Below are 119,985 nucleotides of genomic sequence, written 5' to 3' on the forward strand. Positions count from 1 at the left end.
ACTTATCATGTGCAGTTCCGTGTGCATGAGAGTGCTGACATCATAGTGTTAATGATGATTATGATGATGGTGTTTATTTATCTGCAGAGGTGGAAAAAGGTAGACGGGGGTTGAATGAGTGCAGTGTCAGGGGCTGCAGAGAGCAGAGCACGAGCCAGGAAGAGAGAGGGACCGAGGAAGATGGAGAGTGGGGAAGAGGGGTGAATAGTTCTCTGTGTGGGGAGTGAGAGAAAAGAGAGAGCCTCTTGTGGTATGTTTACATGTCAGTGTAGTTCCTCGTCTGATTGATCGTATCTGTGTGTTTGTGTGTCAGCGTGTGTGTGTGCCTGTGTTACCAAATGGGTTTCCACATTGAAATATTTGGCTTACTCATGGTATAATTTAAGTGAGACCATATGTCTATTATGTCTATTATGTAAGTGTAATGTGATGATATGTTGCTGCATAAATTTCATTTAGTTACTCTGGACACTAAGTAATGTCTGGCCTATGCTAATGGGGGAGTGTATTAAAAGGCTTGCTCCTGGTAATTCCACCATTGTGATTTATCATAGCGTAAACCTACAAACCACCTCCATGTGGCAGGCAGTGTAAATCTGAGCTTGGCTAGATGCTGCTTTGGACTGAGAGACACCAGTGGAGGTATGTTTAATAGGATAATGAACCAAATCTGATGTGCTTCATAGAAATTAAAGGTAACCACAAGTAATAACTCCACAATTACCCAGCTGTATTTATGTCCAAGATTTAAAAAATTTGAAGTTTTTTTTGTTTGTTTTCCTGAATTGCACTGACCACTGCAATGCAATCATCCACAATAATCAGTCAACCTAATAAGACATATGTGTTGATACGAGAGTGTTATCAGGAAACAACCCATCACCAGCAGACACGCTCTGCTCTGCTTTGAAGCACGATTCAAGTAATGTGGGAACAATTGCTGTGACTCCTAAGTGCAGATCAGAGTGTTTCCTGAGTTTAAAGCCGCTAAAGAGCTGGTTAAATCAGCCTGGTTGTCATTATTCAACCAGCAAAGAGAAGGAGGAATGGGGCAGAAGAGGCTCTTGGGGATGGAAAGATGATGAAGGATGGAAAGAGCCAAACAGAATACGGAGATCACGGAATGGTGAACAGAAAAGGAGTCTGTTTGTTTTCGCCTTAAAGAGGATGTTTTTAGGGCCTGTTGTGGAAAATCTCTGACATAATAATGATTAAAAAGGAGGGACACACACACACACACACACTGACATACACAAACAAACATACATACATAAAAGAGGGTGTTTAGGAAGATGGTGTTCATCTCCTGTTACAGTCAATGAAACATTAAGTATGTCAGTCACCATGGTGTGTTTGTGAGGTGTCAGGTTAGTGCCCTTCACAGAGAGGCCCTCCTCACTCGTGGGGGTGTTTGTGTGTGTGTGGGTGTACGTGAAGTCGTGCATGCATGTCTACCTATTGCTGTTTGTTTAATGAAGCCCTCTCATGTGTAAAATGAGTCTTAACATCTGATCAGGCTCAGAATGCCAGCCTGACCAAGGGTGCTAATCTGATAGAGTAACTTTGTTAGACCATGTCTAGACACACACGTTAAGTAATTTTGTTTGTGCTAAGCATAGTAGTAACATCATGATCAACTGTCAGCAGATAAGGTTCCCATCAAACAAAGTATGATGTTGCCAATGTGAAGTATATACTGTAGTGTGACCGTGTTTATTGCAGTGTTCCCATAGCTTCTCAAGTAGTGTGACCCTACAATTCCCAGATAGAGGAGACTGAACGGACTGCGAAAACCCGGCAACAGTTTAACCATTGAGGCCACAAAAAGATCTTGGTATGCCAATTTTCTGCTCCTCCTCTCCTGGGACAGAGGTGTCACTTCTGGTTAAGACTGCGGGATGTTGGAACAAACAGTTTTGTGTCCTGCCAAGCAGCGTAACAGACCTTGCATAAGTCGAGTGTACTGGCAACCCAACATGGCAGTGCGAGCTCTGTCTCTTTCTCCATCTGCTACTGCTCAGACTGGGCTCCTGTGTTTATGATGACAAGGCTGTGACAGGGCAGTAATGACGCTGCATCAACTGGCCAAATGGGATGGATGACAAGTTTCAGTGACTGACAGTGGATTTGCTGTTCTCTCTCCCACTTCCTGCTGTGATGGCCACAGAGTCCTGTGAAGCAGTGAATGTCATCTCTTTGAAATATGCCACGTTAGACCTTTCCCAAGTAACTGAAGAATATTAAGATAGAGCTTATATATTGCTGTATTAGGGGCTTTACTTCAATGTAAACCATCCCTGGATGGCCCGTTCTTCCTAGCTCTTCAGCGGATGTCCTGAGTACAATGGAGTTCATATAGTGTTGAGAGTAACATAAACAACCCAGCCCGGCTCATAGGGTCATATGTTAGCCACCATGCAAGCAATTAGCCTGAGTAACTCCATAGTTATAAATATAAACCATGTCATTTGTTGTTGAAACATTTTCTCAAGATTGATGACATCCTGAGGCAGAGCACGATGTCCAAGTAAAACCAAAGGTCTTGATTAACTTTTTATGGGACACTGAATGAGTGTGAACAAGGGTGTAAAGAAAGAGATATATTTAGAATGCAGTCTTTGTGTGTCTCCTGTGTGTTGTTTAATGGAACAGAGCAGGGATTAGGGTTGATTTCTGTATAATATTTCCATGGAAAATGTCACTCCACACTCAGTTTCTCTCCAGCGCCTTTAATTCCACCTGCCTGCTGGAAGGACTCCCTCCTGTTTTTTTCCCCCTTGTACTGTCTCTCTCCTTAACCAAAATCTTAAAAACACCTTTGGGGGAAACACATAAACACATAGCTTGTCTGAGGATTCTTTCCACAATTTGGTGTAATCATTTAATGATATTTTCGAGTTGATACACAAGGACAGAGTAGAAGTAATGTTTGTTGGCTTGTAGTTAGCTGAAATGAACACCACACAGTAAGTACCATGCAGACACAGTGTGCATACCTAAAGTTAGTTTAGGAGTTGAGATTTGGCAAATAGATAAGTGCTTATCCTGTGCACAGAGTAAACTGTTAACACTAGCGCTTTCAAGAAACTGCAACATACAGTAATTGCTTGGAAAATTACAACATGAGGTCATAGCTGAATCTGAAAAATTAAGCCATATGTTGAACACATAGCCTATCTTGAGCTGGGTGTTGTTTTTCTAAGATTAGGCGAAAGGGTGATAGGAAGCCATGGATAAGGTGGAGGAGCTTTGAAATAGTTGAAGGGAAGGGGCAGGCAGGTATGTGCACTTGAAGGGTTGCTGAAAGAAACATCAGGTCAGCAGCAGTGAAAGAATGTGAAAGGGAAAAACAGTATAAGTGCTGAACCTTTGCTCTTAACAACATTGTTTTTCTTGAGGATATGAATGTAGAAAATCATATATTTCAAAAGCCAGTCTGTTTATCGGTTTATAAAAGACAAAACGAGGTTGGGTCCATTACTCCATGTTCATGCCTTCATGATTCTCCCAGGTGTCCCATAAGATACCATCAAAAGCAGGATAAAGGTTAGAAATAAAACTAAAAACCCTGTCACTGTTTTAATATTACTGCTTGAATTGTCAACTAAGAGACAAGACCTAAGTGATAAAACCTAATGGCAGTACATCAGTTGAGAACGGTCAAGTCAGAGACAGAGGATGCTTACTGCTTCATTCCCTCTGGATTTATCCAAAGACTGGGTTGACTGGTTCACTATTCAGAGATGGCCAGATAAAGAGGAGATGGAAAGTAGGTTATTGCCAGACTGTGTTTTCATATCTTCCTTGTCTCAGGTGGCTTTGCACCGGGTCACATCAGGTATGCCACTGATTAGCCTGCCCCGAGGCCAGGTGTGCTCCAGCTGCCAGTTAAAATTGCACTGTGCTTCCTGTCTGCAGCCTCTCACTTGGTTCACCAGAACTGAACTCGTCACAAATTCACTCCTGCAGCCATCAGATACATTCCTCTGATGGTGGAAAGTCAGCATACTCACTTCTTTCATTAGCACATATTCAATGCAACTTTATCTTAACATAACATAAGCACTGTCTGCCACAGAACCTCAGAAATCCACCTTAGGATTGTTGTTAGAACAATGACCCCCCCGACTTCAAATTCATTCAGGAACCAGACAGCGTTTATTAAGAGCAACACAGACAAGAATCCTGCTGAGCTGTCACAGTGAATGGAGATGTATAATCAAAGCTGCGTTTTCTGGTGGATTTGTTTTCATCAAGGCTGTTAAGAGATGCTTCACCCGAGGAGAGTAGGGAGAGTACCGCAGACATTCAAGACAAGGGAGGGGGTCAAAATAGATGGAAATCAGGAAATAGTGCCAGATTATATGAGACAGAAAAAAAGGAGAGACGCAAGAGAAATGGCATATGCTTTTATTTAACAGCTACTGTAAAGAATTTGGATTTGGATAACATTTAAATGTCATGTTTCAGAGGGATTACACATGTCTTTCAGTATGACATATTTACTCTCTTAATAGCATATGTCTGGCAATAGGTTGGAGATGGTCCCAGCCAGGTTGAGGAGATAATCGCTCACTGCACACAGACTTGAGTCATTGGAAGTTGGTGGGACTCAAGAGATTTATTAGATTAAACTACACAAGTGTCGCTGGGAAATATGCTTTGTTTTGGCAACCAAGAGAACACACTGTTTTTAAACCGGTGAACACAGGGCTGGAAAGTGGGGGGTTGCAGAGTTGTCAAAGTGCCAAGAAGCTCCTATTTCAGGGGAGCAGAGTTGTAATGACATCAGGACTGTGTAATGCAGGTTGTCATGAGCGCAGCATGCTTGCCTTGATGTAATGTAACTCTGGCAGTGCCACCTGAACTCAGAGCAAGGGCACAGACGGTAAAACATTTAATAGCATTAGAGATATAGATCGAAAGGGAGAGAGACAGCAAGAGAGATTGAAAAAGAGACAGAACAGGGAAATTTTGGCAAGGATGGAAGAATGGTTTTAGATGGAGCAAATAGCCCATCAATAACCAATCAATCCCTGCTTTTACCTCTCCTCCCTCACTTCCTTCCTTTCCAGTATACATCTGGCCTGTTTCTCTCTGGTGAGAGACAACGCATCAATGTTCTCAGAAGACCCAGCCAGCAACACAAGCCCACTAATTTATCACAAACATAAAACCAAACAGGAATAGCGCACAGGCTCCCCTCACTCTCACTTTGCCAAGAGGCTTTCAGTGCCAAGGAGAGGGTAAAAAAATGTGTGAGGTGGTTAAGGAAAAGTGAGCAAGACAGACAGGTTCCTATTTAGACACAATGCAATAAAGCACCCTCAGACGCATGCTGACCCCCCTCCGCGTGTAACATTTAACCATACTGGACCTCTGACAGTGCAGAATAGCAGAGCAGGGCCATGCAACGGGCTTGCTCATGTAGCATAGGTGGAATCAGTTTATCTGCCTGGAGCTAAGAAAATGGGTCCAGTAATAGCATATGCAGATGTGCACACATATATAAGACATATCCAGGTATATAATCATATACATACAAGTATGCACATACACGAACACACAGCTATGCCTGGAGCCTCGGATTTCCTACCCTGGGGATAAAATAGAAAGTGCAAGTTACAAATTTCTTTGACCAGGCACAAGATAAGTGCTGGAGTCACATAAAGCAAGTGTGTGTCTTTCTTTTCAAATAAGTAACTATGTTTTGAGCTCAGAGTGGGGAGCCACCTCGGCTTAGAGTGGCCCAGTTAGTCAAGTCATAGAGGTTGTCTAACTGACCCAGGTTCACGCACCATGTTGGCCTGCACATGGAGTGTCCTTATGCAAGGTAGTGCAACCCCAGCAGTTGAAGGGATGCATACTCTGCAGGTGGACTAGCAATCCATCCTCAAATAGGAATAGTTGAGCAACCAAGACAGAAAATGGAAAAATAAAACTTTTCTGATGGGGATCACTTGCTGCGATAATAAGCATCTTATGATGTCACTGGGTGGCAACCCTCTTATGTTAAAACCATCCCTGTAAAAAAAATAAAAATAACAGTGTGCAGCTCCAGTCAGATGCTTTATTGGCTCCTTTCATTTTGAAAGATAAGGTGGTGATGAAGTGTTTGAACAGCTAACTGCCCAGTGAACTGGCTGGTTATCAAACTATATCAGCTATACATCATACTGTTCTTCCTCCCACTCCCAAACAAAACCACAACATCCTCCCCACCCTCAATTAGCCTGTTACCCCGGCTCTCCCCTTTATCCTCCAGCCACGTCCACACTCTCTCCCCTCCATTCCTCTGCATGCCATCCTCCTTGACCTTTCTACATCCATTTCTGCCAAGCAAACATCACCACTAACTTCTCCCAACTACTCGTTCATAATTCTTTTCTGATTAGGGCTGTCACTGCCGTGGAAGACACTGGAAGTCTCTATGAAGCGAAAGCCAAGAGGACACAAAGAGAGCCCAAAACACACACAGCCAGGCCCAAGTAGTGGAGAATAGCTGACCGCTGACGTAGCTTAATGTAACTAAGCCATAGCTGTGGGGGGAAAAGGCCCCATTAACAGAGAGCAGAGCAGGCTGACTGGATCCAGCTGTGCTCGGCAGAGACTGATCAGCGGCAAGTTGATTGATTACAATCACCTGCAATGCAGTGCGTAATGTAACAGAGCTGATCAACATGAGAAGACGGGGCATGTTCATATGTAGTGGAAATTTCCCATTGGATCTTGGATTACACTGGACTAATAGTGTGAGAATGAAAGAGTGACAGAGAGAGAAATAATGAGAGAGGGAGGACTCTGGATATGATCAGGAGCAAGCTAGGGCAGAAATGATGGCCAATAATAAAACCACGTTTTAATAGCAGTGTCATATCTCATGGTTTGACTCAACCTTTCAGATTAGCATTTATCTCAGAAGGATGGATGAAAAATACTGCTAGAAAGATAAAACACACCTGTATGAGTGTACATGATATAAAAAATAACTAGGGGAGATTACATAAAATATCATCACAGAATTTCCTTTTATCAACCTGGTCAGTCAAGTGTGTTCATTCACCATATTCTAGAAACCAGACAGCAGGGATGACAGAGTGTATGTGGAACATTTAAATCATCATGTGAGATCTACTGATCTCTTGACATGCTGACAGTTTTGGTTTAATTTGTGTGGCAAAGTTGTCAGATATCTGTCTGTGTGTCAGCATCCACCCCAATACAATGGAGGTGAATAACATTTTGTTTGTGGTGGTCATAGTATCAAAGAATTACATTTAAAAAGTTCAATAGCAACATATCTTTTCAGAGACAGTGTCCCCATTACTCTGGATAATCACAACATGCTGTGCATAGTTTTCATAGGGACTATTTTGAGCTCTGTGGATTATCCAGAATATCAGAGACACTGTTTCTGGAAAGAAAAGCTGGTGTTGAGTTTTCCAAATGTGATTTTGTGCTGTGAGCACTACAAACAACCAACATTTGAAAGGCCGCTCTTGCAGCAAAAACTGCACAGCAGGTTGGACCGCTTCACAGGTTTATACAAGGACTGAATGGTGGCTCGTAAAGGTCAAGTGGCCGTTGGTTTGTTGCAACATCTCCCTCTCCGACCATCTGCCTCATGGCCTGGCTCCAGCAGAGGCTCAGAGGGGACAGAGCAGCTCGGGAGGGAGGGGGGAGACCGAGAGGTGAGGGGTGACAAGGGAGAGAATGCGTAGCTCCATATACAGTGATGAGAAATGATGTGAGGTACAGTGAGGTAAACAGCCCGAGTGGAATATGATGAGAAAAAGCTGGCCCAAAGTGGGGAACCTCTTACAGAAAGTACAACAAAAAAAGACTAACATTCTAAATGATAAAAAAAACAAAAACGTCTGCATTTAAGAGACAACTCGCTCTCTCTGTAGAGTGAATAACATGAATGGAGTGACATACAATAGAGTGACATGAATGGAGAGGGAGTAAAACAGTTAAAGACAGCCAACTAGCAGAGGCCAAGGTACACACGTAGTAATTACTTGCACATTTCACACACAGCACACCATATGATTGCTGATTCCCGAGGACAACTCCAGCTAAAAAAAGGATTTCTTCGCTCAATATGCAAATGTTCTAAAAGAGGGAACAGTTTGTAACTTTCCCACAGAATTGGACCCATGATAAGTTGGCCAGTACCATTACAATGGGATATGCCCCTGTGGCCGCAGGCCCTATCGGAGAAAGAGAGGCGGACTGGGATTATTTGTACAGTATACTGTCTGTAAGCAGGAGGTCACTGCTGAATGATGCACCACTATAACATCGATCTGCTCCTCCTCCTGCGTCTGCTGGCTCAGAGGACCAGGGCAGTTTTTCTTTCTGACTGTGTGGTCAGAGTATTTTCAAAACGAAATGAAACAATAATGGATGATTTGGTTTTACCAGGTGAAACTATAATAAATGGTTTGGTTTTATGCTAAATGAGGATAATTTCAACAGTAAGCAAAGCCAAAATCCTTCATGTTAGTCTTAGAAACACGTAGTCTAAAGCCAAGAGCCGGATTCCTAGAAATCACATGAAAAGAACAAGAATTATCTTAATGTTACCAATTTTGTGGAACAATCTGCCTGCCAGAGACTCTTGCATCCCATTTTCCTGCAGCTTTTTCACAATACAGTCAGTGCAGTAACAACATGCATATATACATATATCATTATTTTTATTAATTCCATTCCTTTCATTCATTGTCTATCATAATTGTAATTGTGCTTTGGCAACACATCAAACGTCATGCCAATAAAGCCTATTGAACTGAATTGAGTAGCGATCCACAGTGATGACATATATTGTGCATTTTGTCCTTGTCAGACAGTGTAGGCCTACGCACACATGCATACAGTTGAGCATAATTTGCTCCAAATTCCAGTTTAGTGGCAACAGCAGAAAGTGCTGTTGCCACCTAGTGATGAAATGTAAAACAGCAACTTGTCATCCAAAGTTGTAAGACACAGATGGAGAGTGAAACTGTAAAACAAACAGAAGGATCAGTGAGCTTTATCTTAATTGGAGCAAAATAATCTTTATAGCCAGGAGGCCAGAAGAGAGTGTCTTTCTCTGAAGCAGAGGCAAAGAATTAAGATCAATCTAAACTGATCTTAGCAATAAAAAGTTCCTGTTTTTTAAAGGCTATGTACACTCAAGTTGCCAGTTTATTAGGTACACCTAGCTAAAACTAATGCAGTAACATACAACAGTCCTGCAATAAATCCTACCTTCATTAAGGTTATAATGTCCCGTTTTTGTTGAAACTGTTTAAGAGTGCTGTTGATTCAAATGTGTGATTGTTTTAGATGTAGTTTGTGGGGCCATTCAACTGTATTACATTATACAGAGAGGGGTGTTTGTTATTTAGCCTACCCTCATTAATGTAAATTGGGTGGACGAAATAAAAGAAGCAGCAGTTGAATCAACACCTCTCTAAAATAGGTTCAACAACTTAACATTTTAATCTCCATGAATGTAAGATTTATTACAGGACTGTTGCATTAGTTTTAGCAAGGTGCACCTAATAAACTGACAACTGAGTATGTATGTGAAAATCTATTTACTTTAGTTTAAACTCATTTGAGAGATGTTTCATATTCAAACCTCTGTCAAAAAAGATCACTTTAAGGTAGATTATTTCTTTATTGATAATATTTGTGTTATACACCCATCCACAGATATGATAAAACCAGTCTTTTTATATTAGGCTGAAGAGCTCTTGTCTGGTTAGAGTTTAAGACAACAGTACATTTTTAAACTTAGGTGAAAACATTATTATGGCACAAGAGTAAATCTTAGGCTTTGACAGCAGTTACTTGATGTACACCTCCTCTCATGATACAGTATATATGAAATAGCTACATCACAATTTTTATAGCACAGTTGATCTGATGTGAATACAAACGACAGTGCAGTATAGGACAGGCAACTTAACTAAGATACGGTATGACAGTATGAAGTTAAATGTCCATAATAGGATATTTAAAATATTTCTGACCCCAACATCTGTTTAGTGATTGACATACTGCAAAAGAGGCCTATTCATGTTTCATAACAATTTGTAAGGACAGATTTTCAACTGAATGAACCTTATGAACTCTATGAAATATAACCTTACAGTAGGATTTATCATCTAATAGTAGAGATAATGGAACTGTCTCGTAAAGGTCATTATTATACAGGTATGGATAAAAAGTTGTTTGTACAGTGAATTGGTAAGTAAGCCGTGTGAACAAAAAAAACAACAACAAAGGAACCATTCTGTCAGTGATAAGACCCGATGCTATGGAAACAGACATGCATGGACATCCTCTCTCACACTGTTAAACTGTCCCAAATACAGACAGCTGTTCAAACTCACACCTCTGATGAGTGTGTTTAGAGCTCAGTTGTGAGCTTCCCTTTACTCTGGATCATTCTCATGATGGACTGGACCACCTCTGATGTGGTGCCCTGACCCCCGATATCAGCTGTGTGCAACTGCAAGAAAAAAAAAGAAAAAGAAAAAAAAAAACTAAACAGGATGCTCACAAACTACAAACTAAAACTTAATAAAATTGAGTTAAAAAAGCACCAAATGTCATGCAAATTTTAAATTGTTGAATGTTTTTTTTAAGTGTCTGTATGCAAACAGTTTCCCACTGGGGAAAAATACATATCACATCTCATCTCTTAAAATATTCTGCCAAAGCAGCAACCAGTCTACTGCCTTGGACGATAAGAAGATCAGGTTATTAAATGAGCTCTTTTTAAATGAGGACCATAATTAATGCCAATGTCACACAATGTAAAATCAGATATCATACAGTGTAGCACTTCATAAGAACTTTGTGACATTGAAAGGACACAATGCTGCTTTGTGTGAACGTATTGTGATACTCACTAGGAAGCATGCCAAACCTGCCATCAGGGCCTCTAAGCCTCCGTCACGCAGAAATGGCCTGTTAGCTTTATGGCAGTGAGACAGGTGAGGGGTGAAGGAAGACTTACCCTGGTTTCATTCATAGTAGTGAGGATTGCATTTCGGATCAAACTTGCGTATTCATAAAGCCTGGAGACATACAGGAGAAAGAATTATTTACATTACTGGTATGTCACAATATTTCATCTCAGATGTAATCAGATGTCCCACAAGAAGGTATGTACTGAAAGTCTTTTATCTGGCTGGAAAGCTTACTTAAGGTGGTCCAGCATCATGCAGCTGGCTAGCAGCATGGCAGTGGGGTTAGCAATGTTCCTGCCCGCAATACTCTTCCCTGTGTTCCTAGTGGCCTGAGAGACCCAGAAAAAAGTGAGTTACAACTTATCAGACAGACATGATTCATGTATTTTTCATTCTTCAGAAAACAGAGGAGATAGTTTCCTACTAACCATGAATTGCCAAAAACTCACCGTTTCAAAGACAGCATAGTCACGGCCATAATTAGCCCCAGGCACGAGGCCAGGCCCTCCCACCAGGCCTGCACACACGTTGCTCACCACGTTCCCATATAGATTGGGCATCACCATCACATCAAACTGCTGGGGCTTAGACACCAGCTAAAAACACAAACAAGGTGGCAGGTGAATCATTTAGATATAGCAACTTTTCCAAACTCAGAGATGTGTCATTTAATTTTCTTTCACCTGCATGGTGGTGTTGTCCACAATCATGCTGTCAAATGTGATGTCTGGGTAACCAGAGGCCACTTCTCTGCAACACTGCAGGAACAAGCCATCGCCGAGCTTCCTGTTGGAGCAGAAAGGCCACACTTAACATTTCCAGCACCAAGAAATTCACAATATTATGTAAGACTCAGGAGGCCAGACAGCTCTTGCATGATACATTTGCCTCAGAGTAACTCACATGATGTTGGCCTTGTGTACGGCAGTGACCCTACGACGACCTTTCTCCCTGGCCAGCTGGAAGGCATACTCAGCGATCCTGAGGGAATTGTTCCTTGTGATGATCTTGAGACACTCCACTACCCCTGATACACTCTAAAAGAGGGAGGAGAATGATGGATAAACGACAACTTACGTTCAAGTAGTTGGTGCTGTTAATAATGTAGTTAGATTGTTCTGAGTTATCTGTGCAGCAGCATGTACAACTAACTTGGATCCTTGTTCTGTGTAAAAGGTAACAATCGCGCTGTAACTGCACATCGCTTGTTGACGGTAAGTAGAGGTGTCCTCACACCAACATTCATTTTAGGCTTGTGCAAATGTTATATTGTTCTAAAAGTTTATAAAATTTAGTTATTATTTCATAAAGATGGCAACTAAGAAACAGCATTTAATGTGGATCTGTCATGTCTGGCCAATATCAGTCTGTTTAATAAGGTTATCATCTGCACCAATACAGTATATCAGATTGACGTTTTTCCCTTGGCAAATAAATGCTTTTACTTCAATAGTGTATGGGTAGTACCTCACTCCCATTTCAAAAGAGAAGAAGAGGAGAAGAAGGTGGGGAGAAAGAAAGACACACAGATAAGAGAGGTCTTTAAAAGGAGTAGTATAAGCGTGTGTTTCAGCAGACAGTAGAATTGATTGTGTTTCCGTTCTGTCTGACCTCGTGCTCCAGACTGCTGTACTCTCCCTCTGTGTTCTCCCTGATGATCATGATGTCAATGTTCTTGTGGCGAGTCTGGACTCCGGGGAGGGACTGGCAGTGCATCACATTGGCATACAAGTCCAAGCTTGTGCTGGTGATACACACATGGAACGGGGGGGGCAGGAAAAAACATTGGCAACAATGACATTACCAGACAGAAGAAATATAAGCCATCTGACAAAAGAGAGCTTTTATCAAGGGAACTGAATATTTCATTAAAACGCTTACCGAAGGAGATTATTTCTAGATTTGACAGATGGCGCCATGGTATGTTTGGTTTCTATGTTACCTATCAGGAGAGTTAAGTAATGTCAGTTAAACTTTGGTGTCATGGTCTTATTATAAACGACATGCTTCTCGCAGCTGTGCTCTGCTGTTCATGTTTTCATGCAAAAAGGGGTTTGCTTACCTTTGAGGGCAACTCCATTACGGCGGATGGCAGTGATGGCATTACTGATATCATCCTCACTCTCCAAAGCAGAGTTGACATGCACCACCTCAAAGTCCACTGGCACACAGCTGAACCTACAGCATTAATACAGACTACATGGTGAGGCAATCCTCACCAGTCTGTAGTCAACACTTGGATTTAGTTTAAGTCTAACCAACCTGAAAACCTCTCTGACATGATTGAGCAGCTCTGGACCGATTCCATCTCCAGGTATGAGGGTCACAGTGTGTCTGCCTCCATACTTTGCAGGAGGGGGCTGTAACATTGGCATTTTATACATTATTAACAGCACTGAATTTAAAACCTAAATACATATACATTATTATTGATATGTTACCATATGATGCCATGTGTTTTTAGACTGATTTCCAACCCACCACTCTTAAATTAATGCCAGTACAATATGAAAATCACCTTGCAGGGACTTGACACCTTCTTAAGATAGACCATCCATAACAATAAACATTTAGTTGCTTGTATTTATTTTTGTCAGTTCCATTCTTGTTACAGGGTAATGCAGTTTTCAGCAGGAATGGATATTGTGAGTTTGGTAGTTTTTTGTATTTAAAAAAAAAAGCTGACACGAAAGAGATTTCAAAATGGCCTCTGCTGGCCATGACATTCCACTCAATAACAATGCAATTTAACAAAAGATAATGTGGAGTAATGTTCACTCCAGTGAATTGGCCATTTCAAGCTATTTCAAATAAGTAAAAGTCAGTTTTCATACCGTAATGAAATGAAAAATAAATACTGGCAGCCTGGAAGGCAGGAAATCATTGCAAAAACATTTGGAATTCTTTGATAAATCTTGACAATACACACAATCTATAGTTAATGGGTTAGAAAATGTAAAATCACCAGTACAGTTCTCCGAGGCCAAAGCAACAAGAAAGTAGGTGTGTGAGAGTAATGTTAGGTAGTAAAAACGTCAGTGTTATTTAGGGAAGGGCAATATATCCCTGTTATATAGCATTTATCATTGTGACCATATTGTATGATTTTTTAATAATGTGCATCAAGAACAATGCTGTTATCAAACTAAAATTGCAATTAATTACTAGCCCAGACATATCTGTTATTTGCCATTATTTGTTTGACATGTGATATTCCACGACGTTACCAACACTGTAATGTACACCAATGTTGACAGTAGGTCTTCTGGTTATTGTTATAGATCTTTTTTTTTCTACATCACACAGCCCTAGTATAGAAAAGGTAATGTTCTGTCTTGTATGTGAAGTGATGCATTGTATTCTACTGAACCACGACAGAGTCAGCTACTTACAATGTTTTCTCCCTGTTGTTGAAGATGGACAGCAAGGAAAGCAGAAGGAGAAGGTCAGTCTGACAGCTACTTAAAAGAATCCAGGTACAGTACAAGTACAGAGGCATAATAACCTCTCCTTTCCCAAGAGGGTGGAAAAACAGACATATACACTCCCAGCCACTTCCAAAGATTAACCCAAAGCCATACAGCTTGGAAATAAATAGTTGAATGAGTAGCAGTGATTTCACTAGTACATTATATACTTTTCAGTGTTAAAGTGACAAATTGGCAAAATCACATCTACACATTCTAACAAGATTGAAACCCACAGAGAAAATCTGATTGACTCACAGTTGGCAAGGTCTTATTCCTGCGACTTGTCAGAGTTGTTCCAAATACCTGAAACACAAAATAAAGAGAGATGGTTTAGAGCTCGTTGTTTCCAAATGGATTTAATGACCGAAGGGCCTAAGTCGTTTAGCAAAACGTTAATGCAACCAACTCAATCTCGGCGCTGCTGAAAATTTGTGGAAGAAGCCTGCTAGCTTGCCAATTCAACTGTATGATATTAACCATATGACCTTGTGTTCAGATAACATAAACGACTTTAATATGGAGCCACACAACAACGATCACAACCGACGTGACAAAAGCAACGTGTCTTGTCTTACTTTAACGGTATTTCCAAGGCGACCACCCCAAAAAGGATTAATGATTTTAGACATCGAGAGTACAGCACTGTGGGTAGCCATCTTGATTTTGAAGTACTAGTCGCGTGCACGAAGAGGATGTGTTGTGCTCGCGCGATAGTTACAATTTATTTTTTCAATGCAAATTTGTATGTATTTATTTGAGTGGTAGCTTTCGTGACAGTGTAAGGAGGGAAAGTGATGTATTAGATATCTGTTCATAGCCAATGATTAAATACTAAAATAAAATGTGGTCACATGAACCTCCTCGCGCAGACGCCGTGGTCACGGACTGGGGGTTGGCAATATCTCCGGAAGACAGATTGGATACATTCATGGACTAACCAAACATCATTTTTTCCATGCTTGTTAAAAGCTCACCAATGAAACGTGTGTAAATGGTCGACTAAGCATATTGGCTTCAGACTGTCTTCTCATTGAAAGCTGATTTATTACAGGAGAGCTCAATGAGGAAACAGCGCAAGAAATAATCAAAGTCCCTGGTGGCACGAGCAACAGCTCTTATTTACCGTAGATTACAACCTAGCAAAGGTGACAAGAAACGGTAATACTCACCTGAAGCGTGGACACAGCACGTAAGATCCGTCGTTTCTCATTTTAAGTACATATAAAGGATGTATCCTTTGTTGCCTTGTCTTTGCAATGGTTTGGGTTCATGTCACCCCTTCAAACGTCATTTCTGCAGAGCCATCTTGCATGGCTACTGTAACAAGTTAAAAGCTTTCTGTTAAAGATGTCATACTTTACAACTTCGAACGAAATGACCCCAAATAAATTGTGTTGCAAGTGGTCAATGGTTACATTTATAATTCACAAATACCGTTTTTCCAAAAGAATACACATTCTTTTCCTTAAGGTTACAAAAAAAAAACAATACTATTAAATGGTATAACTACCTTTTTAGGAAACTTATTAGCAATTTAATCTGCCTTTATTTTATTGTATTGTATGTGTTTATCTTTTTCTCCTTTTACTTTTTTAAAACTGTACCTTTTTATTTACACTTTAGTTACTAATGTAGCTACTTTTTCTACTCTGTCCAGGTCTATGAGAGGTGAATCATGAGATTAACAGGTTGGTTCAAACTTTTCTTTACATTGGGAACTTGTTGGTCTGATTGTAAGGTGTCTGTTGCCTGAACTGGCTTGTCCTGTTTCTCTTGACAGGCCCCCTGAGAGTTGTGGCTGTGCTGCTGTTGGTCGGGCTCACCTGGCTGCTGGCAAACACCTTATTTGGAGGGGAGAGTGGTTCATCTGTGCGGCATTTCTTCAGCGGTAAGAGAGGTAGTTCTGAAACAATGAATTGATTAGTTAATTGACAGACTTCACTGGTTCTATCTGCTAAATGTGAGGATTTAGAGAGTTTCTCTGTTTTTATATAATTGAAAATGTAATATTTTTGGGTTTTGTACTGTTGGTCGGCAAAACAATCAGAGGACATCACCATGGGCTCTGGGAAACAGTGATGAGCATTTTTCACTGTTTTCTGACATTGTATAGACTAGAGATAGACTAACTGATAAAGATTTAATTGTTAGTAGTAACCCTAAAGACAAGTGTTTAAAATTGATGCATGTTTGATGGAAAGTCTTTGTATAAAATGATCTAACAAAGCCTTTCTGACATGAGATTAGTTCATTTGAGTGTGCAAATTGTATTTTTTTCAGGTGCAAGTGAGGAACCAACGCCTGGTAAGTAGAAGAAACTGCATGATATGACCATTTTATGACTACTCTCCCTGTCAAGTATCATCATGATAATGTTGCATCCTTATCATTGTCCTTCTCACTGTTGACTGATGTATCATATATTTTAGCTGAACCCCGCCCTCGAAGGTATAAATGTGGACTTTCTGCTCCCTGTCCCCCAAAACATTTGGCTTTCCGCCTGGTGTCTGGTGCTGCCAATGTCATCGGGCCCAAAATCTGCCTGGAGGACAAGATGTGAGATTCAGTGCTTAGCACTTCCTTTCTGTTTATCTATGTCTTTGTCTCTCCCCTGCTGTCTGTCTTTTTTTTTTTTTTTTTTTTTTGGTTTCACACTCTGTTCTTTTTTCCTCTTTGCTGTCATAACCAGGCCTCCAAGTCTGTCTGGGGAGCTGAATGCAAGTATTCTTTTAGTCTGTCTGTCCCCCATTTCTTTGGTTTTGTCTGTAGTCTTGGTCCTTTTTATATTTGTTGTTGTTTCTCAAGTGCCAGGCAGTGTGTATAAGTGTGTAGATTAATGTATATGTGCAAGGCAAGGATGTGTCCTAAGGTGCTTCCACTAGTGCTTCAACCTCTGTTGTGTGTTTCTGTCTCATAGGTTACTGAGCAGTGTGAAAAACAACGTTGGCCGAGGACTAAACATAGCTTTAGTCAATGGTAAGAGTGTCATCCTCCACCCTTTTAACCAACTGTGTTGCATTAATATTATTATAATATAATAGTTAAGCTCCTTTTAGTTGTGTTATTTTAACATTTGACTGATGTTTTTTGCTCCAGGGGTGACAGGAGAGCTCTTGACCACAAAGACCTTTGATATGTGGGCAGGAGGTAATGAAAAACAGACACTAATATATAGTATAGTATAGTATAGTATATATTTCACATATGGCTTGGCAATAACAAGCTGTAAACCACAGTTCATAGCTCATCTGATGTTCTTTCTCAGATATTTCTGACCTGTTGAAGTTTCTGCGGCCGCTCCATGAAGGAACACTCGTGTTCGTGGCTTCCTTTGATGATGCAGCTACAAAGTAAGAATCCATGATGTGCTATCAGTTCCAGTCTAACACCCCTCTCTTTTCCCCGTAGACGCACTTCAGAGCAAATCACACAGATAAATTATAAGCTAAAGCTAAAGGATATTTCATGTTATAACTTGGAAAATGTTTTGTAGTGTAAAATAATTATGTGGCACTGCTACAGAGAATTGTTTTTTTATATATATAGCTTAACAGCAGGGCCAACCAGTCTTATAAACCAATCTGCTGTCACCTTTCCAGCCAAATTCAACATTATACACTCCACTTGTATGAGAATCAATAAATAAATTCATTTATTTAAACATCTTTAAAATCTCACGCATAATAAAAATATAGTATTAAAGCACAGAAAACAATCTGCCACAATTTAGAGTAAGTATACCAGCCATCAGTTAAATGCTGCTATATTCAGAATCAGAAATACTTTATTGATCCCCGCGGGGAAACTCTTTTGTTACAGCAGCTCACTATCACGTCAGTGCACACAGGAATAAAAGAAAATATAATGCACTATAATACAGGTCAGAAAATAAATTAGGTACTTTTCTGATATTGATATTGTTTTTGCTACATGTACCACATGTTCATTTGCACTACCGGACTATTTATTTATACATATACTGCATCATTTGCACTCCAGTACTATGTACTGAATACTGCAGTAACTCATCTACTGCACTGTTAACTATTTCCATAATTTACACTACTTTATATTCATTGCACTAATGTTCTGTCCAATTCATTATTGTACATATCCATCAGTATACTTCTGTTTATAGTAATTCCATCTGTATTTAATGACCATAGTACCACTTATAAAATATTTTCATAATATTGCTCTATCCTACATTTATGCACACACTTTATATCCTGCACTTGCTTATTGCACTTCTGGTTAGACCTAAACTGCATTTTGTTGCCTTGTACTTGTACATGTGTAATGACAATAAAGTTGAATTTAATCTAATCTAATCTAATCTAAAAATACCATATGAGGAGTCACTTGCTTATTAAAGTGCTACAAAAATCAATGGTCAAAGTTCAAGTTTAACACTGTAAAAGAACAAAAGCTCCAATTGTCACTGAAGGAGGCGAGCACAGTAGTCAAGAATGGTAATTTGAAGACAAAATGTCAGGAATCAAGATTAAATTTTTAATATTACATTTTGGTGACATCTGGTGGCTGGTTCATTTGTTATTGAACACTTGATCCCTTTCGGTGTAACACAATGAGCATGGTCTTAAATCCCAAGCCGTTCCCCTCAAAGGCTTTATGGCTTAAAAACATATCAGGGTTGTAAAGTGGTTAAACGTCGGAGTTGAACCAGACAGTGCCACTGAGATGTCGTTGAAACCCAAGAGGAGCCTACTGAGAAATGGTAACAGCTGCATTTCATTTCAGTCACATTTAACAGAGGTTAAGCACTTATATCAACCTGTAAGCCTCTTGCTTCAAGGAACAGCCAACCCACTTAATAAATATTAACCTTCTACCTTATCCTCTTTTCCTGTGACAGGTTGAATGACGAGTCTCGACGACTGTTTGAGGAGCTTGGGAGCACGGCAATAAAGGAGCTGGCCTTTAGAGACAGCTGGGTGTTTGTTGGAGCCAAGGGCATCGAGAATAAGAGTCCCTTTGAGCAGGTATGTTACTGTTACATGTTAATGCTGAACAGAGGCTATGGGTAGAATTCATCCGCTCCTTTAATGTGACGCTACAGCTCCTTTGCCTACAGTCAACTGCTTACAGATGTAAAACATATGTCCTCCCCGTGTCATCGTATAAAGTTCAATATAAAATGACTCACCAGAGAACATTACCAAGATTTGTTGCGTACGGTTACAATGGTAGATACAGGCGATTCAATGATATGCAAAAGAATAAGGAGAGGATATACCAATAATTCAAGACAGAGTCTCACAATATTGGTGATAGTGTATACTGTAGAACAGTGATTCCCAACCAGGGGTAATTGTACCCCAGGGGGTACTTCTGCAGTTGCCAGGGGGTATGTGGAAAGATTGCGAAGTAGCTCAACTAATTTGAAAGAATAGAAATTATGAATTTGATTAAAAGAAAATATCCACATATTTAGGCAGCTGTAACACCTGAATACTACTGTACCTGTTGCAATTATGTAAGTGTGCATGAAAACTAGTTAGTAAGCAAGCAAAGAAGTCTAAACAGGTAGCTAAAAGTAATGGATAAACAGTTGGAACATTCAGCTTCACTCCAAGTGGTAGTAGTTTTGCTGGCCAAACCAACCTTAACATTGACACTTCAATTGTATGAAAAAAAATGATTGTAACAATATCCACTTTTATATAATCAATAGCGTTATACATTTGGTACATGATAGGTGGGAATCAATGAAGGGGTACATGAGTTCAATTGACAGAGCTGTGAGGGTACCTTAGACCAAAAAGGTTGGGAACCACTGCTGTAGATAATTTATCCCCGGATCCCAGTCTGTTTTGTTGACATCACTTCTGTTTGCTCATGGTTGTTCCCATTAGCGTATGAAGAACAGTAAGAGCAGCAACAAGTATGAAGGTTGGCCCGAGTCTCTGGAGATGGATGGCTGTATTCCTCTGCGGCCACCCCTGTAAGGATAATTCTGCCTGATACTCTCTCACGTACAGTACAGCAACACTCGGAGTGTCAGCAGTGGATCCAAATGACAAAGAGAAAGCCAGGGAAGTGCCGAATGACAAAAAAACATTTTATTTTCCCTCTTGTGGAAGAGGCATGAGCTGAATGCAAAGATTGTCTTGGGACTTGATATATTGAATATTGCTGGAACCTGTTGTAGAAGATTTAAGCTTAGTGTAACAGCGACAAGTGAATGAATACAGCTGGAGTAGGTCTTCCAAAGCCATTGTAGGAAATGGATATATTTCCTCACTGCAACACTGCCTGTAGAGTGTCAATATTCTGTGCTTGAGCAACAGAAATATGAAACGTTGAATACCTGCACGTCATTTGATGTTCAGCGAGATTTTGGGCAGATTTTATATTTAAATCCGTTAATATATTTTCATCTGTGATATATATATTTCAGTGAGTGATATGTTATGCCTAGTGTTAGCTACCATTGTTTACTTAGAACTTGACGCACTGCAGTTATTGCCACATGTTTACAGATTTCTTTAGACAAGTTTGGCCTCTGTCATTTTCCCTTGCTAAAACTATTTATTTTAATACTTATATTAGAAAACACAACAGACAGATTCATAGTGTGGGTTCATCATAACACCGCCCATGGTTTTAATGTTTTCTCGGGCCTGCAAGCATCTTTCCACTGAGTGCTTTGTTTAAGGATTCAAACTAATTGTGTGGTTGTGTATGTCGTACATGTTGAGTGTATCTGTCAGGCATTTTGCAAGCCTAACATGCTGGAAATGCAAAGAAATTAAAAATATTATTTTATATGTATGATTAGAAGTCCATTTTAGCTGCCTTTGTCTGAATTATGTTGTTACGTCCTAAGTGTAAAGATTTTTCTACAAAGCATTTTAGTCTGTCTTTATTATTGTGACAACAATGCTAATGAATAAAAATGTCCGAATATGTTTTGTGTTTTTGTTGTTTTTTTCCCCTTGGGTCCTGAGTGGTCTTTAGTCAACTGGAGTACTTGAAGAAATTCACCAGAGGGCGACAAAGTCAAAGTCTCACTGGGGTTACTCAGTTCATTCTGCTCAAGGCATTTGCTTCACTAAGCATATGGTGGGGTAATAAACACTGCGGACTGAATGTAGGAGACTTCAGGTTTGAAAGTGAATTCAGTGACAGCATACAATCGCGTTGCTCGTTGAATCGGTAGGTTGTAACGTAATAATGAGAGACACGATCAATTTCATTGTTCCATTGAAATGTGTTATGGGGCCTTCAGGTGTTGTTAGAAAAATTGTGATTTAAAGTTGTGTATTTACGAATGAGTTTAGTGTTGTTAAGGACTGTGGGTTATGCGGTGTTCAAAGGGAGAGGCAGAGACAATGAGCACCCAGTCACCTGTTGAGGTAGATTATTATGTGGACTTCTTTATCATAATTAGTGCTATTGTGTACGCCTACTCTCATATTTATTGTTTCTTTTTTAAGCAGCAGCAAGGTAAGGCGCTGAAAATATTCTAAATATAGCGTACACTTAAACTGATATAGATTTTGTTAGGTGGGCCTTCTTTTAGATGTCTAAAATATGTTCTGCTGCTAACCCTGTCCACAGCAATGCATTGCTTAGTTTTCGTACCAGTACAACTCTCTGCTTCTCCAAACTGGGGTCGACAGTTATCTACTGTACACTGACTATGACTATACCTCATACAACCCCACTTGAAAAAACCCGAACTATTCCTTTAAAATTCGCTCCACCTCGACTACAACAGTGAAATGTTACTTGCCCGTTATTGTCGGTGACATAAAAACTGAATGGTCGTTTTAGTTTTAACGGCTGCTGTGCGGAAACTGAGGCTTACGACGAGCATTTAAATGCACCATCAAAGTCACATAACAAGCCGTTGATACAAACATGTATCCCCACTGCCCTCTTGTGGCGGACTCGGCTAACTGTCGGTTTGTTCGTCCTTTGGATGACTATGAGCCCTGTGCCAAGACTAGTGAGAACGGGCAGGCAGAGCGCGCTCAGTACACACGAGAACCTGCTGAAGGCCGTTGGAGTCGTGCGTTGTAAATTATGTACATACATTGCTGATATTATTCGGGTGCACATGAATGGCCAGTCGCATAACTTGAAGCCGTCAAACCGAGCAGCGAGTGGGAAAATCTGTAAACCAACGGCAAGCATCGTCTGAATTGGAACACATTGCTCCCTGACTGTCTCTCACACAGACCGAGGCTCGACGACTCCGGTGGGGATTTTCAAGCCGACAACGCCGCGGCTAGCGTATAAAATGTAAACATAAAAACAATGAAAACCGAATTTTCTGAGATTTTTTTTCTAAAGCTTTTTGTAAGTGTATTTTTCAGTGAGTGTAAAATAATTTTGTAGGCGGAAAGCCCAGTGTAAATCTCATGTGATAACGTTTGTAAAAAGCTATAGGAATAATAATAAAAAATTGAATAAATCAGTTATCAGTAAGTTAGCTAGCTAGCTATCTGGGCTGAGAAGCTCGTTTTTTGAATAAATATATCGCTGGACTGACGAGCTACGATGTTACATTTGGGTAAGTGATGTTTGTTGTTATTTTCAATTACAATGCAAATAGTAATACTCGTGATTCCTCAGTGACACATTATTATTTTGTTCAGTGTGTTCAAGCACTACGAGTTTGCTTATTATGTATTTATCCTCTCCTCTGGCTGTTTATTATTCAGAAATAAATTATGCTGTGTAAAAATACTTAAGTCAAGTGCAGACCTGCGGGCAGCCTGGCTGACAGGCCCTCAGACACCAATTGTTTAGCCCATCATTTGAATGATTTGCCTGTGCTCAGGCCACTAAAAGCGAGGAGATTTGGGGGGTTTTGAATTGTGGTGGTGTCAATCGTCTCAGTCACTATGCGCTTGTTTTGTATCGTGATTGTACTTTGTGTCTTTCCCCGTTTGTATGGCAGTTCTGAAGTCAGCGGAGCTACCAGTTAGCCAATAGCTGTACTTCATGGTGCTTGCACATCCTGGCATCACTGTGTCGTAAATGCTGTAGCCTATAAATAACGTACATTAATTGCATTTTTGCCTCAGAGCCAGTGACCACTGCACGACGAGTCACATCATGGGTCCTTTGCTCCAAGCAATTGTCACAATATGTATGTTAGAAAATGACAATCATTCTAAAAGTCAATCACAATGTCAGCTACACCCATACATATCTTATCCATAGATTATGTATAACATCATGCATCCCCTCCTCAGCTATTGATAATTTATAGATATATATCAAAACATTGCATCTGATAAGTCCCACTGGGAGCAATAGTGGTGTACTCAAAACATTAGGGAGGATGCTTCCTCACCTAAAAAAGGCTGACAGCTGCTAAACTGCTGAAATCAACACTTTGCTGATCCCTGAGACCATTTGCAGGAGTAAAAGGGGCTCAGTTCTTGATATGAGCTCCAGGAGTAGTAAGCTACTTTAGTAGCATGTAATCCTGATTCATCATTGGCTGATTAAGGAGCCTTTCTCTCACCTGGATTACAGGAATCCTTTGGTATGGGGTGGTTCTGCTTGCTGAGGGGAATGAAAGAGAACAAAGGGGGGGGTTAGATAACACATATTCTCTCTGTCTCTCTCTCGCTCTCTCAGTGAACAGGACTCTGTGTGTGTGCTACCTACACTGCACTCTCCCATGCTTGACCTGGATTGGACAAAAGTCCTTCGTTTCCCTAATGGGAAGAGAACAATCGTTGTGTGTTTGATTCTAGTGGCGAGCATTTGATATTTTTAATCAGATTTCAAAACGCCGCCTAGACCGAAGACGCACAGGGAAGCAACATGTGCTGAACCAACTCGTGCAATCCTTGAGTAGGAGGAGTAGTCTGAGCAGTGTTAATTTCATTATCTTTTCTTGTTCAATTGCACACGCACTGCTCTTAAATTACTGTGCTGGATTTAGATGAAAATTGGTGACTTTTAAGATCTGTTTGTTAAGACATTGGCTTTTGAGGTCAAATTTGTAGTGTTCTCTCTTCCCTTGCAGTGTATATTGCATAGTACTTGTCTTGAACATTGTAACTCATTATAATTGTGCCACACAATCACAGTTTGAGCCTGACCGCTTCCTGTTTTTCTATGGGACAGCAGCACAGACAAAGTCAGCTCTTTGACGGTTTACACCTGCCACTTACAGTGTTGTATCTGGTGTGACTGACTGTTAGACATGGCCTCACTGAACAAACATAGCCTTTGTTTTTACCTGTCAGTGTGGTCAACAGCTGAGCTGCAGAGTTCAGATGTAGACCTGTGATTTTCACAACAGTTGCTACTTGACATTGAACCCATTTGAATTTTGGCCAGCAGCTCTCAGACCTTGTGCTACCTCTGCCCCGTCTCCCCACATCACTCAGCCTCCATCTCCTCTTTAAATCTCTGTGGGACTAATGCTGAATTGGAAAAAGACAGCATAGTTAGAAATGTTGCATTAATCATGCGTGGAAAAGTTGTTGTTACGGGCAGGTATTGGTTTGAATTTGGTTTGGATTTGATCTACACAACAGGACTGAGGGGTATTCCATTACTCAATCAAATCAATTCAACACAATTTGTTTCATATTTCTCTCAGTTCCCAGTCTCCAGCCAAGTGTATCTGCTGAACCTTTCCACTCATTCCTGACTCCCTGCCTGGTATAACAAAGCTCACTCAGTCTAGTAATCCACAAAGGGATAATATGCAAACTATTGTTGCTGGCAGTTGATGAAGGAACCTTGTTAAAAGACTGCAACACATGCATACTTGCTGATAATACACAGATAACTTTACACATGACACCTGACAATGCACCTGTACTAACTTAACATACTTTCAATAAGTTAGAAGTTTGAAATTTAACTTATAATTAGTCATTTCAATTTTTTAATGCAATAAACCCCCATTAATTTAAAATAAACAGAAATGTTGGCTTTCTTAAAATTGGTCAAAGTGGACTTAGTGAGCTCAGGAAAAACTTTGCTCAATAGCAGATTAAGATAGTAATAATAAATGTAATAAATCATTCTGTCTGTTTCATCATCAATTAATCTGCTGGTTATTTTCTCAGTTAATCGTTTGATGTATAAAATGTCAGAAAATAGTAGTGTGTGTGTGTGTGTGTGTGGGGTGGGGTGGGGGTGGGGGTAGTAACATCTGCATGCTTGTTTTGACTGAGCCATTAATTTATTATCAAAATAGTTGATAATTAATTTTTTGTCAATCGACCAATCGATTAATCATTTGAGCTCCACTTAAAACTGTTTTTTTTTTGTTTTTTTTTTGTTTACCCAGTAGTTATAATACAGCAAGAGCATATTAACAGGTTCACAGCAAAACAGTCCTTCACCCTGCTCTCTCTCAGCCCTTTGCACCCAGTCTTGCTGTGACACTGGACATACTAATGGAAACTATTCCTATGCTAATGTAATCACCTCATGTTTTCAACCTTTTCCAGCCACTAAAAGAATTCGTCCTCTTCATCTCCTCTCCTCTCCTCTCCTCTCTCCTCTCCTCTCCTCGCACAACTGTAGCTGCTTTTGTTCAGGCAAAAATTTAGCTATAGTCACTGCTTTCATTCACACAAACATTGGCACATATTTTATCAGGCACCCCCCCAAGCCCCCTTTTTGTCTGTGTCACCCCCCCTCTCTTTATCTCTCTCTTGTTCTCTTTCACAGACACATTTTTCCCACCCCTTCTACTAGCTGGCCCCCCTCGCTCCATCTCTCCTTCCCTCTCTCTCTGTTTGAAACTCTGCTGTCCGCCTGCTCCCACCAACTACAATCCCTTCCTGTCCCCCTCGCCACTTTTTATTCACTTTTTTCATCTACACATCCCCCTCAATTGCAAAAACGGTGCTGTGTGTGTGTGTGTGTGTGTGTGTGTGTGTGTGTGTGTGTGTGTGTGTGTGTGTCCCCTGGTTCTTCCTTTGTCTGCCTGCCTAATTTTCCAGCAGCAGTTTGGTTCCAGGGGATTAATGTGTGTATCCCCATGTAGTACGGGATGAAAAAAGTGCAGGAGGCAGATAGGGTTGCAATGTATTTTTCTTGTGTTTAAAGTTATAGATTGTGAAGGAGATGCGAGACTTCGCTGTGTGCACTTTTGTTTGTCTTTGTGCAATAGAGAGTGTAAGTAATGTAGGGCTTTTTTTTCTCCTTGTCTCAAAACTTTGAGCACAGATAACAAAAAGTTCTAGCGAAAACAAACGTGGCCTTCAGCAGGCTTTGAGAATAGACTAGAAATCACATCTTTGGCAGTCACGAAGCAAAGGTGTCACAATGATTTTCGCTGCACATTTCAGAAATGATTGGGCAGCTGCAGGTGTTCTGTCTCCCCATGCAAGAGCCTCACAGAAGCCTGGGGGGCAGACAGAGTGCACCAATTCAGATGTTCAGTTCTCATGTACTCCAGCAAAGACAGAAAAAGTGATTCTGACATGTGAACTTGTTGTACGCCACATACTGGAGTCATTTGGCTGCCAAAGAGAGATGTCACCTTTTTAGCTGCGACGCTGATTTTGTTATCTTCAACTTTGGTTTACCGCGTTTGCCCACATGGGCAGTTGCTTGGTCATTTGGCTGGTGTCAGGAAATTCCTTTCGGCATTCTTTCATTGAAAGGGGACATTTGGACGTTTGGGTGTGGGCGAGGGTTTGCTTTTTGATATGTGTGTGTCATTGTGTGTGTTTTTTGTCTGTGTATAAAACAGAGTATGGAAGGGACAGAGAGAGAAAGAAAGAGTGAAACACAAAGTTTCGTTCTAGCCTGCTGGTGTGTGTCTTATAGTATCTCAGTGTGTCTATGTGTGTGTGTTTGGAAGGGAGACTGGGCGGGTGTGAGAGACAGTGATGGGGTTGAACGTGTTTGATGTACTGTGATAACTCTGTCCGGTATGTGGCTTTCATGGGAACTCCTTGCCCTGGGGACATGGGCGAATAAGCTCCTGTTTAAAGGGCAACTTCCCTCTCTTTATCGCCTGTTGTTTTTCCTTTATGTTCCCCACATCCTGTTAGCCTCTACCTTTTTAGATTCACTGTACACTACAGTATGTCCCCTCTGAGTTACCCTAACTCACATAATTTTCCTTTAGTTATGGTCATAGTGCACAAAGTCTCTTATCTATCATTTAGGTTTATTGTAGTGCTGAAATTAGTAGTTGCTAGAAAATGAAAACAGTTTATATAAGTGATCATTAATTGTTTAATCATGTAATGACCCACATTATCTGATTAATTGATTGATTAATCATTAGTTACAGCTCTATTATTGCAGTAGGGTTGGTCAGAATGACAATATACAAAATAGAGATTTGTCAACTGGTTGAGATTTTGCTATACAGTATCTGTCAAGGTAGCTATCACTTTAATATCAGGTTGTGTCAGGCCATCATGGGCCTAATAGCAGGACTGCTTTGTGGCAATATTGGATTAACAGGATTTGACATAATAACAATGAAATACTTTGATTTGTCAGTATTTAGTTCACTGAATTAGCCAAAAACAGACACTGCCATTTGGTTATTGTATTTCACAATTTGAAATCACACACAGTATAATCTTATAGACAATTGTATCCATACTGCCCACTCGTATGTGTCAATGATTTCATAAATAGTTTTGTTGCATTATGGTATTAGGTGTGGTGTGTGCTGTGGGAAGCTACTTGCTTAATGCTAATTACAGTGTGTCTCTTAGAGCATATGTCTATGTCTCTGGAATGTTGCTGAACTGGAAATCTTTCTTCTTTAGGAGCCTTTAGCAATTAGCCTATTGTGTTTTTAATTTGACTGACAGCTACTAGAATTGCATGTCAGACTCTATGGTCAGACTCCTCTGCTTAGAGCCTCGAGAGACAACAGGCTTGATGTGAATGTTAATGACCGCGTTATAAAAGAGATAATAGCTGCTGTGAGCCAATAGACGAGCCCCCAGTGGTCATGGTGGGCTTTGCTCATTAAAATTGAAGAAAAAGTCTAGACTTGCTGCTGTGACTTTGACTGAGCCTGTCTGTCAGTGAAGAACACATTTCAGGGGCCAAGATAGACTGTACATGCGTGGTCCTTGTGGATAGCTTCATACCTAAGAGTGTTGTAACCCTAGACTAGGGTACATACAGTGGTCCTTGAAAGTCCCACGTGTTCTGTTGTAAAGTAATATGTGTTGAGTTGTAAACTAATATTCAAAGTGAGTTAATAACCCTGACCCTGGACTGCACTTTTTACTTTTTGTTTACTGCACCATTACACTCCCAGGACAGCCACATTCCTTCGGGGCAGCTTTTGTTGTTGGTATGCATTAGCACGCTCTCTTACTGTAAGTTCATTTGCTTAATCATAAATGTTGTCTTTGGGCTTTATTGTATCCGTAATTGGTAGCCCAACCCTGTCTTTTAGATATTGGCTCCAAAGTAACTTCAGGCTGGTTGGGGTCTTAATGAAACAGCTTTGATGCAGCCACTTGGCTGTCAGAAGGCAGATGAGACATAATACCTAGGGACAGATGGAGAGTGATAGAGGAGAAGTGAAGATAAAGATGTCAGAAAGATGCCCACATGTGCACACACACACACAAACCCAAACCGTGAATGAGTTACAGCATTGGAGGGATATTGCAATGTCAGAGGAAACCTGCTGTGTTTAGTTTCACCTTCTGCTGGCAGAGGATAATACTGAGGGCCAATTTAAAACTGTCTATTATCAACTTGCCTGAATGGTTGACTGGGTATGTACTGACTAATACTGTCGGCTGATGCCTGTGCTGATGATAATCATAATCATAGTTGTGTTTATTTATGAGCCCTTTGTTGCATATGTGTGGTAGTCACTCCAGTATAGTTCGACAATCCCTCTGCATATGAATTATTTACACTCAACCGGCCCATAGTTCATCATCCATATTTAATGGTTGGGATCGCATACTCCTAACTGCAGCTTTCTGTTGACTAATGGAGCCATTGAACACAACTTAAGTCACAAGACGCTTATAAACGTGCATTTGATGAAGCCATTTGTAATTCTTGACCAGGCTAGCGGGATATTCTTTGAGGACCTTTTGGTTTAAATGTCAAAGTTTAGCCCATAACAAAGATGAAGTGTTTGGCAGGTTAAGCAGATTAAATGGTTGCTCTCCTATATGGGTTTTGGAATATTCTTACCATATACGGGTACAAGTTGGGCTGCCAGAGTTCACTGCTGAGTTTGAATTAACATTGTCCAATTAATTACCTCAGGTCACTTTGGCAAGTAGCTGTGGAAAAAGACCATTTATGGACATTTCTACTTTCTGAAGTTCTACCCTGTATCTGATTACTGGAAACATTGCAACTGTTATGGAGCTCTTCAAAATCTACTGACATTAGGTTTTCTTTTTGCAACATTTTGCTACACAGTGAGCTTAAATGCTAAAAATCTATTAGCCGAAGTTTTACAGGCAATCAACACTTAACATTCTCAAGGGAAATACAGTGTCTCTTTGCAAGAATTAGCAGTGGTTGGCCTTACAAGACTTACAAGAGCTTCTTATTTCTTCTTCTTAGTGGAATGTCTCAGCATTTCATATTCAATCCTATCCAATTTACACATACATTTACACAGACTTACTGGACTACTCTGACAGTCCATGTCCTTAAAAAGGTGCTGTGAGGATTTTCTGTGAGGTTACTTCTTTGATGTTGGTCCATTTTGTCCCTCTGAAGTATAGGGGACCCTCTGACTTTCCTATTCAAATGTATCTCATCAAATACAAACAGTATCCCACTTGTATTCTTCTTACGAGAGTTAAATATGGCAACAGCATGACAATAATTCTCTCCTCTGACTGTCTGAATATTAATGCAATGTTTTGTTTTTATCTTGCAGGGTTTACTTGAAGATATTCACACAACAGTTTGAAGGAAAACACTGCAGCTTTCCCCACAGGCTTGAAAAAACTCCTGGTTTAGTGTGTGTTTGTAAGAGCTGGGAGACGTGTGGTTTACTTTGATTAGTACTGCACCTAAGTGGGTTCTAAAGAAAATGTAGGAATGGTGAGGAGGAAAGTGAGGACAGAAACTATTTTCTAACAGCTTTGGTCTCACCCTTCTGTGTTACTACAAAGCATCTAATAAAACAAGACAGAAAAGCAGAGAGCGGAGGAAAAGTGGGAGAAGGTACTGGAAGAACAGCTTGACAGACTAGAAGGGGTGAGTTGGTGACCACAGAAAGAGAGAGAGACGGGGACTGACGGAGGAGCAAAGGTTTGGAGGAGGAGGAGGAGGTCGAGGAGGGGTGGGAAAGGCCATTCCCCATGGCTACTGACCCAGGAGATCCCACAGGCACCGAGGACTCCTCGGAGAAACCTGATGGACAGAGGGAGGAGGACACGGAGCGGGAGGGCAGGGCCAACCCACAGAGGGAGAGGACACACAGCACCCCCTCGGACTTCCCCTCCTCCCAGACTCAGGAGAGGAAAGCGACAGGAGGAGAGGATGGAGGAATCCGAGGAGGAGGAGGAGGAGTAGGGGAAGCCAGCCAGGCAGGTGAGAAGAACCCAGTCAGACCGATTTCATTCTCCACATCCTCCTTACCAGTCGACACTGGCCAGAAACGACTGAAGAGGGAGAAGCGCTTCTTCAGGAAGAGTGTGGAGATTTGTGAGGAGGACGATGAGGTGGAGGTGCCCCCAGAGGCGCCCCACAGTGCCCCCCACCTGGAGCTCCGCTCTTCAGACTCAGTTTTCACCAGCAGTGCTCAGCAGCAAGGGGCTCCTTCATCCTGTGCTGCCCTGGGTCATGACCCATCATGCTCCAGCTCCAGCCAGGAGCCTGGCAAGGATGCCCCTTCCTCCACACCCAGCCAGGGGGGGAAGGAGAGGGACCGTGAGCAGGAGGAGGAAGCGGAGATGAAGGCTGTGGCCACCTCTCCTGGAGGCAGATTTCTCAAGTTTGACATTGAACTGGGCAGAGGAGCCTTCAAGACTGTGTATAAAGGCCTGGACACAGAGACTTGGGTGGAGGTGGCTTGGTGTGAACTTCAGGTAAGATGAACTGTTCACTTTTCTTTTCACACCATGATGCCAAATATTCAACCATAATTATAAATTATAAAGATGAAGATAAAATAAACCCAAAATAATCAATGCAAGAAGAATCCAGAATGTGTACACAACTCTGAGAGGTAAATGGAAATACTTTTATATCAACAAATTATATTTCCAATTAGTGTGCTTTGGAGAACTTTAAGCCCAGTGTTGCTCTTTTGAAGTGAATAGTATTAGATGTGTCCCAGCAGCTCTTCCTCCTGAAATCTGGAAATCTCTGCACGTTGTCTGCTTGCTATTCAAACTGCGAGACTGCAATTCAGTGGAAACCGGGGTGAAAAGGGGGAGCATCGCATGTATCGACAGCACAACGTGAAAGTGGAGGCTTTGCCTTTTCTAGGACTGTTATGAATAATAGAATCATAGGCTGTCAGCGTGTCTTCTTGTTGTGATAGGGTATCCTATTAGAAATTAGAATATTTTCTACATTGGCCTGAATTATATTCATTCATTCATGACACTTAAGAGAAATTTTAGGGATTGTATTAATGACACTGTGATTTAGGTGTAGTGTTTTAAATGAGGCAATTGACTCCTCACAGAGAAGAAACATCTAGAAAACCATAACAGCGATGTTACTTTATGGAAATTGCTTTTTAAAGAGGCGAATTTTGTCACTAATCCAGCAGTCAACTTGGATCACAGATTTTAAAATGAGAAGTTCATGTTCTTATTACAAAGTATATGGTCAACATTATGTTGCTAATAACATGCGCCTGTTATAGCTGAGGCTACAGTACATGTCACAGCCTACTCTTGTCTATTGTGTAATGTAATGAAATGGAAATAGTCATGTGAAAGGGAAGCTCTGAATGGGATGCATTTTGCGAACACAGAGCAAATAGGAATACTGTAGCAAATGTAGGTGTAACAGCAAACATTACTGAAGAAACTCTTTGTCATACATTGACATTGTGGTGGGAGTAAAATAATGAAATCTGCTAAATGTTTAATATCAGCGCACTGTCAAAGTCTTTACATACTGTACACAACTGGATTTATTATGCTGAGAAGTAATGGGAAACATTGTTAGATAGTGTGAATTCAACATGTGGTGGGAGACAGACTTGTAGAGGAGAGAAGAAATGCATCCCTCTGACTCTTGGCCCCACAATAGAGAGCAGTGTTATGGTGAGCCATCTGATTTGACTGCTGGCTTTGTGTGAGAAAAATCAGTCATGTGTTTGGTTTGGAGCTAATTCCAAAACAAGAGCCTCGACTAATCCTTGAGATCAGGCTCTGTCTGTTGGACGAACAAGCAGCAGGGAAGCCCCCATCACCTTTTCTGGTTTTACTCCCAACACCTGGTGAATGAGCTTCACATCAGCAGGTGGGCTCTGCTGCTTGATGTATCATACTGCCAAAGCTCCTGTTCAGTCCTACTTAAATACTTGATGTGGTCTTTTTTCAAGACATCTGCTCAGCTTGCAAAGGTAGCTTGATTCATCTTCAATAATAATGTTATCATTAATATATTTTGCCACCAGACAGCATTCTTATGACACCAGCAAAGGCACCGTGCGCACTGTATTTTGCCTTGGTTCAGGAGTGTGAGCAAATCTGAGCTGGTAAAGCATTTTTTGTAAAATGAAAAGACAGTAGGCTTAAGCTGATTTGCGCACCCATATTGAATCTGTGATCTCTAATTTTGTCTCCACAAATGCATTGGGGTCAAAGTAAATCTCATGGAGGAAAACTAGGTTTTACTGGTTATTTGTTTATGAAACATGAGGACATTACTGGTTACATCAGTCAGAAATTACATTTTACATATTTACAATTACATATTTTACTGTCTAATTAGATTTTATATATAAACAGATAAGCAGACAGCCTTTTGGAGAAAAACAGACTGAGATTCTGACACACAGAGCACCAGCAAGGAGAAGGGAAAAAGACAGTGCGAGAAAGAAAAGAGAGAGACACAGGAGGTGATGGTGAGTGGGAAAGAGAGACAGAGCGGGAGACAACGAGCCAAACAGAGGATTACCATGGCATCCCTCCCAGAGAGCATTCGTGTACCTAACGCTAAGTTACCACATGCAGGGAGATACATGCACACACACACACACACACACACACACACATGCACGTGCACATGCACACAGACAGTACACAGTGGCCTGGTCACACATCTATAGATGGATCCAGTGCCACATTCAGTGCAACATTCTAGTCACTCAGGTCACATGATCTGTCCTATTTACTCCACCTAACCAAAGCGTATGCACAGTTTCAATGCAAAGTGGCATTAGAATGGACAATAGTAATCCAAATAATAATGATTTAGATATAATCGGCTTGCTGTGTTAATAATGACAGACTTGGTGCAAGCGTTAATGTGTCCTGCTGGTGTTGGATGCAAAGATGGGCAATCTTAAATAACACAGTACAGTGTGGACGTATCTCAATTAAGAATGATAATCAACAATATTCTTGTCTAAAATGTGTTAATTGTGGTAAAAGACAAACAACTTAGGTTCTATAAGTTGACTCAATTCTTCTCAATCTTGTAGTTTTGAAATTCAAACAGTTTTCATTTCCAATTATAAGCGCAGATCCCAGTAATCAGACAACCGGCACAGAAGACATTCTGCTCATGTATCATAATGACATAAGACCATGGACAGTCTGTGCAGCGCTCCCAGTTTGAAGGCACTGAATAGGATAGGAGGAGAACTGTACATGACTAGCCAATGCACTATTTGATGCTATCTCCACTATCTTGTGAGACTGCAGCCTGGGAGCACCTAGCTCCTCTCCTGCTGTGTCCACAATGAGAGGGAAGCCAGGGCATTAGCTGTCCAAATGCAGCTTGAAAGAGTGTGTAATTAAGTGCGGACACTGTCTCTCTTCTTTCCTCTCCGTTTCCTTGGGAATTCCATGCCTAAAAGGGTAGAGCTATATATCTGTCTTGCTATTGCGTCAGTCTTGTATTTTGCCATCCGTCACCCTAAGTGGATGTGTTTGTATGTGTCTTGTACGTGTATTACATTTCTGTGTCCAAGCTGTTGATCTCTGTTCGTCTGTGTCTATGCCACTGTATGTGTCTGCCTATCACCCTCCCTCTCCCATCTCTCCCTCCATCACTTTTTGTCTGTGTGAGTGAGCATGCAGAGTGATCCAGGGGAGTTAATTACAGAGGGTGCCTGTAAGGCTGGAACAAAAACCCTGCACAGACAGCATAACTCGGGCGGCAGAAACCAGACTGGTTCAACCCAGTCATCCCAGACTGGTCCAGCTCAGCCCCGCCACACTCTACAACTACAAACATTAGAGCAGCATTCAGGTCTGCAGTACTGAAGATTGCCATGATGCTTATTACCACCTTAAATATTTTATATATTTGATTAGCATGTATTGTTACAGAGCTTTTTGGATTTATGTCTGCAGATAAATGCCAGCTTAGGAGGCTGCCTGCTACAAACGTGCCATGTTTCTTAGTAAAAAGGCTCATCCTTATTAAGGCCATTAGAGAACTTGGACTTTGACATGGTTAAGGGTAATATTAACATTATAGTTCAGTGTGCAGCCCCTTTGAAACAGAGTCTAGACCCCTTGTTCACCTATATACAGTCGAGACGAGTTCGACAGTTGACATCATGATAATTGAGCCGTTCACAAGGTTGAGAGATCATCTCTGGTCACTGCCAGCTGCCTGCCTCATGCTAGAAATAATAGCTGTTTTCCTATCCTTTGATAAAAATAATCAAGGTAGGCTCTGATGAAAGTATTCTAGAGAATAATATTATGTGTAAAAAGCTTAGCAATATTTACAAAAGGTGTTTTTTCTGGTCATAATTCTATGGCTCAGTGTAACAAATAGCGACAGCAAAAGGGAGGAGTTGGAGTTTATACTGGTTGTGTCTGATTTATGAAAAACCAGTTGGGTTAGCAAAGACAGACTATTGATGGGTGACTAAAATTAGGAGAGGCGAAATCAAATGGACTACAGCTGAACTGACTAGACCCGGATGGAATCGATCCAACCAAACTGACCAGACGCATGCTCAACTAGGGCACTGACAGTTGGCAAGTGTCCCTCAGGCTGTATCCACATTACCTAACTGGCAACGGAGATTCAATTGCTATTGAATGTTTACCACATAACACTGGCATTAACTGTATAGCTTAAATCAGAATTCAATAAACCTGAAGCACTTATGATCAAATTATTATGACATGTGATTAAGGCATATGACAAAAGAGGAAATGCCACAAGAGGGAAGCCCACTGAGTCAGAGTTTAAGATTAATTTGTAAGGTGGCACTGATGTCCATTAATAAACCTTTGCACGCTTTTCTATATGAGGAGCAGAATTGTTTCTAGACATAATATGACATAAAGCAAAAAATTTGTATTTACACTTTTGTTGACGTGTCATTTCTTCCACTTACCCTAACTGAGATGTTGTGTATCTTAGATGCCTGAAGTTGCCTCTGCCACTGTACAACACAGGTAATATAGCTTTAAAACATAGAGATATGAAGTCAATCCTGCTAACAAGTGGTCACCTAAAAAGAAATGGCTAGTGCGGTGCTTTGGCTAATCTATGAAGGTTAGTGAACTTGGCCCACTGGCCTGGGGTTCTAATCCGACGTGTGGGCCAGCCCTTTTCCAGCAAGCTATCTTGTTAGTCTGAGCTGTTGTAGCTTACAGTAATCTAATCCTAGCCACCCGCCACCTCGGATTTTCAAACACTGACATGCTGACTCTCACACTGGGCTACACACACTACATACACCCTCATAAATGTACAAATATCTACCTACAGCAAGAATAAAGCTCCCCTATTTGTTGATAATGCCAGCCCTATTTATCCCACTGCAGATGAGGCATACTCCTCCTTCAGAAAAGAATGTAGCCAGGGAAACCAGTTCATCTTATTTAGTCTGTATGATATCTGATACTCATGCAGCGTTTGCCAAAATAGATGTTTTCGGGATCACCTGCTTTGGCAGTGTTGACCCCAGCCTCTTACCATCTACCAAATGTACCTTGTAAGCCATATCCTGTCCATTTCCTGTTTTATGAGGCTACTTAACCTGCAGCTTGACCTTCTGCTCTACTAGATGTCTGATCCAAAAAAATCTCATGGTGCACAACCAGGTCTTAGGTCTTACCCTGTTTAGTACTTAGGCCCCTGCCACGAAGGTGCTATGTGACAACCACATTACATGACCAAACTGACTATGCAGGTGTGGATGAAATAACAAGAACACCCAAAGTGTGTGTGTGTGTGTGTGTGTGTGTGTGTGTGTGTGTGTGTGTGTGTGTGTGTGTGTGTGTGTGTGTGTGTGTGTAGTGTGTATAAACATATCCTATATTCATTAGGATAACTTCCCCCAGAAGTCCCTGATACACACTACTACACTCACTACAGCTTTTTGGCTTCAGAAATGGAGAACAACCAGGCTGATTTAGAGGAAGAAAGACCTGGTCAGTCATTACAGGGCTGTGTCATGAGCATGCGAGCTACCCTTTCTCTCCCTCAGAAATTTGTTTCTCTGTTGCTTCCTCATTTCCATTTATCTGATGGTTAAGAGACTGTTCCGTCCCTTGTGTCCCTTGCCCCTGTGGTGGCTGTGTGCCATTTTGTTTGTCAGATCTATTTTTGTGAGTTGTTCTTGTACCAAAGTTGGACTAATGTACTGTAGCATACAATTCCAGATTATTGCCATCATTTTAAAGAGTTTATTGAGTAGTAGTCACTTACATTTTTCACACAGGTCAGTGTCAGTGAGGCCTCATAACAGCAGTAATTGTATTTGGGTGTGTAAAGCATTCTTGGCAATTGAAAGAGGATTGTGACACACTTGAAGAGCATGCATTGCCTTTTTCTAGAGATATTTTTGTTGTTGTGCCTCTGTTTGTGTGAATATGGGTGTATGGGCATGTGTATGAGTGGATATGCGGATGGGAAGTAGGTTTGTGTGTGTCTGTCTAGACACAATCTCACTAACTGAACTCTTTGTGACCTTTGCCTGCCCTAAGGCTGTCTCATGCGACACTCAGTGGGATACACAATAGATGCTGAGGAGGCAGCAGACAGGGACACACAGGCAAGCACTCTGTCTCACACCGTGCCAGACAGTGAGGCAGAGTGATGCTCTGACTGAGAAGTGAGACAGAGGACAGAGGCACCCAAACAGAGGCAGTAGTCCCTGACAAGATAAAGCACATCTATAGAGACAGGCAGCACCTAAGCATGGTTAGACATACCTGCACACAGTCAGGCACACACACACAATTGCATAAGCTTGCATGTACATAGCAACATGAGGTAGTTGGTATTAAAGGAATGAGAGCATGACGGTAGACCTAGGCTGGGCAACTTATTCTTAGCCATAATAGTGCAACAAGGAGCAGCCTTTTTGTTGATGCTACTTCCCTGTTGAAAGGGGAGGGGAGAAGGGATTACCTCCACTGGTACTTCCAGAAAAGGACACTGAACCAGTATAGACACAGAGAGCAAACGCTGTCTGAAAAGATGAAAAACAGACATGGGGGGGAGCAGAGGCACAAAATTAGTACAAAGATAAATGTAGGGACAGAAACTGCAACTACATGAAAATCTATTTTTTTGCATCTAAACATCTACAGAACACCGCCTACCTTTGGGGAGCTTTGTGTAAAGCAAATAGCTCAACATCATTGTAATCGATCAGAGGAAAGCCAGTGTTATGATGACTTCTATTTATAGTGAGGTCTGTTTGTGACACGACAGTGTCTGCCATCCGACTCCCTCGCAGATATTAAGTCAGACACGCTTTTTTGTTTTGTTTTTTTCAATTTTTCTTTTACATAAATGGTTAAAGGTTACCTGTTGTTAAATACAAACATATGGCAATGAACTATTTTAGGTGTGTTTTCTATTTTAAACTTTTCAGTAACATCAAATAATGCCCTTGAACAGCAGGTCACAAGGTCAACAAAGGTCAAAAGACCACAGGCCTGAAATTCTTTATTTGTACACATGGAAAACATGGACCGATATCAACAGCTGCTTGTGACAAGTGGGGCCAGCTGGGATTGCCTCCACTGTAAAATGCTTTGATTGTTATCATCGTGTTTGAGTCTTCAATATTATATCACCATCACATCACTTGCAATGCTATTTCCTATTGACTTGATATTCAGGGAATTTAAAGATGTGTGTATTTGTTGTCTGGAAACAGCAGATTTTATTGGTGAGAGCACCAAAGGTTTAAGAAAACAGAAGAATACATATGAATATACAAGTAATACAGGATATAATACAAGAAATGCATTATTTTTTTAACTGCAGAACAGAACACCTTCACTGCATAACATGAATGAGTCTTAGGTCTTATGAATAAGCTATGCACCAGTGTTTAACAGAAGAATTAGTCCATGGCTGTCTCTGTTCCTGTGGGATGCTGCTTGTGCTAGTGAACTGGATTTCCACCATGTCCATTCTGTCCGCCATACTAGGGATGTGTGGCAGATGCAGTACAAATGTGTTTTATAAAGCTAGGGCATGGGTGTTGTCTCAGCACTGCTGCAACTCTGTATTGCTAGTACCATCTAGTGGTAATAGGTGCACAGTCATGGGTGTGTATTGTCAGGTAGCCTCATGATGTTTTGGAGCACTGAATAGAATCGACTAGCAGCATTCTTGTACGGCTTGTGGAAATAAAAGAAGCAGTTTTTTGCAGTTTTGGAATTGCCAGCCAGTATATAAGAAAATCTCTCTCTAAAGTTCTAGGGAAGCAAATGTTCACATAGGGAAGGAAATGTTTACATACATGCCATACAACTTGGTGTGTACCTCTCACCTCAGGATCGCAAGCTGACCAAGGCGGAGCAGCAACGCTTCAAGGAGGAGGCCGAGATGCTGAAGGGGCTTCAGCACCCCAACATCGTCCGATTCTATGATTCCTGGGAGTCTGTGCTCCGCGGCAAGAAGTGCATCGTACTGGTCACTGAACTCATGACTTCAGGAACACTCAAAACGTTAGCACAACATCCTCATTTCTATTATTTTTCATTCAATGACAGCTCACTATTATTGTGGTTTAGTTGTTTTTTCATTTGTAAAAAGAATCTTTAAGCCATAGTCTCTGATTGACATAAAGTCCTCTAATCATAGTATACCTTTCTGTATTTCTTGGCCATGTCATGGGACCCACTAGAGTGAATGTCACCCACAGTCGGCAGCTCAGTACTGCAAATTGTTATATAGTAATGAGGCACTTATAATAACAATAATAACTAAAAATAACAAAGCTGATATACAGTATACATCATCATTTACATGTCTATTCATCATTTACATGTCTATTAAAGGTCTAGAAAATGTAATGTAGTTTTTCAGACTGATGTTATCTGTAGCAGTGTTAATTTTATCTACAGTGCAAACCAATAGCTGTAAACCTGCCTTCGTAGTTAGCAAATATCAACACATGGCTCCATTGTTCAGTAAATATTTGGAGGTGCTGCTAAGTCAACAAGACAACAAGGCTCAATGCTTCAACAAGGAGTACTGGTGGGAGATTTTCTTTTCATTTTAGTAAGTCACACTGTGCATACTTCGAAGAACAAACTTTGATACAGCAAAACACTGTTTCCACTCATCTTTATCTGCAAGAAAATTAATTTAATCAATCTAAATTCATTACGTACAATATAATATTCAGAGTGATTCAAGTATATTATAATATTGTTTTTTCTGTCTTGTTGAACATCCAGCTGTCTATCAGTGGTTGATTACAGTATTTTTTTTTAGTTTGACTACAAAATCCTGCTTTTGTTCTCTCTGCACAGTTATCTGAAGCGCTTTAAGGTGATGAAACCCAAGGTCCTGAGGAGCTGGTGTAGGCAAATCCTGAAGGGCCTTCACTTCCTTCACACCAGGACTCCTCCAATAGTCCACCGGGACCTCAAGTGTGACAACATCTTCATAACAGGCCCCACAGGCTCAGTCAAGATAGGTGACCTGGGACTGGCCACTCTTATGCGGACTTCCTTTGCCAAGAGTGTCATAGGTAGGCTACATAAGTAGACCAACTACTTATTACTTATTACTTATTATATACTACGAGAACAATGGCCGACATATCGTAGCTACATCAGCAAACTGAGTCAGGGCCTATAAATGTACTTTTCTTTGCATTCAGCACTGTTCAGATTTTTACAGAGGGCCTCAGCTGCCTAGAGGTATAGATTATTATTGACAGAGTCACTGTAAAATTCATGTGGGCAGCACTTAATGTAAACAGAGACCACTGATGAGATGTCGGCTCTGTGAGCCAACTTAAGTAATGCACTGTGAATACAATTTAGCTCAATAAAGTTCAACTCAGGAAGCAAGAGCAATTGCCAGGAAGATTGCTATCAGAGTTTTAATTGAGTTTTAAGTCTTCCATTGACTTTGGGGCATTAGTGCTCCGTGGACAGTGTTATGTGACAGTAAATTGAGATTTTAAACAGTGATATTGGTGAAATAGTATTTTAGCTGTTCTACTTGTTATTGACTGAACCACAATCTGGTCTTAACAGGAACCCCAGAGTTCATGGCTCCAGAGATGTATGAGGAGCACTATGATGAGTCTGTGGATGTCTACGCCTTTGGGATGTGCATGCTGGAGATGGCCACGTCAGAATACCCCTACTCTGAGTGCCAAAATGCTGCTCAGATCTATCGCAAAGTCACAAGTGTGAGTCTCTCTCTCGCTCTCTTTTTTTTTTTATTACTTTTTTTAAAATAGTATTTTAAATTTAACAAACAGAACAAAAACATGAGGTGTAGAATGAAGTCAGTTAACATCAGAGACAGATATGCAGGTACAGTGTAGTACATAGGGGTTTGAGCATTACTGCTTGATATTAAAATCAAAAAGGAGAAAATAAAATACTTTAATCAATGTCCATTTCCTTTAAGTAATAATCCCATTTCATGCAACATTTTTCACCCCTGTCTTTCTGTAGACTGAGGGTATAAGTGATCTTTTCCATGGAGCATAGTTAATTCACAGTACCCATAAAAAGGTCCATAGGTTTCTCTGAAGTCTGCATTTGGTAACAGCTTTTTTACTTGCAACCATTAAAATCTTCAGCAGGTAGATATCACTTTTACACAAACATTCAGGAATAACTCTGAGATACAAAGAGAAAAATGACATATCAATACTAAAGCCCAGTATCCTTGATATCCCAAAAAAGCTGAATATGTGGACAATACCAAAATACATGTATATGAGCATAGTCCACTTATACTGGGTCCCAATTAATTTGGATTTCTGCTTAGGGGTTATAAAGAACCGAATAAAGTTTTTCCAACAAACATGCCTCCAGGTCAGTGAATTTGTGGAGGTACACTGAGTTTCCCAGATATGTAGCCACACCTCCTCAGGTATTTCCATCCTCATCTCTTTTTCCCAACACTGCCTTATATAATTTGTTGACTTCATTGAGGTGATGCCCTTGAATAATTTGCCTATAATCCCTTTGTTACTTTCGCCTTTATAAGCATCTATAAATATCTGAGTAATTTTTGAGGGCTTTTCAGGATTGGGACCTCTAATGTCCTTTAGAAAAAATGACAGACCTGTAAGTACCTATAAAAATCCTGTCTAATCAGTTCAAATGACTGGCAGATTCTGAAAGTCATCAAGTTCCCAGTTTCATACAATTCTGCAGAGGGTGGTTATGCCACGTTGGGTCCATTGCCTATATCTGTGATCATACAATGTTGTTATGAAGTGTGGATCATAAGCTGGCCAATTTAGTACTTTCACCTCTCTATGAAGCTGGAATCATTTAACCACCTCTATACCTTGATAGAAAAGCTAACCCACTGATTCTGTGATATATATATAATATTTCTTTCACCCTGTAGAGACAACCCAGCACCGACTGTATCGGAATGTCCATTAAGAAAAATTCTATATCCTTCCACTTGGCTTCATAAGTTGAGTTACACCAAAGCAATGGCGATCTTAACTGAGCAGATAGATAATAATCCCCAGGTGCAGTAATGCCATAAATGAAAAAAATAAAATTATACCTATTCACCAGTTCTTGGGTGGGGACATAATTAAATAATAAGGCCTGAGTTTTGTGAACATTAACTACATATCCAGAGTAACTCCCATAAATCTTTAAAATATTAATCAACAGAGGACCCCTGAGCCTGGATTTTGGAGTGTTACCAATACGTCATCTACGTACAAACAGATTTTATATTCTACTCCTCCTATAGTTATACCCTCCAAAGCTCTTTCCTGTCTGATAACTTGGGCCAGAGGTTCAATAAAGCGTGAGTGTCTTTGACTGTATTACTCTCATACAAACTCAGCACATTTGTGGTGATGACGTGTAGACCTAATGCTTTAGTAGTTTATTATTAAATGCAACCCCAACTATCTGGCTCCATGGTAAAAATGTCTTCAATAATTATATATATCTCAAAACCTAATTCTATCATTTCCTGTTAATACAGTTCATTTGCCGTTTCTTTTTCTGCAGGGTATAAAGCCAGCCAGCTTTGATAAAGTGAATGACCCAGAGATCAAAGAGATCATCGAAGGCTGCATTCGCCAGAACAAGAGTCAGAGGTAAGCAGGTTTTATTTTCATAACATGACATACTGCCCTGTCTCATGTAGGATTCCTGATTGGGCAATCCTAAAACATACTGGTGCCTGTTTTAACATACCTGCTATGTTTCTTGTCTTTCCCTTGACAGGCTCTCCATCCGAGACCTCCTGAACCACGCATTCTTCGGGGAGGACACAGGGGTCCGGGTGGAACTTGCAGAGGAGGACACAGGCACCCAGGATTGTCTGGCTCTCCGGATTTGGGTTGAAGAACCCAAGAAGCTAAAAGGGAAGCACAAAGACAATGAGGCCATCGAGTTCAGCTATGACCTGGAGAATGATAGTGCTGAGGAAGTAGCTCTAGAGATGGTGAGATGACAATTCATGCCTGACTAGTAGAAACAGGGTTCATGAGTGTCCAGTGTGGGATAGGGTAGTCTGGGAAAAGGCTTTGATGCTTCAAAGCTTGGTCAGGTGAGGGAAATCCTTCAGCTCATTTATCAGCCATTTCAAGGTACCTCCTTCTGACCTAGATTTCCTCAGCCTTCCTCTAGTCATTATTAACTCTCTCTCTCTTTCTCTCGCTCTATCAGGTAAAGTCAGGATTCTTCCATGAGAGTGATGCCAAGGTGGTGGGAAAATCTATTCGTGATCGAGTAAATCTGATCAAAAAGTCACGGGAGCGTCGACAGCAACAGCTCCTCCAGCAGCAGCAGGGCTTTGAAGAAAGAAGAGACTCCACTCTCACCTCCCACACCTTTTCTCATCCATCCTGCCCGTCCTCACTGGGGCCAGGGGCAGCTGGACAGACAGGAGGGGGAGGAGCAGGAGGAGGGCAGGAGTCTGAGGAGTTGCCTGAAGTGGACCAGCATGTCAGGCAGCAACATATTTTCAGTGGGACAACCCTTGGTCTGCCAGGTAGAGTATGCACCTTCATGATATATTTCATACGCCAGGAGTTTTTTAGAAAGGTGTGATGAGTTATCTAGGTCTATGAGTTAATAGGACATCACTGCTGCATAACTGACATGGTGGAAGTTAGAATGACTGAATGGCTGAATATTATGACTGGGACAAGTACGCGTAGTTTAGGTTTTTACATTCCTTCTTAATTTTTTTAATTGTCTTTCATTCAGAAGGTGAGAGCATTGGGCCTGCCAGCTGTGAATCTCATGCAGGTGGACAGAGCCAGGCGTACTCTCAGCAAGGGGAATCATACACACACTCCCAGACTACTCTCCCCCCTACGGCATCTGTATGTCTATACGTTGTTTTCACCCCGTTCATCATTGTTTTAAATCACTGTATTGATAAGTCACATTGTTCAATAAATATTTTCTTGCACTACAGAGAACTGGCACATTGGCTCATCCTCAAATGCTCCCCATTGGTGAGGGTGGAAGTGTTCCAAATGTGCCTATTGGCCAGAGTGTTAGTATGTCCGGCATGTCCATAGGCCAAAGTGGAGGGGGACCTGTTGGTCAGACATTTCTTCAGCCCAGAACCATGGTTCCACAGGTATCACCAAGTGTCCCTCAACAATATATTCAGGTGAAAAGGGTGATGATACTAATTTGTATTAAAATGAAAGCCACATTTACACAGGGGCTACAACATTTAACATTATCATTAATGGAAGTAAAGCTATGGTCCCACCCTCACATTTTAGGTACTTTTCCCTCAAATAACTTAACTTTACCCAACCACAAATCATCCTCATTATCCTCTGAGATTGACCATCTGACTGTATGCTGTACAGGGTAGTGATGCGCGGATTGGCTCTGACGTCATCAGAATCCGTATGTACGCGTAAATCATCCACCCACCCAAATGAATGATTTTCTCCGATTTAGAGACTTGCCCCCGCATGGACATTTGGAAAAATTGTTTTTTAGACAGCTCTGATGGAGCTTAGGATTTATCAGGAGGATGGCTGCTTTACTCCAAACAATCTCACTGTATGAACCTAGACTGTATGTGTGATGTGTGACCTTTTGGATGTGTAGAAGAACACTGAACATTAATTAGCATTAGATCCTGACTGATCCTGTCTGCGTGTAAGGAGATTTAAATTATCAAGTTACGCTGCTGTGCCTCATGCGTAAATGCGCACAGCATCTCTTTTAATGGGTAGATCCTTCACCCACCCGCAACCCATCCGCTATTAATCAGAATGAAATTTTTATGGCCCGCCCGATCCGCAGATTATCCTGCAATCCGCGCATCACTGGTACAGAGTTTCCCCCAGGAAATGACTTAGCAGAGGTGGTAAGATGTAATGGTCTAATAGCCTCTCTCATTAAATAGACTTGTATAATGTATGAAATAGTTCTTCTGCTCTTTTTACCTGAGCATTAATTTTTACTTCATTAAAGTGTATTTACTTTTTTAAATTTTAGCTGTGTAGTGTGTATTTCAGCTGAGGCAGCCCACCTCTGCTATGAAATCATGTAGGAAACTCTGTTGTATAAAATTAAATGTGTTGATAATTGATGCTCCTTGCCAAAGCTTATTCTTACCTAATTTTTCCACTACTTTCTTTTTCCTCTTCTTTCAACACCAATCATCATTCTGTCATTATCATTGAGTAGTCACAAACATTCCCATCAGATGCATTTCAAACTGCCACTCCCCATGGGTCAATGGCCCTCTCACAGTCATATATACCTCCTGTTTCCCAACAGGCACCCATTAATGTTCTCACTACATCCATGTCAGTCAGTGATTCTGCTGGACCGTCGGGGACCATTGTGCCCCTCGCTCTGCAGACCCAACCCCCTGCCGCTCCCATGCAGCTCACTGACATCATTCCCCAGGCAGCAGCCCAGCAAACACAGCCTGTCATGATCCCTCAGCAGACTATTGTCCAACAACAACAGATAGGGATGGATCCCCAGACCTCCACCCTTCAGCAGCAGCAGTCGCAACAGAAAATGGAGGTCCAGGCCACTCTGCTCGAACAACAACAAGTTAGTGCCACTCTGCCACCAACGGAGCAGCATCCACAGAGCCTTTCAGCTACAACTGTTCAGAAACATCAACATGAGCCTCAGCAGCAGATCTATGTACATCAGCCTGTTCCACCTGTCCACACAACTCCTCAGCAGCAAATATTACCTACACAAACAGGTATGGAGCAGCGAACTATGTCATTACCACAGCCAGGGGAGCAACCTCAGACTTACAAACAGCAACCAATAGGGGATCCTCGTGAGCAGAACATGATACAACCACAACAACTGCAACAACAGCTTCAGCAACAGCAAACTCTGTTACAACAGCAACAACAACAAGCTTTACTGCTTGAGCAACATCAAACGTATGTCCAGCAACAGCTTGATCAGCAGCAACAAAAAGCGTTGCTTCAACAGCAGCAACAACAGGCCCAACTACAACAGCATCAACTGGAGCAGCAGCAAGCACTTATACACAAGCAACTGTTGGATCAACAGCAAACTTTTATTCAACAACAAGAGCAGCAGCAGAAGCAAGCTCTTGTACAACAACAGCAACCACAACAAGCACTTTTCCAGCAACAGCAGCAGAGTCAGTTATATCAACAACATGGAATACAAAAAGAACCAGAGAAGCAACAGCAAAGTGGACAACAGCAGCAACAAATTGTATTGCAGCAGCAACCCCAGCAGACTCAACAGCAAATGGAACAATTGCAGCAGCAAGCATTACTCCTACAAATGGAACAACAGCAGCAACAAGCACTAATACAACAGCATTTGCAACAACAGGCTATTTTACAACAGCAGCAGTTACAACAGAAAGCTCAGCTACAGCAACTGCAACAAGAGCAGCAACAAGTGCAACTCAAGCAGCAGATAGAGCAGCAGCAGCAAGCTCTGTTGCAACAACAGTTAGAACAACAGCGCCAGCAACAAATCCTGTTACAACAACAACAAGCAGAGAGATTACAGCAACAGGCTCTGATACAGCAACAGATTCAAGAGCAGCAGCAACAGGCAGCCATCATTCAACTTCAGAAAATTGAGAAACAAGAGGTTGTCCCTATTCCACAAAGTAACAGTGAGCAGCAGATTCAGCAGCATGTGTGTATCCCACAATTAAACACCACTCAGTTTACACCTCATACCACTCTCACACAGCAGCAGGTGATAGAGCAACAACAGCAAGCAGCATTGATCCAGCAGCAGCAAGCATTTGTTGCCCAGCCACAGCATCACACCTCTGTAATGGAACCTCATATCCCAGTTGGAGCTCCAATCGGCACTGAGGTAATTCAGCACCAAACTCAAATTGTCTCACAGCCCCAGGTCCCCATGGCGATTCAGACTTCACAGATCCCTGTCCAGACGTCTGCTGTTGTCCCAGTTCAGGTCCTTACCCAGCAAGGACAAAGTGAGGCTCATCCCCAGAACCAGGGCCAGGTCCCAGTCCAATTTATAGCCCAGTCCACAGTCCAAGCAGCTCAGGCTATGATTGAGGCCCAATTAACTCCTCCAGTGGCAATGATCAAGGGACAGACTCACACCATCCAGACCCAGCAAATTCCTTTACAGGGTTGTTATCCAGGACCTGCCACTCCCACACAGTGCCAGGTAACTGCTCAGCCATTAATCCAGACTCAGCCTCTGCACCTGACAATTAGTCAGTCCCAGCCACCACATGGCCAGGGTCCAACTGTAGACATTCAGAAGATGGGCCAACAAAGCCAAGCTACTGTCCAACCTCCAGCTACAATTACCTCAATTCCCAGTCAGATCCAACATGAGACTCTTGTTCAGCAAACTGCTCAAATGCCAGGGCTCATGCAGCCCCAGCTCCAGCAGCAAACTCAAGGCCAGCCACATAGCCAGGTGCATGCTCAGGCTGCTGCTGGCCCTCAGTATGTCCCTCAGCCTACCCACCAAGCCATGCCATCTGTACAACAGGATATAACTCATATCACACAACAGCAGCAGCAGCAAGAGCCAGTACTGCAGTATCAGCAGATGATTATGTCTTCTGGCTCTGCTGGAAGTGTTGGAACTACAACAGATAGTCGCAGTTCTGTAGTTGATCCTGCAAACTTTGTTGCCACTCCTCATACTGTGCAGCAGACTGGACAAGCCTATGTTCCAGGCCAAACAACACTACATCCAGTTGTTCAGGCCCAGCAGCAGCCCCAAGGAAGCACTGCTGACCCTTCAGCCATTCAGCCCATCTCCCAGCCTACAATGCCTACTGGGCAATACCAGCAACAGCTACAGAAGCTTTCTCAAGCACAGCAACCACTAGCTCCACCTCCTCCACAGGCCCAGTTACTGGCACAGCCCATCTCAACTCCCATCCAGCAACCACTTCCTCTAAAACAGGCTTTGATACCCCTTGATGAGAGTCAGCTTCCCCCTCAGTGTCCACCTGCTTCACATCTGGTGAACAATCCTGCTGCACAGATAGTCCCCGGTAATGTGGCAGAGCCTCAGTCCCAGAACAGGACCCCGCCCCTCCATAGTCATCTAGTGACAGGCGCCCCTCCGTCTCCGCAGCACCAAGCCAAGCAGAAGCTGCCAGCTCTCACACACACACAAACCAGCATTCAGGCCCAATCACACTCCCAAACACAGACACACGTTCAGACACAGGCTCATTCTCACACTCAGGCACACACTGAGACACCTATAGCTGAACAGCCTGTTCTGCCCCATGCTGTCTTTCCTGCACAACAAATGCCCCTCAGCCCCTCTCATACCTCATGTCCCCCAACATCACTACCATCTCTCCCATCCCTACCATCCCACCATCCTGCTGTTGCCCCTGCGCCAGAGCTGCCTACATCTCTGCCAGTGGCCCAGGTAACCTTACCTGGGCAGGCCAACTTTATACCTACCTCCCCTTCGCCTGTCACTACTCAACAATCGCTTGATTCTAATGCCCCCAAACTGCCCCAAGCCGCGCTGCAAGACTGTGACCTTTCCCTGCTGGGCATTGCTCAGGTACAGGAAGAATGAAAGTTTGCTGTATTAATTAAAAAATTATTTTATTTTGCTGACATACTGGCAGAATGATTGAGAATACTGCTATCTAATTATTTGAAAAAGCTTTGACTTTTTGATTCAAACTAACACGTTTTAATTCTTAAAACATGAGTATATTCATTGAACATAAAATTTGTTATTAAATGTAATATCCATTATTACATTATAGATTTACTTGCATCTGATGTTGCTTATGGTTTTTTGTATGTTTTGTTTCTGTGTGCCTGCATACTCCTTTGTGTCTGTATTCATGTTACTCTACAGGATGGTCCGTACCTGTCAAGTACAGAACCTCATTCTTCGTCAGGGTATGTCTGATACCATTACTGTCTGATGTTTTCCATCGGTGCATGGAAGTCATGCAGTATGTCCATTCATCAAGACAAAAACTATATGAGTACTGATACTGGGATTGATTTGAAAGCAGCTGAACAAGGCAAAAAATTAATTAGACTTCTCCAAGTCTAAACACATTGGGCCTCGTGCATGAACATTTTTTATTGTTATCCTAAACCTCTCTTTTTCTTTTCTGTGAGTCTTGCTCGTACGAGTGTTTGGATTCATCAAACTCTCTTAATTGGACAAACTTGTCGTAAATCGCTTGTTTCAGCCTGACGAATGCCACCTAAGGTTGCCTGTTCCCCTCCATTTTTGGGAAAGTTTTATTCACAGAAATGTTACCAAATAGTAAAAAGAAGAATTTTACACAGCTGAGTCCTGCTGTTGAAAATTAGCAAATACATTTAGCAGTGTCTGTTTAGTGGTATTAGAGGACCCAAAACAATTACAACATATTAATAGTATAGCTGTCAATGACATGTTATCATGGTTTTTAGATCATTTTCTTATTTTCAGTGACTCTCAGACAATGCAGTTACACTATATGGTCAGTGTCTTGCTCTGGGACCTGTCATTTACAGGACGATGTGTAACAACCCTACTACCTTACCATCCACAGGTCTGTTCCAGCTAATGAAGAAGAAACTCTTCAGCTCTTGGCCAATGGGAAGTTCGAGAAATTAAAGACTCAAAGACGAGCTTCCAGTCAGAGGCCTGAGAAAGTTTCACATCAGTTTCAACTAAGCATGCTCCAGGTAAGAAAAAGGGCAACAAATAACCACCTAAAGTATATTGCTAAATTCATGTATACCAATAGATTTTGAAAAGGACAAGTATATAATGTTAAGTTGTGTTGTCCTCCCTAGGTGTCTGGCAGTGGGGACAATATGGTGGAATGCCAGTTGGAGACCCATAGCAACAAGATGGTGACATTTAAATTTGACATTGAAGGGGATGCACCAGAGGACATAGCAGATTACATGGTAGACTGCTCATGTATTACCATAGTCTGCATTGCTTGCTAAAAATGAATCATGCTGTGTCTTAATAATTGCTGTTTGGTTGTATTTTGTTTGTAGGTGGAGGAGGACTTTGTCCTTGATGTAGAGAAAGAGAAATTTGTTGAGGAGCTTAGAGCCATAGTTAAGAAAGCTCACGAAATTCTTCAAACACATTCACAGGTATGTTGATGTGCATATTTCCATCTATCACCTTCTCTCCTCTCTTATTTTTCTGTTTTTTATTGAATAATGAAAGATGAATTTGAATATTTATTTCTTTATTAGACTGGATCAACTGACCAGTTGCATGTGAGCACTCCCACTAGCTCTACAAGTGAGTTATGAATATATATCGATTCTTATTCACAAAAAAGTGGCACTACAGAATGAGATAATGCTGTATGTGTGCTGTATGTAATGCTGAAACTTAATTTTGTAAAATATCCTTATGATTTTCAGTGGACTCAGTGCCCCAGTCCTCCCCAGTGGGACGCTGGCGCTTCTTTATCAACCAGACCATCCGCCATAGAGACTCTCTATCCAGCCAGGGAGCAGCCACTCCACCACCCACTGCAGAAACGAGGATACCTCAGTCCCCTAAAACAGAGAATGGTGAGCTCTACCCAGGTAAATTTTAATGCTGTGGCTTATTAACATTACTGAATTGGCAGCTTAACAGAAACTAACCATGTGCTCCTCTATGCGGCTGTAGAAAGTGAAGGATCCCAGAGTCTGGAGTCCTTGACTGGAATGGCCTCTCCCCCCTGCCCCACCCTTTCTGCCACCTCCCCTCCAGTCTCCACTGTCTTAGCCCCTACCTCCATGCCCCCCTCAGCCACCGCTGCCCCGACTCCTCTCACCACTGCCTCTGAAAGCATCTCTGCACCAGCCTCCACTCTTGAAGCCTCTGTCCCTGTCACAGCTTCAGGTGGTCTTGAACTGCCAGGTCTCACCTCAGCTGCTGTTGACCAAATTCCCAGTGCTCCCTCATCCATAGCAATACCTGCTGCTAACCTCCCCACCATGTCCACTGCTCCTACTGTTGTGTCTCCCACACCCACCACCATTCTGCCTGATATCCTCACTTCTCCTGGAACCAGTGGTTGCTCCACTGTAGGTCAAAGTATAGGGGATACCGTGATAACTGCTCCAAGGTCATGTGTGCCTGCAGTGGACTGGTCATCAACCTCTTTTCATTCCCCTCCTCCTGCTGCTGCAGTGACCTCTTCTGCTGTAAGCCAACTTGGCATGGAGCAGCAGCAGACACTCACCCAGGTGGCCAAACCAGCCCCACAACAACCACAGCTACAGCCTGCATTACAGCAGCAGGTGCCAGCAGTTCAACCACAACTACAGGTAATGCAGCTTGAACAACAGGCACAACAGATACAGCAGGCAACACCACAGCAACAACAGCAATCACAACATCAAGTGTACCAAGAACAAATTCAGCTGCAGCAGGAACGAGCACTGCAACAGTCTCTCCAGCAGTTACAACAGCAGCAACTAATGCAGAAACAAATACCACTTCAGCAACAGCTGACTGAGGTGCAGGTGCTGCCTCGGCCAGGTCATACAGAGTTGTTACAACAGTCTGTAGCTCTGCAGCAGTTTCTGCCACCAATGCCCCTACAGCAAACCCAACAACCCCTTCTTGAACAGCAAACACCACAGTATACCCCACAGTTACTGCAACAGCCTCAGTTACAGCAGTTACCACAGCAGGTTATGGCACCCCAAGCTGCTGTAGTGCCCCAACAGCAAGCCCAAATTGATCACCAGCAGCAGCAACAGTTAAACCTACAACAGACAATACACTTACAGCAACAGCAAATGGTGCAACAGCAGCTACAGCAGCAGCAACATCAACTGTTTATGGGCGCTGTGGCTTTAAAGCCAGATCAAAGCCAAATGCTGTCCCTGTCAATTAATCAACAGTTTCTTCAACAACAGGCACAGCTAAATATTAGCCCTGTACCACAACAGCAGATTCCCCAACAAACCCAAATCCCTGCTGAGCTGGCACAACAACATATACAGCTGCAACACATCGAGCAGCAACAAGAGGTGGTTAAAGCAATGGACACACCACAGAAACAGCAGCAGTTTCCACTGCAGAAGCAGTCCTCTTTACAGATGTCAGAGTCAGAGGTGTCCACAGGAGAGACAAGCTTCACAGAGGACACATGCAGCTACCCTGTCCCTTTTCACCCTTCCTCTGACTCTTCTCTGCCGCCCCTCCATCTGGGCACCGCTGACACCCCCTTACCTGCTCTCTCCCTCACAATGACACCATCCCCTGCCCAGCCCTCCTCTGTGGCCGAGTCAGACAGTGAAGGCCCCCCCAAAATCGAATTTGTAGACAACCGCATAAAGACCCTGGATGAAAAGCTGAGGAACTTGTTGTATCAGGAGTACAGCAGTGGGGCAGTGCTGGCCGGGGGAGCTGCCTCTGGCCCTACATCAGCTGCCTCCACATCAGCAGGAGGAGACGAGTCATCTGAGCCACAGTCGCTCCACCACCTGTCTTTCCCCCCACCTGCCTCCTCCTCAGATACTTCCCCTCACTCCTCATCTTCCACTACCTCCTCCACCACCTCCCGTTCCTCCTCCACCTCCCCTGACCCGGAGAGGGATGGGGCAGGAGAAGAAGCTTCCTCAGAAGTGCCCAACTTTGCTGAGCTGGGCCCGGTGGAGCAACAGCCTGGCCCATCTCTCCCCTCCACCTCTGCCTCATCCACCCCGCCTACCTCTCTTCTGCCTCCAAATCAGGATGAGTCTGCCGGGCCCCAGCGCCCACCTGTACCAGGAGAACCAACCATTCTTGTGAGTGAATACCACAGATTAGATTTTGTTTAAATTCTCTAGCAATTTTGTCTTTGACTGTACTGAATTTACATTATTTTACATTATTTCAGTGTATAGCTGTGTAAATGTCCACTCAGTTATTTTTCTGTGATATTTGTTATGTTTGAGTGTCTCTCTGTTTTGAACGTCTCAACTCCATGCAGCCACTCTTAATTGTCTTAACTGTTCTAGGCTGTACCCCCACACTCTGACACCAGTACCACTGGAGACGCATCGTGGCCCCCCAATCAGCACCCGATCCTCCTCCGGCATGGACAGCAGAAGCACAATGCAGGAGGTGGATATTTTGGCCTAAACCTGACATGTCCTAGTATCAGAAATCCTGTTAGCAAGAAATCCTGGACTCGCAAATTCAAAAACTGGGCGTGCAAACTGCGCCACTCCGCCAGCTTGTTCAAGAAGCCCAGAGTCCAGCAAGGTAGCGTCCTCTTAGGGAGCGAGAGAGAGAGCGAAAGAGAGAGAGAGAGAATGGGATGTTGGGGCATGGACCTAAATCTAATATCTAGTGCTAGTTTTAACGTAGTAAAATAACTTTCTTAACCATCAGGAATTAATAACTGTTAATGTTAAAGGATGTTAATGTTTACAGCTAAATAATCCTGTTTTTGTATATTGTAATGTGATAATAGTCTCGATGTAATGTCAGTGTTGACATCACTACATACATTATTGTTTTGTTTTGTTTGTTTTATTTTCTGAATTTCTTTTTGCTTAATTTAATTTTCTTGGCAATCTTTCTTTTTGCATGGGTTACTCACCCAGGGGGCGAGAACAGTGGAGAGTAGAGGAGGGTGGAAGATTGGCACAGTGTAGGAAGAGGTTGGCATCAGAAATCTGATGCCCATTCCAGTGCAGATGAGCTCTGGAGTAAAGCCCAGCTGTGCCTGTGCCCAGGACACATCCCTTCATATGACACCCCCCCTTTTTTTGCCCCAAGTCCGCAAGCACTGCCAGCAGCAACCATCTCACCTCCTCACCCCCACCTGCTGGCTCAGTGTAGACAGCACCATGCAACTCACGTCATAACACAGATAAGATAGATGCTAAGTTGCTTAGCTGATATTATGTAATCAGATGTTCAGAATGTGTATGCTTTCTGTGTCAGCTCATACAGTATATCATTGCGCCATGAGACTATATGCTGTAGTTGTAGTTGATGCATTTATGAAGATTACGTTTTCATTTCCATTACCTGTATGAAATATTCAGATTATGATGAAAGTCATAATTATTAAGTATATATTGTGCACATTACCCAGGGCTTACAAGTTACTGTCAGGTTCTGTACATGGGTAGGCTTTTCATACGGCTAAGCTTTATCACACTGTTAAAGTATTCCAGCCATCTTGCATGTGTTTGTGTTTATATGTGTAATATGTGTAGCAGTAGCTTAGATCCTTTGCTACAAGTGCACATGCATGAGCATGTATGTTATGTTCAACACAAGTGACTAATAATGGATTGTTCTGTAAGTAACATCTATAACAGGCTGCATATGTACTGTATATGTTGGTCTTAAATTATGCCGTGATTATCCATGTACTCACTTTGCTAATGTAGTAATCCCAAATATCAAACACACTGACCAATATCACTGTGGATTTGAGCCCAGATCTCAAATGTGATATTGGGCTTTGTTGTCTGGTATATGAGTGGGAATATGGTGAGTCAGTGAGAATGAGAGAGTGGATGTGTGGGTGGGTGGGTGGGGGTACACTGTTGTAAACATTGAACTGTCATTTCACAATATGTTTTTTTTAATTGAATGACTTACTATAATTTTTTTTAATGAAACAAGCATTTCCCACCCCTTCCCACACACCCATAATATGTTTCTCTTAAGCATGTATTTTTACATTCACAAAAACTTTCATTTATTCTTCAGTTTGTTGCTTATAATTTAGAAATATGACTGCCACATAACTCACCATGTTTACACATTTCATAGACCTGCATGCAAGGAAGCCATGTAAGTCACAAAGTTGGTCATGTGTGACATGGGTGGATGATTTTTAACACTGTGACTTTGTGTTTGTGCCCCATGTCTATCTGTGTGCATCTATATGTACATTTTCCCGTGTCTGTTGCTTTTTTGTGTGTCTGCCTCATCATTTATGTGCTCTTTATACCCGTGTCTCTGTGTTCTTGTCTCTGGGTCTCCCCTTTTTGTTTTTCATCTGTATCGTTTTATCAGATGGACATTCCAGCAGCCAGGCACTTAGAGAAGAAAAGGAGGCACCACCCCTAAATTCAACTCAGTCACGCAAAGGACGATTTCAGGTAGGCGCAATAGTACTGATTTTATCTTTGCCATTCATGAGTCTGAACCTTCAGTGCAGTCTGGACAAGCAGCTAATGTCTCCCGCATCTACTGCCATCAGGTGACTCCAGTGCCACAGCCCTCTCCCCCAAAGGATGCGGCATCAGGCCATGGTAGCACTCACAGGAAAGTGGGACGCTTCTCTGTAACCCAGGCTGAGACTAAGAAACAGGACAGGCAGACTGACAGCTCCCTGGTGTCTCCTGATTTGGAGAGGGAGAGGAGGAGATCTCGGGCAAAGGAGGGAGAGAAAGAAGAAAGTAAGAGGACCCCAGCAATGGCTCACCTGCCTCGAGGTCATGGGCACAGCCACTCACCCCTGGGCAGCAGCGATGATGATGATGAGAGTGAGCTGGAGGATGAAGACCTAAGAAAAGAACTGCACAAGCTCAGAGAAAAGTAAGTCAGAGGGGAAAGATTTAACCATTAGTTTAGAGTTTACAAGATGTTTGTCTCTCCATGTATTATATTTTCTATTTCATGTCTCCATTTATGTTTCTTGCCTACAAATGTTTTCTCTTTTTTTACTCAAAGATTTTCAGTTCGGGATATTTTCATGATTTTACTAAATCTCAGAATTCTCACCACCTTCTCCTCTCTGTTTTGTGTCTCTTCCTCTATAGGCACATCAAAGAGGTGGTATCCCTTCAGGCCCAGCAGAACAGAGAGCTGCAAGAACTGTACAGACAGCTTCGTTCCCTCAAAGACCAAAGGCAGAGCCTGCCTACCTCCCTGTCCAGAACCCCTCCTCTTCCCACAGCACCTCCTGTCCTCTCTCCTCGTAGGCCCAGGCCAGCCAAAATCAAGCTCCGGCCCCGGCCTCACTCTCACATGGATAACAACGGAGTTACGCACTCTGGTAAGGCTTTTTATAAATGCTTTCTCTCTTACTTTCTGTTTTTCCACTGTTGCTTGCTGTCTGCGTAACTGTTTCTTGTATCTCTTGTCAGGGATTCAGCAGTCAAGTAGTTTCTCAGGTGGTGAACAGAGTAGACTGCCCCTATACTGCAACCCAGACCACCGCCCTTCACTGCCTGATAAAAGAGGTACAGTTTGTCATTGATATATCAAGACAACACATAATTTAGTGACAATCAGTGGTATGAAGCTTCCCCTCATTTTTCCACAGATGACAGTCCTCTAAGAAAAAGCACATTCACAGACGAACTGCACAAACTCGTTGATAATTGGACGAAGGAGATGGTGGGCCCCTCCCCGCCCAAGCCTTCACTGAATCAAATCAAGCAGATTCAGCAGGTGCAGGAGTTGGGAGGCTGGAGCCAGTCAACTGAAGTAAGACTACACACTATAATATACATCCATTTTAAATACCATACAAAAATAACCTTTAATATGATGTTTTATCATAAATGCTGTGGATACGGTTGTGCTTTTGTATTACAACAAATCACTGGCTCTTTCTCATAAAGGATGTTCATCATCATAAAATCATAAAATATGATTGAAAAAAGCTAGACAGCAATCTATTGATTCTAATGAGGCGTTTTGGGCAGAAATGTTCTGGATATTTATTGATGACTTACATTTGTTTCAAGAACCAACATTACCAAAGCATTATTTTTGTGGTGTAATATTCCCTTAGTACTCATTACTATATTCCATACAGGTGGCACCACCAGGTTGGTTTCCAGTGGCACCAATGAACCCCCAGGCACCCCCGGTCCCTGCCAGCTTGCCTGTGGCAACCCCTTCCCATTACACAGGTGGAGGGAGCCTGTCCACCCTGCACTCTCCGGGACCACCATCACAAACACACATGGCTCAAGTGCCACAGATGCAGCAAAGTTTACATCTCCATCAGTCTCTCCCCCTCCAGCAGATGACCTATCAGCAGTCTCCGCTCCCCCAGCAGACACCGCAGCCCCGGATGCAAACTCCCATACAGTCTCAGTCATTACCACAGACACAACCCATCACCCAGCTGCCCCACTCACCACCTCAAAGCCAACCGCCGCTGCCTTCCCAAATGCCCACATCTCCAGTGTCCACGGCCGCATCTCTGCCGTCTGGCAGTTGCACCGCTGCACCCACAGATAGCACTGCTGCTACTGCAGGGATATTTTGCTCATGTTCCCCATCCTCTTCCACCTCTTCCTCCTCTTGCTCTACTGCTGCTATACCTTCCAGTGCCAAAATTCACCCAACACCCCCCACCTCTACTCTTCCTCTGGGACAGAAATTAAACCAAGGCGAAGTGTGAGGTCAATATGAAGGTGCAAGAAATGGAAATACTAAGTGGATCATGACATAAGCAGATCCATTCGGAGTGTTAGTTCTGTGTATGCATAAGAGAGTTGTGACTGCAATGAATATATGGATTCCAGTGTACTTGATGGGGGGAGTGAATGTGAGAGATGATAGATTCTAGTATGTACAAACAGAGGGTAATATGGAACACAGCAGCTGGGGTTTATGAATCATGTATGTTTGGGTTGAGATGTATAAATTCTTAAATGTATGAGTGTGTGTGTTTATGAGTGTGGGTGAGTGTTTATGGATTATCCAAGTACATATCCCTCATGTCCTTTTACACAAATAAACGTTCATGTTTTTGTTTTCAAACCAACTCAGTTGGACCTGAACTCTCCCTAAGCAGAGACAAGAAAGACAAAATATTTGACAGTGTGTTGACATTTTTTGTTTAATTTGTCAACGCTTACAGTGAAAGGACTATCAATTTTAAAAGTGCAATTAGTAATGGTCATCTAAATTGATCTCCATGTATTGTATGAATTTGTCTGTAAGGCCTAAAATATTTTTGTAGAAACACACTGACGAAAACCAGACGCATAGTGATAGGATCTTTTCATGATCGTTACATGATCTTGTAAACTGTAGGCCTACAGCAGAAAGCATTTCAATTGGCAATGAAGAAATTTTAAACAACAGCATGTTACACAATAGAGCACGGTAAAATTATTTGGCTACCATCATTACCACAATGCGACCAAACACACCTTGCAGTGTTGAGCACCGGTACAACGTGCTTCATTTGTATTATTTTATGTTTAGCAGTTGTAACATAGAAAGAATCTGAATTACAATGAGCGATGTGATATAAATTCAGATGAATTCATAATAAGATGGTAATTTAAAATATGCCAACAATGTTCAGTGGATACCTGGGTACACGCAGCCCAAGACTGCATGACCTTATGACTAACCTGACTTGCCTAAGTGCAAACTGCTTGCACTCGCTGTATATTCACGAATCTCACATTTACTATGTGCTACTGAGATAATTCACCAGTCATGAGTAAATTTGCTGTCAGTATGATATGCTTTCACATTTGACATTTTTGCTTTAAGTTTGAGCTCTGCATATCAAAGTATATGACATGTCATGCTGAGAAGTAAGGTGAAAAAAAAAAAAACTGCCAAGTTATTATAGACTGGGGAGACCATATGGGTTATTTCCATATTGCCTTTTAAAATTACTGCATTTTTTGTGGGTGTGTGAGTGTATATTTTTTCTGTGTGACAAAGCTTTGTGATAGTCCCATTACATTATAAATTGCATCCTTGTTTCTTTCATTCAAAGCGGCCTCTCAAATGTCACTGTACCCAACCAGAAATGTTTACTTTGCCTATGTTTTGGGCTTGTTTCCTCAAGAAACAAAACAAGTGAGAGGTTAGACCATATACCAGTTGTAAGTTTGATGTTCAACAACGTTGTGAGATCCTCACTTGCCTATGTGTCAACTTTGTTTGCCGTTGGACAAATTCCTTATTTCAACTATTTAGTCTTTGACCACAGGCTATCAGTGTCAATGCATCTGTCAGAAGCTGAACTGTGGGCCATAATTGTGCTTTAAGCACGCTGCAAAAGGTTTACTCAAGTCAACAATGTTCCATTCCTCTATTTCTAAACTCACTTCATTTGTAGATGCAGAGATACACAGAGTAATATATCAGCAGCGGATTTATTACTGTACATTTTATTGGGTTATCAGTGCACTTAGCCATACACACATTTGACCATCGATGGTCAGGCGTTAATACACTTTTTGGCATAAAAAGTAGCCTGTAGTCAAAGCATCATTTCTGTTTTATTAATGATAGAGAGATTGTGTGCCACTGAAAACAGGAGATTGTACCGGTTGTTAAAGACTGCTAAATGTGAGTCTAAGAAATTTAAAACATGAATGGTTAAGGAGGAATAGTTTGTGCTAAAGGGTATGGTTGTTCAGAAACTGCAATTGCATAATCTAGAATATAACAACAATTTTCTGTATTTGTTGCTTTTCAAGACAACCCACAATGTCACACAGATGTAGTTCTTTATTAGTGAAGGTACTGAGATACTGTGCTGTCATGTCTGATACTAACATGTTGACTGCAAGCTACAGCTTAATGATCATGATTCATGATGTGGAGCTGGCTTTGTCTTTGAAGTGTTACCAAAATGTTATCTAAAAGATAAAGATTATTTTTGTATTTTGAAATGGGGTTGTACAAATTGTAAAATTGTGTTCTCATCATTATAAATCAGAGGTTATTTGAAACTAGAAAACACTGGTTTTCATCCCTGTTTACATGGGACTCCCCTGCCTTGATATACCTCTCTGAGTCCTGACAGGCCAGGGTCATTTAAGATGATATTCAGAGAATTTTTAGTCATTTTTGACATCTTATGTCAGTTTTGAACCATAACAACCTGGAAGATACATAACAGAATGACAAACCTTCCTGCTGGGCTGCAGGTCAGATTTAATAAACTTAAAAATGAATGCAACAAAAATCTGGGGAGTCCCAAAATGGCATTAATGAGAACCAATGATAAAAGAACATTTGGGCAGAGAAACCTCGAAAAATAAAGTATGTTGCTGGTGATTTAGCCTCTGTAAATTGTAACTAATTCAACTGTTGATTTTATTTATGTTTTGTAACTAATCAAAATAAATGATGTTAAACATCAAATTACGACATTGTGTGGATTTTTTACATGCCATAATTTATCTTGGCAACCCGTGTACTGACTTAATGACTTAATGTGGAGGTTTGAGGTGGCAAATCAGATGTCATCATAAGACCAGTGCAAAGGCCAAGCAGATTTTATTTGTTAATGTACCACTTACATGTACTATAAATCAAGTATACTTTACACTGCTGACAACCATTTTCTAAAATAGCATACTTTCTATATTTTAATACATTTTTCTTCCTCCCAGAAAACACCTGATTTCTGCAGTATGAAGAAAAAATCAGTTTGCAAATATTTGAACCTTGAGATAGGGAGCCATTACAATGAACATAATTTCTATTTTTGCTTTTGTTAAAGGTAAGTTTTGTCAGTATTGCTAAACTAAACTAACAGAATGAGTCTAACAAATGCAGTAAAAAGCAGGATCGATTTACAAAGTCTGCACTGCATAAGCACAGAATAGTATGAAATGATAGTAATATCATTATTAAAATAAGCTGATGACATTTTCAATTCGATCCATTAAACATGGAAACAATAGTTTCAAAATCTAAAAACTATGGTATGTATTTAAGGCAAATGTGATAATATAAAGAGTACGGTCTAGACCTGCTCTATAGGAAAAGTGCAATGAAATAACATGTTATGAATTTGCGCTATATAAATAAAATAAAACTGAAATTGATTTATAGTAAAATAATTACATATAACACAGTAGGACCAAACCAAACTGATTTGGGGAAAAAAATTCCATTGAACTGATGAATAAGTAAATTAAAAGATGTGCAATCTGAGATGATTACATTAAATTACTACTTATGATTTCCTTTATCCTATAGTCTAATCTATTTTACTTCCAGTAGTCAAATTAAAGTTTAGCTGAATCCTTCCAATTCAATATGCAAGTGAACATTAAAAAATATTACAACCATGCTGTGAAATATTATATTGACATAAGAAAAGCTGAGGGTTTGTTGGGTGTTAATTGTTTGCATAATTAAACTACATTGCATACAAATCATTCCATTGGGCCCTACTATAAATTGCCAGTCATAACTGGAGGACAATTCAGAGGGTCTTGATTAACACCTTCAAAGCTTTAATACTGACGAAAATAAATCCTGGGAGGAAAATAAAAGTTAAAATAATGTGCAATTAATCATTCTACACATTTCTAGATTTTTGATTACTTTGCACATTTGAATGTACTCGCGTGTCTATTTACTAATTCATACAAATAAACCAAGTTTGCAGGCTACTATAAAGCTATGGGATCTATTATTTCTGCAACTTTGTTCCCGCATAAACATTCCGCAACGTTTTTTTCCTGAATGCAACTCCACATTTGACTGTCTGCAACTTTATTGTTCTTTCAACAGCAGATAGCGACGAACAACGGTCTGACGCTACTATTATTGAAATGGCGTTAGTGTAGTTAAAGACACCGTTATTTGTAGTTATTGTGGTCGTTTAGGTCGCTTCGGGTTTTATTTTTCTGGTCCGGTGTATTCACGCTGGACATGTCCTCTATATTTGGGCATTACGGAGTTGATAAATGAAAATGTGGTAAAGCAAATTGTTAATAATTTACGTTGCATAATAAGGCCGCAGCTACCGCCGAGCTTGCGTAAGGATTACAACGGCTTTTGAATGCTTGGCCTGCCGCAGCTAGATGTCGGTGAGTTGCTAGCGTTAAATATCAATTCAGCTAGCCAACGACGCTTCTTTGTCTGGCTGAAATGAATTAGCTGTAGCCGGTGCATATGTCGGTTCTTTCAAATAAAAATATAAGTTAATTGCACCAACTGTGTTCTTCTTTAAGTTAAAGTTATATTCGCAACTACTTAGGTTAGCTACATCGGTGGCTAACATGGCTAACGTTAGCGTACTTGCTAAACACGTTAGTGCTTTGATAGCAATACAACATTGACGGGGTATAGCGTGTTTACCAACAGCGAGCTAAAGTTACGACCTGCTAGTTGGCTACTGTTAACAACTAACTAGTTAGCAGAAACAAAATACTTCTAATCTAAAATCTGGGAAGGATATAAGGTACACACTGCCTTTCCAATTTTGTATTTGAAGAATATGAAATTATTTGATACTCTTAAGATTAATGTTGTGCTACCAAAATTACTAATTTCGTTACCCGGCTAGTTGACTGAGCTTGCATCTCAGGTTGCAGGAGTAGGTTTTAATGTCAGTCGTTTACTGTGTGAAGTGTTTTTCAGTACTCACATAACGTACTAATGAGCTTGCAATTCATTTGCGTTATTGTCGTGTGTTAAGGCAAGCTATTAACACGCTTTATCTCCTATATTTCAACAGGTTTCCAAGTGAATCCCGGTGGACATGTGTATCAGTAATCTGGAAGTGAAGTGACACACTTACTGTTCAGTTCAACAGTAACATTACCCTTATTGGTTTGTGAAATAGTCCCGCCCATCCTAGAAATTAGATTTTGGCATCTTGACTTTATTATCGTTTGAAAGCAAGTTCCCCTAACACACACACTCTCAATATGGCATCAGTGCCAGTGTACTGCTTGTGTCGTCTGCCATATGATGTAACACGCTTCATGATCGAGTGTGACATTTGTCAAGACTGGTTCCATGGAAGGTAGGTCGTTTTCAGATGTAACACTGTGTTGCTCATATTGTCTGTGTCCAAGAAGATTCAAATATTACATTGTGGTTATATCTGTTGTCTTAGTTGCATGATTATGTATCTGTTCTGCACATTCTTTGTCTGATAAACGAATGTTTTCTGTGTAGCTGTGTTGGAGTAGAGGAGGACAAAGCAGCTGAGATTGACCTGTATCACTGCCCCAACTGTCAGGTCACCCATGGGCCATCTGTCAGTAAGTTACCATTCCTTAAGTATACCTTTCTTAAATTGTTATGATCTTATTGGTTAACTTTTACATAATAATGCACTTGTTGATCTTTTTTCTCCTCTCCTCTCCTTTTACCCAGTGCGCAAACGCCGTGGAGGCAATAAGCAGACAGATGGTGGTGCTGCTGGAGCAAGAGATCCAAGTCGACCTGTTAAGACAGGCAGTCCACAGTTTGTCAGGGAGCTACGGAGCCGCACCTTCCCAAAGTAAGTCTCTCCCATCGTCCTGCAAAGACAAAAGTTTAAAGATGAAACCATCATTTCCATTAAATTATGTACTGGTTGTAGTGTACATCACATATTGTTTCAACATCTAAATGTGAGGTTTGAACATGAGATACTGGATTGTTATTGCAAAGTGATTTTTTTATTATATTGTGTTGATCTATTATAGATGTTACTGTGCTTACCCCAGCACAGTAAAACACATTTTGTTTTGAATATTTTCTCTCTGTGATCACAATCAAAACTTGTGCACGTCTGACAGTGCGGATGAAGTCTTGCTAAAGCCATCTGGGGCCCAGCTGACAGTCGAGTTTCTGGAAGAGCATTCATTCAGTGTTCCGGTCATGGTGCTGAGGCGAGATGGCCTAGGCATGACCCTTCCTCCATCATCATTTGGCGTCAGTGATGTAGAGCACTACATCGGTAAAGTTTTGACACATTTCGTACTAAATTTAAATAGATTTTCTGTGTTGTGCTGGACATGGTAATTAAGTCATCTACACTTTTCTCAAACTTGTTCAATTTGTTATAATTGCAGGTGCAGACAAAGAGATTGATGTGATTGATGTGTCTCGCCAATGTGACCTGAAGATGCGTTTGGGAGACTTTGTTGAATACTACAACAGCCCCAATAGAGACAGAGTGCTCAATGTCATCAGCCTGGAGTTCTCTGAGACCAGGTACACAAAAGATATTCACTCGACTGACTTTTCAGTTCGTCATTATGATGCAATGTCTTGTTTCTTGAGTTTAAAGTTACTTCTCTATCAAATTCAGTTGATCTAAAGAAAATATTTAAATAGATTAAATTAAACTTCATTCTGTAAGTGAAGTTCTGTTGTTGCGAATGTGATGTTTCGAAGACTAAAGACAAGTGTTGGACTTGTTTAAGGCTTTCAAACTTGGTGGAGACTCCAAAGATTGTGAGGAAACTGTCATGGGTGGAAAACCTCTGGCCTGAAGAGTCTGTGTTTGAACGCCCCAATGTGCAGAAGTACTGCCTAATGGGAGTGAAGGACAGCTACACAGACTTCCACATTGACTTTGGAGGCACCTCAGTATGGTACCATGTTCTGAGGGTGAGAGGGAAAATTATTTCAGTAATGTTGGGGAAGTTTCAGTTACACTGACTGCAAAACATTTTTTTCTTTAAACAAAAAAAAAAAGAATGTGTATTATTTCAAGAGGTTGTCTCTCTGTTTATTCAGGGTGAGAAAATCTTCTACCTAATTTCCCCCACCCCAGCCAACTTGGCACTTTTTGAGCGGTGGAATTCCTCATCTAACCAGAATGAGATGTTCTTTGGAGATCAGGTTGATATGTGTTACAAGTGCTCTGTCAAACAAGGAAACACCTTGTTCATACCAACAGGTAAGCTGTAATGTTTCTGCTTGTTTTGTTAGTTACAGGAAAAATTGTTTTAGCAGAGCTGTGATAGTCAAACAAGTCTGAATCAAATAATGTTTACACTTTTGTCATTTGGTTGTCTTCTAGGGTGGATCCATGCTGTGCTGACTCCAGTGGACTGCCTGGCCTTTGGAGGAAACTTCTTGCATAGTCTAAACATTGACATGCAGCTGCGGTTAGTTTCCTCAGGACTATTTCTGTACCAAGTTCATGTAATCTTTTTGTATCTTCATGACTCTTCAGATATAGTGGAAACGCAAACACAGTGTTGACCACAGAATGGCAGTGGAACTGTGGCGGTGACGGCGAGGGGTAATATTTATGTATTGAAAATATTTTATACAGGCTATAATATTTGAAAGAATACATTCATATATTACCCAATTTCTTTCTTATTTCACCATTTTAATTCTACACCTTATTTTAGTGTTTACTCACAAATTACTTTAATCTGCTCACCTTGGTTTCAGTTCTCTTTTCCCAACACACACACAGGCACACACACCTACACACAACAGCAGGGGAGCCACATGTGGAGGCTTGTTAATGACAAAGTCTTTCGAAACGATCGAAACCAAAGTGGTACCGAATGACATAGAAAGTCAATATGTGGCGGGCGTCACAAATTAATGTATGGGAAACACTGAAACATGAATGTGCTAAAGAAACTTTTAGTCCCTGAATTACTGTAGTTCCTCGCTTTAGTTCCTAGGGCTTATAGTGCTTGCGATTATTTGGTCAAAAACAGCTATTACTATTACTTTTCAGTCACACCTCTACAAAGGTAATCTGCAAGTTTGTGGCAATAACCGTTAATGTCTGACTTTTCCTGTGCTGTTATCATTTTTAGGGCTTATGAAATAGAGAAGAGATTAAGCACAGCAGACTTGTTCAGATTTCCCAACTTTGAGACTGTGTGCTGGTATGTTGGAAAGCACCTTCTTGACACCTTCAGAGGTGAGGGAGTTCAATGAATTTAATAAAATTCATGTTCATGTGAACTACTTGATTGGCTTGTGTTTACTGTTTGTCATTGTGATATTTTTAACCTTATGCTATTCTGTCTCACAGGTTTGAGAGAAAACCGCAGACATCCTGCCACTTACCTGGTTCACGGAGCTAAGGCCCTGAACAATGCCTTTCGTGGCTGGACTCGTAAAGAGGTTGGCTGAATTGCAACATTAAAAGAAAATTTGCCATTTTGGGAAATACGCTTATTCACTTGGCTTCACTCTGGAAGAGAGTTAGATAAGAACATCATTAACACACTCACATCTGTCCGTTAAATATGAAGCTACAGCCAGCAGCCGGTTAGGTTAGCTTAGCACAAAGACTGGAAACGGAGAAACAGATAGCCTGTGTCTGTCAAATAGTAGCAAAAAGTGCCTACCAGCACCTCTAAATCTCACTAATTTGTTTGTTTGTTTAATCAGTATAAAAATGACACGTTGTGGTCGACTCCAGGAAGTTATTGGTCATAGCCAATACATAGTCTGGCATATAAACCCCCGTAAAATGGTGAATTGTCATTTTACACTTCAGTTTTTGTACAGATTAAAAAATCAAGATATAACTTGTTAATTAGTGAGCTTTAGAGGTACTGGTAGGCTGGTACTGGTATTTTGTTACCATTTCACAGAACTGTGCTGTCTGTTTCCAGTCTTTGTGGTTAGCTAAGCTAACCAGCTGGTGGCTGTAGCTTCAACGGATGGACACGAAAGTGGTATTGATCTTCTCATCTAACTCTCCACCAGAAAGCGAAGAAGCATATTTTCCAAAATGACAATTTATTTCTTTTTAAATTTGGAATATAAACAAGAAAGTGCGGAATCAAAAAATGCTTTGTTTTGTACATCATACTATTAGATGTTACTTTGCAAAATATGGTGCAAGATGATTTATAATTATCTCCCTACCCTCAGGCTTTAGGAGAGCATGAAGTGGAGATTCCGGAAACCATCAATACTCAGACACTAGTGAAGGACCTGGCTAAGGAGATTCGTCTGGTTGAGGTAAATAGTAGAATCACTGAAAGTTTGTGCATGATTTTAGCTTTCTTTTCATTTTTTAAATGTGTATATAGAAATATTACTATTTCTTTTTTAAGTTTTACTGCCTAAACAGTATTCTCTCTTTTGATAGGACATCTTCCAGCAAAACATTGGCCGCACTGGACCTCAGTTTCCTGGTTCGCCACTCTCTAAAGCCCCCCTGACCACCTCTCAGAATTCAGGACGCCCCCCTGGAAAAAAGAAAGGACCCAAGCCCAAGGAGGTGATTGGGGCTCTTGGGCCCCCAGGAACCAAGAAGAAGAGTCAGAAGGGGCTACTTAAGACAGAAGCAGGAGAACTTGACCTAATTGAGATCCACACCAAACATACACTCAAAAAATTTCAACCTGGCAAGTCCAAAAACAAGAACAAGGTACGATGTTTGCAGACATTTGTGATGACAATTAGAATGCTTATCCAGCATTTTTATCTGTCTGAATGTTCATCCTTATATTTGCTTACAATTCTTATGTCTTTCTAGCTGGAGTTGCCTTTAGAGGAGTTTGAAGGGAAGCTAAATAAAAGCAAACTGAAACTTGTGCTGACTAATGGAAAAATTCAAGGGTAAGCTTTGCAGCTATTTAGTGTGTTCCTATTACTATTGTCATGTGATAGTTCTAACAAAGGTTTGGGTTCTTACCTGCTGATCCTCTGGCTTTAGTAAGAAGGACAGCAGCAGTAATGGTGCAGGAAGTGCTCGAAACTACAAACATCTTGCCTTGAAGGGATCCAGTCTGTCTGACTTGGAGTCCGAGGATGAGCTGCAGATTGACGAGACCCCTCCTCCAAGACGGAAACCTGCAGGACCTAGCAAGAAAAAGAAACTAAGTGGTGAGAATTTGACTTTAAACCATGCTCTTGTATGGACATACATTTCTTTAATTCCCTTACCCTGCCAGCGAAGTTTATGCAAGATCAGTATAGCTGTTTGAACGCTTGGACAGTTGGCTACATGTAGTACCTAATATAGTTAAGTAGTATGGTTTCAAAGCCCCCTTGCTACTGTAACCTAATTGTGTTAAAATATGCCTTCAGGTCTTCCTAGGAAGCTTCCCAGAGCCAAACCCTGCTCTGACCCCAATCGCATCAGGGAACCAGGAGAGGTAGACTTTGACATTGAGGTGAGATTATTATGGATACGCCCATCAGACCCAAAGATGAAAAAATACATTTTCCTCACATATGCCACTGCAGGATACAGCTGTAAAGATTACAGACTATATACTTACCCATTGAAACAGGTACACATCATTATGTTTCATTGTGGCAACATAGGCTTTGTCTAATGGAATAAACTGCTTGTGATTTGTAATCAGAGACTGCCTAATTGCCTATAGTAGTAGAAATGTAGTTATCAGTTTGTTTACTGTGACGTGTCATGCATTAATCACCAGAACTTCATTATTACAGCACTGGTTCAATAGTAACAATAGCATGTCTGTGCATGTGTGCTTCAGGAGGATTACACCACAGACGAAGAGGCACTGGCCGCCCACGGAGTGAAGGGTGGCGTGGGGGGCATTCTTGACTTATTGAAGGCCAGCAAGCAAGTGGCAGGCTTGGACTCAGCAACACTCAGGTAAGATCTCCTTAATCACCAGTGATTTTTTTTATTATTTTATTTATTTAACACCCAAATTTAGGAAGAGTCTGTGATGGTATTTTAGAATATATTTATTTAAATAGGTACATTTAATTTCTTTTAGTTTCATGATCTTTGTTTGAAACATACTTCCTGATCCTTGGATACCAGTGACTAGAGCAATAGTTTAGAACACAAGTGGGAATAAATGTCTCACTGTGTTGCAAGAATCCAATAACCTTTGAAACTTGCATAGTTCACATATTTGCAATCGCTCTAACACTACGCTATATTTAGGAGGTTATTTTTGAGATGATGAGTGATTGCTCAACTCTGTCCTTCTCTCAGTGAGGAAGCCCCAGCCTCTCCCAGTACTCGTGATGCCATTCAGGGTATGCTGTCCATGGCCAACCCCCCTTCCTCGTCCTCATCCTCGTCATCTTCATCTCCCTTATCTATTTCTGGAGGCCTGACAGAAGGATTAGGGGTGGTCAAGGAAAAGGGTGGCAGGGCTGTATGGGTGACTGGAGGGGTCAAAAAGACAGGAAGTCCTGAGAAGAAACCTGTCATCCAGCGGCCTGGAAAACGGCCAATTAAACGGCCAGCCCGTCACCTTAGTGACGAGGAGAGTCCAGATGAGCAAGAGACTCTGGGAACCTGTTTTAAAGATTCAGACTATGGTGAGCAATACACTCAGTGACTAACACCTGCTGCTGTACAAATCAATGCTAGTCAAAGCACTAAAGTTTTTTTTTTTTGTTTTTTATTTTACTTTATTTTTTTCTTTTTTGACAAGAAAAAAAAGAGAAAAAAAAAAAAGAACCAGACAGACAGACCAAGGGACATCAGGCAAAAACATCATAGGTTAACATAAGTGCTCGACATCAAATAAAACAGATAAGAAGAGGAAAAGAAAAGGGAAAGAAATGAATAAAAATACATAAATAAAGACATATACATCTCAATTTGTATTCAGATAAGATATCCATTTTTCCCAATATGCTTCACATTTCTTTTGGGCATGTCTCAAAGAGAAAGTTAAATGTTCCATAACGTAAATTTCCTTAATTATTTCTATCCATTCAGCAATTGTCGGGGAATCTTTACATAGCCATTTCCTGGTTATTGCTTTCTTGCTACCTGCTAAAAGTATTTGTAACAAATATCTAACTGACTTTCTCAGCCCTGTTGGTAGATTTCCTAAATATATAACACTGAAATTAAACTCGAGCTCTGAGCCAAATATTGACCTAATTGCCTTCACCACTTCTATCCAATACGAAGAAATAATAGGACATTCCCAAAAGATATGGAAGTGACCAGCAGACATATTACTACACATTCTCCAACACTGACCATGTTCAGGATTGTTACTCTGTGCCATTTTTATATTAGGGGTTATAAAGAACCTTAAAATGTTTTTCCAGGTGAATTCCCTCCACAGACCTGAGCTAGAGGTGGTAGATAATGTCCTGCATATATTTGACCAGTCATCTTCACTCATTTTTATATTAGCTTCTTTTTCCCACCTCTTTTTTACATACATTGTTGAAAGTCCCCTATCTAACTGTAAACATAAATATAACCTGGAAATCAGTTTTCTGTTAATGTTACCCTTATATGCATCAATGAATACTCTAATCAGGTCTTTTCCCTTCTCTCCAGTAGTTTTAAAAAGCACTAAAGTTTATAGCTTTTATTGATCAAGCTAATGTTTATTTATGGTAATAAAATTTTTGTTTAAGTTTACCCTTCCTTGGAGTCTGATGAGGAGGACCATGCTAACAAGGCTAAGATGAAGCGGAAGAAAAACTGGGATGACACACCATGGAGCCCAAAAGGTACCAGGCTTGAACATAACAGCAACACAGATCAGACTTGCTTTTTAGCTTTTTGATGGTTGATCTCTTAATCATTTCTTTTCATTTATAGCCAGGGTGATGCCCACCCTTCCCAAACAGGATCGACCAGCCAGGGAAGGGGCTAGAGTTGCATCTGTAGAAACTGGTCTTGCAGCAGCTGCTGCCAAGCTGGCACAGCAAGTAAGTAGGAAAACAAAGCATATTGGTTTTTGAAGTATGTGTCTAGTATAGGGGTGGGCGATGTGGCTAAAATCTTCTATCACGGTATATGTAATTTTATATCATGGTAATGGTATATATCATGATACAGTAATTGTATTCTAAATTCAGTTAAGAAATGGTTTAAAAGAACCTTACTGTACTTCATCACATTTTATTTGGAACTTCCAACAAAAACAATTCCTCCTGCTCTGTATTTACAATTTCACTCTCGTCCTCACTGTCTTCTTCTTCGACGGTTGGCAAACCAGCTTAGAGGTGCATTACCGCCACCAACTGTCAACCGAATTGACTTCACTGCCCGGCGCACTTCCTGGGAGCTTGGCAGAGACACTAAGGGATAGCTCCCTCTGTGGAAACGGTATTGCCAAATCTATACCGGTGGACACATTTCTACCGTTGCACGGTATATACTGTCATATCGCCCAACCCTAGTAATGTGGAGTAGAAGCTAGGCCTGCACGAAATGAGGAAAATCTGCGATGTGCGATAACTTTGTTCAGTTTTGCGATAAAATAAAATTAATATTTTAAATATAACAAAATATGGTCTCTAGAGCAGCAACAGCAAAGTCACCAGGGTATATAAACTCAATATGTCACTGGAAACAAATCTAAAATGATAATAAAATAAATCATATACACCCAAACACCATATACACTAAAACATATACTATCTACTGAGTGAAGTTTAGAAAAAATGAAGAACACAGACATCAGTCAGTATCAGTCTTTCCTCCTGTCCTCCTCCCTCTGCAGCTGATGTGAATCACCTGCTGGTATAGGGAGGAGAGTCTGGTTTGTCTCAGCCAGCAGTAAGTTTACAAGAATCTGCCAAATTGTAAGGTACGTGGCAAACTAAGCTAAACAGTTAGCCATACATACTTAGTTTTAGCTTGTTTGTAACAATCCGCTATTAGCCGAGTTAGTGTGCAGTGCTTGTGTGAAACACAATCTACAAACATTTATGCTTGTTGAACCGGCGTATTGGCTTTTTACTCGCTGTAAAGTGCTTTATTGCACTTACAGTAATGAGCGTAGTTGTCCTCAACTCGAGTAATCTTAGCGTTATCTTCACTTCACTGTCTCCACCGCGGCTGTGTGTGTGCATGAGTGTGTATGTGGAAGAGCTGTGCTCCGACACAGCAGGGCAGAGGCTGCAGCGTGTTAATAAATACTACAGTCTTTAGCCCCGGGGCCCATTTTTAATACTGGGTTTTGGTACCCATCCCTAAATTAAATGTTTTTTCTTCGTGTTTCAGGCAGTCTTTTGCGATGTGTTTACTGCGCATGTTCATATCGCGATGGCGATGAAAATACGATTTATTGGTCAGCACCAGTAGAAGCATCTTTAATTAAAAGACAATAACTCTTGATCCTTTTTTTTTTTTTTTTTTTTTGTTATGATTCAGGAGCAGCAAAAGCCTGCTAAAAGGAAGTACACCAAAAAGCAGCGTCCTCCTGCTCCTGTAGTCACTCCTCCCCCTGTTCAGCCTGAGCCAGCCCCATCCTCACCACCACCTGCTTCAGAGTCTGCAGCAGACTTCAGCCCAGACAGAAGGATGGATTACTACTCTGCTAGTCTGTTGGACCATGAATACACAGCAGGACCTGGACCTTTTGGTCCCGGAGGTCCTAGAGGCAGTGGAGCCATGGCCCCTGGTGTATTCCTCACTTCACGCCGACCTTCACTGTCTCCGCAGAACAGCAGCTCTCACTCTGGTGCATCCCCTGCAGGTTTAGCCAGCCAAGGCACAACAGGAATTGGTCAAGGTAAGCATAAACTTAAGGCATTGACAGCATAATTTCATATCTCTGTGACAGCATATTTTCTCATGTATTTTCTCTTTCCACTTTAATTCAGGGAAACGTCCAAAGAAAGGACTTGCAACTGCAAAACAGAGACTTGGAAAAATTCTGAAAATTCACCGTAACGGCAAACTTCTCTTGTGAGAGATGTTGGAAATGTGGCTGAAGACTTTTAAGTGGGAATGAAGAAAAAGGCTTTTGTGAAAGTAGGTCTGAAGGAAATAGAGATAGTGATCTATATTTTGTACTCTAGATAAATTTGTTTACGGTTTTCACCGGTTATTGAATCTCACTATATCTTGTCCTGCACCAATTACCCTGCCCAACTAATTAGCAGCCTGTTTTGCCACTCCACTCATCCATATCTGCATAAAGATGTTTTCAGAGGCACATCTGTGTCTTTAAACAAACCACTGTAATGTGCTAGATGCACATTTAATGTGGTAACTCTTAATGATCACATGCTATTTGACATTGGTAATAGGAAATTGTGACACGCATTTCAAAATGACAGGTAGACATTTATTTACTAGCAAGACTAACTAGCATAATAAATTGACAAAACCTAATGGCTTCTTTTGTTTAGGCTATTATTAGTGGCTCTATTTATGCAAAGACATTTTACTCTCCATAGATTTTCTAGTCAGGTAAAATGTAGTGTCTGCATAACCCTCACACAATCCCACACACAGTCATGCAGTTGTAGTGTTGTATTTAGTTGTCTTGACATCATTTTGACCTCATAAAACATTCATGTGTGGTATGATGATTACAGGACACCAATCTTTACACACAATAATCAGTTTTGCAAAAATCCAGGGTATGCACATGGTCAGCACCCAGTATGCCACATGTATTCATTTTTTTTGAGGAATTTGTCAGTGATGTTTATTTAACTCATTTTCCTCCATATACTGTAGCTCTACATATAAAATAGAAAGTGATCCACTGATGCCAAGAGTAACATCATACAATTCTATTTATTCTGATCATATTTATTTAACAAGGCAGCATTTAGCCATCTCTTAGCCTGTTTTAACATTGTATGTTTTACCACCTCATCTTCTTGGACCCTACTTTAATTATTTTCAGCCACTTAATATGTGTACAAAAAATGTATCCATTGCTTTGTTAGAATTTTTTACAGTTTAAGTTGTCATTGTAAATATTTGTAATATTTGTAATTTATATAGCTACATTGGAAGAGCAGAAGAATATTATGAGATGACGAGACTAGTTTCCTGCAAGTTGCCATAATTTGTGCCCCAAGTGTCGGCAGAATTCTTGGGCCAGATCTAGAGATGTGCTTTCTTTTCACAGAATGTGCTAGTGATAAAATGTTGGCAGAAGTGTAGATTTAACTGTGTGAAAGCTTGTGAAGCTGCAGGATATGAATTGATATGTAAATATATGTTGTAATTTAAGTTCTTTTATAGTTCAAAAACTTTGAAATCTTTCTTAACATAACTTGTACATGATACATTGCTGTATTTGGAAAATATCTGAAATAGTCCATTTTTTATATTTGTACGCAGTAATTGTCATGCTTAGTTTGTCATGTTGTCTTGTCGGTGTAATAGTGGAAGTGTTCTGGAAAAAATGCCCTTGTTTAATTTCATCCTTTTAGTTTTATATTAGTTATTGTTGATATTCACTCTTGTGTTGGTGTGTACTGTGTGTTTTAAACATGATGTGTTTAAATACGACCCGGAACCGATAAAATATACCTTGGGCAAAATTTATTTTTTCATTGAATTTATTTTAGGATCACCAAAAGTGTGATTTGTGGGCAAAATGAATGTTTTTCTTTTTACAATGCTTCAATCTACTGGAGAAGTTTTCATTGCATTCACCAGGCTGGGATTTAGGCAATTTTCTGTACAATACCACAAGTGATATTGTGTTGTATTAAACACATCTACACTTAATTATTTCTTTCAATGAAAGTACACATTAATAATGTTAATAGGCCACTTTAGATGTTACTTTTGAATGATTAGTGATGACCACAGTTGTTCTCAGGGTTTTTCTGATGTACGAATTAATGTGCTATTATTCACATCTAAACATTATTTCCATTGCTCAATTTTAAATACAACTTTCCCCGTCTAAATAGGGGTTAAATGCATTTGTTAATAAAAATGTCCAGTCTTTATTTCCTAATTGTCAGTGAATTTGATTACACTTTAATATTTCATATTAAAATTAATTCAAATCTGTGTTTCATAAAGCCTGGAGAATTAATTGCACATCGAATCACTACGTTGAGGCTGGAAATGTCAGTTAATACGCGGTATGCCCTCTTTCAGATGAAAACGCACTAGCGTCGTTTTTCTACTACAATTACAAGGGAGTGCCCTGGGTAAACGCAGCAGCAGGTATTCTCGCGAGATCCAAACTGCCCTACCACTCGCTAGTGCAAGATGGAGAAGCAAATGTAACACGCATTCGAGGTAAGCAGAAAGACTTATTCCATAGTATTGACATGGGTTTAGCTAACTGGTGGCATACATTTCTCTTCCTTAACAACTACCATCGATGATTAGCATCCGTCACGAGGATCCGAGACCACGAAACTAGTGTCTTTTTAAGGGTAAAGTACGGATCTAATGCTGTGTAAACCGCCATTTTTAATTTAGCCATGATCATACTGATAGAGCATTGTGCGGAGCGCTTACGGCTAGCTAGTTAGCTCGCGCGAAACCCGCAAACATAGACGACACACACACTCACTCACACTCATGTTCACTGTGTGTGGGTATGTGCGCCTCTGTATAACTACAAGTCAAAGCAGTAACGTTATCCTCGTTCAATGGCTACTCACTCTCCCCGGGAATGATGATACAAATAACCGGTGAGAGTTAAAATATGTGTCAGGTTGCAGATTTGACTTTTTGTAATCTGCCAACGTTAGCCCTCAAAACTGAATTGGAGCCTAAGTAACTAACGTTAGCCTAACTGCTAGTGAACCTAGCTAACGTCACCTAACTAGCTTTTAACTTTGCTAACGTTAGCGCCACCATTGATTTAACCTTAACTGCGTAATGATAGGTAGCTACCTCCAGTAATATTGGCAAATAATGTGAGCTGATTTTACACGGTTACAACTAACCTAGCTTATTTGTGAGTGATAAACGAGTTAGGGAGTGTAATAATGTTAACGTTACTCAAACTAAAGCACTGTCCACGGCCATTACTTTATTCTCAGATGCAGATTAATTGACGTCAGCAGCTAATATTAACGCTAATGCTGCGTTTTATGCATGCAATTATCCAGGGAGGTTGGTAAATTGAATTCGTTGATAGGGGGAGCATCACACTGTCAAATTGGCTTACAACCACTAACGCACATCACATTTACAAGTCCTTGAAATCAAGTAGTGATGCCTCTCAGTGAAAACAGCGGAAACAATTTTAATGTAAACTTGTAAGTGAATCTCTGGTACTAGTCAGCATCCCCTTTGGTCCCTGTCATCCTCCCAATCAGTGACCACAGTGATGACATGACAACAGGAGGAGTGGACTTGTTGCAAAGAATTCTGCATACTATATATTTTTTTTATTCTGTTACAAAACAATACTCAGTTTATTAATTCATGCCAGTCCTTAGCTGGCACACTAAAGTTGATCTGCATCCGATGTGGTCACCAAAAGCTAACTTTAAAGCACAGGCAGCTGAAAAGCAGACCTGTAAATGTTTTTTCTGAAAATATGTGAGCATGTACCCCAAATTTGGGGCTCCTCAGTTACTTGTATGTGATCATACACATGTGATTTTAACTACTCGAGTACTACTATCATTTAAATACCAGACAATTTAGTGATAGTGATGGCCCAAAATTCAGAATGCATGTTGTATCAAATGAAGTACTGCTGACATTTGTAGGTTATTCATAATGAGACTTGCAGACATTTTGATTGACCTAACCAAGGCATTCACTGGCATAACGAAAGCAAGACTGAGTTGAGCAGCCTAGTTGCGTGGCAGACAAATCAGTTGGGAGTGATGAGTTTCTAGTCCATGTCCACAATAAGAATTCATAAGACACACATTAAAGATGCACATTCTCCATGATTACAAACATGATATCAAAGTCAGTTTGTTCTCGAATAATGTTTTAAAATAATGCATGCTGACCAAAAGACCGTACAAATTTTCTAAGAAATTCTTGAGATGTGTAATATTAAGTGTAAAACAGCAGAGGTCTAACAGAATGACATGTATACACACTCAAACTTGTGCATAAAGGGAAACAATGCAGACCTCAAAGCTAGAAAGAAAGAGTTGGGTTCTATTTCGTACGTGCTTCGCTCTCTAACGGGCTCCGGGCCCGAAGCCAGAGGGCTCCGCATGTACTCATAGAACTGGAGTTACAGCCAGGTAACTACTATTTTTGAGGTGGGATTTGAAAGTGTCAATGGCAGAGAAAGCCCAACAGATACAGCACTGTTTCAGGTTTTAATTTGAACATAAGGAAAGAGTTAAATGTTTAAAAGTATATAACTTATCAAAAGACTAAAAATGTTGCTGTTTTAATAGAATTCTGCTTTCCTCATAACACATTGATCGACATTATCACAGTATTTCTTAATATAGTTTGGTTTGAAGTTGTCATAAATACGTATCCTTTTCACCAGATTTGTTTAGTGTATAAACCTGTCAGTTAAAGTGTTTTGCCAATAATCAAGCTGCTTGAATTTTCTTATTCTGTCATATCTGATTGTTTGTTATGTGTTTTCAGATGGTTTAAAGAAATTTCAAAGCAAGCCAAGGATGAAAATGGTGGAGCTATTGACCCAAAGCACTTTCTGGTATGTACTGCTAATATAAATATATAATACTACATTGACTAAAACTGTTCTGGTGAAACATGTTAATACATAAGGGATACAGTGATTTGCCATCAATATTTACTTCCAAGCCTATACCATCCTTTAAGATAAGTTAACCACGACTTTAATTTAATATCATGAACCACACAAAATAAACAATAAAAATAAGAAGTCATTGTCTGCCCTTTTCCACACAGGAATTGTCAGATATTTCTGTCAGTGAAATTAGGAATATCTAAATTATTTTATTCTGTAACCCAAACTATCTTAAGTTCTTCACATTTCTTAATTTAAAAAAAAAAAAAAGATTGTATAGCTTCTTACATGGACATTTCACTCAAAACAATGTATACTTATTTTCCTCTTCCCTGTGTTGTTGGTGTGATTTTATTGTAATTTGCATTAATCAGCTGTAGTTCACCTCAGTACAATGGAGCTCAGTGGTACATGATTTGTACTGCACCAGAAAATTACTTTGGAAAAGTCACTAACTCTTAGAGGCTGACCAGTATGAGATTTTTGAATGTTATACGTGATTTCTGAAAGTAACAAAAATGATATTTCTTTTTTACAGAAACACAACAATTACCCCTGAAATCTGAGACCATATAGTCTATAATGAGAAATTACATTTTAAATAAACTTGAGTGGAAATCAAGTCATTATAAATATTTTAAGTTTAAAATAAGAAAAATATCGGTCAAAATTCATCTAACGCCTATAAAGCATTTATGTGCTGCACTTTAGATTTGCACATCTGCCAATATACAAGACAATATCAATATTTGTGATATCAGCTGATGTTGCAGCATCGTCTTTTAAAAACATAGCAATTATTTCTCATGATAATCCAGGGATGTTCTGAAGAGTTTTATTAAGAGTTCCCCTTCGTCTTAATGTATGCTTTGAATATACATACAAGTGAACATGTGAATGAATGGAAATAATAGGCTAAAACAAGTATTTGTTGTAAGTAAGTAAGTAAATAAATAAATAAATAAAAGTATCAGTTAAGAGAGGATCTGCTTAAAGAAGATTTGAAACATGTTTAAAATAAATTTGGATATTACCAGACAGATGACACTCCAGAGGAAACATTTTTTAATTTTATTATTATTTTTTTTTTTTTTTATACCACTGAGTTTTATTGATTGGTGCATCAGTCTTGGATAAAAATGGCATATTTGACATGATTACCATATCCCTTCAGATATAATTGGGAGAGCAGCTTGCTTGACATCCCTGAACTTTCAACACCCCAAAGTGTGAATACAGTTTTTTCTTTTCTTTTTTTTTTTTGAATCACATATGTTATACTGCAAGGCACTGTTCTGGAAATTGTGCCTCAGTTTTGATGGAATTTACAGCAGTAATAATGATGCTAATAGGTTACTATTTATTAATTCAACTTCTTCTACCATCAAAATGTTAACATAAATTCTTACAATATAAAAATCACACAACTTTATATGTGTATTTTATTCTATATTTAAACTTTAGAGGCAATGTGAGTGATATGTCCCACCAAATAAAACTGCTCCTTAAAAATGTCAACATGTTAACCCCCAAAATACCTGAAATAGTGTCCAATATTGCGCTTGTGTTTTATGTAGCTGTATCAGGCTGGCTCTAGGATAATGAATCTAGCACTTGATTACTGTTTCTTGAGCTAGGCAGTATTGGCCTGGCACATATAATGTTATTGTGGCTAACCCTAAAAAATATACTGAACTATCTGAAGAATTATCAACATTAAAGATCAACAGTGCCAACACTAGTGAGCTTTAATCAGCTGACATACACTTTGCTTCATTATTAGCTGGTTTAGTCATGTGGGCTTTACTTTTTATACATGTATCAAATACTGCAGCTGTGTTGATCCATTTTGTTTTAATGTTTCAATACTTGAGAATTTTTGGGTCACTTTTCTCCATCAGTTGCATGTTTACTTGGGATGCACATATTAAATGCATTCCCCATGGTGTAGTTGACAGTTGTTCACCTGATAGATTTTGCTGAAAATAATTTTAAGGTTTATGTAGTCATATTCATTATTATTGTAGTGTTTTTGTTGCGGATGTTGTAAGTTGGAGATCTGTGTTGATGTCAAATGTTAAAGACCTCATAAAATGTTAAGGTTATGCCTTCCACAGAAAGACAATTGCCCCATATTAAGGTGCACTGCATCGATAAACAGTGGCCACTCATTCCCTGCCGTAACGTTATTCACTTTTTGCACACTACCCAGAGTCATGATGACTGTGCCACTGCCAACAGCCAGTGCTTATGTGCTATGGAAACAAGCGCGGATACTCTGAAAAATAATACAACGGACGGATGAACACACTTCTTTACCTAACCGGTAGTCAATTTGCCCGAAAGAAAACTGAAAACAAAACTCGCAGTGTCACGATAGAGCCGTCCGACAATGATTCAGCGAGTTATTATGCGTTTCTGCTTGCTACTCAACTAACGGCAGCTAGCTTTCTAGCTAGCGCGTGCTACGACTATCTAGCTGAGGAACCAGGGTAAGAGCCTTGGCAAAGTAACGTTACCTGGTTCGAGGTATTTGACACACACATCTTACTGTCGCTGGTCACCGAGTGGTGTTTACAGTTTCGTTTTTACTTAGATCGGAGATGGTGTTGGAGTGGGGAGTGCGGGCTTATTTTGCGGCCTGCGCAGCCGCGACCTAAATTAGTCAAGAGTCAGGTCAGGACAGCATGGTGAATTTGTGAGATCTGAATTGACAGCTGTGGCACAAATAGCAAAAACTACTTGATTTTTAGTCAGCTACATTTTAGATGTTTGCCGTTAATTACACACGTGACTTGTTTGTGACTTGATTGACTTTTATAAGGTCTGGTGGTATTCAAATGCTTTCAGGAATTCCAAGAGAAGATCGTTTGCTAATTGTACCGGTAGCTCACTGTTAGCTGGTCCGGGGCTAACATGAACTCCGGAGCAAACGTTACCGATCGATTTCTTTGGTACGTTGAGCTTCCCGACGTGTCTTGTTTTGTAAGACGTGTTTCTAGCCAGTCACTAAGCAAACCAATCTCGTTTGTGACTAGTAACTGCAGTCTAACGTGTGTATAGTGTCTTGTTAACATTGGGTAAATAACGTTATGCTATTAGCAAGGGTGGCGTTAGCTAGGTAGTTAGCAATAACTTTAACCTGTCAGCGTCAAGTCACTTGAGTTGATGATAGGGAAGCATACAGTGAGGTAGCGATCTGTTTTATTGAGCTATCACTTGAATTCCAAGTACGTGAAACGTTACACAAAAGCCATTAAATAGGGCCCCGCCTGATTTGATTAACTTTGTGTCGTATGTTGCTAGCTAGCCACTAGCTAATGCTGTGCTCGGTCTGCTTTGTGATGATCAGAGCTCGCTAGATAACCTAAACAAATCGTGTGTCAGTATCACCTTTCAACCAATTATTGTGATCAGTCATTTGTTAGCTATTACAGATCTTTTAAGGGGAGTACCCATATCCGCAGCCTTTGCTTATTAAGTGCTTTGTCAAAATTCAAGATTGATAACTGATTGTGTTTTGTTATTTTATTTACAGTACATCTTGTACTCGTTTCCATATGTGTATGTGTGTCAGGATGCACTGTTATACATCCTTTTATGAATTGGATATCAGCTTTACCTACAACTGTTTTGTAAACTATCCTTTCTTGAAATTGATGCATCTTATAACCTAGTGTACACTTTTTTAAAATTCAGTTTGTACTGTGGCATGTGGAACACTGTTGCTAGTTTGATTTTTACCATAATTTTGCAGGTAACGTGACTGGAACATGCTGTTAAGTGGGTATTGCCAAATTATTTTCTGTAAGTACATTTCAAGCTGTGTACAAGTCCCAGAGTTTTTAAATCTGTATTTGAATGTCTCGTTGGTTTTAGAGTATTTAGATGTTTAAAGTACAATATTTGTCTTATTTCAAAATTATAAATCTAACTAGTTCTGTGTCATAACACATTGAAATTCAGCAGTACGTGTTGTTTTCTGATGTACATGGAAAATTCTCTACAGGAGCAACAAATAGATTATCGACAATGAAGGTCGACAGAAGCAAGTTAAAGAAAACTCCTACGGAAGCTGTGAGTATGCATAATACTTCGTTTGTGATCATTTATAGCCTCACTAGTGCCTAATTTCCATTCAGTTGGGATACCTAGGCTGAGCTTTACTATGACCAAATCTGATAGGAGCCCATAATGAGGGCACAGCCCAAGTGATTTTCTATATAATAGGAGAGCTTAGTAAAAGGTATTGCTTACTGTGATGTGTTGGGGGTTTGAGATTTGCACAAACAGCAATAGACACCTGTCACCTGCAGCTCTTTATCTAATAGGTTTACTGTGGCTACTTCTTTTACCATTCCTCTCTTGCAAAATGATGTGCTGACCAAAAGAGCATTGAAAACAATGAGTAGGCAGTCAGTTGCTAACCTTGGTGACGGTAAGGCTGTACTTCCTCGAGGTGCTTCACAATAAAAGTCATAGCAGTGGTAAGCATTTAAGCAGCAGCTGGACATTTTCGGTTTGCATAGCAGTTACACAGCAATTAGACCTCTGAGATTACATTAAAGGAGAGCAGATTACAAAACTACAAGGCCTCTATCTGTTAAGCTGCTAGTACACTTTATCAGGATGGTTGTCTTTGTTGAGCCAATCATTTTAATGCAGTGACACATCTCCGTTAAGGGCAGAGGTGGTCATAGTTTGACCCTGCCCTTAAGCAGGACAAAAATATTGCTGGTCAGCGTGGTTGCCCTGTACTGTGAGTTCAGAGGAAATGCACATTTTAACGTCTCAGCATATCACAGCGTCGCTAAAGCGTGTTATACTGTGTTTGTAGAAAGCAAGCATAGGTTGTCCGTGCCACTGTTTGATTAACCATTTTGTGCTCCTTCCTAACCAACAGCCTGCCGACTGCAGGATACTTATAGAGAAGCTCAAGGCATGCAGTGATGAGCAACTGCTGGTTGAACTGCAGCACATCAAGACCTGGAATATTGGGAAGGTAAGCCCCAAAGAAAAGACTGAAGGAGGTGCCTCTCCGTCAGTCTTTTCTTCCCGCTGGTCAAGGATTGTGTGGAATATCATGGACGTAAGAGTTGAATTCCAGGAATTTGACAGGCACTGGGACACGTCTTAGACTATGTCTACACTAAACAGTCTCATTTTTATAATGCTGCTTTCATGAAAACGACATGTGTCCACACTAGCGTTTCCAGATCGTTTTAATAGAGACCTCTGCCCACAGTGAAACACCCGAACAATAGAAAAACAGCGAAATCTCTTCTTCTTCGGCCTCTCTTCAGTTAGCAAACAACAAAACTGCACATGCAGCCAGCATCTGGTAAGGAGTGGGACAGACTTGGCCTTGTTATTTTATGGTCAAGTCGTCTGAAAAAGTCGGCGTAAATACAGTTTAATGGAATGAGTATGATATAGTGATTTAATCGTGGGTCATAGATACATGTTAGCCAGTAGTCATTCTCATGTTGATGTGCCGCAAATCATTATTTTAAGATTGCGACATCGTCTGACAAAATGAACATAAATACAAGTTTAATGACAACTGCTATGTTGTGTTATATAGTGGTTTAACAGAAACTTAAAGACGACAACTTAACACAGCCGACTGGAAAGGCTATAGATACAGCTGATTACTCTGCTGAGTGTCAGTCCTTTACTTTCAGTTCCCTCATGCTAAATACAGCCAAATTCACAGTTTAGTTTTTCTCATTTACCTGCTTTTCTGTTTCTGTTGTTTCACAACGGAATGAGTATGAAATAGTGATTTAATCATCTATCTAATCATCTACACTAGATGTTAGCCAGTAGTCAGTATCAAGCTGCTGCACCGCAAGTCATTGTTTTAAGATCTCAATGTCATCTGACAAAATCAACATAAATACAGATTAATGACAAACAGCTATGCTGCGTGACCGGCTATACTGATATTTAAAATGCGTGATCACAAGGTAGGTTAGAGGTGACCATAAAATTATTGGTTTTGAAGAAAAGGTCAGTTATTGGGTGAGAAAAATGCTGTTTAGTTTGGACGGAGGGCTGAAACAGAGACAAATATGCTTAATGGATGTACTCTTGCCCACTAGGATGCCTTGATTGTTTAATAAGTAATTATTATTCTGCTGTTTTTATGAGCATTTTGAATTTGGATTCAATGCCTCTGGAACCAGAAAGTCTAAATAATAAAGTGGGCAGCTGACAAGAACAGGTATGCAGTGAATGCAGAGAGTAGGGAAGCAAATGTTGATACCACCCTGAATATAAACAGTTTGAAAGTGTTTAAACATCTCCTGGATGGTGGTTTTCAGCACTTTCAGCAACACTGTTGCCTCATGTGTCCCAGCTGTAAAAACTATTGACTGTAACCACTTAATACTACCCATGAGCTAAGAAAACTAAACAAAAAAACAAGCCAACTAAGAAATAAAATATTGTCATTTTCATCTATGTTTTGAAGAGTCATGGTATTTCACATCAGGTTTACTGTAGGAAATCTGTCATGTGCTTGGTTAGGACTTGATATCATCCATTCCAAAATCCTTCTCATTCAGAAAGCAGTCCCTTATGTTTTTGAGGAAAATAAAAAGGTCTTGAATACTTTACCTTTTTATTTGATTAATCACTTAAAATTATTTTTGTCTGTCTTCAACAGTGTGAGCTGTACCACTGGGTGGATCTGCTGGACCGCTTTGATGGCATTCTGTGTGATGCCGGCCAGACAGTGGAGAGTATGTCATGGCTGCTGGTGTGTGACCGTCCTGACAACGGACAGCTCAAAGCCCTGCTTTTGGCAGTGCTCAACTTCACAGCCCTGCTCATTGAGTATAGCTTCTCTAGGCACCTCTACAGCTCCATAGAGGTAGGCTTACAGCTAGTACACTCTGGACCACTATTCTGCTTTTCTGGACTGTGCATATGTCACAGAGGGAAAACGTAAAGCAGCTCACTAACTTTAACCCTCTTTTATCTACCACTCCCACCCCCTTTACAGCACTTAACCACCTTGTTAGCGTCATGTGACATGCAGGTGGTCCTGTCTGTGCTGAACCTGCTCTATGTGTTCAGTAAGCGCTCCAACTACATCACAAGACTGGGATCTGACAAAAGGACGCCTCTACTGGCCCGTCTGCAACACCTGGCTGAGGTCTAGTGAATGCCATTATTTTCCTCTTGCCATGATTCCAGCTGTCCCTCAAGAGAAAGAGCTGTATTGTTTAATCTCTTTGTTCTCTTCTGTAGAGCTGGGGAGGAAAAGAAAATGGCTTTGGTCTGGCTGAGTGCTGCAGGGATCTACTTATGACGGTAAGAATTTTACAGAGTGATGTTCAATGACTGTCTCTGTCAACTACCTACAGCTATGGGAGTATTAGTTTTATGTTTATAAATAAAGGCTGTCAAATTAGACTAATTGACCACTATTTATAAACCTTCTTTTCTTACAATGCTGCCCCCCGTTGGTACATGAGCAGAAGTACCCTCCCAGTGCCACCACACTGCACTTTGAGTTTTACGCTGAACCGGGCCCTGAGGTCAAAGTAGAGAGGAAGGTAAAGACCAAGGCATTTATTTATGCAATCATTATGTAATAAAAACTAAATATATTTTTGGAATATTGTGTTGATGGCTCAGCATCTTCCTAAACCTTTCTGAATTCTTATTTCCCCAGCAGACAAGTAGTAACACACTACACTATATACACATCGAGCAGCTTGACAAGGTACAGTCAGATTTAGAATTGTGTTATTAACAGTGAAGTAATAGTACCTCGGGTTGTTTAGCTTACACATGGTGTTCTGTCTCTCTCAGATTTCAGAAAGCCCTTCTGAGATCATGGAGTCGCTGACCGTGATGTACAACATCCCTAAAGACAAGCAGACCCTGCTGTTCACACACATTCGACTGGCCCATGGTTTCTCAAATCACAAAAAAAGGTTGCAGGCTGTGCAGGCCCGACTACATGCCATTTCTATACTTGGTGAGTATAAGCTTTCTTCCTAAGATAAATTGATAAAAGTTTTTGCTCCAAGTTTTGACTGCTGACTTTAAATTGTTTTCACAGTGTATTCAAATGCACTCCAAGAGTCAGCCAACAGTATTCTGTATAATGGCTTGATAGAGGAGCTGGTGGATGTTTTACAGATTACAGACAAACAGCTTGTGGTAAGAAAATAATTTGCCTTTTCTGCTTAATTACTATGTCATTCCACTGAATGCCAAGGCCATAGAAGCAGTAGCACTGTATTTGTAAAATTACATTAGCTATCTTTTGCTGTTTTTGTCAGATGATTACTTTCAGATCTTAATTTGTGTATTCTCCAGTATCAATGCAGAAGTGTCATCAAGTCCCTTTTCATTTTCTGTTTTCTGAAATATTGTATTTGATTTTGTTCTTCAGGATATTAAGGCAGCGTCTTTGCGCACTTTAACTTCGATTGTCCATCTGGAGAGGACACCCAAGCTTTCTAACATAATCGACTGCACCGGCACTGCCTCCTACCATGGCTTCTTGCCTGTATTGGTGCGCAACTGTATACAAGCAATGATTGGTGAGAAATGCAGCCAAAACTTTTTGTGTAACAGTTTAGTGTGTGATGGACAAGAAAATTGGACGATTTAAAATAGAGGTTTGTTTTTAACTTTTTATTTCTATTTCCTAGATCCTCTAATGGAACCCTACCCGCACCAGTTTGCCACTGCACTGTTCTCCTTCCTCTACCACTTGGCTAGCTATGATGCTGGAGGGGAAGCCCTTGTCTCCTGTGGCATGATGGAAGCCCTCCTGAAGGTATATCCTGATCCTGCCAAATACGTAATTACTAATCGTAGTTTTCTTTTCAAGAAATTAAAGTCGGCCCTTTTATTATCTTTGTCTTTGTAGGTGATCAAGTTCTTGGGTGATGAACAGGACCAGATCACCTTTGTGACACGAGCAGTGCGAGTCGTGGACCTCATAACCAACCTTGACATGGCTGCCTTTCAGTCCCACAGCGGCCTTTCCATTTTTATCTGCAGGCTAGAGGTTTGTTATGCACTTTGCATTTCTCTATTCCTGACACAGCAGCCTTCAGCTCCAGAATGAAACTTCTGCCAAACTGCTGGACTCACTCATTCTTCTCTCCATCACTCTCTTAATCACTTTGTATATATAGCATGAGGTGGACTTGTCGAGGAAAGAGTGCCCTTTTGTCATCAAGCCAAAAATCCAGAGGCCTAGCGCAGCTGTTGAGTCTGAGGACATGGACACAGACATGGAGAGTAAGTCAATATTCCTAAGACCTATAAAATGTTGTCACCTTTTTAGAAATTAATATCCATAAGTCAAGGCTATTCGTCAGTATTGCCAGGCTATAAAGAATCCACCGGCTGGTGTATTGATTTGCCAATATTATGTATTCTTACAGTGTCGGAAGTTGCCATGGAAAGCAGCCCTGGACCGTCCACATCTTCTGGTTCGAGACCAGAAGTGGACCACCGAGCACAGAGCAGCACTGCTAATACGCCTCGTGCAGGTACACACGGCAAACACACACACACACAAAAAAAAAAAAAACACTTGTCACTATTGTACTCTATCATCACTATGGCACTCTGTCTCTCTAGGTATGCAATGTATCCCCCAGAGGGCAGCTCTGTTAAAGTCAATGCTAAATTTCTTGAAGAAAGCCATCCAGGACCCTGCCTTTTCTGATGGTATCCGCCATGGTGAGTCATTGTCATCCTCATACTTGTTCTATTGATTAACTCGAGATCAAGGGTCTTATACTAACTAATCTTGTTTGTACATGTTTAACAGATTCATAAATTGTTGCCTCATGATCTTTACATTTCATTATGCAATTGTTGGCTGTTAATGTGTCTATGTGCGCCCTCTTTTTCTCACAAGTAATGGATGGGTCCTTGCCTACCTCACTCAAGCACATCATCAGTAATGCAGAATATTATGGCCCTTCACTGTTCCTCTTAGGTGAGTTCACAGTAGCACTTCAGAAAAGCTCTTCAAGTACTGTTCTGACTGAGCTAAGTGCTTTCACTTGATTTCAGAGATGCAAAGTTTGTCATATTAAGCTGTGTGTCAACCGGAAAAAGGAATTGAATGGGATGTCATTTCACTGTTTGCTTTATTCATGTTAAAATGTCAAATTTGTTATCATTGTTTTAGATTGATTTCATTTTTGTCTTTCCCCCACCCTGCCCTTGTCTCTGTTTTTTGGGTTTGTAGCGACAGAGGTTGTGACGGTGTTTGTGTTCCAGGAGCCATCCCTGCTCTCCTCCCTGCAGGATAATGGTCTCACTGATGTCATGCTGCATGCCCTTCTCATCAAAGACGTGAGTTTCCAGCACTGCCTTTGTGTACTGTGTTTTTTTTCTTTTCAGTCTCCCCCTTTTGTTCTTGTCTCTGACAGTTCATGACAGTTCAATATTATCATTGTCTCAGCACATGTACTGAATTTGATATCTGAAATTGTCAGTTAAGTCTTTCAGCCATCTCTCTGCACAGTACAGTCAACAGATTACCCATGTGCTGAGCTCTTCATTCGCTTTGGATATTGGTTGACTGTCAGTGTAAAGGGGTTGCCCTGTGTCCATAGGTCAGGGTTCAGACCTATGAATGTATTGATTTAAATTGACATCACTATAAGCTTTAGTCTGAACATTCAGTCACCTCCCAGATGGATCAAAATATACCTGAACCCCTGCATGCCAGATGCTGAAAAGGGAGAAATGTAATCTTTAAAAATACTTATCTTTCCTACAACTTAAAATTACCTAATTTACAGGATTTAGTTTTAAAGCTGGTTGATTTAATGGATTTCATATTATCTGTGAATGCCACGTAAGAAGCTGTATATAGCAGACTTGTTTGAAAAATAAAATTTTACTCATTTTTGAGAGCCTTCATGCTGCCCATTTAGTTGCACTATCCAGTTATGTACAAAATCAATGTTGACTTGTTATACCTATTCAGGATGTGTGTGATTTAATACTGTAGGCACTGTAGTTTTACTTCTGTTTCAGATTCTGGGTGTTAGGTAGCTCATCTCTGTCACTTTCACCCTCTTTCATCTCTTTTCTTTTTTTCTTTTTTTTAACTTTTATTGCATGTTCTTGATTGTTTCTCTTTTCTAGGTTCCTGCTACCCGTGAGGTGTTGGGTTCTCTCCCCAATGTGTTCAGTGCCCTGTGCCTGAATGCAAGAGGACTGCACTCCTTCGTTCAGTGCCAGCCATTTGAGCGCCTCTTCAAAGTGCTTTTGTCCCCTGACTACTTGCCTGCCATGCGACGGCGACGCAGTTCTGATCCATTGGGTGAGTTGAACTGTATGTGCTGTGTTACTCAGATCTTGGCCTGTGGAACCTGCTCGAGTGGATGACATGTTCTGTGTTTGGCTTCAGGTGACACTGCATCCAACTTGGGCAGTGCTGTGGATGAGCTCATGAGGCACCAACCCACTTTGAAGACTGATGCTACTACTGCCATTATTAAGGTAGTGTACCTTGATTTACAAGCGCTCTTTCAACTGTCGCTACATGATTTGGCAGGATAATTAAAGCTAAATTGGTGTTACAGTTACTGGAGGAGATCTGCAACCTAGGTCGAGCCCCTGAGTACATCTGCCAGAAACCGTCTATCCAGAAAGCAGATGGCACCGTGGCGGTGCCACCAGCACGCTCTAGCCACGCTGCTGAAGAAGCTTCAAGTGAGGATGAAGAGGAAGAGGAGGCCCTCCACACCTTCAGCCAGCAGCAGGGGGAACCAGAGAGCAACAGACAGTCAGTGCCACTTGAACTGTATGACGCTGAGTTCATAACACAATAGAATAGACCAACAACTCTTTACAGACTTTGATTTTTATTTTTATTTTTCAAGTCAATCGACTGAATTACAAATATTTTAGTTATCAATCATTTTGATGATGTTTGGATTCTTGCAGGGTGGTGGGCACTGAGGAGCGGATACCCATTCCTCTAATGGATTATATTCTAAACGTGGTGAGTGTTGAGTCTTTGACAGTTTTTGTTTTTGGTATGTTGTGAAATATTCCAAGCTATAAAGCAGTGCTGACCTCATTTCTCAGTCCACTCATTGATTTGCAATGCACATGTTTTCCAGATGAAGTTTGTGGAATCTATACTAAGTAACAACACCACAGATGACCACTGTCAGGAGTTTGTCACTCAGAAGGGGCTACTACCTCTGGTTTCTATTCTGGGCCTGCCCAACTTGCCCATAGACTTCCCCACTTCTGCTGCCTGCCAAGCTGTGGCTGGTGTTTGCAAGTCCATATTGGTGAGAACAAAAGTAAATCACTGTGGTGATGTTTTGTTTTTTTTTCTTTATTGCATTTTAATCTGCAGTCCCTGGGCAACTTGATAAGAGGTAAAAGAATTTAGAATGAATTTAGAAGTGTTTTTCCCCTAAATTCTCGCCCCTTAGACTCTCTCACATGAGCCTAAGGTACTCCAGGAGGGCCTGTGCCAACTGGACAGTATCCTGACATCTCTGGAGCCACTTCATCGACCAATTGAGGTGCCTGGTGGGTCTGTTCTTCTGAGAGAACTGGCTAACGCGGGCCATGTCACTGATGCCACGTTGTCAGCCCGTGCCACACCACTGCTACATGCTCTTACCGCAGCACATGCCTACATCCTCATGTTTGTCCACACTTGCAGAGTAGGACAGGTAAATATGGATGTATTTTCTTAACAGATTTGACACCCCTCACATCATTTTGAAAACCTACAATCACTTGATTACACAAAGTTGATCTCTGTTCATCTTATTATGTGAGTTTGTGTTTATATATATATATATATATATATATATAGTACTTAAAGGTTCCCTGTGGAGTTTTAGACCTCCAGTAGTATGTGTTGGTCCCTGGTTTGTTTGTCACAAGGACACTTCTACCAGTGAGAAGGTATACATTCCTGCCAATGGTTTCACATTATTCAAGTGATCAAAGGTGGTGGTAATGCACCTTGAATGCACCAAAAAATTCAGGGAAGAGAGAGACCACAAGCAAACATGGATGTAAACAATTAAGTATTTAAAATACTTTCAAAGGGGGCTTTGCAAATGTCTTATGAGGAAGTAAATGCATTCAACACATTTGTCAGACCTCAAGGAATACAAACAGTGCATTTTGTTAAGTAACACTTAATGTAAACATAACTTTTGTTTACAAGAAAACTCCACAGGGCACCTTTTTAATTTAGATCAATTGTGAGAATTGTGAATTTAGAGAATTGTGTTTTTGATTTGTTGATCAGTGGTTAAAATATTTAATTACAGCCACTGTGCTGTATATATTGTTGTAAACAATAAAACATGCGGAAGGGTGAATCATTTTTATAGGCACTATATTTCACAGAATTACCTTCACAGCCAGTTTTGACTCCAGGATCTAATCTATTCCTCACATCCCTCTGTGGTGATGCGTTCACAGTTGTGCTCAAAATGCAAATGAGAACCAGTTAAGGGCAGATGATTACCAAGAATAATATTCATGTTTTTCCAAGCTGTGGATGGGTTCTTCCAATTTGTCATCCTTTTTTAGAATGGTTCTGAATGTTTCTGTTCTCGTTCTTAACAGAGTGAGATCAGAGCTATCTCAGTTAACCAATGGGGCTCCCAGCTGGGCTTGAGTGTTCTCAACAAGCTCAGTCAGCTCTACTGCTCTCTGGTATGGGAGAGCACTGTGCTGCTGTCCCTATGCACACCTAACAGGTAAATCTCTTATCCTTTACCCCCTTAATTTTAACTGTGCTGTCAGATGTAACCCTCTAACACATCTTGCCTGTGCCCAACAGTCTGCCTCCAGGATGTGAGTTTGGCCAGGCTGACATGCAGAAACTAGTGCCCAAAGAGGAGAAGCCATCTGGCAGCACTGCAGCAACCACAGCCTCTGGCTCCAGGAGAACTGGTGAGATAACCATTTAACTTTGTTAATTAAAAAAGCACCATGTCCCAACCTCCAACAACTTAAATTTCCCCTACCGTTGTCTAGCAGATTCTGAGGCAGTGTCTGTGGATTCATCTGCTGGTGGACTGTTGGAAGGCATGGGCCTCGATGGGGACACCTTGGCTCCCATGGAGACGGATGAACCCACTGCAACGGACCCTAAGGCCAAGTCCAAACTTACCCCAGCTATGGCCACTCGTATAAAACAGATTAAACCTCTACTCTCTGGTGAGATTATTTCTATGACGTACAACCAAGTTTTTATGTTCGTTACTATTTTAAGATCTATTTTTTCGAAAACAAAATGTCTTAAATTGCCCTAAATCCCCATGAGTCTATTGCGTCTTACTAACCTACTTGTGTCTTTCCAGCTTCATCTCGATTAGGAAGGGCTCTGGCTGAGCTCTTTGGCCTGCTGGTGAAGCTGTGTGTGGGCTCCCCAGTGCGCCAACGCCGCTCACACCATGCGACAAGCACAGGCACTACCCCCACGCCTGCTGCCCGGGCCACTGCCTCTGCCCTCACGAAGCTCCTCACCAAGGGACTGAGTTGGCAGCCCCCACCCTACACACCCACCCCTCGCTTTAGGTAAGAGCAGACTACCCCTGCCACCGTTTGCAATTATTAATGAGCATTGCACACAGAGGGTGATAAGAAGTGTTGTTTTGTTTTTTTGTCTGGCAGGTTGACTTTCTTCATCTGCTCAGTGGGCTTCACATCTCCCATGCTGTTTGATGAGAGGAAGTACCCCTACCACCTCATGCTCCAAAAGTTCTTCTGCTCTGGGGGGCATGATGCCTTATTTGAGTAAGTCCCAAACTATGCAGTGACATAGTAAGATCGAGAACAGTAGTTTATCTTCAAAGTTTGGTTGCTAATATCCATGATATTATAATTTCTATGTTAAACAAGAGTTGTGTTGCTTTTGTTTAGGACATTTAACTGGGCCCTGTCAATGGGTGGGAAGGTGCCTGTGTCTGAGGGTCTGGAGCATACTGATCTACCAGATGGGACAGGGGAGTTCCTGGATGCCTGGTTAATGCTGGTGGAGAAGATGGTGAACCCAAGCACTGTGCTGGACTCACCCCACTCCCTGCCAGCTAAAATGCCTGGGGTCACCCCCACCATGCCCCAGTTCAGCGCCCTTCGGTTCCTCATAGTCACCCAGAAGGTCAGTATTCAAAGTCTATTGCTGCCTACAGATAAAACTGAGTTTGTGTTTTCAACATGGGGAGTCAATTATACGTTATGTGTGGCATTCAAGTGGTTAAACTCGTGAGAATGCAGTTGCCAGGGAAATTAGAAAAGATAGACCCGTAAGATTCCTTCCTACTCTCCCTTCAAAAAATTATTGTTCTCTGTTGCATTTTAATACCATGTCAAGGAACAAGAAAATGGTTGGCAATAAACTTCCATGACCTCTGCGTCTTTCAAAATACCACAAGTTATGAATAACACAGCAGTAGTTAGTTCAATTGGACTCTTTGTGAACATGGTAAACATGACCCTGTTGAAATGCAACATACTGTATCTCTCAAACGCATTCTTGTGTAAGCCTAAAGGTTTTGGAGCATTTTCCTACCTAGGGATGAGCGTTGGAGGATTTGCCATGAATGTACGATGGTGTTTTATTATTGTAACACAGTCTGTCCTTGGTCCAGGCTGCATTCACCTGCATCCGCAGTCTGTGGAATAGGAAGCCGTTGAAGGTGTATGGAGGCAGGATGGCTGAATCCATGCTGGCCATCCTCTGCCACATCCTGAGAGGGGAGCCTGTTATCCAGGAGCGCCTGGCCAAGGAGAGAGAGGGGACTGTGCGCCCGGATGACGAAGGGGCCTCTACTGGTTCTTTGGGACCCAGTGTTGCCCCTGGAGCATCTACAACAGGTGGAGAGGCACCAGCAGCGACTGGAACAACATCTGGAGCGCCAGCAGGAGGATCAGCAGATGATTCAACCAATTCCACCCCCCGCCGTGAGCCACAGGTTAACCAGGCTCAGCTTACACAGGTATGTAGGAAAGCTGTGTGACACTCTAGCACCTTTCTCAGTCGATGTTTGATGTCAGTTGTTTCTTCTTAATCACTGTTAGAATATTGTACTCTTTGTACACACTCTGTCATAATACTGGGCTTTCATCTTTGGGATAATAGTCTGGGAACCACTGGGGACAAATTGTGTGTTTTTGTTTTGTTTTTTCTTAAATTGTGTGGTATTGTTTGTAGTTTAACAGCTTTTTCTGCTTGCCAGCTGTGATTTGTTCCTGCAGCCTTGTCAGTATTTTCAGCTTGCTGTACCACTACTGCAGGTGGTTTTGACAGCAAATGTTACAATGTTTCCCACAGAATGAGGAATTGTGGTGGGGACAGGGTATACTTGTCGATTGAAAATATTATATGTATAATATTTGAAAGAATACATAACCCTATTTCTTATCTCACTATTTTAATGTATTCTTAATTCTCCACCTTATTTTAGTGTTTACTCACAAACTACTTTTAATCTGCTCACCTTGCAGGAGGCAAGGAGGCTTGTTATTAATGACGTAGCCTATCAAAATGATCTAAACCAACCTAGGACATTGGCGCCAACAGGTGCACTTTTGCGCTTTTTCAAAACAACTGTATAAGTAGGCCTACATTAAACAGGAGACTGTGTTTGTCTTCAGAGCATGTGCGATTGTTGCACAGGTGGGGTTGAGTGAGGGGAGATTGTCCACTAATGTCACGAATGTCGTTGTTCGCTCGGACCGCCCAAGTAAAGTCTATGTCTGGGAAACAGTGTTAACTGCATAGTCATATTTCTAGGTGGCCATGTAAGCAAGAAACTAAAACAGAGGTGCTGTGTTTACCGATCTTCCTCCCCCATATTCTGCATGCACTGAATCCTGGGCCACCATTTGTTTTTATAACAGGGAAGATGCAGAGGGAGAGAGAGGCACGAACAGGTCCATCAGCAGCAACTCCAGCAGGTATAAGAGCCATCAGGGAAAGGGGCAGAAATTGAGAGAAGAGAGGGAGGGAGCAAAGAATAGAGAGAGGTTGGAGAGGTAGGACTGATTTAACAAGAAAAGGGAGAGAGGAATTTCGACCAGATTATTGGGAGTCATAGCCTTTTGAGGCAGATTATCGGTGTAGTGTTTGGTCGGGTGTTTGAGAACGGTTGTGTGCACTCATTATTCAAAAAAGAAGGGAAGACAAGTAAGTGGAAGAATATTTCCTCGGCTTTCATAAGGATAGCAAGTGTCTTTGACTTTCCCCTCGCCAGTTGACAATTTTCAGTCCTTGTCAGTTGAGCCTCATAATCCCCGTCTTTTTATTTGCCCTTCGTTCATGACACAATCTCTATTTACTCTGTAAAAATACTTCATCTTTTTGTGTGGTGTTTTAGCTGATGGATATGGGTTTCTCAAGAGAACATGCCATGGAGGCCCTATTGAACACCAGCACCATGGAGCAGGCCACGGAGTACCTACTTACGCACCCTCCTCCACTTCTTGGTGGAGCAGTTAGAGTAAGGCTTCATAGACAGAAACACACACATATTTCCATTTTTTAACGTTCATAAGTAAAATTCAGGCAGCTGACATTGTTGCCCTTGTTCCATCTAGGACCTGAGCATGTCTGAAGAGGACCAGATGATGAGGGCCATTGCCATGTCACTCGGGCAAGAGGTCAGCATGGAGCAGCGCTCTGACTCTCCCGAGGTGCGTCACCCTCACTGCTCAAATTACAGGGGGAAAAATGTTTCACTCTAAACTCTCTGTTGCTAAATTAAACCTCATGAATGAATAACTTACTGTTTAGCTGAGCAGCTGTTGAGATTATTTCTGTCTGCTTTAGGAAGCAGCACGTCGGCGTGAGGAAGAGGACAGGAGAGCCAGGGAGCGGGCAGAGGAGGAGGAGGCCCGCTGCTTGGAGCGCTTCATGGAGGCTGAGCCGCTGGACCCCAAGGAACTACATTCCTTCACTGACTCCATGCTGCCTGGCTGCTTCTATCTTCTGGATGAGCTGCCTGACACAGTCTACCGACTCTGTGACCTGCTGATGACTGCCATTAAGAGGAGTGGCCCGGAGTACAGAGATCTCATCCTCGGCCAGGTTGTCCACCAGGTCAGTGGATACATTTTTTCTTTACGTGCAGTCTGCTCTTTAGAGCCTACTATACATGCATGTTCAGAGATGACATCCAATGATTTAGGGATCCGTGGAAGAGGTTTGAGTTCATTCCAATTTTCTGTTGTATGGCTGATGTCTGCAGTTAAAGCACTGGCCTTACAACCTTGGTAGAAAACATTTACTGTCATGTTTTGTTTTTCTTTTCTTTTTTTTTTTGAAAGCTTAAATATCAGATTGAGTCATCAGATGCAAATTTGCATTTAGTTGAATACAATTTTGTCTTTGTGTCCGTCCAATTGATTGTTAGGTACTTGCTGAAAGCATTTACTCTGAATTGCCTAACATATCCTGAATGCAAATTCAGCTCCTTAAGCTATTATACACCTATAAACATCTTTTAAAAATTAGCTTTAAAACAGTGAACTTTTAATGTCTTTACAATAGAAGCACAACATTCTTGTACCAGCCTGATTGTGTTCATGTTGTGTGTAGGTGTGGGAGGCAGCAGACGTGCTGATCAAGGCAGCTGAGCCCCTGACTACCAGTGACACAAAGACCGTGTCTGAGTGGACCAGACAGATGGCCACACTGCCCCAGGCCTCCAAGTTGGCAACACGAATTCTGCTGCTTACGTTGCTCTTTGAGGTAACAGAAACACACCCATTGAAAATTCTTGCCTTAAAAAAGTATTTCATCCTCTACAAGTAAAAAGTCATTGTTCATCTACACGTCCCAAGCAATCATTTGTTTTCTGTTTCTGAAGGAACTGAAACTGTTGGGTGCCAGAGTGGTGGAGAACAGTGGGATTCTTGATTTGCTGATTAAGCTGCTTGAGGTTGTGCAGCCCTGTCTACAGGCTGCTAAAGAACAGAAAGATATCCAGACACCAAAGTCAGTTTTGCACAACCCTATGGACTTGTCTTTACTTGTGAATGTTCCACCAGCTGTTCCTCATTACTTTATACAATTACTTCCTTTTTCTGCAGATGGATCACACCAGTACTGTTGATCATTGACTTCTACGAGAAGATGGCAGTCTCTTCAAAGCGCAGGGAACAAATGAACAAGGTAGAAGTCAACCTTTATAAAACAAAGCCACAGATACAGATTACAATAGTAAAGTTATATACTTAAATAAGTATGCCAATCTTGTCAAGTTTATAATACATTTTTGTTGCATTTGTGTAAAGAGTTATTGAATAAACCATTACAGTGTAATGGTATTATTTTGTGCACCCCTTTTGTACAATTAATGAGTTCTCTTTCGGTCTGCCTTTAGTATCTGCAGCCCAATGGGAATAACTGGCGATGGTTTGATGACCGCTCAGGCCGTTGGTGCAGTTATAGTGCATCAAACAACAGTACCATTGACTCAGCATGGAGGGCTGGGGAGAGCAGTGTCCGCTTCACAGCTGGACGCCGGAGATATACTGTGCAGTTTAACACCATGGTGCAGGTATACACGAACACTTAAATATCTTTCTCCATTGCCAGAGAATACCCAAAAAGTACAATGGACTGTCATTTTATGGTTGGTTGTGTTTGTAGAGGTTGCCGGGTTCCTTTTTATTTAAAACCACTCTATCTGGCAGGTAAACGAAGAGACTGGTAACAGGAGGCCAGTGATGTTGACTGTCCAGAGAGTGCCTCGTATGCCCAAACCTGCCAAGCCTGGTAGCATTACTGACTCCGAGAGAGAAGAGGGAGACCGGAGCAAAACGGAGGAAACTCATACTGACCTGGACTCGGGGGCAGCAGTGGAGATGAGTGCTCTTAAGGACGAATCCAGCCAGCTGAAGGAGACCACGCCTGGCCCCTCATCTTCCCTGGAGTCTGACTACACTCAGGGCGCCGATATTGTTGTGCAAGGCCTGACTGAGGACATGACCACCGTTCTTATTCGTGCCTGTGTCAGTATGATTAGTGTTCCTGTGGACCCAGACACCCTCCACGCCACATTACGTCTCTGTTTGCGCCTTACACGCAATCACCACTATGCTATGATGTTTGCTGAGCTGAAGAGCACACGGATGATTCTGGGGCTGACGCAGAGCTCCGGCTTCAACGGCTTCACTCCGCTCGTTACTCTGCTGTTCAGACACATCATAGAAGATCCGGCCACGCTACGGCACACCATGGAGAAGGTTAGAGCCAGTTCTCATACTGTTTAAATGGAGCTCACATATAGTATGTGAAGATACTGTCAGCTAGTTGTGTTGCATCACCAATTTGTTTTTGCTAAATATGGCAATTTCTGAATAGTACTTCTAAGTTCTGTTGATAAAATAAACAAATTCCTCAATAATATGTTGCCATAGGTGGTGAGGTCAGCTGTGACCAGCGGAGCAGGTAGTACCACCTCAGGGGTGGTGTCAGGCAGCCTTGGTTCCAGAGAAATCAATTATATCCTTCGTGTCCTGGGCCCTGCCGCCTGCCGTAACCCTGAGTGCTTCGCTGAAACTGCCAGCAATTGTGTCCGCATTGCTCTGCCTGCACCCCGTGGAGCTGGCACAGGTGAGTGTACAAGCTTTTCTAAGTAGGTGTGGTAACTTTTGATAAGATTTGAAGTTACTAGTACTGTAAATTGGTTTGACAGATTTATTTAGCTGTCATCCATTTTTTTAACCCTAGTAAGCTCATACTCATTCGTTTTTCTCCAGCCTCTGATGACGAGTTTGAGAACCTTCGAATTAAGGGGCCCAATGCTGTGCAGCTGGTGAAGACCACTCCTCTGAAACTGTCGCCCTTACCCCCTATCCCGGACACTATAAAGGAGGTCATCTTTGACATGCTTAATGCTTTGGCAGCCTACCATGCCCCTGAAGAACGTAAGACATGTTAATAATAACTATCTGTTTGAAGGGTGTATATGTAATTTTATTGGAAATAGTCATTTGAACATTTCAGCTATGTGTGTTTTGTGTATGTGGCTCAGCTGAGCGTCCAGAAGAACGTGCAGCAGCGGTGCCTGGTGGTCAAGACCTGTGCCAGATATTGCAGGATGTTGGTGATGACGTTTACCAGCAGTACAGACTCACCCGGCAGGGCAGCGACTTCGACTCCCAGTCTGCATTCCATATCAATGTAAGTCTCAGTGACAAGTTGTCCTGTATTGAAACATGAAATGTGTCATCTCCTCAGTTAATAATAGAGCCACGTCTCTTCCTCTCAGACTCAAGTGTTTGCTGCTGATGGAGGTGTGGCTGAGTCTTCCCAGTCTGGCACACCACAAGGAGAAGGTGAGACTAACAGGTTTTTTAAAACCACGCAGGAACATCTGTGCAAAGCAATGGCACATATCAGATACTCTGTTATCTCTAATCACGTTGTTGTGTTTATGGCAAAGCACTGTACAGCATGGTAAGTCTTTATCACAGCAGTGTAGCAGTCAGTCATTCTATACTCTAGTTTTTATCCCAATTCAACTGTTTTAGCCCAACAATAATTTAATTAAATGATTACGTGGATATGTCCACTTCAAAGCACACTGCAGAATATTGCTCTGGGTTCATAATTATTTGCTATGTTATAAGAGGCAATATCTAAGGCCAGAATTTTATTTTAAAACATTTAAAAAAATTAACTAACCTTATCAACAGAATGTGAAGAAGTTAACAGTTCTGACGTTATGTCAATGACGTCAGTGTATTGTGTTGCAGAGAATTTCTACTGAAATTAGCATGCTAACCTGCTAGCCCCAGCCTCGTTCTGGCACTTCCTGTGTTGTAATACCACTTGTGCCTCGAGGGGCAATAACTGGTCCGATAATATAGTTCAGGTAGTTCCAGCTGGGAAATGTGTGCCAGCAGCAAGTTAGCTACATTACCCACAAGCTCCCTTAGCTTTTTGTAAGTCTAATAAATAAACAAAATAAATTCTCAAAATGTCAAAGTAAAAATTCTTTCACCTATTTTCCTTATCGAACTGAAAAATACAACTGTACACGTTCTGAATTCACGTTTTGGTCTTTCACCGAACTATTACATTGTAAAACCGACTTCATTCAAACGCTGACAGAAACAAAATAAAACTCACCAAAACTGTCCTAGTTAGTCGTTAAACTGTTCAGTCACCAACTGTGGTTTGGTCGAAATAAATCCTTAATTCACCACGTTAAATGTGAGTTCTACATGCTCTCGTTGCCTCTGATGCCCGACCTCCCTCTCGCTGCTCTTCTGCTTGACACCTCTCTTGTCCCTGCCTGAAGCTGCCATGTCTCCGTCACCCACCTGGAGTCAGAGCCACTGTAAATCACCCTGTATTTATTCCCTGTCGTCAAATGGCCTCCGTCGGTCTCTGAGGCTGTGTTCGGTCCCGGTCTGCCCATGTTCCCTGGGAAGCTGCTGATCCTGGTTTGTTGCCTGCTCACCCAGCTCCCGTTCTGGTGCACATTCCAGACTAAGTCAGCTAATAGGATCGCTAAGTTAACTGCATAGCTAACTTCGCTAACTAGCTTTTTGGAGTATGAATTCCAAAGGTGGAGAATAATCTCAATTATTACATATTGCCTCTTTAAGATTGTTTTATTTTCAGTGCGAAATATGCACTGAAAATGTTTAGCTAAAAATGTTCTCCAGATATAAAATCCCTTTTTTATAGAATTAACATTAACTTGATTTGAAGTTTTCATTTTATTTATGCAAGACAGTCTGCCTTATTGGTGTATGTGTACTGTATAAGATCTCTTTATCCCATCATTTTGTTATCCAAACTTCCTCAGCTTCCACTCCAGAAGAGATGCGGGAGGAAAAGAAAGAACAGGAGGGAGAGAAGAGTACCAGCTCAGAGGAGGGTAAAGCAGCTAAAGTAAAGGCAAGCAAGCCTCTAATGCCTACCTCCACCATTCTGAGACTGCTGGCTGAACTGGTCCGCTCCTACGTGGGCATCGCCACATTAATCGCCTCCTACTGCTACACTGCTGGACAGTCCGAGCTTATTAAGGAGGTGGGTAGTTTAAAATCTTGTCAGCCTTTCACACCTCTGTATCATGATGCCTTTACTATATTTACTATATTTTTTTCTTACCTGTTTTGACCTTTCTGTATCCTAACAGGATTGCAGTGTTCTAGCTTTTGTGCTCGACCACTTACTGCCCCACACCCAGAATTCGGAGGACAAGGACACCCCAGCTTTGGCACGTCTCTTCCTAGCCAGCCTGGCAGCTGCCGGCACAGGCACTGATGCCCAGGTGGCCCTTGTCAATGAGGTGAAGGCTGCCCTTAGTCGAGCACTAGCAATGGCAGAAGGTGCCGAAAAACATGCCAGGTAAGCGGCATAAAAAATTTGTTAAACCAACATGATATTGATATACAACCCTTGATTAATTTAATAATTTATATGGATCTGTACAAAACCATACTCGCGTTCTCACTCATTGTCTTTATACATTTATTTCACAGGCTTCAGGCGGTGATGTGTATCATCAGCACCATCATGGAATCATGTCCCTCCACGTCCAGTTTCTATAGCACAGCAGCTGCCAAGACGCAACACAATGGCATGAACAATATCATAAGGCTCTTTCTTAAGAAAGGACTGGTCAACGACTTGGCCCGTGTGCCTCACAGCTTGGATTTGTCCAGGTATATGATTACACCATGTTAAATTCATTTTGCAATTTAGATAGTTGTAGACCAGGAGCCTGCATCACAAAGTGTGATCTGTGGATTAGTGACTTAAAGGGACCCTGTTGGGTTTTCTTGTAAACAAATAAGTTATGTTTATATTCAGTGTTACTCACCAGAATGCACTGTGTATATCCTTCTTCATAAAACATTTGCAAAGCCGGTTTAAAAAAAAAGAGAGTGTTTTAAATCCTTCATTGTTTGCATCCATGTTTTCAAGCTTGCAGTCTGTTTCTTCCCTGTCTTTGTTGGCACATTGCTGCATATCTTGGCGTGTTACCGCCACCTTTTGATCAATGGAATAGTGTGACACCATTGGCTGGACTGTGTATCGCGTCACCAGCGTGCTTGCATGTGCATCCTCGTGCGGGAGATAAATAATCCATTCATAGGAAAACAGCTCCATAGCACTACTAGAGGTCTAAAACTCCACAGGGAACCTTTTAACTTGGGGTTTAAACCAGGCTTTTCGGTATCATGAAGCTGGCTCAATTTAAACTGGAATAGATCAACATGGAAACCTAAACCCAGGGTTGATATAGCCCGTTGGTAACCCTGGCTTTCCTGGATCGCCAGTATTTTAGTAAACCAGATAACTCAAATAGCGTTATAAAGTTCAGCTTGCGTGTTTTTAGTAGTATTTCAGAATCAAGTTGGCGTCACAAAAAAAATCTTATTTACGCTGTATAAAATATGTGTAAAATGACATTCTTCCTTTACATCATTTGGTTTAGTCCCAACATGGCCAACACAGTGAATGCTGCCCTGAAGCCTCTGGAGACTCTGTCCCGCATTGTTAACCAGCCCAGCAGTCTGTTTGGGGGCAAAGGAGGCTCCAGCAAGAACAAGGCTGAACATGACACTGTGGGCACTGCCAGGGACAGTAACAGCAACACTCAGGACCAAGGTATCCACATGAGTCAGATGAGATACTTCAACACGCTAGATCCAGTGATTCCAAATATGTCTGTTGCTGATATGTGGCATCTATTCCAGGAGAGTCTGGTGAGGCAGAGCCAGTGGAGGGCAACCACAGGGTGCAGGGAACAGACAGTGACCTGATGGATGGAGAGACAGAGGGAGACACGGTGGTCATTGCTGGTCAGCCAGAGGTTCTCAGCACACAGGCTATGCAGGTGATTGACATATTAAACGCAATACTCTATAACGCAATACTGCTGCAAATATTATTTCAACACATTACCTCATCTGTAACATCTATAATTAATGGCTGACATAAAAGTGGGTATTACCAAAGGTAGATAATTGAACTTCAAGGTGTAATGTCCATTTCTCCACTCTATTATATTATAATATTCTATTGTACTTGTAGGTAGAGAATGAGTTGGTGGATCTGATTGATGAGCTACTGGAGAGAGATGCTGGCACTGTCAACAGCACAATTATAGGTAAGCCACTGGATCAATTTGGGAGGGGACAGCAAGGGTAGATGGTAAACGGGCAAGGAAAAGGTTAGTGTAGCTGTGTGTACAACTACTATCCCTCAGTGGGATAGTTGCTGGACACACACAAAAAAAAAACATGAAATTGCAATACAAGACGTTACCCGTACACTGGAATCACAACTCCCTTTAATTTTATGACTTTTATGATATTTGATTCCAGAGTGCGGGTACTCCTTGTATTGCAAACAGGCAAGGAAACCCAGAACTGGTGTATCACTTGTTGTCTGGTCTGTCAATCAGTGGGACGAAGCGGTGAAGATGAATCACAAGAGGATGTGTTGATGGATGAGGCCCCCTCCAATATTAGCCAGGCATCCACTCTTCAGGCCAACCGGGAAGGTAAGACATTGCATATTAGAACTTTGTTTGTTTTTATCTTGGTAAATAATCTCACAGTTGGTGCGACTGATCTCACTGACGGATTCTCAGTTTTTAAGATCTTCTTGTAAGGGATCTTCTTGTTTGTCTTTCACAAGATTCAATGAACATCCTGGAACCAGAGGATGAGGAGCACACACAGGAGGAAGATTCTAGTGGCAGCAATGATGATGAAGACAGCCAGGATGAAGAGGAGGAGGAGGAGGAAGAGGAGGAGGAGGATCAGGTATGGATTAATGCAATGAGGTTCAGTAAACAAGTGTTGATTGTTGCTTATCGTTAAGACTTTGGCTGCTACTTTTCCTCAAGGATGATGAAGAAGGAGATGAGGATGATGATGATGAAGGTTCAGAGATGGAGTTGGATGAGGACTTCCCTGACATTAACGCTGCACCACACATCCGCTTTGAAAGGTTTGACAGGGATGATGACCTCATCATAGAGTTTGACAACATGTTCTCCAACAACGGTAAGCAGGATCATTTATTGTTAACATATACCAAGATCAAATTTTTATTTGTAGGAATGTCCCAAATTAGAAGGGTTACAAGCACAAAAAACAGTGAATGCAGGAAATGAATTTACTTTAGCATAAACATTTTCATAAACATTACTTGGGGTTGTGCCAGAGCTGTCCCCCTAATGTCTGCCTATTGTTTTGTTGTTTTTCCATCAGCTGACATCCCTCCCTCCCCAGGCAACATCCCCAGCTCCCACCCACTGATGGTGCGCCACGCTGACCACGGTTCCCTCACCCTTGGCGTGGCAGGCACAAGCAGCCGCCTGGCACAGGGCATGGGTCGCAGCCAGCGAACACTGCGCCAGCTCACTGCTAACAGTGGACACACCATCCATGTTCACTACCCTGGCAACCGCCAGCCCAACCCTCCGCTCATCTTGCAAAGGTGAGATCATGTGTTTTGGTGGCTGTGTTAAACAACACATCTGTTTTGCAATATCTGTTATACCACCATTCTTTGAGTGATAATGCTGATTAATATGTGTGTTCCTCCTCTTCTCCCTTTTTTAGATTGTTAGGCCCCAGTGCTGCAGCAGACATTTTACAGCTGTCCAGCTCTCTGCCTCTGCAATCTCGTGGTCGTGCCCGCCTTTTAGTCGGAAATGAGGATGTGCACATCATCGCTCGTTCTGATGATGAGTTGTTGGATGACTTTTTCCATGAGCAGAGCAGTACTGGGGGACAAGCAGGTGAGAATAACTATGGGTTGTCGTTAATGTAATGGTCTTTTGGTTTAGTATTAGCTTGAATTCCTAACGTTTTTTATCTCTCTCTGTTTCTCTAGGCACCCTCTCTAGTATTCCCACTGCCTTAACTAGATGGACAGATGAGTGTAAAGTGTTAGATGCTGAGAGTATGCACGACTGTGTAGCAGGTAGGTTGGTCTTAGACCGGAGATTTGGTTCAATGGAGATAAATTGGATCATTTTATCATGAAAAACATTTTTATGACTGAGTACCTCAATACTGATAGTGCGACAACATTTTGTGGATGCTATTGGTGCTTTCAGAAAATGTTTACATTTTTGAGAGTTGGATCACTAATAATTTGGATATGATGGCCAATTAGTTAGAAGAAGTATTCACTGTTCATTTCACCCAGCTCTAGACACTACTATACTCTAGTAGTTTGACCACCATTTTGATCAGCCATGAGTCTAATTTGTTGATAATGAAATGCTGTAATGCCCTGATGATGGTTGCATGACCAAAAGCATGGCTACATAATAAAGTGGGAGACATCACTGAGTTCAGCATGCAGACATTTCTATGTCTACCTGTAGTAGAACATTAAAGTAATTCAGACAGTCTTGTGTTAATCCATGTACTTCACTATAAAGCAGATCCTAGCAAGTTTTCTTAGAAAACCCAAAGCATGACAACTCTTGCAGTTTATAGTGGTTTGATTTGTTGCATATTTGCTCTTCGTTGGTCTACTTTGTTACTAACAGAGGGAGAGGGAGCAGGACACGAGAACCTTCATTTGGGTGACAATGCTGACAGAGGCAAGGGTGGGGATTGAGAGAGAACAAATCAGAAAGTGAATGATATGATTTAATCCCACATTAACCTGTAATTTCTTCACAGTTTATGACTTATGAAAATAGTTTTTCCTGATTTTAAATAAATGCGCCAGGCTTAACGGCATTAATGGTATTAATTGGACTCTGTGACTTGTTACACCTTAAGTTACAGCCACAACCAAGGATGAATTCTCACATCTGTGTCTGCTTTCAGTGGTTAAGGTGCCTATCCTGCAACATCTGGAGAGTCTGCGAGATGAGGAACTGGAAGAGCGTAGGGAGAAGAGAAGGAGGCAGCTGGCTGAGGAGGAGGAGTCTAAGCAGAATGAGAGGAGGGCCTCTGGAGCAGAACAGGCCAGGGAACAGAGCCTGCAGGTTGGCAAACCATACACATTTGTTTGCTGTTTAGGAGGAGGAATTTTCCAAAATAGACATGCATGCATCTCTTGGCATTTTTATTCACTGTTTGCTTATGTCAACTGTTTTTGTCTATAGGGTTCTGGATTGGGGACAGTTAATGGTGCAGAGAACACTGCAGGTACTGACATTTGTATAGTTTTTGTTTTTGTCTTACTGTTAAAATTCTCGGGAATGGACACATCTCAGTGATGGGCACCCAGAAGCAAGCAGCCTGCAGAGTGTGCTGTGGGATGAGGTAGTAGTTTGTATAGTTTTAGGATCACACCAGATCTGGGAGATAACTATACAGTCTACTGTCTTTCTTATGGCAACGCTATACCAGCTCGAAATCTTCATGTGCTGCAAAGGAGATCCACCCTTAACTGGCAAATGACTCAGATAATTATCAAATTGAAAATATTTTATCTGCATTGTCTTCAGCACCAATTCCACATATTTTCTTTATATCTCTGGAGTACCATGTTTCCTCACATGTATCCTGTATTCGTTGCATTTTTCGGCAGCAGGCTGTGCTGTGGTGAGGTAGTAAGTTGTGTTGTTGTTGGGGATCAGGATTGTGCACCCCGTTCAGGAGATAACTATACAACTTACTGCCTTCCTCAGCGGAGGCCCTTGGCATCTAGGTAGAAAATGATCAGTAACTAGTAATGTGCTTGCTTTGAGCTCTCTTCTTTTGAACAGTAGTCATTAACACCTTGAAAGGGTTTGGAAACAACTAACAGTTTTGGCTGCAATTGTGTGAAGGGAAAGTCTTTTCTAAAACTGTAAAATATTGTATGGCCATATTTTAATAAGTAAGCTTTGGTAGCATAGACAAAATGTACTTTCCGAAAGAGTATTTTAATTTTGTGATCTGTTAAGTTACTGAAAAAGTTTTTTCCAATCAAAAATGCGAATAAACTATATCCCTATCTTCACATACGTTTTCTCTCTGAATGTTGCAGAGGGTGAGCAGGCTCAGGGTGGTACAGTGTCATGTCTGGACCCACCCAGGGTCTCAGAGGGCTTCCTCACTGCTCCCCCATCTGGAGAGGTCACTCCCACCACACCTGCTCCTCATGAACAGGCCCTAGTCTCCCTGGAGACTGCAATCAGTCAGCAGGTCCACCAGCCAATTGCTGACCTTCTACTGGCTGAGTCGCATGCCAGCTCACTGGCTGCTCTGGCGGGGGCAGGCCTTCCACTGTTGTCGGCAGCTGACAGGCCAATCAGTGAAGCGGAGGCATCTCAGATGGAAATGTCCCCGGCACCCACAATCGGTGAGAGAGTCGGAGGAGGTGGTGGAGGAGGAGGAGCGTTGGATGAAGGCAGGGAAGGTAGACTAATTTTGAAAACTCTCTTTATACAGACTGGCCAACAGTAAGGACACACATCTGTAATATAAATTATGACATTTTCTGAACACTGAAATACAAATCAATTGCCCAGGGAATTTTGCTACAATGTATTGGTTGACATAATTTCCTAACTCTTACCCTCACTTTTTTCTCTCAGCCTCCCTAAGTCCAGACATTGTGGAGACCTCAGAGCCTGCAGTAGTGGGTGTGTCACAACTGGAAGGATCACCCATGGATACCAGCAGCCCTGCCTCTGCCACTCAGGAAGAAGCTGCTCCCAACCCTGCCCAGACCGCCCAGCTGTCTCAGGAGCTGTCTGGCAGCGGGGACAGTGGGCTGACCGACAGGCAGACAGATGCTGAGACTGGGTGAGTGGCTTTCAATATCATCCCTGACAAAATTAACATTCAGAAGCAATATCATGTACTCTGTATGTCTTGGCCAGATAACAACAAATTTTTTATAAAAAGTTACAGGTTGTGTAAAATGCCTACCCCCTTTTAGTGCCAGTGCATGTAACTTGTGTTTCAGTCCAATAAAAAACATTGGACTGAAATATTTAAAAATGTTTCTGAAAACCTAAATTTTAGGCTAGCTTCTTTTGCAGCATTTCAGTCGACATTCAGTTTGCAAAGTTTGTAAACCCTGTTCAAGGTATTTTTAGTGAAATTCAGTGTTTTTGTGTGCCCTTTGACTGGTTTTAAGAAGATTTGGTACATCTGGTCTTTTTTACCAGATGTTTGCCAAAACAAAACCATCACATGGTTCAGGGAAGTCCCCACCAAGGATTTTAAATGCACTGCCCTTCCAGACAATTTGACACTGTATAAATCAGTGGAGTATATCATAACACATATTGCTGCTGACTGACAATAGCCATTTTTTTAATTTTATGTTTACAGCTCCACTTCTGTCTCATCACCCGGAGAAACGATGCCCAGGAGTGATAGTGCTGACAGCCAGTCTCAAGCCATCCAGGAAGAGCCCCTCCCATCCACCAGCAATGAAGAGGAGGACCCACTTGCAGGTAAAATGAATTGCTACCCCACTGTTTCTGCAGTTATTAATATTTTTAATAAAATATTACATCGCATAATGTGTGTGATGTTTTTGTCTTGCCAGGCATCAGTCTGCCAGAGGGTGTGGATCCCTCTTTCCTGGCAGCTCTTCCTGAGGACATCCGCCGAGAGGTGCTGCAAAATCAGCTTGGCATCAGACCTCCTTCCCGACCTCCTGCTGCCACCAGCCTGCCTGCCTCTACTGCACCTGTACTCGGAGGACCAGGGGTTACAGAGGTCAGCCCCGAGTTCCTGGCAGCCTTGCCACCTGCCATCCAGGAGGAGGTGAGAGACTCTATGCTGAAATTACAAAAGATTTCAGTAGACAGAATGCTTACCTTTTAGACCTGCCAACTAAGGAAAAAGATATGATTTCATGAAACCAGTAAATGAGTCACAGATAATCAATAAATAAGTTATTTTAACTAAGCATGCCATTGGTCATCTTAGGTTCTTGCCCAGCAACGGGCAGAGCAGCAGCGCAGGGAGCTATCCCAACAGCCTACACAGGGAGACACACCTCTGGATCCAGTCACCTTCATCCAGACACTTCCCTCAGAGCTCCGGCGTAGTGTCCTGGAGGACATGGAGGACAGCGTGTTGGCTGTCATGCCCCCAGACATTGCTGCTGAAGCAGCCGCGTTACGTAGAGAGCAAGAGGCTCGCCAGAGGCAACTGATGCATGAGAGGTTGTTTGGTCATAGCTCATCTTCAGCCCTATCAGCCATCTTGCGCTCACCAGCCTTCACCAGTCGGTTAGGGAGCAATCGTGGCGTCCAGTACACCCGACTGGCTGTGCAGAGAGGAGGCACATTTCAGATGGGTGGAGGAACAAACCACAGGTAAGAGGAGATGGTGATCTAATTGCCAGTTTTGAGAATCCAAATCTTTTTATGAAATGACAAGAAAAATGAATGTGATATAAAAAATCGTAGGTGGTCTTGATCGGATCATACTGCACTTTTGACAGGTGACAAACTGAATATATGTTATCTTGTGTCCTCAGACCATCCAGTTCCAGTGTGGACTCTCTATTGCGTCTGCGTGGTCGGTTGCTGCTGGACCATGAGGCCTTGTCCTGCCTGCTGGTTTTGCTGTTTGTGGATGAACCGAAGCTTAACACCAGCCGTCTGCACCGCGTGCTCAGGAACCTCTGCTACCACTCTCAGACACGTGGGTGGGTCATTCGCAGCCTGTTATCCATCCTCCAACGCAGCAGTGAGAGTGAGGTGTGTGTGGAGACCTCACGTCTAGAAGACTCTCGTGGCAAGAGAAGTATCCAGGGAGGCTGTGGAGGAAAAGGCTCAGCTACCTCCTCCCTCTCCTCTTCATCATCCTCCTCTTCATCTTCATCTTCCTCCTTAGATCTACTGAACAGGGTGGAGTCTCGCAGCTCCAATCAGCTTTCCTGGCTCTCTGTTTCTATGGACGCAGCCTTGGGCTGCCGGACAAACATTTTCCAGATTCAGCGAGCATCAGGTAGGAAACACGCTGACCGGCACTCAGCTGGGGGTTCTACAGGATCTGGAACACTAGGAGGAGTGTCAGGTGCTGCTGTAGGTGTCACATGTGCTGGAGGTGGAGGTTCCACTGTCCACATTCACCCACAAGCTGCTCCAGTGGTCTGTCGACACGTGTTGGACACACTCATCCAGCTAGCTAAGGTGAAAGTCCACCAATCTTTATCTCCATCTGCTGCATCATCTATTGTATATTCCATGCTGTTACAAAAAGAAAAGTAATAATTGAAGTCCTTTTTGTCTCTGGTCTGTCCCTGCAGGTGTTCCCCAGCCACTTTACCCAGCAGCGCTGTAAGGATCTGTCAACATCTTCTTCTGACCTGGATTCTCGTCTTTGTTCAATCTCCTCTGGGGGAGGGGGTGGAGGAGGGGGCTCCAGGTCAGGGTCGCAGTCTCAAAGCAACCCCAGCTTCAATGCCTCCAACACCCAGAACTCTTTGGGCTCCTCTGCTGTTACTCCGCAGTCTCTGGGAATCTCCACTGATTTTTGGGACCTGCTGGTCAAGCTGGACAACATGAATGTCAGCCGCAAGGGCAAAGCCTCTATGAAGACAGTGCCTCTGGGGGGCAGTGCAGAGGCTGAGGGGGCTCAGTTCAGCCTGGAGACCTCCCCTTTAGGCCAGTTGATGAACATGCTGTCCCACCCCGTAATCAGACGGAGCTCCTTGCTCACTGAAAAGCTGCTGCGCCTGCTCTCCCTCATATCCATTGCCCTACCTGACAACAAGGCCACCGAGGTGCCTGCTGGACACCCCACCCCACAGGCTGCCAACCCCAACACGGCAACCAGCTCAGGAGCTACAGCCCCAATCATAACACAGGGCACGGTGTCAGCGGGCTCTAGCCAGTCCATTGTCACAGGCCCAGGGGCCTCTGTAGGAGCTGCAGCCCAGGGTCCATCCTCAGGGACAAGTCTAGCAGCCTCCCAGACATCCTCCACAACAATCTGTATACCCACGTCCACTGGAACAACCTCTACAGGTAGTGTTAATTTATTCCAAAATAAAATGTCATCAGTTAATTTAGGTTTTACAATGTAACCAGCGATTTCAGTAGAAAATAATTTATGTATATTTTTTGGGGGCATTTTTTCCAAAACAGGGAAACAGAGGGGCACTACTAGCAGTACAGAGAGTGACAACAAGATGGCCTCCACTGGACTCACAGAGAAACAGCTTCAACTCTCTGTGGAGGTATGGGGGGGGGAAATGGACAAGTGTCATAGGGTGTCATTCATGCTGTCATCATGAAATGCGTGTGAATTTCCATTACTGCTCATGGAAAAGTGTAACTTTGCATCAAACTCAATTTTTCAAGATATTAGTCTGGATAACTTCTACTGAGGATCAGTTGATCAGTGGCATAACCAAAGCATAAAACCCTAATTTTCTTTTATATTTCTGTTACTTGTCTGAGCTGTCCTCGCCACAAGAGTACTTTGTTTACTTTTTAACTGGATTGAACAGTGTCTTCTCGCAGAAGAAAAACAAAAAAATTACACTGTGTAGGCATACAGTATAATCCAGGTAAAAGTCTATTGAAACTGATTTTTAACCTTTTAATTTGTGGATTTTTCAGTAAAATTCTGCATTTGATTCAATGAACTTTACAGTAGTAGCAAAAGGTGTGTGGTGCATCTGCCTCATACACTGCCACACCACCATATATCTTTACCTTGATCTACTTCAAGACACTGTCCAATCCATCTGGCTATGTCATTTGTGCATGGTTTCACTTCAAAGTCTGTCACTGTTGGGAGTTGGATGGATAGAGTATTAAAAGATACCAGGATTATAACATCCGTCAGCCTGACTAGCGATCGTCATTTCCCATCAGTATTAGTAAGCAAGCAAGCAAACTTGCTTTATATAGCACTTCTCAAAAGAAGGAGAAATAAGTGTGGAATCCACAAATAAAAGACCAAGAGAATGCCAAAGAAAAGAAATTGCTTTTACAGAGTAACTAAACCCCCAAACCTTTTTTTTAACTGAAAATCAATGTATGATTATTTAGTAGTGTTGTTGATAGATTCAGGTCTGAATCTTGACTTTTTAGTGCAAAGTATTTTATTTCTACATTTTGTGTTACGTCACCAACCCCACCAGCTTAAAAGTTCATTGCTCTTTGAAAGGGTCTAATTGCATTATTATGCTATTATATTGTCATATCAGTGGCATAAAATGGTCTTAAAATGACAATAATATGGTTTATTGCCATTTTTCTGGGACAATATTATTGTCCAACAAAAGTAGTTATCATGACAGACCTAGACACAATTGGACTGTGACACAAACAGGCAGTTCATAAAGAAATATTGACAAAGTCATGTACTACTTAATTCACTGTTTTGAACATAGGCCAATCGATCTGTTTTTCTGCGTTTCTGTTATTTAATTAATAATGCCTTAGGTTTTTTTTATGCCTCCCTGCTGGCAATTGCTGTGGCCGGGGGTATTGTGTTTTCGGGTTGCCTGTCCCATTCTCGTGAACACAAGAACTCAGGAACGCCTTGAGGGAATTTCTTCAAATTTGGTACAAACGTCCAATTGGACACAAGGATGAACTGATTAGAATTTGGTTGTCAAAGGTCAAGGTCACTGTGGCCTCAAAATTACCTTGACAAACATGTTTTTGGCCATAACTCAAGAATTGATGCGGAATATGAAAACAATTCGTGCAGCTGTTTAATGGAATACAGTGATGAAGTGATGACATTTTTTTACCCCAAAGGTCAACTTCACTGTGACATAATGTCCTGGGGAAACCAGCCATTATTCAACACCATAACTCAGGAACAGAAGGGGAGGTTGTGACCATTTTTTACAGTTGATTGGACACTGAATAGGTGACACTTTTTTTGACTGGCTTTTGAAATGAAAGGTCATTGTGTCATCAGAATCACGTGACTGCAAACAACTTGTGCGCGCCTAGCTAATCGTGATACTGTGAGTGAGTTTCACCTACAGTTCATAGGCTTAACTTCTAAAAATGCCAGGAGAAAACAATAGCACCACATTTTGTGTAGCTATACTCGATAAGAATCCATCTTTACATAGTAATCATGTACAGGGGTACCTGTTTAGTAAATACATCTATGATAATCCTTCATTAATCAGTTCAACAATGTATATTCTCTGGAATCATACATATGTATCAATGTAGTGATAACAGACAAAAATACACTTTATACCTTTTTTATTCAATTCCTTCAAAGTACTATATATATTATGAGTCTGGACAGACCTTGCTGTAAACTGCAGCTTGACTGGTTAGCAGAGGCATACAACCATGGGGTGGTAATTCTAGTTTCTAATAACCCTTTTCCTCCTCTTTACAAGGTGTTGACATCTCACTCATGTTCAGAGGAGGGTCTGGAGGATGCAGCTAACATTCTGCTGCAGTTATCTAGAGGAGATGGTGGCACCAGAGACACTGTGCTCAGACTGCTGCTCAGTGGAGCGAGACACCTCGGATACACCCTTTGCAAACAGATCGGTCAGTGCTGGGCAGCTACATAGATGCCAGTTCTGCTCCTATTTAAGCAAATACAGTTTTCTCTTCACACATTTATGAACATTTTCTCTCTCTCAGGCACATTACTGGCCGAACTTAGAGAATACAACTTGGAGCAGCAGAGACGGGCACACGCTGATTCGCATTCCCCTGATGCCCCTCCTGAGGATTCCTCCATCTCAGGCAGACTCAAGGGCAAGATGACCAGCAGGTTAGCCAGTGATGACTCTGGGCCACACAGTGAGATTAGGTTGCCAACACAGCAAGAGACACTGTGGCAGACTGATTCTGTTTAATCTAAACTCTAGTTAAAGTAGCTTGAGTAACATTACAGCATGTAATAATGGTATCTGTTTTTGCATGAATATTAATTTTTCGTAACTACAATTTCCTTTACCTTTTATGTGCATTTGTTGGTTGGGGCACAGGTTTGACGGGTCGGAGAGTGTGGTCATTGTGGCTGCACAAAAGCGCACTCTCGGGGGACGTGAACTACAGCTTCCCTGTATGAGCTCACTAACGTCCAAGACGTCAACGCAGAAGTTTTTCTTGCGAGTGCTGCAGGTCATTATCCAGCTCCGGGAGGACACACGGCGTGCCAACAAGAAAGCCAAACAGACAGGGCGGTTAGGTAAGAAGATATTTAGAGCTGCAACGGTTAATCGATTAGGTGTCCACTTAAATTATTTTCCAACTTTTTGATAATCGATTGGGCTTTTTTATGTAATTTTTTTTTTTTTTTTTAAAGAAAAAATGTCCAAATTCTGATTTCAGCTTCTCAAATGTGAGTGTTTTCTGGTTTCTTTAGTCCTCTGAAACACTAAACTGAATATCTTTGGGTTGTGGACAACAAGACATTTGAGGATGTCACCTTGGGCTTTGGGAAACAGTGCTCAACATTTTTCTGCATTTTCTGGACTAAAAAACTAATCGATTAATCGAGAAAATGATGGACAGAATAATCGTTACTGAAAATAATTGTTAGTTGCAGCCCTAAAGATATTACATATACATAGTATTCTTAATGTATGCATACAATATCCTATGTATCGAGTGATAAAACCCCTGTCCTTCCTCTGTCATTGGCCAGGCTCCACCAGTTTGAGCTCAGCCAGCAGCATCCAGGCTGCGGTGCGTCAGCTAGAGGCTGAGGCTGACGCCATCATTCAGATGGTGAGAGAGGGTCAGCGGGCACGCCGGCTCCAACAGGCTCCTCCACCCACCGCCTCTTCTGCCTCTGCCGCCGTCGCCGCCGCTGCCGGATCCTCAGTGGCGGTTCCCCATGCCCCCACTGGTGCTGCTCCCCCTGCTGGCACGGCTGCTGCTGCCACGGTTAGCATGGGCTGCACTGACAGCAGGCATACTCCTACTCACACACTGCCCACACTTTCAATAGGAAACCATTTGAAACCTGAGAAAAAGCACATTGAATACATAATATGACCATCGCAGTATAGTTATTTCAAAATTACTGTGGTGGTCATCAAGACAACTGCTGTGAAATGACCATTAGCTACCGACATGCTTCATGATGTATAATTTGGCTTTGCCTGTACTGGCTTTGTGCATTTTGGAAAATCATAAGCTAACCCATTACTTTGTAATGCATATCTGTCTTACTTTGAAAACATTAACTTTGGTTAACCTTTTATATGGTATTGCATTGTATTTGTAAACAACACAATGCAGTGTGCAGTCACCATACAGCCTTCTACCTCAAGTTGTTTATGCATAGTGACAACTGCTGCCATGATGAACATTGACAGCCCCAACAGAGAGGCAGATGTGCCAGTGATCCACTGCTTTCTATATCAATTTCTTTGCATTGACCTGTTCTATGGTTGAAATTGTCTAAATATGGATGTGCTGCCTGCTCCAAACCGTTTGATCTGTTCCACTGATGCTGTCTGTTTGCTGGCTGACATGGCTTCATGCTTTTGGCCCTCCCTCCTTCCCTACTCAGTTCCAGTTCCTCTCCTCTCTCAGTGAATCATGGGAATGTCATTATGCATGGCAATATCAGTCAAGATGGTTACTATGGGGGGGACAATCACCTTAATCATTAATTCTTCCATGTTTTTTCCTGTTTTTCATCCTCTCTCTCTGCCTCTCTGGTCATTCCTGGTTTGTTTCGTGTAGTCTGAAGTGCAGCCAATGTCAGAAGCCCAGGCAGCCCAGAGAGATGAGTCTCCAATGGATGTGGACCAGCCATCTCCTCTAGAGCAGGACCCTGCACCTCTGGGTATGACTTACTTGCAAACTGCTAATGACAATTAAAAACATCTGCTGATTTGCTATGTTTTTGTTTAGTCTTTTTCTTGTTTGTTTTGTCAGTAAATGACCCCCACAAACAGTGAGCACAATGTGTCTATCCTTCTCTGATTTTTACCTGGAATTGCTTTTATTTTATTTTAGTCCAGCAGTTGCACAGGGAACTTTCAACTATCAATCAATTAGAAATGACACATTCATTTGTTACATAGTACAGAGTTGACAAGGGACAGGAGTCATTTAGAACCTCAATACATTTCTGTATCAATTGCTGAAGTGCTGATTTGACCTTGGGTTTTAATATTAGAATTACTGCAGAGTTAATACTGCAGATCCCCTAAAACAGGGGGATCTGCAGTAATAACTCAATCAATTGTGATATAGAATATGGTGTTGTTCATCAACACTGGAGCAGTCCTTTAAAAAAAAAAAACATTGTTTCACTCTAATAGCAGACATAGTTGATGACCGCATAACTGATGTAATGGTTGAGTCTTGTATTGGAATTTTCTTTTTTAGATGATGAAGGAAACGGCCAGTCAGAGAGTGAGGAGAGACTTCCAGACCTCCCGCTGCTCAGCGAGCAGCTGTTGTTGGATGAACTATGGGACATGCTTGGGGAGTGCCTGAAAGAGCTAGAGGAGTCCCATGACCAGCATGCTGTACTGGGTAAGTGGAATCCTTCTTAAGAAATGCTTTTCTTTATGCTGTATGTGATTTTCTATTGTATTTATGTCTGTTGAAGGAGTATGGTTGAGTGATTTGTTCTCCTAATGAAGTTTTCTTTGTTTCCCCAGTTCTTCAGCCTGCTGTGGAGGCCTTCTTCCTAGTCCATGCCACAGAGCGTGAGAGCAAACCTCCTGTTAGAGACACGCGGGAGAGCCAACTTTCTCACATCAAAGATGAGCCTCCACCACTGTCGCCAGCACCCCTTACACCTGCCACACCTTCATCCCTAGACCCGTTCTTTTCCAGGGAACCATCCTCCATGCACATCTCTTCAAACCTGCCACCGGACACTCAGAAGTTCCTCCGCTTTGCTGGTGAGCCTGAAAGATTTAAGTAAGGAGAATGATAAGCTTTGTTCTGATGTGTAGTACAGTGTCTAACAGCACTCATTGTCCTTCATTTTAGAAACTCACCGCACAGTGCTTAACCAGATCCTGCGCCAGTCCACCACTCACTTGGCTGATGGGCCTTTTGCAGTACTGGTTGACTACATACGCATCTTGGACTTCGATGTTAAGAGGAAGTAAGAGGGATTATTTTTCACTTCTATCTTACACTGTTTAATACACACTTACTGGCTTTTTAAATCACTGACGTGCTGGTCTTTCTGGCCATCTCTGCAGGTACTTCCGCCAGGAGTTAGAGCGACTGGATGAAGGCCTGAGGAAGGAGGACATGGCTGTGCATGTGAGGAGAGACCATGTATTTGAGGACTCGTACAGGGAGCTGCATCGCAAGAGCCCAGAGGACATGAAGAATAGGCTGTAAGGTTCTATCTCCTCTATCCACTTGTGTGTCTTCTCAATTCAGAACCACTCAACCTGAGTCATACTCTGCTCCCTTTCCATTACAGGTACATTGTGTTTGAAGGAGAGGAGGGCCAGGATGCTGGTGGCCTGCTGAGGGAATGGTACATGATCATCTCCCGGGAGATGTTCAACCCCATGTACGCCCTGTTTCGCACTTCGCCAGGCGACCGTGTCACCTATACCATCAACCCCTCATCCCACTGCAACCCCAACCACCTCAGCTACTTCAAGTTTGTGGGTCGCGTGGTGGCCAAGGCAGTCTATGATAACCGGTTGTTGGAGTGCTACTTCACCCGCAGCTTCTACAAGCACATCCTGGGCAAGAGCGTCAGGTATTTCAGCTACTGGCAGTTAGAGCCAATAACCTAATTGTTCATGACATGTTCCAACTATACTAATTACTATACTAAACTATACTAATTATCCCTACAAACCGTGCCTTATTGATTGCTACACTAAACGTTGTGGCAACCAGAGAGCTGGTTAGCTATATTTTGCAGTATTTCACTTAAATATGTGATTAATATGGATGTATTTCTGTGGTATTACCAGGTACACAGACATGGAGAGTGAAGACTACCCATTCTTCCAGGGCTTGGTGTACTTGTTGGAGAACGATGTGTCCACACTGGGTTATGAGCTGACATTCAGCACAGAGGTTGGTGTCTGTTCTCTAAATGTTTAGCTTCAAGTGGAAAATTCATTATCATGCTATTTCCTCTCCTTAACTGTTGAAATTGAGATTGGGCCTGAAGGGAGAATCCTAAATGCTTTATGTTCTATAAAATAAGTGCTGCAAAAGTATAATTTGAAATGTGATTGCCTTAAAATACTGTTAATGGATACCACCTGTGGCTCACAGTAAAATATTAAGCTGAAACTCTACAAGACCTGTGACACTAAAAGTCTTTATGTTTGCTGTCTGTGTAGGTCCAGGAGTTTGGGGTATGTGAAGTGAGAGACCTCAAACCAAATGGAGCCAATATCCTGGTCACAGAGGAAAACAAAAAAGAGTATGTGCACCTGGTATGCCAGATGAAGATGACAGGTGAGATTGTGGTTATTTCACCAAATATTAAATTTCCCATTAGCAGTAGGGCTGTTAGAATATGCACTATTACTGGGAGAGAGAAAAAAACAATTACTTAATGCAAATGGATCAATCTAAATATTATAATCAACAGATGTCAATTTAAAGAGGCTGTATGTATGAAAAATATTATTCTCAATGATGCATAAAGAAAGCACTAGGTGGCAGAATTTTGAGCTGATCAATATGCAGCAGAGAGCTAAAGGTGTTTCTCTCTGGAAGATGGCTGATTTATGATAAGCAGCACCCTCCAGCTGCTGCTCAAATACATTATTCATTAAAGATTTGAATTTTCAGCTGCTCAATTGGGGGGGGGGAGAAATAGCCACCAAATTAATGGATAGAATAATGTTAGTTGCATGCCACATGAAGAATATTCTCACTACTACAGAAAGATCCCCGAGTGAATAATTTTACTTGTTTTCTAGGTGCGATCCGCAAGCAGCTGGCAGCCTTCCTTGAGGGATTCTATGAGATCATCCCCAAGAGGCTGATCTCCATCTTCACCGAGCAGGAGCTGGAGCTACTCATCTCTGGCCTGCCCACCATTGACATTGATGACCTAAAGGCCAACACTGAATATCACAAATACCAGTCCAGCTCCATCCAGGTATGAATGAGTAAACACTTGTACAACATTATTATTTAAATGTCTACCCACTTCTACATATGTGTGAGAGAATTGATATGGGTATGCTAAAAGATGACGATTTCTAATTTTTTTAACTTTAGATCCAGTGGTTCTGGAGGGCCTTGCGGTCCTTTGACCAGGCAGACCGGGCCAAGTTCCTACAGTTTGTCACCGGCACGTCCAAGGTTCCCCTCCAGGGTTTTGCTGCTCTGGAGGGCATGAACGGCATCCAGAAGTTCCAGATCCATCGTGACGATCGCTCCACTGACCGCCTGCCATCTGCTCATACCTGGTAAACGCATAACAAGTTTACAAGGCATAAGTAATTGTAACAATCCTGGAAGGAACAAAATTGGGAAAATGTAACTTTAATGTTCTTTCTCTTTTTCCACCCTCAGCTTTAACCAGCTGGACCTCCCAGCTTATGAGAGCTATGAGAAGCTGAGACATATGCTGCTGTTGGCCATTCAGGAATGCTCAGAGGGATTCGGACTGGCTTAAACTATGAGACTCTTAACACACACATACATGCATACAAACACTTGATTTAGATTTGCCTACTCCTGACACATTCAAACTGATAACCTTTGAACGCACGCACACACGCACGCACTCACTATCATAGACATTACTGGATTACTTGTTGAATGGCCTAGACTTACTGGTTTCTATTCCATATAAAACAGATAAAACCAGCAAGTGAAATGGACTGATCGACATTGCGTACAACACAGAGAGCCTCATGTTGACACAATTGTGTCTCCCTTCCCAATTCAATGGCAAATGCAAGAGTGGATTCAGAGGATAAAACATGGACTAATATAAGAGACGTTTTCTTCATTTAGTTTGATTTCTCTGTACAAAAGGTTTGGGAGTTTATTATGTTTAATCTTTTTTGTTCTCTGGCTGTGTAAAAAGAAAAAAGAGAATGTTGTTTGAACAGGATGGTTATAAAACCTTTGGGGAAAAAATGGTGGTTTCTTGTTGCAAATTTGTGCCCTCACAAGCCTTGACAATGGGGAACATTTTTATCGGGGGTATATGAACAACTTGAGAAGTTTTGAAGATATTCACAAAAATGCACTTTTCAAAATTTTGTGGCATTTTTAAGGAAGGATGGTACAAAAAATGAAGAGAAAACCTGAAGGAGATAAAAAAAAAACATTAACCATAAATTCTAGAGTATTTTTGGCTATTAAATCGCTGACCCAGCCTTGAGCCTTTGAATCAGAGTGGAATAACTACATGAATAAATGCATAAAATTGCGTCCATTGTCTCTTTTAACAGTGTTTTAACCATTACTTGCAGTGAATTAATTTAAAGTTGAATGTCAATTCTGTGTGTGATCACACTAAAATACTAGTTAATTATTGGATTGAATTCATATAGAATATATTTTCTATTGGTAGACATCTGATTGTCAGTTTTCAACCCAATGATTCTGTGACAAGTGAAATCAATCCCACAGTTTACTCACACTGATCCCAGTGATGAATCAGACAAAATATCCCTCATGTCAAAATCATTTAAGCACAGTAA

General features: G+C 41.5%; 5 protein-coding genes across 31 annotated transcripts; 4 read left to right on the top strand and 1 right to left on the bottom strand.

The window, feature by feature from the left end:
• Window positions 1-9,650: 9,650 nt before the first annotated feature.
• idh3g (isocitrate dehydrogenase (NAD(+)) 3 non-catalytic subunit gamma) lies at window positions 9,651-15,175 on the bottom strand. 2 transcript variants are annotated; one of them, XM_044211104.1, is made up of 13 exons: window positions 15,016-15,173; window positions 14,696-14,743; window positions 14,363-14,374; window positions 13,233-13,330; window positions 13,033-13,148; window positions 12,852-12,912; window positions 12,582-12,714; window positions 11,874-12,007; window positions 11,654-11,756; window positions 11,420-11,566; window positions 11,205-11,299; window positions 11,018-11,078; window positions 9,651-10,507 (listed from the first exon to the last, which is right to left on the bottom strand). In XM_044211104.1, the coding sequence occupies exons 1-13, from the start codon at window positions 15,094-15,096 to the stop codon at window positions 10,406-10,408; spliced, it is 1,191 nt and encodes a 396-aa protein (XP_044067039.1). In that variant the 5' UTR covers window positions 15,097-15,173; the 3' UTR covers window positions 9,651-10,405. The 2 variants fall into 2 exon arrangements, with proteins under 2 accessions (XP_044067039.1, XP_044067040.1); XM_044211105.1 differs by lacking the exon at window positions 14,363-14,374 and having other exon boundaries at window positions 15,016-15,175.
• Window positions 15,176-15,296: 121 nt separating this feature from the next.
• On the top strand, window positions 15,297-21,372 carry fam3a (FAM3 metabolism regulating signaling molecule A). 3 transcript variants are annotated; one of them, XM_044211107.1, is made up of 10 exons: window positions 15,297-15,423; window positions 16,098-16,128; window positions 16,221-16,337; window positions 16,721-16,744; window positions 16,870-16,996; window positions 17,358-17,416; window positions 17,537-17,587; window positions 17,706-17,790; window positions 19,317-19,443; window positions 20,317-21,372. In XM_044211107.1, the coding sequence occupies exons 2-10, from the start codon at window positions 16,116-16,118 to the stop codon at window positions 20,407-20,409; spliced, it is 696 nt and encodes a 231-aa protein (XP_044067042.1). In that variant the 5' UTR covers window positions 15,297-15,423; window positions 16,098-16,115; the 3' UTR covers window positions 20,410-21,372. The 3 variants fall into 3 exon arrangements, with proteins under 3 accessions (XP_044067042.1, XP_044067041.1, XP_044067043.1); XM_044211106.1 differs by having other exon boundaries at window positions 15,325-15,629; XM_044211108.1 differs by having other exon boundaries at window positions 15,325-15,629; window positions 16,221-16,328.
• A 1,008-nt stretch (window positions 21,373-22,380) lies between these two features.
• Window positions 22,381-60,537, top strand: si:dkey-151g10.3 (serine/threonine-protein kinase WNK3). 11 transcript variants are annotated; one of them, XM_044210866.1, is made up of 25 exons: window positions 22,387-22,982; window positions 30,300-31,455; window positions 39,323-39,495; window positions 40,306-40,526; window positions 41,041-41,198; window positions 43,009-43,097; window positions 43,228-43,447; window positions 43,672-43,996; window positions 44,215-44,333; window positions 44,429-44,629; window positions 45,670-49,026; window positions 49,333-49,376; window positions 50,027-50,162; window positions 50,274-50,390; window positions 50,487-50,588; window positions 50,694-50,742; window positions 50,868-51,035; window positions 51,121-53,234; window positions 53,448-53,694; window positions 55,471-55,556; window positions 55,658-55,995; window positions 56,220-56,455; window positions 56,547-56,642; window positions 56,726-56,889; window positions 57,224-60,537. In XM_044210866.1, exons 2-25 carry the CDS (start codon window positions 30,727-30,729, stop codon window positions 57,815-57,817), a joined length of 10,083 nt encoding a protein of 3,360 aa, XP_044066801.1. In that variant the 5' UTR covers window positions 22,387-22,982; window positions 30,300-30,726; the 3' UTR covers window positions 57,818-60,537. The 11 variants fall into 11 exon arrangements, with proteins under 11 accessions (XP_044066809.1, XP_044066810.1, XP_044066801.1 ...); XM_044210873.1 differs by having other exon boundaries at window positions 53,448-53,553; XM_044210868.1 differs by having other exon boundaries at window positions 50,868-51,020.
• A 1,327-nt stretch (window positions 60,538-61,864) lies between these two features.
• On the top strand, window positions 61,865-74,332 carry phf8 (PHD finger protein 8). The gene is made up of 22 exons (XM_044210884.1): window positions 61,865-62,219; window positions 62,870-63,160; window positions 63,316-63,401; window positions 63,517-63,643; window positions 63,924-64,084; window positions 64,200-64,341; window positions 64,554-64,740; window positions 64,870-65,032; window positions 65,156-65,243; window positions 65,919-66,025; window positions 66,140-66,231; window positions 66,991-67,080; window positions 67,211-67,492; window positions 67,601-67,683; window positions 67,781-67,950; window positions 68,155-68,240; window positions 68,577-68,698; window positions 69,050-69,381; window positions 70,447-70,542; window positions 70,634-70,743; window positions 72,194-72,554; window positions 72,646-74,332. The coding sequence occupies exons 2-22, from the start codon at window positions 63,063-63,065 to the stop codon at window positions 72,732-72,734; spliced, it is 3,072 nt and encodes a 1,023-aa protein (XP_044066819.1). The 5' UTR covers window positions 61,865-62,219; window positions 62,870-63,062; the 3' UTR covers window positions 72,735-74,332.
• Window positions 74,333-74,956: 624 nt separating this feature from the next.
• huwe1 (HECT, UBA and WWE domain containing E3 ubiquitin protein ligase 1) lies at window positions 74,957-119,711 on the top strand. 14 transcript variants are annotated; one of them, XM_044210851.1, is made up of 83 exons: window positions 74,957-75,043; window positions 77,333-77,402; window positions 81,217-81,266; window positions 81,469-81,536; window positions 82,363-82,461; window positions 84,130-84,336; window positions 84,469-84,621; window positions 84,717-84,779; window positions 84,947-85,024; window positions 85,144-85,194; window positions 85,284-85,452; window positions 85,537-85,637; window positions 85,873-86,023; window positions 86,135-86,262; window positions 86,356-86,496; window positions 86,627-86,732; window positions 86,879-86,986; window positions 87,078-87,179; window positions 87,361-87,441; window positions 87,697-87,803; window positions 88,605-88,782; window positions 88,870-88,961; window positions 89,045-89,265; window positions 89,409-89,466; window positions 89,588-89,764; window positions 89,912-90,157; window positions 91,071-91,204; window positions 91,288-91,400; window positions 91,485-91,667; window positions 91,811-92,027; window positions 92,124-92,246; window positions 92,373-92,610; window positions 93,101-93,448; window positions 94,353-94,409; window positions 94,829-94,951; window positions 95,049-95,144; window positions 95,281-95,550; window positions 96,049-96,201; window positions 96,320-96,447; window positions 96,543-96,624; window positions 96,836-97,012; window positions 97,149-97,700; window positions 97,875-98,070; window positions 98,217-98,384; window positions 98,492-98,640; window positions 98,729-98,795; window positions 100,277-100,500; window positions 100,610-100,821; window positions 100,956-101,138; window positions 101,915-102,087; window positions 102,177-102,316; window positions 102,514-102,589; window positions 102,887-102,985; window positions 103,123-103,250; window positions 103,334-103,493; window positions 103,701-103,929; window positions 104,055-104,233; window positions 104,329-104,418; window positions 105,282-105,442; window positions 105,563-105,605; window positions 106,432-106,803; window positions 106,982-107,192; window positions 107,727-107,851; window positions 107,947-108,167; window positions 108,333-108,724; window positions 108,889-109,546; window positions 109,663-110,383; window positions 110,504-110,595; window positions 112,741-112,897; window positions 112,994-113,126; window positions 113,332-113,546; window positions 114,006-114,247; window positions 115,055-115,157; window positions 115,706-115,855; window positions 115,984-116,229; window positions 116,321-116,438; window positions 116,539-116,679; window positions 116,769-117,056; window positions 117,277-117,382; window positions 117,655-117,772; window positions 118,243-118,424; window positions 118,547-118,737; window positions 118,844-119,711. In XM_044210851.1, exons 4-83 carry the CDS (start codon window positions 81,492-81,494, stop codon window positions 118,944-118,946), a joined length of 13,818 nt encoding a protein of 4,605 aa, XP_044066786.1. In that variant the 5' UTR covers window positions 74,957-75,043; window positions 77,333-77,402; window positions 81,217-81,266; window positions 81,469-81,491; the 3' UTR covers window positions 118,947-119,711. The 14 variants fall into 14 exon arrangements, with proteins under 14 accessions (XP_044066786.1, XP_044066799.1, XP_044066793.1 ...); XM_044210864.1 differs by having other exon boundaries at window positions 114,006-114,088; XM_044210858.1 differs by having other exon boundaries at window positions 113,344-113,546.
• Window positions 119,712-119,985: the final 274 nt, after the last annotated feature.

The sequence above is a fragment of the Siniperca chuatsi genome, linkage group LG10 (genome assembly GCF_020085105.1).
Source record: "Siniperca chuatsi isolate FFG_IHB_CAS linkage group LG10, ASM2008510v1, whole genome shotgun sequence".
Classification (NCBI taxonomy): domain Eukaryota; kingdom Metazoa; phylum Chordata; class Actinopteri; order Centrarchiformes; family Sinipercidae; genus Siniperca; species Siniperca chuatsi.

Excerpts from the sequence above, each read along its gene's own strand:
- idh3g (XM_044211104.1), bottom strand. The coding sequence starts at position 15,096 with ATGGCTACCCACAGTGCTGTACTCTCGATGTCTAAAATCATTAATCCT. Across the intron at positions 14,744-15,015 it reads GCCTTGGAAATACCGTTAAA|GTATTTGGAACAACTCTGAC; the intron begins GTAAGACAAGAC and ends TTTGTGTTTCAG. Across the intron at positions 13,149-13,232 it reads CATGTCAGAGAGGTTTTCAG|GTTCAGCTGTGTGCCAGTGG; the intron begins GTTGGTTAGACT and ends TTAATGCTGTAG.
- fam3a (XM_044211107.1), top strand. Across the intron at positions 17,417-17,536 it reads AAACATAGCTTTAGTCAATG|GGGTGACAGGAGAGCTCTTG; the intron begins GTAAGAGTGTCA and ends TTTTTGCTCCAG. Across the intron at positions 17,791-19,316 it reads TTTGATGATGCAGCTACAAA|GTTGAATGACGAGTCTCGAC; the intron begins GTAAGAATCCAT and ends TTCCTGTGACAG.
- si:dkey-151g10.3 (XM_044210866.1), top strand. The coding sequence starts at position 30,727 with ATGGCTACTGACCCAGGAGATCCCACAGGCACCGAGGACTCCTCGGAG. Across the intron at positions 44,334-44,428 it reads CTCTCCCCCCTACGGCATCT|AGAACTGGCACATTGGCTCA; the intron begins GTATGTCTATAC and ends CTTGCACTACAG. Across the intron at positions 49,027-49,332 it reads CCCTGCTGGGCATTGCTCAG|GATGGTCCGTACCTGTCAAG; the intron begins GTACAGGAAGAA and ends GTTACTCTACAG.
- phf8 (XM_044210884.1), top strand. The coding sequence starts at position 63,063 with ATGGCATCAGTGCCAGTGTACTGCTTGTGTCGTCTGCCATATGATGTA. Across the intron at positions 66,232-66,990 it reads GTGGCTGGACTCGTAAAGAG|GCTTTAGGAGAGCATGAAGT; the intron begins GTTGGCTGAATT and ends CCCTACCCTCAG. Across the intron at positions 67,081-67,210 it reads AGGAGATTCGTCTGGTTGAG|GACATCTTCCAGCAAAACAT; the intron begins GTAAATAGTAGA and ends CTCTTTTGATAG.
- huwe1 (XM_044210851.1), top strand. The coding sequence starts at position 81,492 with ATGAAGGTCGACAGAAGCAAGTTAAAGAAAACTCCTACGGAAGCT. Across the intron at positions 91,668-91,810 it reads GATTAAACCTCTACTCTCTG|CTTCATCTCGATTAGGAAGG; the intron begins GTGAGATTATTT and ends GTGTCTTTCCAG. Across the intron at positions 92,611-93,100 it reads TCCTCATAGTCACCCAGAAG|GCTGCATTCACCTGCATCCG; the intron begins GTCAGTATTCAA and ends TCCTTGGTCCAG.